Genomic DNA, 132,780 nt, shown 5'->3' with positions numbered 1-132,780 from the left:
TATTTAAAGGTAGCGGTAAAAATAAACTAACAAAGCTTTTCCTCAGCCCCTTCTGTTCTCCTGCATCCCAGATAACATGTTTTGTCTTTCAAATTCCCCGTTGGACACAATACTGAACACCGCCTCCTCTGAAAAAAGAAAAGGAGTACTTGTGGCACCTTAGAGACTAACAAATGTATTTGAGCATAAGCTTTCGTGAGCTACAGCTCACTTCATCTGCTGAATTGGAATTAATTTGCAAACTGGATACAATTAACTTCGGCTTGAATAGAGACTGGGAGTGGATGGGTTATTACACAAAGTAAAATTATTTCCCCATGTTTATTCCCCTTCTTCCACCCCTCTCCCCCCCCCCCCCCCGCCCGCTGTTCCTCAGACGTTCTTGTCAACTGCTGGAAATGGCCCACCTTGATTATCACTACAAAAGGTTTTTCCCCCCCCCCCCCGCTCTCCTGCTAGTGATAGCTCATCTTACCTGATCACTCTCATTACAGTCTGTATGGTAACACCCATTGTTTTATGTTCTCTGTGTATATAAATCTCCCCACTGTATTTTCCACTGAATGCATCCGATGAAGTGAGCTGTACCTCATGAAAGCTTATGCTCAAATAAATTTGTTAGTCTCTCAGGTGCCACAAGTCCTTTTCTTTTTGCGGATACAGACTAACACGGCTGCTACTCTGAAACCGCCTCCTCTGAGGGGTTACTGATTCTGCAGGCAGGCAACCCGGGTGGTCTTTTCTACCTTTAAAGTCACCGGCAGCAGCTTCTGTGATGCTCTTGTCTTGAATCAAATATCAGAGCGAAACAGATGCATGCAACGCGGCCAAGCTTGAAACTGCTTTCATATATTCTGAAGTATCTATCCTATTAGAAAGCTTAAAAGAGGGCCATCTTTGGGGCAGAAGGTATGATAATGTGATGAATTTCAAATCAGACCTCCCCAGGGCTCTATTATTTTCCAAACTGATTTTCATTTGAAGAAGTACAGTGGGGGAAAAAGTATAAAGTTTATATAGAAGATTTGACAGCAACAAGTACTCCAACTTGTTACTACCTGTAGAGCAGACCCCCAGGGGCAATGTGGCTAAATATCCAGAGGAGACAGGTTTAGCTCACTTAGAATTGCAGCTGTCCTGCAGAACATAAGTGGTTTGATACTTCAAGGTGTGTATTTAAGGATCAGTGGAATAACATATGGCCTAGTGCATCCTCACAGCTGGGTTTCATGCAGGGTTAAAACAGAGCAGCCTGTACATTTTTAACTAGTCATGGGAAACCCTGCAGAAGCATCCAAAGGTTCAAAAGCATCCAAATCTCTTGGGTCCAAAAATTTCATGAGAACAGGCTCTCTCCTAAGATTTCCATCAATCTCTCATGAGATTTCAATGGGAACCAGCAGAAAAGTGTCTCTCTTGGTATTTCAGTATTTCCTCCACGAAACACCAAGATACGGGCACGGGATTGGTGGGAGATAACCAGAAAAGAAAGAGTTCATGAAGTGCTCTTGATTCTCAAGGAAAGTTTGGTTTGGTCTGGGATGAAAGTTTGAGGGTTTCTTGTTTATCTGGGCGGGTGCAGCCATCCCTTTTATTAACCATCTTCCCCCCAAATATGGACTAGACTTGAACTGCTGGAGCTTTCTGACCCAGCCTGGCAAACACTCACCGCAGCCAGGGTTCTTCCCTCCCCTCTCCCAAAATGTGGCTGTGAGTCGCATGTAACACCCCCATTGTTGTCACTCTGCTGCTGGTTGCAGTGGACGTCGCGGAAGTCATGCTCAGTGAGGAGTGGGGTGTGTGCCAGGGACCATGTCTTCCCATATGCACCTATTGCAGTGACAGAATTCTGCTGTTCTGAGCCTAGGGTGACCAGATAGCAAGTGTGGAAAATCAGGATGGAGGTGGGGTGTAATAAGTGCCTATATAAGAAAAAGCCCTGAATATCGGGACTGTCCCTATAAAATTGGGACATCTGGTCACCCTATCTGAGCCCCATCTTCCCACGCCTGACTGGAGTTTTGAAGATTCCTGTGTTATAAATGTGAAACAGCACCAGTCACAGACACCTGCCCCATCCAGGGCTATACCCTTTATTATTGGGTGTATTCAGCGCCCTATTGACCGAGGCTCTGCACAAACCCAGAGTCAGAGAAAGCCTCTGCCATGAAGAGCTTACAGGCCAACTAGATACGAAAGAAAGGCCCAGAGAGGGAAATGACTTGCCCAGGGTGACTCAACAAGCCAGTGGCACAGCTGGGAATAGAACCCAGGTGTCCTGGTCCAATGCCCCAACCAGTGGATTGTGCTCCTGGGAAAGGAATGTGGCAAAAGCCCCTGCTAGAAGGGTGGGTGCGAGAGGGGCTGAGTGCAGAGTAGAACCAGTGATAAATCCCCTCACTCCCCCATTGTGTTCTAAGGTTATTAGCCACGTCTGTACCACCCAGGTCTGTTCTTCTCATTTGGATTTATAAATTCTGCTTCCTAATAGCACAGAGATGCTCTCCAGGCAGAGCACTTCAAGGTGATTATTGCTTGGCACTCAGGCGGCTAGAATCACTTGGTGTTTGATCTCTCTTCTTACCTGAGGCATGCTATAATCTCCTGAATCACGCCTGCTGCATCTGATTGCTTCGGCACCTCCGATGTGACTGGGCAGAGCCCTCATCAAATTCTGCCGCTCCCTTCAGCTGTGTTTTGCTCCTTGCTCCCTCTGCTGCCTTTGGCGACGTGTTCCCTAATTGCAGCCACCCTTTATGCAAAGTACATGGGGCGAGAGGGCGATTTGCTCTGTACATTTCTTTTAAAGCTCAGCCTTTCCTCTGCGCGGGGCGAGCTAAGGAAACGTTTGTGTGGGGTGAATAAACCAATACGCTCTACTGTGCATCCCAGTTAAACCACCTTCCCAGGCCGGCTCCTGGCAGCGCGTCGCCCGTCTTCCCTTGCCCTGCTTGATTAGGGCGAGCCAGAGCCGTATGGCCCCCATTGTTTGAGAAGTTCTAAATGGCCACTAGTTGAAGGAGCAGAAGCCAACAGTCTCACACGTTAAATTGCCAGTAAGAATAAACCCCACTGCACCAGACAGCTTATCACTTTCCTACCTGGAGCCAACCAAATCACGAGGGGCCAGGAGGATGGATGGCAATGCAAATTCCCCTCTGATTTGGGTGCTATTATCCCCTCTTTACAGATGGGGAACCGAGGCACAGAGAGAGTGAGTGATTTGCCCAAAGACACACAGGAGTGGCAGAGCAGGGAGTTGAACCCAGGTCTCCAGTTAGTCCCTTGACCACTTGACCATCCTTCCTTTCCGGCTTGCTCCTCAGGCAGCACAGCTATGCTCTGGAAGGTGCCAAGCCAGCCATTAACAATGAGAGATGGGGCAACCCAGGAGCCTCCTCTCCAACAGCACCTGTCCCCTGGATTTTGTTAGATTGGATGTGACGGAATCCCGATCTAAAATGCCCTTGGTTTAGATTTTATAAACCCCAAATCCAATTGCCTGAGGTTTGGCAGGAGCCAGGACCAGAGTCCTATATCCCATATCAAGTGGAATTAGTGGCAGAAAGTTGGAAGTTTAAAACCATGTTCCTCAAGTAAAGCTAACTCTAAAAAAGTGTTCAGTTGTACTCTGATTATACACAGAGAGGTGTTCGATCTAAAACACCCCTTTGGACATCTTTCTGTTGTAATCCCCAGAAAAAAAGATTGGTTTATGTAACAGACTAGACACGAATTAAAAAAATACGAATAGATTTTATTTCTGTAGCATGCCAACAGATCTGAGCCATCCCATGATTGCCATGGAGTGTGATAGGCTGTCACTCCGAGGACACACGAGTAAACAGGGAACTTTTTCCATTAAGCAAGGATAGTTTACAATAGCTCTCTTAATGGAGCAATGTTATTTTGCTGTGTATACCTGGGCATCATTACAAACAGCAAGATTTACTAGTGGCTGAAAGCCAGGAGGTTCATGGGCAATTTGTTTCCATAGTGCTATTGCATATGTTTGTTCTTGGGAAATGAAAAACATTCAGGATGCTTTTTTTGCAGTCTGACCTGATACCATTATGTCTCTGTTGCTGCTCCCACTTCTAACACAGTCCTGCTGGTTAACATCAAAGGAGATGGGAAGCATCATTAACACTGAATCTCAAGAAGTAATTAAGTATCCATAGTTGCACCACAAATTACGCCACCATTTATTTTTGGTACATCTGATGTGCAATGGCATTGTCCTTTGAACATTTATATGTTTTTGTTTTCCCTTTTAGTGAATCAAGGTAAATATGGACTAAGAGAAAAATTCTACTCTCAGGACTGTGCACTGGCTGTTTCCAGCACCAATATCTTCCTTTTCCAACAGAAGCAAGAGCTGCTTGACTTCAATGGGAGTTCTGAGTATGTAGGGGAGAGCAATTCACACCATCAAAATCTGTGTGTCGCTCTGAGAAAGGAATTTTGCCCTTCAACAATAGATTTCATGGTAAACACTTGCATTATTAAATACCACTCTCTCTCACCACAGGTATCAAGTAGAAAGAATTGATCGAGTGGCTTGAATGTACCTTGTTTTGTTAAGAATGTACAGAGAAGGATACAAAGAAGGAGACACTGGTAAATACAGGTTGCCTGTTTCTGACACAGTGATGTTGCTTTTCTAGAGATAACTCTGGTTCTAATGTTAATGGACTAAAGGAGGAAACTGACAATCTCAACAAGCTGTCCTCACTTAGAGATTCACCCATCACTAGCACCCTGTTCCATTGAGACATGTAATATTATTGTGGCATTGTTTGTTAAATACTGTCAAGCCATGGCTTCTCATAGCACAGTGGATCTAAAATAGGCAAGGGATGGACTGTTCATTTATAATTTAGACAGTGAGTGACCTTTTGGCAAATCAGAAAGGGGAATGCTGTGGACAAGAAAGCAAAGACTTCAAATCTGAAGAATCCTTCCACTGTACTTCATTGAACTGAAGGATCACCCACTGGACCCACTCTTTGAATTGTGGTTGTGACTGCTGCAGTAGGACATCAGGGTGAGGTCTGTTTGTTAGTCATCCTTGATGAATGGGATGCGTTTCATCATGGTAAGTTTTACTGACCTCACAAAGTAGAATCCCAGAAGTGTTTGAGCCCTGTCTTTGGAGAAGTTGCCAGTCAAGATGTCATATGTTGAAAGAAAGAACTGATCCCTAATTTTTCTGGCAGACTGTGCTAAGATACCATCAGCAAAGGAATAGGGAGCCTTTCTCTTTGGAGTCATCAGTTTGAATCCAGACAAGTCCACAGTGAGTGGCTCTCCTGTGTGGAATGTGGTGGAAGGTCTCAGTCTAGTTCCCACATCACTGGTGTCCTCCCCACAGACACCACCCATTTCTATTTTTTTAATGTCTTTTCTTTTTCCTTGACCCTGGTCATCAGTCTCTGCAGCGACCTAGGGTTGGCTGGGCAAGGGGAATGAATGGTCCTCATAGAATCATAGAATATCAGGGTTGGAAGGGACCTCAGGAGGTCATCTAGTCCAACCCCCTGCTCAAAAGCAGGACCCATACCCAATTAAATCATCCCAGCCAGGGCTTTGTCAAGCCTGACCTTAAAAACTTCTAAGGAAGGAGATTCCACCACCTCCCTAGGCAACACATTCCAGTGTTTCACCACCCTCCTAGTGAAAAAGTTTTTCCTAATATCCAACCTAAATCTCCCCCACTGCAGCTTGAGACCATTACTCCTTGTCCTGTCCTCTTCCACCACTGAGAATAGTCTAGAACCATCCTCTCTGGAACTACCTCTCAGGTAGTTGAAAGCAGCTATCAAATCCCCCCTCATTCTTCTCTTCTGCAGACTAAACAATCCCAGTTCCCTCAGCCTCTCCTCATAACTTATGTGTTCCAGACCCCTAATCATTCTTGTTGCCCTTCGCTGGACTCTCTCCAATTTATCCACATCCTTCTTGTAGTGTGGGGCCCAAAACTGGACACAGTACTCCAGATGAGACCTCACCAATGTTGAATAGAGGGGGACGATCACGTCCCTCAATCTGCTCGCTATGCCCCTACTTATACATCCCAAAATGCCATTGGCCTTCTTGGCAACAAGGACACACTGCTGACTCATATCCAGCTTCTCGTCCACTGTCACCCCTAGGTCCTTTTCCGCAGAACTGCTGCCTAGCCATTCGGTCCCTAGTCTGTAGCTGTGCATTGGGTTCTTCCGTCCTAAGTGCAGGACTCTGCACTTATCCTTATTGAACCTCATCAGATTTCTTTTGGGCCAATCCTCCAATTTGTCTAGGTCCCTCTGTATCCTATCCCTGCCCTCCAGCGTATCTACCACTCCTCCCAGTTTAGTATCATCCGCAAATTTGCTGAGAGTGCAATCCACACCATCCTCCAGATCATTTATGAAGATATTGAACAAAACCGGCCCCAGGACCGACCCTTGGGGCACTCCACTTGACACCGGCTGCCAACTAGACATGGAGCCATTGATCACTACCTGTTGAGCCCGACAATCTAGCCAACTTTCTACCCACCTTATAGTGCATTCATCCAGCCCATACTTCCTTAACTTGCTGACAAGGATACTGTGGGAGACCGTGTCAAAAGCTTTGCTAAAGTCAAGATACAATACATCCACTGCTTTCCCTTCATCCACAGAACCAGTAATCTCATCATAGAAGGCAATTAGATTAGTCAGGCATGACCTTCCCTTGGTGAATCCATGCTGACTGTTCCTGATCACTTTCATCTCATGTAAGTGCTTCAGGATTGATTCTTTGAGGACCTGCTCCATGATTTTTCCGGGGACTGAAGTGAGGCTGACTGGCCTGTAGTTCCCAGGATTCTCCTTCTTCCCTTTTTTAAAGATTGGCACGACATTAGCCTTTTTCCAGGCATCCGGGACTTCCCCCGTTCGCCACGAGTTTTCAAAGATAATGGCCAATGGCTCTGCAATCACAGCCGCCAGTTCCTTTAGCACTCTTGGATGCAACTCATCCGGCCCCATGGACTTGTGCACGTCCAGTTTTTCTAAATAGTCCCTAACCACCTCTTTCTCCACAGAGGGCTGGCCATCTATTCCCTATGTTGTGATGCCCAGCACAGCAGTCTGGGAGCTGACCTTGTTCGTGAAGACAGAGGCAAAAAAAGCATTGAGTACATTAGCTTTTTCCACATCCTCCGTCACTAGGTTGCCTCCCTCATTCATTAAGGGGCCCACACTTTCCTTGGCTTTCTTCTTGTTGCCAACATACCTGAAGAAACCCTTCTTGTTACTCTTAACATCTCTCGCTAGCTGCAGCTCCAGGTGCGATTTGGCCCTCCTAATTTCTTTCCTACATGCCCGAGCAATATTTTTATACTCTTCCCTGGTCATATGTCCAACCTTCCACTTCTTGTAAGCTTCTTTTTTATGCTTAAGATCTGCTAGGATTTCACCGTTAAGCCAAGCTGGTTGCCTGCCATACTTACTATTCTTTCGACACATCGGGATGGTCTGTCCCTGTAACCTCAACAGGGATTCCTTGAAATACAGCCAGCTCTCCTGGACTCCTTTCCCCTTCAAGTTAGTCCCCCAGGGGATCCTACCCATCCATTCCCTGAGGGAGTCGAAGTCTGCTTTCCTGAAGTCCAGGGTCCGTATCCTGCTGCTTACCTTTCTTCCCTGTGTCAGGATCCTGAACTCAACCAACTCATGGTCACTGCCTCCCAGATTCCCATCCACTTTTGCTTCCCCTACTAATTCTTCCCGGTTTGTGAGCAGCAGGTCAAGAAAAGCTCCCCCCCTTGGCTCCTCTAGCACTTGCACCAGGAAATTGTCCCCTATGCTTTCCAAAAACTTCCTGGATTGTCTATGCACCGCTGTACTGCTCTCCCAGCAGATATCAGGAAAATTAAAGTCACCCATGAGAACCAGGGCATGCGATCTAGTAGCTTCCGCGAGCTGCTGGAAGAAAGCCTCATCCACCTCATCCCCCTGGTCCAGTGGTCTATAGCAGACTCCCACCACTACATCACTCTTGTTGCTCACACTTCTAAACTTAATCCAGAGACACTCAGGTTTTTCTGCAGTATCGTACCGGAGCTCTGAGCAGTCATACTGCTCCCTTACATACAGTGCTACTCCCCCACCTTTTCTGCCCTGTCCTGTCCTCTTACTCAGTGGTGTTCCTCTAGGCCATGGATGAAGCCTACAATGTCACCACTGGATCTGTAAAGAAGATTTAAGTCTTCAAGGCTTTCAATCCAATATCTTTCACAAAGAGCACAAAGAGTGAGGTGGAGGCCAGGTGACCAGCTTGCCTGGGAGTGAGACAAAGGATGGAGGAAGGGCAACTGGGCATGACTGAGAGTGGGCTGCTGGAAGCTGGTCAGTCTCCTGGTTTGGGACTCCAGGGGAGAGCTCTGGGCTCTGGGTCTCCCCAAGATGGAGTTTTCTATAACTTCCTACTTTCCGTGCTAACAAGAACTATTCTATGCTGTGTTCCAGATTATGCTGGCTGGGAATCACTGCTGAGTGAGGAAACTGGGGGTGCATGGCCCCTTTGGGATGTGTGTGTGAGGCTTCTCTAGGTGTCCCATCCAGGTGGACTCACAGTGGGGAGCTCATGGTGCGAACAGGGTATTGAACACTCCGAGATCAGACCCGGGAGGTGCTGAAGCCAAGGAGGGTTGTCCCTGTGAGAATGTGCCCTGAGGGGTGTCACACTGCCAGAGGGTCCTGTCTGAACTTCATTCAGAGCAGTTCCAGAGCCTCAAGCCTGTTATGTGACATGGGGGACATTACATAGGTGATGTCATCAAACCATGCTCTTCAGTTCACTAGTGGGCCGTAGTCTGCTGATGGACACACATTACTAAAATGATTGTCAGCATCACAATGTAGCACAGCACAGTGCCGATAGTTACTTTGGCTGCTGTCTTTCTAGGCACGGCACGTCATAAGAACATAAGAACAGCCATACTGGATCAGACCAAAGGTCCATCTAGACCAGTATCCTGTCTTCCGATGGTGGCCAATGCCAGGTACCCACAGAACAGGTAATCATCTAGTGATTCATTCCGTCGCCCATTCCCAGCTTCTGACAAACAGAAGCTAGAGACACAATCCCTGACCATTCTGGCTAATATCCATTGATGGACCTATCCTCCATGAACTTATCTAGTTATTTTTTGAACCCTGTTATAGTCTTGGCCTTCATAACATCATCTGGCAAGGAGTTCCACAGGTTGACTGTGCATTGTGTGAAAAAATACTTCCTTTTGTTTGTTTTAAATCTGCTGTCTATTAATTTCATTTGGTGACCCCTAGTTCTTGTGTTATGAGAAGGAGTAAATAACACTTCCTTATTTACTTTCTCCACACCGGTCATGATTTTATAAACCTCTATCATATCCCCCCTTAGTCGTCTCTTTTCCAAGTTGAAAAGTCCCAGTCTTATTAATCAATCTTCATTTGTTGTCCTCTTGACTGACAGAAAAACAAACACTTATTAAAGTACTCTAATAGCAGGTCTACAGTTATGTGATATCCCCAAGCTAAGGAAGACCAAATTATACATAAATGGTTTTCAAACCAATTTCTTCTGCTCAGAAGAATCCACCAAATGTTAGAGGGTTGTTTTATTTTTTAAAGTAAATGAGTATGTTCTACCTCTGTTTAATTAACCTCTGGGCTCCTTTTTGTTGCTTACACAAGGTAGGCTTGCAGCTGGCACATGAAGTGATGTTGATGCTGTATAAAGCAAAGGGATTGAGGAGGGACGATTGTGGTGGAGAAGAGATGATTGTGCTGTGGAAATATTTACTTTAATATGTCATTATGGTCAGTTCTCCTGCCCAGCTGCTGATTGTGAGATGCTGATGGAGGATATATGTAGTGTGCATGCAGCAGAGAGAATCTTGAAAAAACACACCTCTTCTCTTCCGCTTTTCTTTGCCATCCTTTATACCCTGAGCCCTGTTTTAGAAGCAGTGAGTGATGTAGCAAGCAGGCAGAGATCTTTATTGAGCATGTGCAGAGGCCAGTGTTACATCCTGAGAGGGCTGGGTGCATCTGGCAGCAACTTCCCCAGCCTGCACTCCTCAGTCGCAACAGACTAGATCACTTCTGGCACCCAAGCCTCTTTCTCCAGCCCGACCTACCCTCTAGCTAGTTGGTTTTATTTTACTTGCTCTGTTGTCTCCTTGTCTATTAGCTGGTGGGGGCACTTTAAGAGGAGTAAGGGCAGAACATTGGGGTTTGCAACAAACTGCATCTTTTAGTGATGCTCTTTATTAGTCACTCTATAGCAGGAAATTGGAATTGCAATCCGACTGTATAGCAAGATACGGTTTTTCTGTTTGTTCATCTCATGTTAATTCAATGCAGTGGGGCTTTGGGGGCATCCTTGAAGCTGAATGAAAAGACTGAGCAAATTCAGTATGCAAATTGCTGAAAGATTGCATTGGGCTGCCTTTCTACCCATTGATAGCACTGTGCCTAAGCCAAGCTGTGGGAACTTCTCTAATTACCAGTAAAGTTTTGATTTGCTTCTCCTTCCCAGACAGGTTCTAAACCTGTCATTATGTCACTGGTTCTGCATTATCACGTGGCTGAGAAACATTTTCCTCAGTGGAAATGTGGAAAGAAAACACATTTATTGGCAAGAGTTAAGATCACAGATAACTGAAGCTCATCTTCCCAGCTACACCAGAACTTACTTAAAAAAGGCACCTGATCCATGCAGACAGCTGCCTGCTTCTCATCTTGGGTGCTTTGAATGCTGAATTTCTATTTCTTTAGTACCAATAGTTCTAGCCACTCCGAAGGCCGAGGTTGATCAATCTTAAAAAGTCAAATGGCAAAAGTGGAACACCACAAATTAGGTCATGAGGTTCTGTATCTTCCACTGAAGCACTTGGCTTTGTCCACTCTTGGAGACAGGACACCAGATGGGACTGGACCATTGGTCTGTTCAGGTATCATAAATTTCCATGTTCCTGAGTGAGAAGGTAGAAAATGGATATTTCTTGACCTGTCAGCATGCCAGAATCCTCGGGGGTGTAACAAGGCAGAAGAAGTCGTAGAGCATCTATTGGCAAGAAATACTCTCTTTTAAAAGCAAAGAGTATTTTCCATATAGCAGAGTAATTGTGAAATTAAATTGTCTGAATGTTGTTGTACATACTAAATATGCTGAATACACTGAGAGGAAAATCTGCATATGGCATATATAGTTGGAAGATAAGGAGAACATTTCAAATTTATATTCAGAAACTTGAGTGCACAAAGATGCAAATATTTTAGGTATGTGTTTTTTGAATTTGAATGCACATATAAAGAAAACAAATATGTTGCCAGTTTCCAACTGCTTACAGTGTCAGCCAGTTCAGGCATGTACTAACTTGTAAGTCAGTTTTACTAGTGCTTGTTGCTTTGCATACAAGTTTTGTGCTAAATGAGATTCTGTTTCACTGGCACCATAATGAAGAGCTATTTGCCGTACCTGTCATATCCCCTATTTCATACTTACAGTTGATTGTGGTTATCTTTATTTTTTTGTTGTTGTGAAAAGCAAATGTTTCAGATAAATGTCTGAAAATGCTGTTTTAATTGAGCCATTCGTTTGCAACAAGTGAAGAATAAAGAATACATATTGCATAAGACACTTTAAAAGCTGACATCTGTCTGTCTGAAAGGAATTGTATAAAAAAGAAAAGGTATGAATGGCAGGAAAATCATTCCTAGCAGTGAACTGCTCATATGAGAAGAATATGAAGCCTAGATATTTTGTTTACTGAAAAGTAAATGTTGGAAGAAAACCCACAATTTTGCTTGTTCTAACTGTGATCTTCATGTTTTTCAACACTACTTACTGCTGTTCTCTGAAAGTGACAGATCCATGCAATCTGCCTTGTCCCATTGTGCATAGCTTCCAAACACCTCTGGAATTGAGCAACACCTCCATAACTTATCACTGATGTCTGTGGGGCTGCTCATGTGTTGAGCTGCTCGAATCACTGATTCTTTAGATTGGGAGCAATCAAAAAAAAAATCTGTTCTTCTTTCCAAAGCTAAGCTGACTTTTCCCCCATTTTTTTTCTCCCAAGACAAAACAAAACAAAACAAAATAATTTTGGATCAAAAAACAACTGAAATTAAATGAAAAAAACAAACCCAAACAATTTTTTGCCTGGATTTCATTGTGGTGTAGGTTTTGATCCCAAATGATTGATGAGGTATTTATTTATTTATTGGTTTTAATTTTTCAGGGGTTTCCCCTTTTAAAAAATAAAAATAAATGAAACATTTTAAAACAAAAAGATTCCTTTCAAAATGGTTGAAATGCTCTCTTTTAACTTTTTTTGAGAGAAAAATCCATTTTTTTTTTTGGCTGAAACTATTTGGCAAATTTGACCTGAATTTGCAAACAGTTTTCATGCCCCCCAAAATGCAAATTTACTATTTGCCATGAAAATTGTGTGCAGCTTTATGTATATGCTCAAAGTTAAGCATGTGCTTTGTAAGCGTTCGCAGAATTGGGGATAGTTAGTTTCCCTCACAGTGGTTTCTGCCTTGCTGATCAAAGAGCATTGTACTCAGACTATGTCCAATATCACAGTAAAATTAACCGGTTCAGAAAATCCCTCCAAGCTTTTTGTCCATGCTGGTATCAGTCTTTTGATTAATGTTGCGTAAAAAATCTGCCACCCATTGGTGAACGTTCTCTTTTCTTTTCGCTAAATGTGTTGACAACTTAGTTGGGATTTATTCTGAGCTGCTGAAGGGAGTAGACTATGTACCTACTTGTACAATGTAACAAATTACTTAGATTGTAAATTCTTAATGTCCAGAGCCATCTTTGTGTATTGTGTTTGTACAGCGCCTAGCGCAATGAGATCCTGGTCCAAGACTGGGACTCCTACATGTTATTATTCGCAAAGCACATAATAAATTAATAATAATAATAATTAATAATATCTGGGGGTAATGGCGAAGTGTAACAATCATCCAAGAATGCAAAAGTCATAGGTTGGGATTTTCCGTGGCGTTTGGCCACCTCACTCCCTTAGGGATTCCCAGGCAGAGCTCTTATGATGATTGTGAATGGATTTGGCTTGGCTTCAGCTCCCTCCTCAATGGAGCTTACAGATCCTGATATGGGGCTTGATCCTGAAACAATGACACTGGGGGGATTTCAGTGGCACTGCATGTGTGTTTGAAGTGCAGCAGGTGTTTAAGTGCTTCACTGAATCAGGTCCTGGGGTTTGGCTTTGCTGGTGACTCAAAAATAGAGCTGGTCAAAAACAGGGTGGAAATGTTTGCAAAAAAAATTGTTCCCTTTTTTTGTCTCTCCTCAAGCAACTTCACTCAACGCCAACCTCGGCCTGAGCTTCTTCCCAAGCATGGTGGTTCATAGGATTTCCCCCAGGACTTCAAATGTCCAAATTCTCTCTGGACCCACCTGCCAAGTTGCCTCAGCTGTAATCACCCCGAAAAATGGATATACAATTTTAGCACCTGAAGCGAGAGTGCTGCAGCAGATGAATCCAATAGGGTTCTTCGCATCTGAATACCTGTGACAATGAGGTTTAAAGAGAAAAATACTCTTGAGAAGCAGACAGTCTGTTATTACTACTAATAAAAGACCTACAATTTCGGGTGAAGAAGGTGCAGTGTATAGATGCATAGCCCCCGGTGCAGGGCAGGGAGCAGATTATGACCCTAGGGGTATGTCTGCTCATGAGCAGGAAAGTAAAATTTTCAGCTGTTAGACATACTCGCGCTAGCTCTGATCAACTAGCATGTGGTGCAAGTACGTCTTCTCAGGCTGGAATTTACACCTTCTTCCAGCTCTAGTATAGACCTACCCTGAAAATCACAGTCTGGTTCCTGCTTCCCATTCTGTGCCGGCTTTGTCTGCCAAGGCCTCCACCTATTTCCAATTCCTGCCTGCCAAGTCCTATCCCAGAGGCGGAGTAGAAGCCCAGTAACAGCTGCCTCCTTCTATGCAGACTTCAGTGCTGCAGGTTGTCTAGTGCTGGGGCATAAGGGATGTACTGCCCTGTACATGTGTAACCCACACACCTCCTTGGGTGTGGTGTTCTGTCCCATCTAGTGGCAACAAGACCACTTAAAGAGAGAGAGTTAAATGAGTCTGCTTTACAGCCTTAGCTAAGAGCCCGTTACAGAGCGTGAAGATGAGTTTGGAGAATCATTTGAAATCTGCAAGGTCATTTATCAGCCTTCTTCTGCCTCCCACCCTGTTCATTAGCTATGCCCACCCAGAAACCACTGGCTTGTATGCTCTCAGATGTCAAGGGCGCCCCTCAGCATGGAGTGTGGATGAAACCAAACTCCAGTGTTGTCTTTTAAGGGACAAATTGGGGGACATTTGCTCATGGTGTTGAGCAAGCACTCGCCCAGCTGACTTCAGTGGGCCTACTCAGTAACTAGGGCTTCACATTCTGTCTCTATTTAAACAAACTAATTTGAAATGAGTCTTGTCTAGTCCAAGCCTCTTGTCCCCAGCTGTGATCAATAACTGATGCTTCAGAAGAAGAAGGGACAGGAGATTCCTCTGTGAAGGTAATCAGCTTGGGCCTGGAATCGTGAGGTCTAAGTCTCCTTATAACACTGCATCAAAAATCATCCCTGGAGTAACTCTCTTGACTTCAGGGGTGCTATCACACGAAAGAAACTTGGACCATCATAGCTTCTGAGGGCCATCAAATGAGTCATTCCTTTTTAAAAATCATCCATTCTATGGGCCAAATGAATCTCTGGTGCAGCCTACTGCAGCTGCATAAGCAATGTAAAGAAAGAGGGGTTTGGAAGTCATTGGCTTAGAATCCAGCAGCCGGCATCCACTTGAAAGGAGGCTGGCTGCTTTTACTGATATACAGCTGTGATTTCATCTTTGCTATATTGAAACTTTCCATATAAATATGAAAGTATGTGATTACAGTATTTGTATAACACAAGCATACAAAAAATGGCTGTGGGGATAGTATTGTAGTGCCATAGGCAGGTTTAATATATTTTAGATTTGTTACAAATTGGTACGTTACATATAATATCAGAAGGAAGAGCCTAAGGCAATTAGAATACATCTGAGGCAGGGACCCCGCTGCCAACCCATATAAAGCACCACCGGCTCTGACAGACGTTATCAAGGTTTAATCCTGAGGGTGCTGCTGGAAGGGCTGGTGGAGGAGGACATGCTTGCAGTTAAAGCACAGAGCTAGGAGACAGGAGAAACCCTAGCCCCATTGAAGTCCATTGCAAAACTCCCATAGTCTTCAATGGAGTCACTATTTCCCTCCTTGGGAAAAATACCACATTCTGTGCTGTTGGACCCATTGCGTCCCCCTCCCTCTTTGTGCCTCAGTTTCCTCAGGGACAAAATGAGGGAAACGACACCTATCCCATTAACGTTCATGAGCTCCTCACATGGGGGAAAGTGGTGTAGAAATGCAGCGTATCTAGCTGCTCAATTGCACAGAGGAAGTGCTTATACTGCCCCCATCACCACAGGGATGTATTATTACCCGCACTTTACAGGGGAACTGAGATACAGAGAGACCTCAGCTCTGTTTTTCCAGGGTGGGTGCTGAGCACCTGCAGCTCCCCTGGACTTCAGCTGGAGCTCTGGGTACTCAGCACCTCTGAAAATCAGGCCTTTCAGGTATGTCCACACTGTGATAAAAGACCAGCACATCCGTTCACTGGGACTTGAGCTGTAGGACTATAAAAACGCAGTGCAGAGCTCAGGGTCAGGTTGGTACCCGGGCTCTGAGACCCCCGCAAAGGGGGAGGGTCCCTGAGCCCAAATGTCTGCACTTCAGTGTTACCGTCTGAGCCGAGTCAGCTGACGTGGGTCAGCCACAGGTATGTTATTGCAGTGTAGACATTCCCTGCGTGACTTGTCCAGGGTTACACAGGAAACCTGGGGCAGAGCCCAGGATCATCCTCCTTCTACAGCATCCAAGTGCTACAGGCTGGATTTTGCAAGCCTGATGTATGTTAGCAAGCACTTATGCTGCGAGTAGGCTTCCTGATGTCTATGGGACTGCTCATATCCTCAAGGTAAGGAGGACAGAATCTGACAGTGTGTTACCATCGCTGGAAGCGCTAGCGTGGTGTGTCATTACTGTACACTTCTCCAGTGTTGTCTTTTTGCATTTTGTCCCTTCAAAGGATCATTTGGATCTGCCCAGAGTCATGTCAACTGCCAAGTGAAGTGACTCCTAATAAGAAGAGATTCTGAAGCTACTTAGCAGGAAATTACTGTACATGAGGTTGCTAAGCAATGTCAATGTCCGTGAACACTCGAGATAATGCTTCTGCAATTTGGAAACAGGGGAGGGGCTGAAAGGGGGTTCTTTGGTGGCTTTTTAATTTTGCATGGAGTTGTGACTTCTGGATCCAAGCAAACAATATGCTTTCTATAATCATGTCTATTGCTAAAATTATTGGCTTTGAGAAGCATAGCTATCCCCAGAGATCAACAGAAAGGAAGAGCTGAGACAGGAGAAGGGCAGCAGGAGGCAAGAAGGAAGGAAAGGATATGGAGTAAAAGGAAGGAGGAGGAGGAAAGAATGATTCAAAGAGAATAACACAAGGAAGAGACATATGGTACCAGATAAAAATGAAAAGGCGCCGAAAGAGAGACAGTGGGGAAAGGAGAACCATAATGTAGTAAAAAAGATTTAGGCAAGTTTCCAAAATAATAATTAGAGGAATGTGAAATGGAGACATTAGAATACAGAACAGGCTAGAACCTAATGCACCATAGATTTGTCTTTATTTAGAAATCTATTGAAGCTAATGGCATAAAGACTGAGGGTTGGGACTTTGTTTTAGCAAGGAAAGCCCTTGAAACTCCTAGACTCCTGGCAACCATGGGTCTGAATCCTAACAGGGTCAACTGAGCCCTGCACCCTTCTGAGGTAGATATAGTGGGCTAGATCCTCAGCTGGTGTAAATCAGCATAGCTCCATTGACTTCGATGAGCAGGCCCAGTGAGTTCGGTGTAGTTCACTAGTGGGGAGGGATGCTAGCACTCCAGAGATTCAGTATATTGACATGGAAATTAAATACCCCATGGCATTTTTTTTTACCCTCTTGATCAAGATTCCCTCTCTCCATCTCCACAGCACTGCGCTGGTCCCAGCTGCTAGCTGCTGCCCTTCTCCCCCAGAAGTGGCTGCATTTCAGTGATCCCTCTATGCATCAAAGGTATCATATTGATATACACCATTGTTTTGTCCCTGCAGCATTCCATCCTGAACCGGCAGAATCTGGAGATCTCAGGGTGAACAGTACCATCTATCCCTTTAAGAGTAAGGCAGGCTCCCAGGGAAAATGCATTGCAGAAGCTGTAAAATCCTGCCACTGTTTACTGGGACAATCCATTTGTCACAATGAAACCAAAGCCAATCTGAGATGGACTGCACACACAGACTCTGCTACTCTCTGGGGGTGATGCAGAGTTGAGAGGTTGGACCGAGGTGCGGTGCATGTTGAAACAACAGCAAAGTGCAGCGCTCCAGTTCAGACTTAGTAAACTGTAGACTCTCTGTGTTCAGACCTAGTAACTTGTCTCTGGGTCAGAAATTAAAAACTGACTTCATTGGTTTAGAGGCTTTGAAAGACTGGGAGCTTTGCTAGCATGATCCAGTCGGTGTATGTGATAAAGCATCTTTCATGGTATTTGATTATTATTATTATTGATGTATTCTAAATATTCCCATGGGAATCTGCTTTCTGCTAAGTTAGAGAGCTGGAGTTTGTGGGCCTGACGTCCATGAAAAAGCTTCCAGTGACTTCAATAGGAAGAGGAGCAGACACTTTGTTGGCCTATTATTTAGTGCCCTTTTTTCGTCATGTCAGGTGAAATTTCACCCCCCTGGGCAGACAGTCTGCCGAACGCTTATGCAGACTTTAAGTAGGAGAGCAGGGGTATAGACCTTGGCCCACAGTTGGGTTGAACAAACTGCAGTAAAGAGAACCACATGGGCCTAGAAGGTAGAGAATATGGGGGCTGTGACACCCGCAAGCTCATCCACTAACCAAGAACTGAAATCTCACCAGTGTCCCCTTCAGCCAGAAATGGGGCCTGCAGCCCTGTAGAAATGCTGAGCTATTTAACAGGGAGAGGAACCAAAGCATAAGGAGATGCTACCTACTTAACAGTGCTTGGGCCATAACCCTGGTGCTGCCTCCATGGTCTATGTCCTTGGATGAGAAATGAAAATGGATGGAAAAGTACAGGGAGGCCGCTCCAGCGAGCAGGAAACTTTCCATTTACATCGGCGGGCTTTGGCTCAGGCTGTATATTTTGGATGCCTGATGGTTTTGTAACTGTTCCTCTCGCTAAAGAAGGGAAGTCCTGAACAGGGAGGGATGTGTGCAGCCGTTCGCAGCACTGCAGCAGTTCAGAGCATTGTCTGTGGGTTGTCAGCGCTCAGGGCCCTGATACTGAAGAGTGGAAAAGAAAGCAGATCCGAGGCCGAGAGTGATGCTGAAAAGACTCTTTAAGAGTTTAGCCTGGAGCAAGTATCTCCTGCCCTGCAAGAATTTAAATTATTAAAATTAATTTGTACATGTGCATCAGAAATATGGATGGTTCATTTTGTCTAGAGAGAGAAAACAGAAGCTGTTAAATCTAAGTGAGAGGCCATCCCATGTTCTGATTTAAGTTACTCTCCCTCTGGGAGAGTCAAATCCTGTTCTTCTTTCCTCACCTCTGCACCCCAGACAGGCATACCCGCTGTAAACAGCTGGCTTTGGAAATGAACCACTGGGATGTTTGAAAGGTACTGAACGGATCTTCCTTTTCTAGCAGGCTCTTTCCTTTGTATATTAATCTTTTCAGCTGTAGATCCCAAAGGAAGGTCAGTACCATTCTCCTCCTTTTTACAGATGGGAAACTGAGGCACAGCAGGAAAGTGACTTGCCCAAGGTAACCCACCAGGCCAGTAGCAGAGCCAGGGCTGGAATGTGGGTGGCCTGACTGTCAGCATGATACCCTCACTGCTGGACTATGCCATCTCCCAAGAAATTATATGATCGCTTTTATCTGATAGGTAACAAGGCAACTCATTATTTACTAATAAGTACAAACTCCATGATCAGGGCTGTAGATGACATAAAAATGAGACCTTGCATATCCAGCATTGAACATTTTTCTATCTTGGTCTCTCACTGTCTCTGGGCAGAAACAGGGATAAATACAGGTTTTATATGGTGCTTCTCTAATCCACCCCCTTTCCTCCATGGAATCTTTTCTCTGCACAATACCCAGTGGGACAAATGCCCCAAACAGATTTAATAATTTTATTAAGATGATGTTGAAGTAAAAAGAAAATGGTACAGAGTTTAAGCATAGAAGTTTCTGGTTATCAGGGAATAAGGTACAGATTATCAAGGGGTGCGAACTTCGGTTTAGGAATGGGTGGCGCAAGGAATACATCATCTGCAATCTCCCCGTTTGGGGGTAAAAGTTTAACGGGTCAAAGTACAGACATTGAGATATGGGGATATGTTGTCCATATAATGGCTATGTTCAGGTGTGGAGTATAATGAGTGGGTATGATGATGAGGATGGATTTACCCTCATTTCGTGGGATTTAATGTTCGGTGAGTTTATGGTTCCAGTTCATATGGTCCAATGGAAAAAGTCTCTCAGTCCCTTTCCCATAGTGGATGCACGAGGTCGTACCGGCTCACACCTCCTGGTACTGTCAGTGGCCGGTGATGTGTTCGATGTAGATGTCCCTGGACCATCGGATGGCGTCCGAGACCATGAGGCGCCGCATGAGCCATGCGTAGCGTTGACCCATCCCACAGGTCCGCAGCACATGCTCGTTGCAGGGGTCCCAAGCGCCCAGGGCTCCGACGATCAGGGCATCCATCTGCACCTCGTAGCCCTTCGCTCTCAGGATGTCGGTCAGAGGGGTGTATTTTCCCAGCTTACGAGCTCAGGCTTTGCGGAAGGCCGGGGTCCTGTTCTCAAAGGAGACCGTGATGTCGACAAGGATGATCTTTTTCTGGGCCTCATCGGTGACTACCACGTCAGGTTGCAACTGGCTGTCAGTACCAGGAATGGCGCAGTTCACAGTGACCTCCCCAGGCGCAATGCGATGGCTTTCACCAGGCGGTTCTGGACGGCGTTGTGGCGCAGCTGCCAGGCTCTGGAGTGGGGCTTGCAGCTGCACAGGACGTGGGACAGGGTCTCGTTGGAGTAGCCGCACTTCTTGCAACGCTTGTCTCGGTTCCCGCGGCAGACGGCTCCGTTGAGCGGCACACAGTTGAGCTGGGCACGGTGGATGACCCGCCAGTTGGCAAAACGGGTGAAGCCGCCCCCGGCGAGGAAGTGGTTGCTGGTGTCCCACTTGCTGGTCAGTTCGAAGGCTTTACCCTGGTCCGGTTTACGCTTCAGGGTTTCCATGTACAGTGAGTGGATGGCTGCCTTCAGGGTCCTCTCCAGCAGGCCCCTGGCACTCGGGGTGACGATGGTGTTGTCGTTGGTCCTGATCTGCGGCACTAGGACTCCCAGCTCCTGGCACTCCTCGCTCCGCTCCCAGCGGCAGCCAATGCGCTTCCCCAGGCTTATCATTATTACTACTGTAAGCAGAGTCAGAATGAGCTCTACCCTGACATCTAGTGGTCAGCTGTGGGAAAGGACTTCAGGGGCTGATCTCGTTTACATGGGCACACCCACCCTGCCTAGCATGATGGACGGCTTACCCAGATGGTCACTTTGGCTGCTGTGGGATCTCCAGTTTCTTTGTTATTGGGGCAAGAGTAATAAAGGCTTGTTATCCTTGTTATGTGAATCAAGGACAGTAGAACTGTACTTGGCATTTTATGATGGAGGGACTCGCCCTCAACTAAGTAGCCTTTGCTAGGCAAGGGACATGGGTTCCAAAACCCAGTAAATTGAGAGAAGTTAGCAATGGGTATGTGTACTTTGCAGTGTTGGTCCCTTCTGAAGGCCTGAAATGTTACCTTGATCTCTTCACTCTGTAATAACGGAGCTAATTTTGGTTCTATTAGGAGTCTTGTTGCATGCGGCAGAGCTGAAATCACTGATACCTGGGTTTAAGCAGCAGGTCTGCTTTGGGCTAATGGTGCACCAGCACCGAGGCTCCCCTACTAGCAGCTTGCGATCACTGAAGAGCTGAGATCACTGAGAGCTGAGATCACTGAGAGCTGTGTTAAGTTGGGGGGGGCTGAAGACAAGTTGGTGAGTAGACAGCAGGGTGGCTAGCACAGAGAGTGACTCCGAGTGGATAGGCAGGTGGCTGGTGGAGGGGACAGCTAGCGGAGAGGCGCAGAGCGGATAGCAGGGCAGCTGGGGGGGAAGACTGCAGCAGAAGCCCCTTGAGAGCTGTGGCACTCAGCCGTCGACCCGAGCAGCAGAGCATGTAAGATGCCCCCGCCACCTCCCTCCACTTCCACCCAGGCTGGGAGGTAAACTCTGCAGATGAACTTCTGAACTCTGGGCTGCTGCACTGACCAAGGACAGAGGGGGAGGGGGACTATTGGGTTGCTGAACTTAAGACCCTGAGGGGAAAAGGACACTGCCAAACTTACTGGGGGGGTGGGTCTTTTGCTCATGGTTGGTGCTATGAATCCTGTTTGTGGTGTTTCCCCAGCATAATGCTGCATTGTTTCCCTCCTTTATTAAAAGGCTTTTGCTACTCTCAGACTCTGTGCTTGCAAGAGGGGAAGTATTGCCTCCTAGAGGCGCCTGGGGGGGGAGGGGGGGTATGTAATTGTCACTGGGTGGGGGCTTGAGCCGGTTTTGCATTGTGTTATTGAAAGGGAACCCCTAGATACTGAACCTGGCCCTTGTTGCCGCCACCTCTGAGGGGCAGAAGGGTTACACTACACCAGAACATCGTGGGGCCCCACTTGCGCTAGGTGCTGCCCAAACCCCCAGGAAGACTCAGCTCCTGCTCCAAAGATCTCTCCCTCTGTAGAGACAAGACAGGCCAAGGAAGGGGTGTTAGTCTCGGTCCACAAAGGGTGCATGGAGGCATGCGGAGATGAAAACCCCGGGGGCCCAGTCCCCTGAAGCCAAGGGCAAGACCACTGCAGCGGGCCCTGGATCCCACGACGGGCCCAAGGTCACGCAGGAAGCGGGTGGGCACCAGGACCTGAGCTGGGATCTCCTCAGCCCCTAACCCCCAGCCAAGCGCAGCTTGATCCCCCCCCCCCCCCCCCCGGAGTGCAGGGAAGTTGCTGGGGGAGTTTCTCTTCGGAGCCCGGCTGCCGGCTCAAGGGCCTGCGGGTAGCACCTTCGGGGGCAGGCGGGTTGCCTTGGTCGCCGGCAGAATCCGCCGCCTCCTTGCTCAGGTGCGCTGCAGTTATCTGGTGGGCGCAGCGTGTGCCAGTCGGCGAGACTTGGGGGTACGGAGGACAGACGTGACCCCGCCAAGGGGCTACTTCCAAGGGTAGCAGAGTGGGTCCCCCCACCCCCCTCCGCTCCGTCGGACTTTGCTCCCCGGGCCGGGGTTGCCCTCCGCGGTTTGTGTCCTCACCCCGGCCCGGCCCGGGGGGCCCTCGAGTGCCGCTGCGGGCCTGTCCCGCGCCGCCCCGCGGGCGGAGCCCCCCGCCCCCCCCGCCCCTCCCGCAATGCCCCGGCGCCCCGCCCCTTCCCCGGGAGCGGCTCCGCCCCCCGCTCCCTGCGAGGCTGGCGGGCTGGGGCCGCGGCCAGAGGCGGCCGGGCTGCGGGGCGGAGCGGCGGCGGCGGCGGGCGTGTGGCCGCGGCGCTGCCCCGGGGAGGGAGGCGCGGAGCCGAGCCGAGCCGAGCCGAGCCGGCGTTGAACCGCGGGTCCGGCTGCAGCGCGGGGGAAGCGCCCGCCCGCCCGGGCTGGAGGGCGGCGGCGGGAGCCCGGAAAGTTGGAGCCCGGGGAGGAGGAGGCGGCGGCGGCGGCGGCTGCGCGCTCGGATGCCGCCCGCCGCCTCGCTGCCCCCGCCGATCGCCGGAGCCCGGCGTCGCCTCCTGCCCGGGGAGCGGCGGGCGGCGCGGGACCAGGAGGGATGCGGCTGTGGCCCGCGGCCGCCAGGCAGAGCGCGGCTCCCCGGGAAATGCTGCTGACCATCGCCGTCTGGCTGGCTTGGCAGGAAGCCTCCGCGGCGCCCACCCCGACGGCCGATGACCTGAACCTGGGCGTTGTGAGTGGCGTCCACACGGGGTCCCCCTTCCCGTTGCCCCCGTCGCGCAGCGTGGGCATCCCTCCCTCCTCTCCCAAAGCCCGGCTCCTTCTCAAAGGCTGCAAGGGGGAAGAGGAGGGATTGTCCTGCCGGGGGGCTGGGGTGGTCCAGTGCGGGGTTAAAAAGCCTCTTGGGGAATAGGCTGCTTGTTTCTTGGAGCACCCATTGTACCGTGGAGCGTAGACTCGCCTCTGTTTCCCGGGAGGAAGGAGCCTGGTGCTGGGGAGGGACCCTGGTTAGCTTGGGGCCGGAGGAGCAGCGTTTCTTTGTGTCCGTCCCCCGTCCCCCCCCGAAGGGCTCACCATGGCTGTTGGAGGTTGGGGATCATGGTGCAGCTTGCCAACCGAGCTCCTTTGCTGCCTCTCCCCTCAGAAGCTGCAAAGGAAGCTGGATTCCTTCCCCCACCCCCTGCAAGTTTTAGGTCTGGAAGCTGAAATCAATCACTTGTTTCCAGTTTCTGCGCCCCACCGATATATTGGTCCATTAATATTAGTAGCCTGCACGGAATTTTGAAAGCAAGGTATGACTAAGATTGACATTGGACTCTCCGGCTCTGCAAGGAGAGACTGTTCTGGTTTGGGATTAAAATACGTAAATAAACTCCAGCCACCAAATAATAATCCTGAAAATATGTATTCCGACTAGGAAAATCCCCGAGTAAGCTGAATCTCTGTAGAGACTGGTCATGCTTCTCAGTGGGTCCTACTACACGTCAGATCCAAATAGTTGAAATGCTCTATCAAAATACATGCTGGTTTTTGCAGCCATGCTTCCTGTGCTATGATCTATCCCAGGGACTTGCTCTGTTTCAGCGATAAAGCTATGAACCGAAAGCTCTTTCGTGGCGGGCTGGGAACTGTCCCTGCTAGATCACTGTGCTGGCACTTCTGTGGCAACTTAACATGTTACCCTCTGAGAGCGAAATTTTTCTCTTGCAGAAATAAAAGTTTATTGTGCAAGATGCTAGCTTTGGCTCTGTAAAAGAAAGCACATCTCAAAGAACGAAAAAAGCCACGTGGCTGGATTCGTTCCAGGTTGGTGTTAGCAAAGTTAGGACTTAGGTCAGGATTCAGTGATAGATCCTGGAATTGGATCGTACCCTCCAGCTTTAGGAAATTCAGTGACTGTCTTGTCGAGATGCTGCCTCACCCTTGCAGCCAGGAGGGAGCCAGGGGAACCTTTCAGCAAAACATTATTTCACAAGGGTGGTTTAAACAAAATTGTATACCAGGAACTTCATGATCATTGTTATTTGCTGTAAAGCCAGGTGTTGTGATGGAATCACAATCCAGGCATTACTGGTGACTGCTTCTGAGCACCTGAGCTCGGACAAGAGCCACCCGGAAAGCATGTGTGAATAATAAGTGCTCCTGCACAATCATTGTGTATTAACTCTCACCTCTACCCAAGTGCTAAAGCTGAACTGAATATTTCATGTAAATGGCAGATGGGTGGGTGCACTGCGTCCAAAGAAAGCGTCCCATGTTCTGTAGACTAGTCAACCTGATTCCCCCCCCCCCCGCTACCGTATGTGCCACATGGAGCTCTTATGAGTTAAACATTGTGAGAGAGAGCTGCTACACTTAATATGGCTTAATATTTATTATGGCTGCATTTAAACCTCTGAGATGTACTTGTTTGCAGCTGATCTTGGATTGAAAGCCAGCTGCAAAGTGCGTTGTGTGTAACTAGAAATTCACTCTCCTTGAATCAGAGCATCTCTGACCCATTAGGATTCATGTAGTGATGCTGCAGTCCAGTGCCTGTGACATTCAGACTGCTTCGTGGCAGTGAATTGTGGGATCCCCACAGACTCAGGGTGTATAGATGTGATGGATGACAGCCCCCTCATAGGGGACAAATTATTGGGGGAAAACAATCCTCCGTTAAGCAGGGGAACATCCACTAGATGATCTAAAATGGGTCTCTTTTTGACTTCTCCCCTCCAATGTGTGTGCAGCTCCCATGGCCAGTTGTGCATGTGTGGCGGATCAGTCTCCTTGGTTTTGCATCACTGGTGGAATTAAGCACAAGTCTGAGTATAAAGACTGCTTTTGTTTATTCCCAGTAATCAGCAACGAGGCGAAGGCAGTTCTGCAGGGGGTTGTCAGGAAAATCCCCCTGTTTGAAGTGGACACTTTAAGAAGATTTATTTGACATCTACTCTATGCAGCAAATTAAGGGTCTGTGAGGCATTTCGACCAAATATTTGAAAATGAGGAAGCATGAAATAATGGCAATAGAAAGCACCACTAACCTTTGACAAATCCTATCCCCCCCAGCAACTCTCTGCAGTAAATACAGCACTGTGTCAACAGAGGTGTTCTGTTTGAATTGATTTCTCCCTCCTCTGCAAATTGTAGCTAAAAAGGCTTTTCCAGGCAGAGAAAGACACAGAGCCAAATTGTGAAGCTGAGTGGGATGCTCCAATTTAGCACTGCTATACAAAACAGGGGCCAGATTAAACTTCGGCAAAACCAGAGAGGGCTATAATTCAAAGGCAGAGCTTGCTAGAGTACTGCCCACAGCAGTATGATATCGAATGATGTTTACCACTGGAATATCCTGCCCTACGCATGAATCTAGCTTGGTTGCTACGTATTTTTATTATTATTATTCTCTGTTAGCTAACCTCACAAAGAGAGGGAGGAATGAATGAGGAATTGAAATTGTACTTCAATATGAAGAGATTGTTTCTGAAGTTTGACACTGATCATTTTGACCTGCCCCACCTTTTTAAATATATAAAAAAGAAGACCGTATCGGATGCAGTGTCTAAAGCACAGTGTTTATATATATATATATATATATATATATATATATATATATTACTCGCAGCTCTGTGGTCATTTGACTTGAGATCCTCTGGCATCACACATGCAAAAACATTACATATGTCAGATGTAAAGCGGGGTACCAAGATTTTCTTTTACTTCAGGGGGCTTTGAATCAGGCACTAAGAGAGATCTCTGCAGCCTTGATTCCCATAAAGGCCAGTTTGGTAAACCTGTATGCTAAGGGGGTAGACCTGGAGACATATTGGAGATCCTGTTGTTTTAACAATTTGGCGCTTGCTGTTAAAAGCCAACTCCTGGCAGCTGGGCCATGTTATCTTGTGCTGTGGATGCTGGAAAATCCTCACAGAAGCTGTCTGCTGGGACAATCTGTGTATCAAGTTAGGGCAAAAGATGAGTGCCTTTGAATTGGATTTATGTCCAAACAGAGCACGGTTTTCAATATCCAAACTGGCAGTGAGGGCTGCTGCAGCGACCGTGATGTCCCTAGGGCGTGTATCAGGGACCAGCTACAGGGCGACACGTTAAATGGGAGTTCCGGCAATGCTGTTAAGTTTGCACATGTTCCCTTCTCCCAGAATCTACAGTCGTGTCCCAAGGGGGCCATCTGTTACGTCAGATGCTTCACTTTGCAACTGTCTCATGTGCTGGCTGCTCTACCTTGACAATGGAAAGAGTTTTCTCTCTTTGCTTTACATTCAATGCCATCCTCTGTTGTTTCCAGAGGAAAAGTAGGCATTTGCATTCATTAACTGAGGCCATGGACTAACAGTCGTCCTCCTCCTCTCCTCTCCCCACCCCAAGTGTTCCTTTGTTCCCATGGAGTCAGGACTCCTGTTGCCTTTGTTCCTGCTTTCCAGCTGAATGACGCTTATGGGCATAGAGCTCTTCCAGCCAGCAGGGCTCTTATGGAAACACAGGTTTCTGTGTGGAGGAGCTGAAGAATGGGTATGGGGAAGGAGAGGGAGTTCCTATGGGGACGGGGTGAACTAGCATTCTGTGCAGTGCATTCCTCCGGCACTGCTTTCAAAGCAAAATCTGCATCAGCGTGCCTGGGAAGAAAGGGGCTAGCTCCTTGTCTCGGAAAGGACCCGTCTGACTTCAGGGCTGCTCAGGCAGATCACACAGCAGCAGCAAGTCTGTGGCTGTCGCCGTCAGACATCAGTCCTTCCCACCTTTTGCCAAGCGTCTCTCTCCCTGCGGCCTCCCACGGTAGATGCAGGCTTTGCCAGGCTACCGCAGGGTTAGCCGTGGCAGTGTCTCCACGGCAGGTTTATTTTATGGCCCAAACCTCGAGGTGGTTAGTTATTAACCAAAAAATAAAACCCACCCCCCGGACCGAAAGAAGCTATAGTTCATATTAGAAGACAGCAACATCCTCCTGATCTGCTGACGCTGCTAATGGGAAAGTACGTGCCAGTTAGGGCTCCATCCTGAACTGGCAAATCTTCCGGGACAAAACCTCTGGGAGAGCCAAAACAATAATGCGATCAGTCTAACAGCGTGTTGGGAAGGAGCTTTGCTTGGCCTCCCCTACCATTGTAATCCCCGCTTCTCTTTGACCAGTCTTCAGGTGAGACTCTGACAGTTTGACTAGCTGTGATGATTTAGTATAATAGCAGAGGAATTCCTGAGATCAGGATAAACCCTGTATGCAGCGAAGCATTCTTTTGGGAAATCTGGAGACGATCTGCTGATCAGGACAAGACCTGTCCAAATAACATTGAGGGGGTGGCAATGTCATAGAATCAGAGACTATCAGGGTGGGAAGGGACCTCAGGAGGCCATCTAGTCCAACCCCCTGCTCAAAGCAGGACCAGTCCCCAATTAAATCATCCCAGCCAGGGCTTTGTCAAGCCTGACCTTAAAAACTTCTAAGGAAGGAGATTCCACCACCTCCCTAGGTGTATTTATTTATTTTATATTATTATTTTGAGAGACTGCGTTGCTGCTTGTTGACTGCCAGTGACAGGGTTGAGTTCTTCGTATCAGCTGCCATGTTATTTCATTCCAGGTTCCAAGTATTTCTTCCAAGAATGTTAGGTTTCCATGTAAGAATACAGACACTGGCTACATTTTAAGGTTCCTCTTGAAGCCAAGGTACAATGCAGGCTACATTAGCTTGACAAAGGGTTGGCTGGGGAGCTTTCCAGCAGGCCGGCTCCTGTGAAAGGATTTAATCTGGTATTAACACTCTGGCTGGTTATAACGGCTACTTCCTTTTTAAATTTGAGACCATCCACCCTCAGATTCTGTAATGCAGTTTAGCCCCGTGCTCAGTCGCTGTTGTGGGCCCGGCAGTTTGAATTACTGGCGGTAGTTAAGCTACATTACTCAATATAATTAGATTCTGCTTTTAGTGATGGTTCCAAGCCAGTGCGTGGAGCCTTGGCGATGGCAGCTTTCCAGCAGCTCTGGTGAAGGGATCTTGATGGGTGTTAATTAGACTCATCCCCCCACTCGCCCCGACTGTGTCTCTCTCTCTCTCTCTCTCCTTTATTTTTGGTCTCGAGCATTGAATGTGAAACACCAAGGGCCAAATCTGGAGGCCGTGTGTGAAGTGGTGTAACTTCTGCCAGGGCCAGCCGCACCTAAGGGAGTCTGGGTAGTGTAACTGGCGCATGGAAGGGTCCAGACAGTTTTTCCCCAGTGGAGATAAATGGAATTGCATTCTGGGGGGGGGTGCGCAAGCAGTGTGTGCAGAGAAGGCTTTTGGATAAGCCCTGACCAGCCAATGTCCTGCTTGCGTTGTGTGGTGTGGATAATCCCCTGTCCCTTTTAATAAGAGGTGGGCTTTGCACTGGCTTCCCTGGCTAACATTTCCTTTTCTTTCACTGCCCTGCATTACCTGGTGGCTGCACGTTGGCAGGGTTGTCCATACAGGTGTGTTCACTTTTCCTAACGTCTTTGGGAAACGGCTAGATTCATGTCAGTTGTTATTTTAATTAGAAAGCTCTCTGACTCCTACAGCTCTTTGTCATTCTCCCTCATTAAATTGTAATTTAATGTGGAAAGTGAGTGTGTAAGATACAGCACCTTCTGACTCAGCGGATCTCCATCCCCTATAGTCAGAGGCAGAGCCAACGCAGCTCATAGAGAATGCGATAACACCTTGCACATCATCTACGGTACTGATAACTCAGCTCCAGTTAATTACACCTCTGCCAGCTCATTGAAGGCACAAGTGTGACTAAGGATGAAACTGTAAAAATGGGATTGCATGGCTGTAACTGAAGTCCTGGTTTGGCCTGCAGGTGCATTATTACATCAACAAGATGCCTTCTTTATTTCCAGTGTCATACATTTACAGCAGGGCCTGGGGTTGTACAGCTTTCGTGGAAAGCGTAATTTGGCCTGCAAAGCCTTTATTTCTGGTGATGCTGCAGGAAATGAAAAGTACCCAGATTGACTCTCAGATTGCTGATTGACTTCACAGGGCTGGCATTAGGGGGAAAAAAAAATGTGTAAAGTAAGCACATCTGGTGCTCAAATCACTGAGAGATGGGAAACATGGGGCACCACACTGCCCTCTGGTTTAAAAAGTCACCTTTTAGAGCAGAGCTGCACTTAAAAGTGAAGGATTTGGAAGATCAGAAAACAACCCGAGGTCTGGCAGTAACAGTTTTCCTGCAAATGCTTTCTTTAATCAAAATCACTTTAAATGGGTAGATTTGGGAGTTTCAGAAGCTCTTCCTGTGCATCTGTATGTGTGTTGTTTGTCCCAGTTTTTCATGAGGATTGTCTCTGATTTCTGGGTCAGAGAATGAAGAGATTTGATGTTTATATATATATATATAAATGCGTATGTATGTATGTAAAAGAAAAACACACAAAGTTAACCCCAGTGAGAAAGAAATGGTTTAGCACAGAAGTGTTGCGGGTCAGGAGAAGAAACCAATGAAGTCAAGCATGATTGGAGAGTTTTAAATGAACGTAGCGTGAAATTGAATTTGGTGACATTTCTGTTCAGGAAAGAGACCTGGGATGGAAAATAAGGAGTAAATACTGAAGTTCACCAAGGAACGCAGTCTTCAGGTGAGACTCTGACAGTTTGACTAGCTGTGATGATTTAGTATAATAGAAGAGGAATTTCTGAGACCAGGATAAACCCTGTATGCAGGGAATCATTCTTTTGGGGAAGTCTGGAGATGATCTACTGATCAGGACAAGACCCGTTCAAATAACATGATTGAGGGGTGGCAGTGTATTTATTTATTTTATATTTTGAGAGAGCGTTGCTGCTTGTTGACTGCCAGTGACAAGGTTGAGTTCTTCGTATCAGCTGACATGTTATTTCATCCTGACAACATTGATCTTTTGGGTACATGAAAGCAATCTTGTCAGTGTCATAAGCCTTTGCTCGAAGGTGATGGACATGTCTGAGTTGTATCAGCTTGTCATGTAACGAGCCCAGAATGACATCTCCTTTCAATGTAACTCACAGCCATGAAGAAGATCTGACAACCCAGGCTTTCCATGACGCCACATGCTCAATTTATTCTGCGCTCAGGCATGTTTTACAAGACCACCTACAACTGGGACCTGAACAGAGCGGTTGCCACAGGAGATGAATTGTTAGTTTGATTAAATGCGGCTGGCTGGCGCTAGTAGATTTCCCCACATGAGGCAATTCTGCAGCTTCTGTTGAAGAAGCAAAGGGGTAGCTGCAGGAGCTTGGGCGTTATAGTCAGCAAATGCACTTGGTATCAAACGCCCCTGGTGCATAGGGCCCAATGCAGATCATTCTAACTTCTCTAACACGGAAGCATGACAGGCCATTTGGTGCAGAAAAGGATTCGGCCTGCTTGCGTGGGGTTTAAACACCCTTTCTTGGTCTTTATTGTAAAACAGAAAGGTAAATGTCCCGCTTCTTCAAGGCCCAAATACCAAGGGCTGCCCTCAGCCAAAGTGCAATGCAAAGACAGGAGGCCTGGCTTGCTTCAGCTGAAGGCATGAGAAAGCACTTGAACTCCACCTGGAGTTCGGGGAGCTGCAAGTCCTTGGGCCCTCTCAGGATTTTCCCTCCGGTGTGTTGGAGGGAGGATTTAATTTCCCTACAGCTGTCAAAGACAGCCCTACATGCAGATCAGACCAGACAACTGTGGCTTAATCTCTAGACAGAAGAAGAGGGGTGTCAAGGTTCCTTCCCCACTCTGAACTCTAAGGTACAGATGTGGGAACCTGCATGAAAGACCCCCTAAGATTATTCTTACCAGCTTAGGTTAAAAACTTCCCCAAGGTACAAACTTTGCCTTGTCCTTGAACTCTATGCTGCCACCACCAAGTGTGTTAAACAAAGAAGAGGGAAAGTGCCCACTTGGAGATGTCTGCCCCCCAAATATCCCCCCAAGCCATACACCCCCTTTCCTGGGGAAGGCTTGATAAAAATCCTCACCAGTTTGCACAGGTGAACACAGACCCAAACCCTTGGATCTTAAGAACAATGAAAAAGCTATCAGGTTCTTAAAAGAAGAATTTTAATTAAGGAAAAAGTAAAAGAATCACCTCTGTAAAATCAGGATGGTAAATACCTTACAGGGTAATCCGATTCAAAACGTACAGAATCCCTCTAGGCAAAACCTTAAGTTACAAAAAGACACAAAAACAGGAATATACATTCCATTCAGCACAGCTTATTTTATCAGCCATGAAACAAAAGGAAATCTAACGCATTTCTAGCTAGATAACTTACTAAGTAACAGAAGTTCTGAGACTGTGTTCCTGATCTGTTCCTGGCAAAAGCATTGCACAGACAGATGGACCCTTTGTTCCCCAACCCCCTCCAGCTTTGAAAGTATCTTGTCTCCTCATTGGTCATTTTGGGTCAGGTACCAGCGAGGTTATCTTAGCTTCTTAGCCCTTTACAGGTGAAAGGGTTTTGCCTCTAGCCAGGAGGGATTTTATAGCACTGTGGACAGAAAGGTGGTTACCTTTCCCTTTATTTTTATGACAAGGGGTTAACCCCCTTGTGTGGCCAGTTGCTTTCAGGGTTCTGTATATCCCCTCATTGGAGGATTCATTGTTTCTTACAGGGGATACTTCACCCGTTGGCAGTAGATCAGAAGTGAAGTTCAGAAGCTACTGCCACCTCTGGTTTGCTTAATGCACTACGCTTCCCAGACATTCCCAGTGGAGAGCTGAGATAACACTTGGTCCAGAGCGATCAAGTGAACTCACTACTTGCAATGCACTAGGCTGGGGTCTGAATGGGGTAAAGGAAGGGTGGAATAAGATGGGGAGGGGAGAGGAGAGACGCATGCAAATCTCTTTGAAAGGAAGGTGCTGGGCAGCCTGGTCTGAAAAGTTATGCTCCTTAACAGGCAGCTCCAACTCGCTCCAAAATACATGCACTATAATGAATCTAGCTCTCCAGCTTTCATTGTGTAGCTACCAGTGGATCCCTCTGAAACGTCTCGCGCTCAGTCAGCTGCAGTGATTCAAGTGAGATGTAAAATGGAGGGCCTAACTACATACATTCAGGAGTTCAGTCCCTACCATGGCAGTTGTTGAACAGCGCCCATCGGGACCACACAACCGTGTAGGACAAGGACAGCACGGCTACCTTGGACTGGAGGGGGAATGCAGAATGGAATTTAGCCAGGACACTGACGCTAATATTTCCACTCATGCATTAAAGTGACGTGATCGGTGAAGAGTGCTGTGGCAGGTACTACATTCCTGAATGCGTATGGTTACTAAAATACTTTGGGATCTCTCAGGGTGAAAGTTGCTATAGAAGTGTATGTTCTGATCAGGATTATGGATCCCAGTCAAGCCCCCAGACCCAAATACCTTTGAAACATGGGGACTTGGGAGTGGGATTTGGAGTCTAACTTCCTGGCTTGGTTCCTTCTCTTGGCTATTTCTGAACATGAGTAAAACAAACTGTATCCCTGCCTGCGTAATACAATCAGGCTAGCCCCCTTCCCACCAAATTTTCTGTGTGGACCAAATCAGCTTGTTGAACATTTTCCAGAGCTCATGGCAGCTGAATACATTCTGCTCTTTAGCCCATGAGTGGCTCGGAACTGGCCATTGTTCTGGGAGAATTCCCATTATTCCTGAAGATAACTACGATATGCTCTCCAAAAGTTGTGCATTTTGCAGCGAGGCTGGGACAGGGAATGGCTAACCACTGCTGTAGAGTGCTAGAATGGTTACCACATTGTTACATTTGCTTTGGAGAGGGCGGGGGGCAGGATTTTAGTTTCCCTTCAGCGCATTTGGTTACAGAATGACAGTGGGTGAGGCAACTCGAGAAGCGTGTTTGCTTCTTTGATAAATTCTCTGCATTAAACTGGCTTTTATTTTTTGTTTGTTGTGTTTTGCTGCTGATTTGTAAATTCCCCACGCCATACGGTCTGTACCATTCCACCCTTCATGTCACCGATGGACTTTTTTGTTCCAAAGCCAAACAAAGTAAATTGGGTTTGCATCTGGGAGTCTACAGCATATTTTGTGTAAAAACACAGCTAGAGAGGCTGGTGGGGTTTGTATTTTAGATAGCGTTTTATTAACGCTGCAGCAATTTACACTTCAGACTTCCCCCAGGAGATTTCTGAGATAGACGACAGCCGGGTATTGCCATAATCGGCAATGAAATGCAAATCATTCGACTTCTTCCCCTTGGTGTGGATACATGTCACACTTCAACCGAAAACTGATTAACGTGGCTGGTAATTACTCTGTTTAGGCATTTCTGGTGCACCCATCGCTATAGTATCAAGGATCCATCAGTGTCCCACATAGTCTAGATAATTGAAAAGAGGGGGAAAAATGCTCTACCTGTTGAGAGTCCCCCACAACATCCAAGAGGGACGGGCTCTTGCATTAAAGGCCTCCAAACTTTAGGGGTAGCCGTGTCAGTCTGAATCCACAAAAAGAGCCGTGTTAGTCTGTTAGTCTTCGAGGTGCCACCGGACTCCTCGTTGTTTTGGTGCAGGAAGTTTCAGGATTGCGAGGGGTAGGAGCCTTTACACCTCTACCCACCCATAGTCTCTTCACCCCTGTGCCCAGGCCTCTGGGGTCAAAGGTCGATGGATCCATGTAGCAGCAGATCTGCTTTTCCTACCCTGCCCCAAACCCAGGTATATACATAGGGACCCCGATGCAACAGAGCTGGGCTTCCTGGCACACAGGTGATATGGGCTCCCTACCCCCACCCCACCGCTTGTGCAGTAGGGGCAGAGATGTGCGGGGAGGGGAATAGTCTTACAGTAAGTTTACAGACATGTTTGTTTAACCGTGTGGTAAAGTGATGTCCTTATTGGAGCACGGTTGTGGGAACCTATGTGCTGATGTCTGGATGGCATTAAGTATATAGCAAGATTAAACCAGCTGCGTTTACCTTTTGCACACGTAAGGGTCAGTGGATTAAACACACACAAGTCTTGTGTAAATCTATGCCAACCACTGCCGTCTAGATGCTGTGTAAACTCCATCTATTATGCTGAGCCATCCCTTTTATGCTGCACTCCTCTGGTTGTCTGTTATGTGTGGGTGTTGTCTGATCAGGCCCATAGCTCTTCCCAGTTTAAATGTCTCCATGAGTCAATGTTATGTTAGTCTTCTCTCTCTGTGCTCTCTCAGTGGCTGAGGATGCAGTAAATAAACAAAGGTTGCAGGACCGCTTGACTTCCACAGCTCCATCTGTCTGCCTCATCATAATTCTCTGCCAGGGGGCACAGGGATTCTCCCTGGGGCCATCAATCCCCATGTCCGCAGATAATCGGCTCCCTCTGCCTCTCTTTACCTCACACTGATGCTTTCAAATGACAGCCTCAGGAACCTGAACAAGTTTGTGTTTCGTAGGTTGACCGTATGCTGGAACAGGCTGTATCTTGGTGGCAGCTATTTGAAGAGGCAATCCCGTTGTAGTCGTCTGCCTCTAACATAGTAGTACCCAGAGACCCAATAAAGCATTGGGGCTCCATTGTGCTAGGCACTCTAAAAACAGATCACAAAATGACTGTTCCTCCCCGAAGAGCTTACACCCCTTAGGTCTTGTCTACACAGTTGATCAGCATAACTGTTCTAATTAGCTATTCTGGAATAGTGTCCACACAGGGAGCTATTCTGGAATAGCTATGTCGGTCAGTTTCCCTGTGTAGACTAGGCCTTAGGTTTAGGTCCCTCTCCTAACCATTCTTATGCAGCCACCTCTCAAACATATCTACCTTCTAATCTGACTGTTATACTCCTGACTCCAGAGCATTCCCTTCACCCACAGGAGGACCCACCATACCAGCGTAACTCTGTTCCCTGACCATGCTGTGGTCTGTGTTTTACTTTCATATTCATGTTGTCTCAGTGCAGCTGTGGATGTCAGAATTTTCTTGGGAAATGTAATTGTGTTAAATAAGCAAAGGGTCCCTTTACCAGAGGATCAGTTGAAACGCTCGGGTGCATTTTTACTTCTGTGTTTAGTGCACCTTTAAATTCCTGTGCACTCTCCTGGCATGAAAAGTCTAGTGGTGGGGGACCAGTTCAATTCCTTGGTCTGCCACAGACTTCCTGTGTGACCTTAGTCAAGTCACATGTCCTCTCTGTGCCTCAGTTCCCCATCTGTATAATGGGGATAATAGCACTGTTCTACCTCACAGAGGTGTAGTGAGAATAACTACATTTAAAAGATTGTGAGGTGCTCAGATTTAATGGTCATGGGGCCATTATCTAGGGTAGGTAGAGTTCAGCAGTCCTGTTGTTCTGAGAGCTCAGTGCCAGGAGACTTATTCTGTGCTTTCTCTCGGAGATTTAGTTCTTGTTTTGTTCCTCTATGAATGTAAGTCAGACTGGGAGGTATCTCTTTGTGCCTGGTGAAACATAACACAATGTGCATGTTAGTGGGAGATAATCACATTGCAATACAATGATTTGCTTTAAAAATAAGCAATGCACTAACCCTTGAAATAGAAATATACATTTGAATATCAAGGTAACTTTGACTCATTTAGCAGCCAGTGTGGAGCAGAGAAGTGCAAAATGTACAACAGGCTGCAGAGCAGGACACCTTAAATTAACATGGCAACACGTGTGCCCTTTCTGACAGCTACAAATAGGATCACAGGCTGGTAGAGACCTGCCGGCTGAACTGGACTTGCTGTGCCATTTGTCCAGGCTTTACTGCCAATGAAGTCCATTGCCCTGGCTCTGTTTTGTGACATTCATCCCAGCTGTGCAGCCATAATGTGCATCAAGGGGTCGATCACGTGGATTGGACTGGGTTGCCCTGGAAATGCAACGCTGTCAGTAGCGCTCAGACAGTTATTCCCATTGTAGGCTCTTTATTCAGAATGAATGAAGGTGTGAATTGAAGCTTCCCACAGTAGGTAGGGCTTGGCGGAGGGAGAGAACAGCTACTACCGCAATGAAGGGTCTTCAAACCAATGCCCGATTGATCTTTGTCTCTTGCAACTTTTCTCCTCGCAAAATGTAGTGTAACTCCTGTGCCATCCCCCTCTGTATACCATAGAGAGGCAGCTTAGTTATTTTCAATGGGCTGTGTTCTGTGGCTCCTCACCTTTGTCCCCCAACTGGTTAACTAAAGACTAAACATTTTCAGGACATAATCTGCTTTTTGCACACCTTTACTTGAATCCACATAGTTAAATCCTTGGTTTGCTCGCTGCCCTGTCCCAGCCATATTCTGAATTGGCACTTTGGGGTTCTGCCAGGCCAAAGGGCTTTGAATCCATCTCAAGGAAATCTTTGCTGGCTTTGCATCTGTGTCAAAGGGGGCAAAGCAACTTTCTCCACATCTTTCAAGTTTCAGAGGAACAGCCGTGCTAGTCTGTATTCGCAAAAAGAAAAGGAGGACTTGTGGCACCTTAGAGACTAACCAATTTATTTGAGCATCTTTCAAGTGACCTATGGAACAAATCTCTATTGGTGTTATGACAGGTTTCAGAGTAGCAGCCGTGTTAGTCTGTATTCGCAAAAAGAAAAGGAGTACTTGTGGCACCTTAGAGACTAACCAATTTATTTGAGCATAAGCTTTCGTGAGCTACAGCTCACTTCATCGGAACAGATCCGATGAAGTGAGCTGTAGCTCACGAAAGCTTATGCTCAAATAAATGTGTTCATCTGTTGGTGTTATGTTGGTGCCCTCTTGTGGAAACTACAAGGACATCAGGCTAATTCCTCTTGTGCAGCTTCATTCATGGTCTAAAATCACTGCCTCCCTGCCAGGAAGTTTGGGATTGTGATGCATAAAAGAACCTGTCACTCAAACTCAGATCGGTAAGCGAGATCTGCTCTTGGTGGAATGAGAATGCAGTCTTTGTTTATCGAGTCTCAAACTGTTTCCCCCTCCTGTCATTGTGCAGCCGTGTCAGCCGGGGAAAGTGCATCCCTTCCACCCCGTCCTGGTATGAATCCAGATCGCCTATCATGCAACAGCTCCAAACCTAGCAGCACAATGTGGGAGGGCCTTTGGGAAGAACTGTCGGCGATGGTAATGAGGCCTCCGCGGAGTACAGGAATGTTGTACTGTCTCTGTCAAGGCTAATTTTATCTTCTGCCTTGGAGATTTTTTACCCCATTTGGTTTATGTAGGGTGAGAGAAATGGTCTGAGTGCAGATCTGCAGCCAGGGATCCCTGGGTTCAGATCCCACCTCTGACATAGGCTCCCTCTGTGATCCCGGACAAGTCGCTAAGTCTCTCTTAAGTGGGGGTAGTAATACTTGCCTCCTGGGAGTTGTGAGGGTTAATCCGTTCATGTTTGTAAAGTGCTGTATAGGGGCTCAGGATTGTTGTTTATCCTAATCACAGTAATCACAGAGCCAGCCAAACTCCCTCACTCTACTCCTTAGCAAATTGCTTCAGTAGCAGGGCAGCCCCTTGGAGGTGTGTGCTGTGCCTGATGCACACAGGTGTTTTCCCATTGCTAGTACTACACAGTCAGGGCTATCTTTTCCACACATACCCACCCAGCCTTCTCTCCTCTGCAGTAAGGAATCTCTCTGCCTGACACAGTGTGAAGTGTCAAGCCAAACGTCTGGCCTGCTCTTGAAAATGCCAATTAATTCAACGCACTCCCCTCGGAGACACCGAGTTGGAGCCGACGGTAATGGGGCTCGAGTTCACTCATTCCTGCATCCTCGGACCATAATAAATAGCATGCGCTTCTGTCCTTCCAGTTAGTCAGCAGCTGGCCTTTTTGTCACGCTCTGTGCAAGCTGCCAGGGGAGTATTTCAAGTGTAAAGAACTATAATTAATAGCTGGCACAGTAATCAGCCTTCTGGTGACTGGATATCTTCTGACCCTGCAAACCAACTGGCTTTCAGCCTCAGTCATGTCTGGCTGGCAGACAAAGCTCTATACCTCAGGGGAAGTGATTCCCTGATTGCCAACTGCCATCACGAACCTCCTCTGTCAACCTCCTTATTCCTGTTTTCGTGCTCTCGGATGTCTGGGAGAAACTTTCAGCCCTCACCTTTTATCTGATCGCTTGTCTCCTGCCTCTCCCTCAGTAACAGCGGGCTCTCAGCTCCAGAAGTGTGTCTAGCTTTGCTCTCGGCATCAACTCCTGTCCCCACAACGCTCCAGAATTAAAGGGCTAATGTTTTCTTTCTAGTTTCCCCTTCACAGCTCCCATTTAATGCATTAATCTCCTCTTCCTGGGGGGGAAGGGGTAGGAGCTACACCTTTTGGTCTGTTACAGAGTTTTCGTTTCTGACTGAGCCCCCAGCTCTTCCTACATAGCATAGGGGTTCTCCAGGTTGTCTTCATTCTGTCTGGTCTCTTCTGGAGAGATGGGTTCTCAAACCCATGTAAATAGAGGCCAGAGGACCCTGCACCACTGGTGCCAACCCAGGGCGCAGCAAGCACTGCCATCTCCCAGAGAGTAGAAGGGTAATTCACTGGGACTCAGGAGATCTGGTGTCAAATCCTGGCTTTGTGTGATGTTTGCTGAGACACTTAATCTCTCCGTGCCTCTGTAAAATTAGGGCTAATCCTACAGTATTTCCTTTGTCTATTTAGACAGCAAGCTCTTCAGGGCAGGGATTGCCTCTTATTATGGGTGTATGCAGTGCCTAGCCTGTCGGTTTTATGGCCCTCGCTATAGTACTTGAGCACCTCATGCGAGATAGGGCAGTTCACAGATAGGGAACTGAAGCACAGAAATATTAAATGACTTGCCCAAAGTCACTCAAGAAGCCTATGCCAGAGTAGAGAAAGGAACCCTATTTTCTTCAGTCCTACACTATTTCCCTATTCACTGGGCCACCCATCCTCATGTGCAAAGGGGTCCTGACTTGGGCTGGGACCTGCCATAATGAAAATAACAGAGTGCAGGGAGTTACCAGGTGAACATGCATTCTGATCACCCTGACACCTGTTTGTTCCCTCAGAAAACACCCATTCGTTCCCCCAGAGAAAGCTAATTGGAGTAATTAAAGGTAATTAGCTAATCAGGCCAGTGGGCTGATGAGCCAGTTAGCCCATCAGGGCAAGAGTGATAGAGGCACAGGAATGAAGTGCTGGGAAGAGGAGAAGAGAGAGCAAAAGCAGGCAAGCAAATAAGACGTATTAGCTGAGCCCGGTCTCTCAGAGGACTCAGGGAAGGAAAACCTCTGCTCCTCAGGTCCCGAGGAGAGGGCCAAAAGCCCAGGAGCTATTGTAAATAGTACTGTTGCATGGGACTGTGAAGGTATTGGTGGAAGGAACTCAAATAAATGGCCCAGTGGATACACAGCCAGTGGAGTTTAAGCTGGTTTCTGTGGGGCTAGAAGGCAGGATGGACTGTGCCCTGCTGCACTGTCATAAGACCTTGTACGAGGATTTGTGGTGAAATTGCTCTTTTAGCAGGGAGCATGTCTGGGTGCATGGCACTCCGCTGGGAGAGCGACAGGAAATGGCTCTCTACCCAGCCTGCTGCTAGGACGGAAGAAGGAAAGATACATCGTACTCTCTCCACTCTCTCTCCACTCTCTCTCAATGGAAACTTAAAACCTAATAGGAAGCTAATTTGCAGCCAGCTCCTAGCAAATCACCTGGGGAAGTTACAAGGCACTCGAAGCTATTCAGGCAGCAACGGGGGGAAGGAATCCTATACTGTGGCCTGCTGCAAGTGCGAAGCATAACCTCCAGGCCAGGGGAAAGAAGCCCTTCATCATCTGTGGGTGACAGAGCAGTCCCTGGGGAGGTACCTGAGCCAAAGTGCAGGGAGAGAGCAGCGCAGAGGGGATCTGCTACATTTGCAAAAATCAGACAGCGGCCATTTATTATAAAGCAGAGTGACTATCCGCCGGAGTGACCATAAGACTGAAATCATCATCATAATTCATAAACAGAAAGGAAGAGGGAGAAAAATAGTCTAGCAGCAGCATCTGGTCCTCCGCAGGGCAGACAGGCGAAATGAAAGGGGGAGGATGGTAGCCTTTTATTGGGCGAATGTCACAGTTACAGTACCTGAGCATTTCAGGTGCCCGCAGGTCACCTCCCTGTGTCATCATGAAGTAGGGACTTAGTTCTCTGTAGGGCAGATGCGCTTCAAGAGCAAAATTGCTTTCTCCGTGACGTGCTGGAAGGACGTGCTCAAGCCATCCAGGGATGATGATAAAAAATGACCCCTTTTTTGGAGTGGAGCAAAACCAAGATCTGAGATTTATTGCATGCTGCCATCACTAAAATGCCTCCTTAGTTTCCTGTAGACCAAAATACTAGGGCAGGAATTTCCATCTCGCTATTGGCCCCATATTTCACTAGCTGTTTTTCTAAGTCCAGTCTTAACGGGACTGCCGTGGGGCTGCCTCTTGCTCCTTGGCTTCGGGGGTTGTTTCCCTTTTAAACTGGGTTCAGAGGAGGGATGTGGGGAACCACATTCCAATCTCAGCTTCCTGAAGCGTTGGCCAAAGGAAGACCATAACAATCGCCAGGGAGAGTCTTTCAGCCCCCTTCAAATGGGGCCTCAACAAGACAGTTCTTATTGTAGTTCTGGGGCCTGGTTCTGTGCTGCATCTCTCAGCCTCAAGGCATTTGCTGTAAAGGTGGCTATTATTTGTATAATAGGAACTACTAGAGCTCCCAGTGAGATGTCTCCTGTGCTAGCTGCTGTACAAACACATCGTGAAAAACAGCCCCAGAGAGCTAACACTTCAAACAAACAAGGCAAGGAGAGGGTAAAAGGAGAAACAGAGCCAGGGACAGGAGACCTTTCAGCCTCCTGGATTCTGCCAGGTGTGGAGGTGAAGAGCAGCCCAGGTACCACTCTTCAGGCAACCTCTGCACTGCAGCCTCCTGCTCCGAAGAGTCAAGGCGGCTCAAAGAAAGTGAGCTGGATTCTGTGCAATATTGGGCATCATCAACAGGACTGTGTACTCAGTTGCAACAAGATCCACCTCGGCTAGCCCATTGGAGGAATGGATTTCACTGTAAGACAAAAGGGGTTGCAGAAGTCTAATTTAGTGAGGGCCTAACTTGGCCTGCAGAACCTTTACTAATGTTGCATGAGCTGCGGATACATGGTGCAGGAGATGTAGTGTGTCATCCACAGGTTTGTTCATTCTGTTCCTCCTGTGCAGGATTGTTCCACTTGTGCAGAGCCATTAAAATTGGACAGAGGCGAGAGCAGAATCTGACCTGCAGAATCTTTATTCCAGGGGATAATGATGCACGAGAAGGAGAGAACCCAACTTGATTCTCAGAGGCCAGGACAAGTGTGCCCAGCTAACAGTCAGGAAAATAATATACAGTTTTTCTTGTAAACTGAGCACCATCAATTCAGAATCTCCCGGAGAGACAATAAATGTGGGATGCTAACAAGCAATGTCCGAGTTGGCCTGAATGATGGGCTTGCTCCAAAGCCCACTGGAATCAATAGGAAGAGTCTTGTTGACTTCAGTGGGCTTAGGTAGAAGTGTACTCATCAGTCCTCAAACAAAGCTGCAGTGGAATTGCAGGCTAGATGCAGCTTTGCTGAGCTCTGAGGTGCGAGAATAAGAATATCCTCAACAAGGATAAGGGAATTTCTACTCTCAGTGAGTCTACAATGTCTAAAAGGCAAAACCAAGCACCATCCGCTTGAATCTTCTTGGGCCTGAGAACTGCTAGAGTGACATGGGGGGACATGGCAGGAGCAAGAACTAATCTTTGAAAGAACAGAGACTGAAGCAGCTGCAGTCTAAAGCTCTAAGAGCTCTCCTGACATAAATAAATACAGCAACTAAACGACATGCTAGGTACTCTGCCCTCATCTGATGGGACACTAGATACACTGACATAATGGTTTAATACTCTAAAAGAGCTTCAAAGCCCCATAAAGCTAATGCATGCAGGGGGGAGAGGAAGCAGTTGGCTGTTACACTACAAAACAAGATTATAGAAGACTTACAGGGAAGTAAACAATGGAGTGGGAAAGTGCTCGAGAATCGAATTACAGTTCATAATATTTTCAATCTGGAAGCTCCAGAGGGAAGGGGAGGTCATTGTCTATTGTACAATGGAGGTTGGATGTACAGGAAGGCAGTGTTGTTTAGTGGCTACAGCAAGGGACTTGGAGTCATGACCCCAGGCTCTGTTCCTGGCTCTGCCACTCACTCACTCTGTGACCTTGGGCAAGTCACTTAACCTCTCCATTCGTTAGTTTACTCATACACTAGTAGTACAGAAAAAATAATACTTATCTCCACTAGGGTTCTTTGAGGGTTAGGGTTAGGACAGGCAAAGTACTAAATGACACACATTTCACACTCCAACAATTCCAGGTGCAAAAGTAAGAGGACAGTGTGGGGGGAAAGCTATTTTCTCGTCTGTATTGTACTCAAGTTCTCCAGTAAGCCCTAGTGCCTGCTGGATGCAGGTGGGTGAAATGAAAATAAGATTTCATGATAAGCTGGTTACTTGTTCTAGGAAAATGGGTGAGAAATGCGTGTGGATGTGGCAGACCTCTGTCCAAATGTGTATCTTAGGAAGAAGCTCTGTTTGTACCAAAGAACTCTTTCCCCACGCAAGAAAGATGAATCAAGGCCAAATTATATTATCAGCTTGCGTTTTACCTGCACCAGTCGTGTTCTCCGCCACACGTGTGCAATGATCTTCACTCGTGTACAAATGTTGTGGCCTTTGCTGTGTTCGTGAAATTAGAAAGCTTTTATTTTTCAAAGCTATATTTTTTTTTGTCAAATCTTAGGAGCTAATTCATAAGTGCATGGAGCTTGTGTATATTTTAGAAACTTCCTTGAGAGGCTGTAGGTTATGCCTCCCATCCATCCTACCCTAGAGCCATTACAGCCCAGAAACCACTTTTCATGCTGGCAGAAATGGAATCTGGCATTTGCTGAGACGAAACAGCATTTCTGCCTGGAAAAAAAAGGTGGGGGGAGGGGGGGGTTAAAAAATCCCAATAGCTCACTGTGCTGGCGAGTACAAAGGGGAAAAGCTTCAGGTTAACATGCTGCATTCTCCACTTTCAGTGGGGCTCAGTGAATCCTGGCAGCCAGGAGACTTCCCTTCTGTTGTTGGTTTTGCCACTGACAGTCTGCGTGACCTTTGGCAAATCAGTCAGTGTCACTGCCTCCATTTTCCCATCTGTACAAAGGGATAACATTACTTCCTTTCTGCTGTAAAGTCCTCGGAGATGTACTGACATGTTGTTTATATTACAAGCTTCTAAAAAGCCCCAGTCAGGACTGGGTGTTCATTATGCTAGCTGCTGTCTGGAACATGGGAAGACATGGTCCTTGCCCAGCAGCCTGGTCAGCAGACATGTCAATCTGTCTTTCTGACTGGTGCCCGCTGAGAAGTCTTTTCACAGCTCACGCTCTACAGGAGCCTCTTTCATAGATCTCCTGATCTCCTTGCATATTAAAGGTATTCTTGGGTACTTTGTTCATGCCTCCTATGGAATCTTCTGGCTGCCTTAAGTTGGTTGGTTTGTTCTCCTCCCTCAATCCCTCACTGCAGACACACACTCAACCTTCTGGCTGAGGAGATCTGGAGGGGGGCTTATTTTGGAGGCATAGTTCCACAGTTGGAGAGAGAACTGGTTGGGTGACTCCCTTCTGCAGCAATCCCTGCCTGGGGCTTGGAGCTGGGTCCAGCAATCAGAATCAGCTCTGGCATGTGGTAGCAGAGAGTGCCGTGTCTTGCCAGCTCAGCCCACTCTTTGGCTATGTCTGTGCTACAGACTTCTGCTGTCATAGCTACGTTGGCCAGGGGAGAGGGAGATGGAGTGATGCCTGATCAACATAGCTGTGTCGGCAGAAGCCCTTAGTGTAGACTGCAAAACTGCACTTTTACCAGCATCGCTTGCTTTGCCCATGGAGGGTGGTTTTACTCATAGACTTTAAGGTCAGAAGGGACCATCATGATCCTCTAGTCTGACCTCTGGCACATTTCAGGCCACAGAACCTTGCCCCCACACTCCTGTATTAGGCCACTAATTTCAGTGACTGAGTCACTGCAGTCTTTAAATTATGATTTGAGGACGTCAAGTTACAGAGAATCCATCATTTACTCTTGTTTAAACCTTCAAGAGACCTGCAACCCGCGCTGCATCAGGACAAAGCGCAGTTTAGCCATTCTAGCTGCGTCCCGACTTGGAACACTTTGCTGATGATGTATTGGTATTCCTAGAGTGCAGTGGCTCTCAAACTTTTGTACTGGTGAACCCTTTCACATAGCAAGCCTCTGAGTGTGACCCCCCCCTTATAAATTAAAAACACTTTTTATATATTTAACACCATTATAAATGCTGGCAGCAAAGCAGGGCTTGGGGTGGAGGTTGACAGCTCGTGACCCCCCATGTAATAACCTTGTGACCTTCTGAGGGGTCCTGACACCCAGTTTGAGAACCCCTGCTATAGTGGTACTGCACCCCTAATGCAGACATAGCAGTAATCTTTCCTCCTCTCCCCCCACCCCTGCCCACCAGCGCACCTAAACAGGCTGTTTGTATTCCCTCATATAAAAGGTTTGTAACACACACACCATATGCATCACTGTACCAATTCAGTGTATCCTCTGTTCCCTGCCACAAATGGAACAAAGCCGAGGTCGGTGATAAGATGATGTTTCCAGGTCCCTGCGAGTACATTGTTTTTAACACACCGAAATAGCCGTGTTGAAAGAATCGAAGGCACAGAAAGAACAACTGATGAGATGAAGGGTTGGGGAATGCACAACATGTTCGTCTTTCATTAAGTTATACTGAGTCTGTTGTATAAAATAACTAAACATATCCCTTCCCCACCGTGCTGTCTGTCCTCTGTATCGTGTGATCTGCTGCAGAGTATCTGAGGAGGGAATATCCCCAGCAGCATATCTCCCCATTTATTATGGTATGGTACCGCTATGTCTTCCTTGTACTTTCAACTTAGAGCTTGTTATGCATCTAGACTTTCATATCCGGGAGATGCAGGGAAATTGCTGTATGCTCATCAACATAATGCCCTGTGCTTTGTGGCAGCTACTATCCCAAAGGAGCCCAGTGCAATTTACAAGCATTAAGGAACGATTTTCACCCACCACTGAAATGCAACTCCCTCTAGGGTGGCGTTTGGCAGCTGTTACACGGTAGGCGTTTAGGACAGGGAGTGAACAAATGCTGGAAGAGTTTAAGGTGGACAGGTGGAATAGCATTTCCCACATGGGAATTTAGCCCTGCTTTCCTGGCCATTACCCACCCTCTTGCCAGGAGTGCCATGGGGCCTTTATAAATGAAGAATTAAGGACTCAACTCTAGGACTTGCCTGACAAACAGCCCCGCCAATAGCGCAGTGACCCCGCGGGGCACCAGGCTGAGATATGGATTTAACACTGCCTTAGAAACAAGAGTGTCACTTCTGAGTTTCCAGCACCACTACCAGAAATAGTTTCATGATCAATCAAACTAACTGTTGTTAAACAGCGACTTTTAATGTTCAGCTGCATTTGATGGAGAAAATGGCTTTGCTCTCTGGAAGAAGAGCTTTCCATTAAATCAACTCAATCAAGCTAGATGATGGAACTTGCTGTTTCAAGGATTGCAGTGACCTTTGCTCAGTTATGCATCCCCATGGCCCTTTTCGTGTCTCCACCGAAGCTCCTCTTGTAGGAGATTCATGTGCAGAGGCAAAGATGCAGATGCTTCTACAGCGCCTCCATTGATCTGTACCTAGTTTCGATGTCTTGACTGGAGGTGGAGGCTCAGAATAGACCAAAAGAAATCTCATGTGAGTCATAGAACTAGAAGGGACCTCGAGAGGTCATCTAGTCCAGTCCCCTGCACTCAACGCAGGACTAAGTATTCTCTAGACCATCCCTGACAGGTGTCATCATGTAATGTAACATACATTAACTCCTGTCAGGGAAGTGCACTTCTCTACTCTTCTGCTGCGGGTAACATTATGAAAGGAGAAGAGGCCTCTTTAATGAGGAGGCAGGTGTGTGTCTGTAGCGTCAAAGATCTGCTCACCCTTCCTTACTGGAGGAAAGTGGTGCCATTGACAGAGTAGGGACTGTGGGGTTGTCTCCCAGTTCTTTGTGCTGTTGCCGTGGATTCTGAACAGAGAGATGCTCGGTGTTTGTTTCTAGGAGGGCACCCATGAGCCTATGTATGACAGCTCTGTGTCACCTGAACCCCTCCGGAGGATAGGTGGGCCAGTTGTTGAAGGGTCGGGGGGGGATGGTGCCTGGAATGGGTGAAGAATTCATGAGCTCCCCACCAACCAGGTGTCCCTCTGCGGGTCCTTTCCCCACTGAGCAGCCCTGGGGGTTCTGAGTGGGAGGCACTGGGAGACTACAGTGATAAGGAGCCATTTAAGAGTCTGGCTCTAGGACCGGGATGGGTGTCTGGCTTAAGCCCAGCTCCAGCAGGAGACGGCTGTGCCAGTTATTTATTTCAGTTTGAAGAGCAGAATGGTATCTTCCTTCTCCTGTTGGAGCATCTGGATCCTCTGAGCTGCTACCTTTCCCTCCCACAATGCTTCGGGTCCCTTCTGGGGAGCTGCGGGTGAAATCACATTTTACTGCAGGATTATGGGTGTGCTTAATTTTAATTTCTTGCCCCTGCTGTTCTGAGCCTGCTGCGGGGCAAAGGTGTCTCTCTCATTATGGCTCCGGGCCACAGTGTGGCCTAGACTCTGGCATGCAGCTGTGCTGCTCTCCCTGCAGATCTGACTGCTTTTTCAGGAGCCTGCCAGAGCTCTGAGGACTGCCTCCCCATGGCAGTTCTCAGAAATAATTGTCAGGCTATTTACTGCTGAAACTACTAATGATCTGTCCTTCCTAATGCAAGCGTATTCAGTCGATGCTCTGTAATCTGCACTGGTTGCCTATGGGCCCCAGGGGAACTTTTAGGGGTTGTTTCTGGCTTATAAAGCCCTAAATGGCTCCAACCCATCTACCTGAGAGACCAGCACTCTCCTCAGGCTGTCTGAGAGCAGCTGAAATCAGCAGAGACGCTTGAGCTGGAGTCCCAGTGGTATAAATGAGAGGGGGACTTCTGGCAGGGCCTTTTCTATGCGGGATTTGGAATTCGTTCCCCATCTTGGTCTGAAGCAGCCTGAATCTGATGTCCCCCAGGGCATGCTGCAAAGCTAATTTGAAAAAAGTGGGAGGGGGGAACTGATATATATGGGGAGATTTGGATTTTTGACTTGCCTGGCTCACTGCTGGTGGGTTATATTGCATTGTCATTCTGCCCTTGAGCTGTGCTGTTTGCTATGTAGTCTGTGTTGAGAGCACCTAGAATGCATGGCTGGGTGCCCTTTTTGAAATGTTTGTATACATCTCTACTAGCACCTGAGCTGTTGTCTCTTAAGGATCTGTCATGCTGCTCCATTCCCGTGAGCACACTTCCTGCGTTTCCAGGTTTTGGGTGCATTACGCCAAAGACAACCCACGGATCAAACCAGCGCTGGGATAAGCTGGCCTGTACATGTCTGAGATGTGAGGCAGCAAGGTCTGGTTTCCAGAGCGGGAGATTTTTCTGCTGTGGGATAAAAAAAACACGAATGACAATTTACCAGCCCACATACAAAATCTGTTTGTCATCCCTTCGCTGTGATGGTTGGTAATTGAGATTTTACTCACCCAGCACAAAATATGATTCATTGTGGGTGGGAGAGGTGAGGAGAATTTTCACAAGGCTATTTACATTCCATTCCTGACTTAGCCACTGACTCACTGCTGATCTAATGCTCCTTGAAATCATGTGGAGTGGTTCCCTGTGTGGCCTTCAGGACAGTCTCCTTATTGTTCTGCTTTTGTTTCCCCCTCATTACAGTGGGGATGAGTTGTTCCCAAATGTGTATTGAAGCACTTTCAGCTCCTCAGATGAAAGAGTCCATGTAAGGGGGAAGAATTCCTGGTTTTCCAGTGCCTTCGAGTGGATGCTGGGTCTGTCAGCGTGCAGTGATCTAGCACTTCAGTGAATGTGGGAGTAAATAGGATGTCAGAGCTGCTGACTCTGTACTGCTGACTCTGTACAGCACCTAACGGAGCATTCTCCTTTGGCTGAAGCAGGAGCAGTCTGTGTTTTTGGAGCAGAAGTCTGTGACTTCCCCTCCCCGTGTGGTTAGCTGGTGGCGGTGGTGGCTGACTTAGTGTTGTTTTGCACTGCATGAGAGCTTCTCCAGCGAAAAGCGATATTTCTCCTTTGCTAACACATAACCTTGGCACTGACATATTATGGATATGGGCATCCTAGATGTATTTAAGATAGGGTCAGATTCGCTGTAGATGTAAATGGGTGAAACTCCATTGAGTGCCACCAGCAAAGAGCATGGCTGTTAATTTTAGTCAGTCTTGCTTACTCTGAGTCTCCAGTGCTGTGCACTAGCATTTCTAGGTAGTATTTCATTCTTAAGGCACAACGATTGGCTATGTGAGCTGAGACGGCAAACAATGATCTGTGGCTTTGATGTGGAAAACTGGAGAGGATTCAGAATAGTGCAGGGAATGAACTGCAAGATGGGAGGACAATTGGAAAGGGGAAGCCAGAGCGTTTCCTAGGTGTTCACGTTTTTTGTTTTGTTCGAGCGGCTCTGTAAGTCATGACGGGGGATAAAGCAGCAACTACTGAGATTCCTCTTAGCTCCTTGGTGCTGGCAGGAATGGCACTTCCCTGGGCTGGCAATCTGGCATGTGCTGAGAAAAATCCAACTGCTGCCATCAAAGGTTCAGGGAGTGCTGCTATGAATAAGTATTTTCAAAGCTCTGTCACTTATCGGCAGCGCCTTCTAGTCAGGCACTAGAAGATTCTTTTTGAGCTGTGGATTCCTAGAGGGGAGCCTAGGCAGAGAGAGAAAAGCGAATTGATGTGAATTGTGTGTCTTGGGCGAAGCCCTAGGGAAGTGAGCACTGTCCAAGAGATGATGCACAGAAGGTATTCTCTCACTGGCACGCTATTCATTCCTCCTAAAGTGCAGTCTGGAATTCCTCTTTTTCTGTCTTCTCTTTTCTGTGCCCAGTTTGTGCCTCATATGGGGTACGTCTACATGAAAGCTGGAAGCTCCGCTTAACCTAGTGCACAAAAATAGCGGCACGGATAGTGTCACCTGAGTGTGTACCGGGGGGTTGGAAGGGCTTGTATTCAGGCAGCTAGCCCGTGCTGCCCCCGTATTGCAAAGTCCATGCTGCCGTTTGTAGGGCCCTAGCTCAAGCAGAGCTAACACGTCTGTCTGCCCAGGCTGGGAGGTACACTCCCAGCTGCAGTGTTTGCATGCTCTTGGAAACTACTTGCACTGCAGAGAACTCTCTCCTGGCACTTTACGTACCCAGTTGAATTTCAGCTCTGTAATGACAGGAGTTGCAGCAGTGACGTATTGTTCCTTTCAAGCTTCAAGACCTGATTTCATCCACAGAGACACCTTGCCTATGTTAGCAATGGCAGGATCAGATATAGGTTACGTCGGCATCACTTAGAATGGTATGTTCTTGATCAGGAGTTTTGCAGCTCACCTTTAATTATTGCCATTTGTTGCGGCTTGACACATAAAGCCGCCTCAGGGTCATGTTATTTTTCTCTCTCTCACGCTCACACACACACACCGCACAACTTCTTTTATCTTGCTTTTTGTGTTTACATTCAAAATAAATTGTCTTGGCCTCTCTGGTTTTGCTGGAAGACTTGAAAGATGGTGGGATTGTGACATTGCACTAGACTGAAGCTTCTCCCAGATTCCAGCTGTAAAGGGAATATTGAGTCAGACTCTCTGAAAGCTCTCGCTTCCTCTTGTTTAAAAACTTGTTTTAAGGGGCCACTGTGATCAGCTAGTCTGACCTCCTGTATAACCTAGTCCACAGAACTTTCCTGAATTAATTCCTCTCTGAAGTACAGTAGATCTTTCAGAAAAACATCCAATCTTGATTTATAAATTGCTCCAATACTTAATTACCCTCACTGCTAAAAATGTGCATGTTATTTCCAGTCTGAATTTGTCTAGCTTCAACTTCCATTGGATCATGTTAAACCTTTCTCTGCTAGTTTGAAGAGCCCATGATCAAATATTTGTTCCCCATGTAGGTATTTATAAACTGTGATCAAGTTGCCGCTTAATCTGCTCTTTATTAAACTATTCAGATTGAGCTCCTTGAGCCTGTCACTATAAGGTATATAGAGAAGGCACTATATGTAAGCACTGGGAATTATTCCACAATCCACACCTCTACAGCTGATGACTGGGAAAATACAACTCAAGTTTCAGCCTGTTGTGGGTCTTTACCCCTTATAGTCCTTGGGGGCCCTCAAAAAACAAACATGTACACACAGGGGCCTGAAATTCCTGTTATTTGTAGGATACAAAAACAGGCAAGGGAGGGAAAAAAAATTATGGGAATATCCTTGAGATTATCATCATAAAGGAGTAAATCCTTTCCCCCTTTGAAATTTACATTGATACGTGGGCACCAGAATAGCACTAAACCGACTGTGGGCTCTTACCAACAGGCCAGTCCTGATTCACTCTTCTCTCGGTGCATAGTTCATACCCACCCAGTCCGCCCTCTGCAAGCACGCCTCACTTCTGCTTAGACCTTTAGTGGCTTTGCACCAGCCGCAGGAAATGTTTTGTGCCAGCAAACGCGACATTTCCAGTTCTGTGGCTCAAACAGACTTCAGCTGTCAGTCTAGTACCTTCCCCAGGCACTTACATGATTATTGTTTAAACTCCTTGCTCTGCCTTGTTGTAATTTGTGTGTTCTGATTGCCACCTTCGCTTTCCTTGCTTGCATCAATCATTGCGGGGCTGAATAATCTACAAAATAGCCGCCTGTTGTCTTGTAGTTCCTGACATACACACAGCTGTGCGTACATGCTTGGACAGGAAGGAGGGTGCATGGGCTCAGATTAATTTACATGCTGGGCCTACAGGAAATTGAACAGCCAGGAAGATTGGTTACAGCACCCCATTGCACAGAGTTGGCAAGTTATTTGGCTCCTCCTGCTGCCTGGGGCAGGAGATATGTGGAGGATGGGGCTGGAAGGACAGAATGGCAGAAGTCACTGTTGGCGTGAAAGAAAGAGGAGATCCAGAATCTGCCGTGGAGCTCAAACGCAGCCTGTACCTCAGGCTCTGATGCCATATTGCTGGTGTTAGAGACGAGGGGCCAGATCTTCAGCTGGTTTAAGTTGGTGCTGCGCCATTAAAGTCAATGTTCATTTACGCCAGCCGAGGATCGGGTCCGAGATCAGTACCTGTCATGGCCATCCTTGATAGGGTAGCGAAACGTCAGTAATAACATCTGTGCTATCCTTGGTATTCTGGGAGTTGTTCAATGGCTTAGCCCACCCCACAGCACTCAGCTACACCCAGTTTAGTACAGCGGCCATCCAAAGGACTGGCCAAGATCAATTCCCCAAACATGGCTTGAACTGAAGGTGAAACAAAATTGACCTGGGTACGATCACTGCAGGTGGGTGGGAGGAGTAGCCTAGAGGTGTAGTTCTCTGTACAGGTTTCGGTGCATTTCTTCATCTGTTTGATTCTTTTTTCCTGGACTGTGTTTGTTTGAGCTCCTTCTATAATTCAGCTGCATGTGCCCCTGCACCGTGGCCTGTCTGCTATAGAGCTGTCTGCCCAGAAGAGCAGGGAAGACTGAGAATGAACGGGGGAGTAGCCTGTGTTCCCAAAACAAAGAGATTTCATGCTGTTCTCTTTCACCTGCACTGTGTGTGTCTGTCCCAGACTGATGTGGAACGAAGTATGTTCCTGTGACTTGATTAAAGCAGCTTGCCCCGTTGCATGCTGACGTTTAAACAGAAAATTAGCTTTCCAAGCACTCCTGTTGAGAATAGTCTGTCACGACGTATTTGCTGATAGCTTGAACATGATTAACTGTGACAGAGGAGCAGTCTGCATAAACTGTAAATCCAGATCCAGAGAACATCCTTTTCCAAAGGCAACACAACCGAATTTTGTTTACGCAGCTGATCGCTCCCTCCCCAAGATGGCGTTCCCACCAGAGCCAGCGTTGGTGGAAGAGCACGACATACAGCAAACTCCCTGGAAAAGGCATTTGCTCTGCAGATGTGTGTGTAGGTCTCAGGAAATAGCACTGCACGTAGTATTGGAACGACATTTGGCAATAGATCGAAACCACTGCGAACTCCAGCCAGGTTTTCTGAGATTCAGGCTTGACACAATATAAACTTTAAGTAAAGCTAAATCTTCAACATTAAAAAAACAGCTAAAATGAAATAGCCCGGCATTTTAATGCAGAATGAAACACTTCAACCTTCTCTGACCTTATCCCTGAACACCTCTTTCTCAACTTGATTTCCCAGTAGGGAAGACCAACTATTTCCAGTGTCCGCTTGACTCGTTGGGCAAATGCTTGTGTTTTCCACCTCAAAGAGGATGTCCAGTTTTCATTTGGGAAGTTAGTGGGGAGAGAGGGAAGGGAGCCAACTGGAGGGACTCAAAGAAGCAGAGGAGGAATTCAGGAAGGCATGTGAGATGTTGGGGGAAGGTATCAGGGAAACAGCAGAGGGAAGTCGCTAGGGAAGGTAGGAAATAGCTGCAGGGTCTGGAATGGAGTCAGGGAAATGGCAAAGGGGAGGTGGGATGGCATTTGGAAATGTAATAGGAGGCCACAGTGGTATCTGGAAGGGCCTGGGAAACAGCAGAGGGGTGTCTAACGTAGTAGTAATTTAAATCTAATGTCACTGCACTTAGCACAAGAGACAGCACGGATTGTAAGCCGTGGTCTTGACCTCTAGGGGTTTGTCAAATGTTCGGTGTGCAGATTCCTAAATATCTCAGAATTATTTTTCTGGGCCGCACTGCCTAGAATACAGGGAATGATGGTGCCAGGAGCCCTACGGGAAAGGGAGGGTGAAAAATGAGTTTCTGTAAACATCCAGCCAAGCCAATGTTCAGGAGACGGCATAAGACTTTCAGAAAGCTGGCTTAGGTTTGGAAACTCTTCTTTTCCTGTGTTGTCCGGTTCTCTTCCAGACAGCTCCAAGTGGTGCTGGCAGTCTGCATTACACATTTTGTAAGCTGCATTACAGATGGATCAACAGTGCCCTTGATAATTCAGCTGAATTTTATAACCTCATGAAACTGGCCAATCAGCCTGATAGTTACTCTGATAATCAGCCTGATAGTTACTCTGATAGTAATGGCTGTTACTCTGAAACCTATAGTTAAAGTTGATTGTAGCTGGCTCCTACCATGGATTTTGAAAATATCCACTTGGCAGCTTCTTTAAATGTTAAAGATCGGGGATACTGTATAGTGCCAAAAAGAAGGCACACGCAAGAGATGATTTGTCCTGTGTGTGAACTCGAATGCAGAAATAGGTGGTGTGGAGGGACAGGGACAAGAATGGTGAAACAAGCATATTTCTTTTTCATTCATGTGTGTGGCGAGAAGAGAGTTCCATTTTTTTCTCTTGCAAGTTTTCATGATGGAAGATCATAAGTGTTGATTAATTGCTGCAGAAGATACACGGAGTCACAGTTTAAATCTGAACAGTGGGCATCTTTCATACAGAGGGAAGCTTAAATGTCTTGGCTTTGACATCTCAGCAACCTCTCATTGGGATGATTAGAAATGTGGAGATTGGCGCACTGAGAAGCTGGCATTAAAGAAGCCTGGAACAGCTCTTTATTCATCCTTATAAAGGCTCGTCTGGGCACCCAAGTGTCTCATTCATCCATTCTCCTTTTGTTCAGGTGCAACTGATAATTGGCTTTTCCACATCAGAGTGGGGAGCGCTTTAGAACCAGATTTCTTTCTTTTGATTAATTTTTAATTGTTTTATGGGCTTTAAGAAAAGGCCCGGCAGAGAACAAGCTGAGGACGAGCGGGAGAGGGAGGGCAGAAGAAAGGAACCGGGAGAGAGAATGGTCCTGTAGCGATAGAGTAACATGTTGATAATACCGTCTCTGTGTAATATGCTGTATGTTTGTCACTGACCTGCAATAGTGTACAATCGGCGGCTGTTGCTACGTGGATTTGCACAGGCTGGGATGTGGTGAAGGTACAGGGAATGGGGACAACTGTCACGGGCAGATAGACTTGCAGGCAGCATACCTTGTACCCTTTCAAATGACAGCAGAGCCCCTCTTCAGCACGCACAGCCCCAGTGGCATTCCCGTTCGTCTCCCACGGCCACGTGGCCCTGCCTCATCCTCCCACACAGTAGGCCATGTAAAAAGTAACCTCTGTATCCATTCTCCTGGACGATGCTCTTCCTAGAGTTCTCGTTTCACTGGTCTAATCGAGAACAGGGGGGAAATTCCCACTTAATTACAGCTGCTTTGGTGTCGCCAGCCTGCCTTTCCCTTGTTGCTCTCTGATCTTTTAAATTCCTGCAGCCAAAGAGAAGTTCCCTCCTATAACTGCTGTTCGTCCCAGGAGAACAAAACCACTCCCACTCCTCCCAGCCGAGGGTCTCCTCATTCATCCTGCAGGAGAGGAAGGCAGTCAAGGGGCTAATACCCATCACTTCAATAATACCTTTCATCTGAAGGTCACAAAGGGCTTTGCAAACATTAATTAATTTAGCCTGCCAACACCACTGAGAATAGTAATAATATTGCTTCTTAATGCTGGGTAAACTGCGTCACCAAAAATGAGTGACTGCCAAAGTCCCCACAGCGAGACTTTCTCAGAACCTGGAATGTGCAGACTCTCTGATACCATGGTGTGGGCATGGTATAGAAACCTAGATGCATAGGCACCCAGGAGTCTTGCTTCCTGTCCAGCCACTAGGCAATGCTTCCTCAAACTGCCCCCGATGCCTCTCAGAAAAACTTACTCCAAACACAATCCTCGCTGTTACTTCTCGATTCTGTCCTTTTAGGGCTGCTCTTACCTGTAGGCTCCCATGTCACTCACGTATCTTATACTTACTTTCCAAAGAGAGGGTGCCCTTGCTCCAAGACAATGCGTCTAAGACAATGACTGCACCCAGTGCATTATTGGGCACTTGTTTAAGAAATGACTTTGTGCTGATTTTTTTTTTATATCTACGTCCAAACGCTTTTAAAAATTCAAGCCCAACCAGAGCCTTTGATTCAGACGGCGCTGCTTTGTAAAATCTCTCCGAGCAGCGCCGCCTCAGTCATTACTCGCATCATCACAGCTATGCCACAGCAGGTCTGCTTTGCCTTTGTTTTCTGACCACCTCTTTCCCCCCGGTTAGACACAGGGCTGCTGTCATGAAGGAAAAACACTTTTGCTCTTTAAATCTTTTATAGAGTCGAGGTTTGTAAAAAATGGAACACAAGCCTTTAGGGAGCAATCAGTCTGCAAACTGTCCAGCAACCCAGAAGCTTGGGCGCGTTTGGTTCAGGCAGAGACAGATGTCGTTGGACGGATGGCGCTGGCTTTTTCAGCCAGTCTCCTCCCACCGCTTGGACAGCTTTGCACCTCTCTGGTTCTAGAGAGACGTGGCTCCTTGCGGCTCACTTCTGGCTGGTGTTCATCCTGGAGTAGCCTTGGACAGGTGATCTGCAGGCCTAATTGTCCCTAGCAGATTTTTAATTCATTTCAGAGCCGTTTTTTAAGAGTAAAGTTTTTATTTTACAGAGTCTGTAAGTTGGGGTCTTGAAGTCAGTGGGAGCTGAGGGCTCTCAGTACCCTTCAGGAGCAAAAACTGGTACCCTCTGTCTTTTAAAAAGCCCCATCTGCTCTGTGTTCAGCCTCCAGGGGCTGACAATGGATCTACATTCAGATCCAGGGAATCATTGCACTGCTGGGCTCAATTCTTTATTTAGGAAATCTCATAACCCTGAAGATGGAAGCCCTCTATTTAAGAGGTTTGTCAGCAGCACAAGCTTTCTCATGCTGCCTCATTCGCACCTATCCTCCTTCCACCGGGAAAGGATAGAGGCCTCAGTCCTGCATCAGCTCCATGTGTATAGATCTCTGTGCCCAGACAGAGCTCCATTGATATCCAGGGCTCCTTGTAGGCACATTTGGGGGAGTGCGGCCCGAGAGGTTACGTCTCTATGCTTCTGTACGGAAGCTGCCAACCAAGATGAAAGCTGTCCTGGGGATTTCTGGGTCCCTGGATCCATCTCCAGGACCTTGCTCTACACTGGAATGTGCCTCTCCATGCTCTTAAACCCATGGTTTTGTGACTATTCTTTGGCTTGGGAAGGAAAAGTTGTTTTTTAAGACATGAGAAGTCAAACTGATGAGCCAGAAGACTTGCTAGCCACCCCCTCTGTGTCTAGCTGAGGTGTCAGAACAAGAGGCTTATTTCAGCGTGTAGGGAAAGCTGGCTTTTGCTGAGGTGGTGCAAGCTTGTCTTGCTTATTGCTTTGGCGCTCCTGTTAGAAGAGAGCAGGGACTCCGTTTAGAGAAGATTTCCTTCCCCCTGTTAGAAATTTCATTTTGGAGTGGTAGAAAAAAGGTCCCTTGAAGGGGAAACAGAGATTGGTGTGGACATTTCTTCTTCCCAGAGCACCAACCTATTAGAAATATAAACTGCCTGGAAAAAAAAATAATTGGGATGACACACTGGATTTTAATTTATCACCGAGTAAGCCACCTCAGGCAGAGCTAGGCGATCCAGGGTCTGCTGTATTTGCAGCCAGCAAGCAAAATGCACTCATTTGGGGAGAGAGCTCGTCATTTGGCTGATTATATAAATTACTTGACCGGTATTAAGTCCCACCTGAACTTGGTCTTGAAGCGGTCAAATGCAAATAGATGCTTAGCCAGTGTGTCATTGATCACCTTCAGCGCTTGAAACTACTGCATGTTTAATGCCAGCTGTGGATTTTAATATATCGGTGTAACAGTTTTGCTGCTTACAAAAACAGAATTTGCCTCAGTGCCTGTCATTATTTCAGACCCTACACTAGGCACGATACAGATTGTACAGGAATTGCCATGGCCTGTAGTACAGTATTATCTGTTACACAGACGAAGATGGGGATTGACACCACTGTGACGCTGGCTGACCAGGTCATATCAGAGAGTATTCAGGTCAATTCACTTGTGTATTAGTATAGATCAAAGTGATTAGTGTTTCGGGTGTTTAAACTTCATAAAACTAATGGGATGTTGCATGCATTGTTTTCGCTTCTCTGTTTCTGTTGCAATGTAATAGCAAACATTTACATTGTGTGTACCCCTGTAACGAAAGAACTCTCCAGACATCAAAAAAGCCATGGGGAATGCTAACAAAGGACTTTGGAATTACTGGTTTCAGAGTAACAGCCGCGTTAGTCTGTATTTGCAAAAAGAAAAGGAGTACTTGTGGCACCTTAGAGACTAACCAATTTATTTGAGCATGATGCATCCGATGAAGTGAGCTGTAGCTCACGAAAGCTTATGCTCAAATAAATTGGTTAGTCTCTAAGGTGCCACAAGTACTCCTTTTCTTTTTGGAATTACTGTAGCACCTTTTCTGATAAAGTAAATGGCTGTTGTGTTGATGACCTGAGGTGAGGTGCATTCCTCACGCAGTGTCATCAAAGGAAAAGCCCCCATGGGTAGAGACACTGTCAGCTTGTTTTCTGTGCAAAGATACTATAAACATGAATTCAAAGAAAGATCCTCTTTCTCTAGGCTGTTTGGATTCTAACAAGGCAGAATAACTGAACGAGAAGACAGAGATCCCCAGAATTACTTTGGGTAGCCCTGAGAGTCTTTTGTGAAACAGATTACTACATCTCTGCTACCATTTGGAATTACAGACTGACTCGCCTGTACATATATTTTACCTGCTTTATCCTCTCAGTAACTTTCATTCTTTTTTCTTGGCTGCTAGCATTGTCTGTGGCATAAGATCTGGAGTGCCAGTTGAGCTGGGGTAAGTGACCGGTCTCTTGGGACTGAGGGAAGCCTGATGTGGTGTGATTTTTGGTTTTAATAACCTTTTTATCACAAAGTTCAGTTTGTCTGGGAGGTCAGATAGAGTCAGGAGAGGCTAAGGGGACTGTCTGTGACTCTATGGTAAGACTGGTATAGTGATCCAGGAATTCACATTTGTTACTGACTTGGTGAAATCTAATTATAGACCACATCACCAGTTTGGGGGGTGTCTGCCCTCGTTTTCTGATGGTCTGTCCTGAGATAGGCACTCACAGTTATGAGCCACTCGAGACAGTATGACAGTCGCTAAAGCGTTGTTTCATAGGGTGAGGATGCTGTTTCCAACTCTGGATTACTGAACATATCCCTTACCCTAAGCCCCCTCTTCTCCGTGTGTATTTGTACATTTTGCATGTACAGTTCTCTTGACCTTCCAAAGGTTTCAATAACGGCCAGTGTCCTGTGGAGAAGCATACTGGTAACTGCATGTTGCTTTGCCTTCAGGGACCCTAGTACACTGGACTAAATTTGTATATAATAAAAAGTCTTCCAGGTTGGTATTTGTGTGTGTTCTGCTCTTGAATTGCCCGGGTCTTGCTGCTTTCAAGACCCCATGCAAGATTCATTTGTTTAAGCAGGGCTTTCGTGAATAACTCAGAAGCACAAGGGTGAGGATCCAAAGATATTTTTCTTAGAAGATAGCCACCATGTTTGATCGCATTCAACAGCTCGCCTTAGAGGCCCCAATTCAGCAAAGCACTGAAGTGTGTGCTTAACTTTAAGTCTGCAAACGGAGCCTTCCCTGTTCAGCAAGCACCTGTTCACAAGTTCACATTCCATTGACCTCAGTGGGTATGTCTATGATGCAAAAAAAAACCACGGCACCAAGTCTCCGAGTCCAGGTCAATTGAGTCAAGCTTACAGGGCTAAAAATTGCAGTATAGCTGTTCAAGCTCGTGCTGGAGGCTAGGCTCTGAGGCCCAAACCCTTCCTGGGATTTCAGAGCCCAGGCTCCAGCCTGAATATCTACAGTGCATTTTTTAGCCCCACAGCATGAGTCCAGCGAGCCTGAGTCAGCTGAGCCAGGCCAGCCACAGTGCTGCCCTGAATCTTTTATTGCAGTGGGTCTCAAGCGCACATTTAAGTGCTTTGCTGTGTCAGGAACAAAATGAGATCTCTTCCACTGGACATATATCATTCTGGTCTATAATTTTGTTAATATGGCCCCTAAATGCCATGGGAATAGACACAATAGAAAAACATATAGGGTAGACTCCTAGCTGCATTGAAATCAGTGGCAGAACTCCCATTAACTTCATTAGAGCCAGGATTTCATTCGCAGGTTTGTGTTTAAACTCTTACAATCAATACAATTTTCTTGGAGAGAAGAGGTGTGCGGGTGCATGACAATTGCAGACGCAGTGCTGCATGCATTCAGTGTAATTAGGAAAGCTGACAAACATAGTTAGAAACACTGCTAATTAATTAAGCCTAAACTGCTCACAGACTCGGAGAACTAACAAAATCCACTTCTCATATGGGAGTAATGGGGACCTCACTTCAGAATATTTCGCAATGGGTTCGTCTACCTGCAGTGGGCAGTTGTGCTCAGCAGATGATGTCAGCAGTCAAGGCCCTCCCTAAATGCCTCTTTTCTCCTACTTGATCCAGATTGACACACTGAAATGACTGGGGGGCGTGGGAGGGGCTTTGGGGACTGAATTTAATGTCCCAAGTGGCAAGAGAAGTTGATCTGGGATGGTTCTTGGTCAGACCAAATCTGTATATGTGGCACAGAAATCCAGATGGTAGAGGGGAACCATAATGCTGAATGTATATTTCCTCTCACACTTCCACCCTTCGTGCACTGGCCAGACGATAGCCTTATTAAACAACCAGAAAGTACAGCAGTCTTTTGCAACAATGGTCTGAAATACGACACCCTACAAGGATACTCCTGTAGTGTTTGGGGCTGTTTCTGGGGAGCGCTGTAAAATAAGGGTAGAATGCTTATTCTGTCAGCCGCAAGTGGGGTGATAATGGCTGATGGATGTAGAAGGAGCAGGCAAGAGGGGGTGACTAAGGGCTAGTCTACTCTACGAATGCTTTGCTGGTATAACTATACTGGCAGAGTTCCTTAGTGCAAATGCAGCATATGCTGGCAGAAAATCCTTCCATTAGCATAATAATACACCTCCCCAAAGAACATTAGCTACACCAACAGAAGCACTCTTCTACTGGCCTATTTTTATCTACACTGGGAGGGGGGTTTGCCGACATCGGCTAGAGGGTGTGGTTTTTCACACCTCTGACCGACAGCATTTTTTAGTGTAAACCTAGCCTCAGTTGGTCAGCTGGTGCTCTTCCAGAGAAGTTGATCATCTGATGCTGTTCCCAGTGAGAGCAAACTGGCCATGTTAACTACTGCTGCCCACGTCATTGTTAATTAACAAGGAAAAAGCTGGAACTCTCATGCAAGCAAGCTTTCTTGGCCGTCTCCTGGACACTCCAGAACAGAAGAACTCAGCTTGGCTAATGCGATTCTTATTCCTAACTTAATTATTGACTGCCCAGAAGTGTTTCCCCTTTCTGCGTCTGGTCCCAGCTGGAATCCAGAAGCGTAGAGGTGAGTGGGGAAAATGAAAAGAAGTTTAATGTGCAAACTTTTGTTTTTCCTTTAATCCGAGAGCCCCTAGTGAAGCTGTAGTTTGCAAAAAGAGCCTCCAGTTTCATCTTCCATCACCTCTCAGGACTGGGAGAATAAATTAAGCTTCTTTAACCTTCTCTCCTAAGGACCAGTAACAAGAGGAATCTTGCTGGAAAGTCCATTTATCACATAACTTTAAAATATGCCTGTGCACGCAGCGGTCTAGGCAGTTGCTAATCAAAAGCCTCCAGGGACCCTTGCATCAGATTCCCTCTGCTGCTGCCCCGCTGCCTCCCTAGCCAGCCATCAATCACTTTTTATTATCCCATTGTGTAGCTCCCTCCTTTTGCCCTTCCATGCAGTGCTCCACAGTGACCTTGGGTCATTAGAGTAGGATGTGACCAATCACATGGCAGCTCGGGGAACAGTGGAAACAACATGGTAGGAGAGTTTTTTCTGCTGTTCAACTCAATTGGGTCTCATCTCTAGCACATTGAAAAGGCTTTGCACGCTCTGTTTGCCTACAGCTCCACTAAAACTCCCCTCCCCAAGTCTCTTTTTTATTTTTATTTTTTCCTTACAAGAAGAGTGACCGGGTTCTGCAAGAGGGATACAGGGGTCAGTGGAAGAAGTCAGATTGTTGGAAGCACTTCGGTGTCAAATTGATCCAGGTGACAAAAACATTTCATCCACTCCTATTGGCTGCATCCAGGGAGAGCATGCCTGCCCCAAGGCATGTTTGGGGTCAGGGTGGAGCCATTGAGGGTGAAACACTCCAGGGCCAGATTAGATGTTACTCTAAGCATTTTACTCTCCAAGAAACAGTAGGTTTATTTTCTTGGGTGACATCAGTATCTTCCCATACGTCATGTTCCACAGCTGCTCAATTCTCATTCCCATCAGCAATGTAACCATCACAGCTGCCCCCCACCCCCTGTTTTGGGTGCCTACCTCATTTTCCAGTCCAGGTGAGTGCAGGAAATGGCCTTCAGAGGGAGCTTAGAACTTGTTCATCAAAAGCTTTGGGAGCTTTCTGAGCAAGCCAGGAGCGAGGACTTGAGTGATCCTCCTACTTTCCCACGAGATCTGGTGGAGGCGTTGGTCATTCTTCGGCCGAAGCTGCATCCAACTCTGCGCTTCTGTCTTTGCTTCTCCTACAGCCGTAATAATAATGCTTGGCATTTGCACAGTGTTCTTCATCCAGAGCTCACAGAAGGTGATAAGGCTGGATTCACTGTGGTCTTGCATCTTGTGTCACCAGCTGCCCTGGGACAAAGCGCTTGGGAAATGCTACCATTCTGACTTGTTACAGGTAACGTGGTGCAAAGGAATGGAGTATCTGGCCTATAGTGTCTGTGCTGCATCCAAGGGCCTATTGTCCCACATGGGGCCAAACTCTCAGCTGGTGTAATTCCTTTGGTGTCAGTGCAGCTTTGTCAACACTGAATTTGGTCTCATGTGGGTCAAGAGATTCTTTCCTTCTTGGCCTGCTAGCTTGGACCAGTTTTAGGCCGATTCTCATGGAATATGGGGCAGGTTCTGAAAAATTCAGCACCAACAATTGGCAATAGCCTTTCCAAAGAGCTCAGAACTGAACTTACCAAGCCATTCTGAGTACAGAGCCGGAGAGGTCACAGGGGGAGCTGCTGGGCACTGAATTCTTCTGAAAAAATGGCCCTTACCGTCTTTCCTTGAAGGTCAGTTCATTCATGGTTTCCCTTTTAACCTGCACTTGCTTTAGAGATCCCTGTAACCCAACTCTCCATTTTCAATTTCCTGTTTACATGTATCTTCCTTAGTCTCTCTTCCACCTACTGCTTCTGTTCTCTGCTGACACTTGGCCTTTCTTATCAAGCTGCCTGTGATGTTCCTTTTCAGTGTATGTGATGCTTTCTTTCCCCCCTCGCTCTTCCTGTTAATCATCTTTTTGGTGTGCAGCTTCTTGGCATAAATTGTCTCTTTAAAAGGTTACCTTATGGAACCTGCCCTCAGGAGTTCACCCAGTTGGACCAGTCCTGTGGGGAGCTTCGCTGTCACACCAAACTCTCAAAGCTTCAAAACAACTTAAACGCTTCTCTATACTCAACTGCAACTGCCTGCAATAAAGTAATTTATGACATGAAGTGCACAAAAGTCCATTAAAATAAACCCTGCTGAGCTAGGTGGGCTGGTGTTAGTGTGCTTTCAGCTGGTGTCTCTTTATAGTCATTGCTTTTAGTCAGATTGTTCCGGTGCAGTTTAATCTGAATACATTTTGTTCTGTTCCTCCCACTACGCCCATCCATCAGGAGAGGATGAGCTGTTCTGTGGCGTGCTCATGCTCCTGGCGAGTGCAGGAGGTGGCGGTGATTCACTCTTGGCTTTGCTGTGGGTGCTGATGTGGAATTGTAGAAACTGCTCACCAGCAGAAGCCAAACACATGCCTCCTTGGTCCCCTTTCGGTGGGTGCAAGTCCCCGATTGGAAATAGTAGCCCTGAACATTCAGTTTCGGGGGGAGATCCTAGCCCCACTGAGGTCCATGGGATGTTTGCTGTTGACTTCAGTGGGGACTTCACTCCTGGGGTCTGTTCTGTATGCAGCTATTTTCACTCCCATTTCCCGTGGATTCTGAAATACCAAGTATTGCAAACCACCTAGATTTCAGCATGACAGCATATAATTCCTGTGTGGCCTAGTGCCTATCAATTTAATTACCCTGCTACCATCAGTTCATTCAGTATCAGTTGCTGCATGGCTGATCCCAGTACATTTGCTGTTCATGCCACTGTCACATGTACTTCCTTCATGTTCCATTAGTGCAGCAGTAGCTAATGGACTCAGTGATACCTGTAAAATCACAAAAGTCCCTGAGAGTTCATAGTTCCATCTCAAAGCTTACCATCTGCTTGTTAACCTTGAGACAAGAATGCCAGCCTTTCAGACATCAGTCATGTGTTTCCAACAAAGCAGTTTGGCTTCCCCTCTTCCCCCCCCCCCTTGCTGGTCAATAAAAAGCACAAAGTAGTAAGGAAAAAGGCTCCCCAGCAAAGATAAAAGCTTTGAGTAGGCCCACAGCCTTGCCTCAGGCTGCAACCATATGTCACATCTCATAAGACTGGCACGGGAGAGCCAAGATAGATCCAGGTGCTATAGAAAGTGGTTTTGGTAGTTCACTAGTTGGCACTCTTCCCTTAAGGTCTGTATCAAATCAGTAGCCTGCCTGTCACTGTGCTGCTTGGGGATGCTGTCTTTCAACAGAGAGCGTGCCCTTTTCTGCCATTAAAAATCCCATGGCATACTGTACAAGTGTATGGGTGCTAAGTTTGATGCTCTAGCTAAATTTTACTTTAGGTAATTACCTGGGCTTGTTAGAAAATGGGAGAAGAAGGGGCTGATGGGAGGGGAATTGTGGGGGAAAAAATCATTTCTAGTTTTCACAGCCAGTTGGGCTTTGTCAACATTTTCTGACCAGTTCTAGTAATTACATTCCAAGGTCAAAATTCCCTTCTGGTTTCAACTGGATGATTCGTTCCCTTTCCAGTCCTGTCCTAGACAGTTTGTAAGCATTGTTGTGTGCCACTGAATGGATGTCATATGCCATCCATTAGTTCTCCCTAAAAACTGCTGTCATGATTATGAATGAGAGGCAATGGAAGGGAGTACGCAAATAAGAACTTGCTTTAGAATGCCTCATTGGAAGGGTCAGTATAGTGAGAAGATAAAGAAATAACAGGGATTCTAACAAGTGGTAATGGGGGATCTGGGTGTAAGCTGGATCCCACTACACAATAGGAAAAAAACAAGTCCTTGGTCTGTAGCTCTGGCTGCACTGCTTCTTTAACGCCAAGTTACAAGCGTCATTACATCAGTTTGAGCAGAGTGGGATTATTATCTAGCATGAGTGGAACATGATTGTCATGGAGAATTGCCCTCCATTACTTAAAGCACCCCAGTGAAATGGAAACTAGCAAGTTAAGAATTCCTGATTGAGTCTGGTGTAACTTGGTCTGTGCAAAGGTGGAGTGGGAAATGGAGAGATGGAGAACTGGGAGGAATCGAAGCAACGGTGGCCAGGATCTTGTTGTCTGGAAGAAGAGACGTAGGCTCCCTCACAATACACAGATTTGTCTATTGCAGAGTCCTCTGGTCCTTTTCAGAGGAGGAGGATACTAAAGAATTGCTGCTCACTCTCTCTTGCAAGATTGGAACTTTCCATTCCTCATCAGTTTGGTAAATCGGCTGTAGAGTTAAGAGGTTTATATGTGAAATTGTCATGTATCCAGAAAGCAGCCAAGCTCCTGACTCAGTGAATGACTTCACCAGAACTCACAGCTTACCCTCCAGCTACGCTCTCTGACTGTGTTATTGTTGGGAAAGACTTATTGACAATCCCTTTATCTCAACACACTCAATGCAGGCAAACAGGAGACCGTGTGAAGCTGGCCTCCATTCAACTCCATCACTTCCCATTTACCTAAGATTGATTATCTGGAGCTGAATTTGTGTACTCTCCTTTTTCAGTATCCCATTCATCAGAGCTGGCAGGCAGGCCTTGCTTCAGGTGCAGATTTCACTTGGCTCCAGCTATACCAATTCCCTACAAGGTATTCATACCCAGAAGGGCTTCACTATGCCACTTGGTTATCTTGGGTAGGGGGCGGGGAAAATCCTGGTTCCATTGACTTAAATAAAGGCAGGAGTTTACCCCTGGAGTTTCATATTAACAGAAGAATGAACCATTTACCAGAAGCTCCTGATTTGCTCTTCCCTACCCAGTGTTGTAAAATAGAGCAACACCACGAGATTATCTAGTAACAGGAAATATTTTATTGTCTAGCTCTCAGAGCCATGGTAAGCAAGTGCCATTATCCCCATTCTACAGATGGGAAAACAGAAGCATGGAGATGTCAGTTGACTTCCCCAGCATCACACAACAGGCCAATGAAAAGCAGGACTCTTACTCGCCAGTTTGGTGTATTTCCCAATACTTAAGAGGCAAAGGCACCTCCGAGGGGATACACCATAGAAATAAAATAATCTCGGTGTCTGAGCAAGAGCTGGGGAGAGACTGTAAAACTGTTTCACAGAAGGGTCTGAATTTGGAAAGCTGGGTTGGTTCTCATTTGGAATGAAAACCAATCACTTCAAAATTTTCTGCAAAACAAAAATAATTTAAAAAGTGGTTTCGGAAATGGTTTGACCTTTTGGAAACATTTCTGAGGTTCCCCGTGCAGCCTGGAGCCCTGCCTAGTGGGGGAACCCAGGTGCAAGGCAGCTCTGGGAGTTCAGTATAAGAGTTTATACTGTCCCCGAGGCAGCTGCTTGTCAAATAGGCTGGATGGCAGGGGGTGAAGATCGGGGGATGTCAAACATCCCTTTGTTCAGAGTCAGCTTTTTCCTGTGTATCACTCTCAGCTCCCCACTGGTGCTGTACCAAACACTGCTCTTTCAGATGGAAGCAGGGCTGCCAGCTTGCAGAGAAGTGGTGTGTAGATAGGTGGTTCTCCTGGGCCTATTTGCTTCTTCCTTCCTATCACTAATCTCTTTTCAGACTCCCCCTGTTTGCTTGGCATTTTCTCTGTGCCCTTTCCCCACAACTCTGCCTATGGACCAGAACCTTGGTGCTGAATGGCCTAAAACCCTTAAGCCCCTTTCAGGTGCACTGATGTTATTTTCCCTTGCTTTCCTAAGGCGTGGCTGTCCTGAGTCCAGCAGTGGGAGTTGTTTTGAGGGACAAACCATGAAGGGTTATTCTTCAGTTTGGCTCCTAATTAGTAGGGAAAAATTGGTTTGGACTAAATATTTGAAACATTTTGTTTTGAATATGTCAAAAGGAAACGTTTTGATTTTTTTAGAATTGGTTGGTTGGTTTTTTGGATGAAACTGATACAAATTTGCAAAATGTTTCATTGTTGCCAAATCTGCATTTTTGGCTGAAAAGAAAATTTTCATCTGAAAACTTTCTCCCAGCTCTAAGTACGAGTCTTGGATGAGGTGGAGTCAGGAGTTCCGTTAGTCCTTCCCAGTAACAATCTCAGTTATAATCTCACCTAATAAAACTGCTCATTCATATTCCTGGAGTATCAGGGTTTTTCTGAGTTAGCAGGAAGTATCCTGAAGTGAGAAACTCTGGTTACGAGAGCATTGGAAGTAGATTTGATGGCAAATCATTTGTTATTCCAGTCCAGCTGGCTGTGCCTTTAGTTGTCGTTTTAGAGTAACTCTGAATCCAATTCTCCAAATGATTCTCTTGGTATTTAGAGCAAGAGACAGCAGGATTGGACAGTTGGCTTCTGGATTGTTAACAAATGGAACACGATAGAGAGAGCCAAAGAGGACAGCAATCCGTTCAGGTTGTTTTGGTGCATGTCTGATCCTGATAAAGAACCTTCCTAATTCTTCAAAGAAAGTGACAGTGCATCTTGATGCAACACAGATAGTTATTTTGATATTTGCAGTCAAGTCTGTTGAATAGAGCCTGTATCTTGAAGCTGGAGGAGTAAAAATACATGGACATTTCTTTCAAAAAACAAACATGGTATGAATTAAATGTATCCAATTTACCAGATGGATTTGCTGCTCCTTGGTGCTTTTCCATGCATTCCTCTGCATTTCAAATTCTTTTTATGTAGGAATGCAAAGTGCTGCTCTGTTTACTGCGTTTGATTTGTATCATCTGATCAAAAGTTAGCCTGCATCTTTGCTGAGCATAATGAACAGCAGGAAAGGGACTGCGGGGTATATTCCTGTATACACCTGAAACAGCAAAACAGCCTTCTTCAGTGGGCACACAGCACCAGCTATCAGGAATGGGAGTCATTGGCCTTATTCTCCCACTGCCATTAAAATTCTTAATTCTGGTGGAAAGGAAGGATATGGTTTTAGCAAACCATCAGCCCAAATGAAGATGTGCCTAGCTTTTATGCTCACACCGTAAGGGTTGCAGATATAAAAAACCAGTGTGAAAGGAATTTGAGGCTGAGGATTAAAGGAATGTTTGCTAGCTTGAAAGTGTAGATTAGTTCTTTTGCAGTACACTGTACTTGTCTGGGAAACTGAAACCCCTTAATCCCGATATCTGCCAGTCTCTAGATATATATTTACATGTAATAGGTATAATAAAGTCTGTGTGGAAAGGTGAAGGATGTCCCTAGCTGTGTCTGACTGTGTCAGCACCATCTAGATATCAGGGAGGATTCAGGGCTCTTTTCTTCAGCAGAGCATTTCAAATATATAGGTTTTGTAGTCTCTTTATGTCATCATTTGGTACCCACTGGGAGAGTGGTGATTGTTTTGCATGGCTGCTCCTCTTCTCAGTCATATGTGTATAGAAACAGGAGGTGGATGTGAGGGTAGGGGAATGTGCTCATTTCTTCACCAGTGTTAGCTGGAGCATCCTTCACTGTGTAAAATCACACTCAAAGGACCTAATTCCAAGGGCATTTAACATCATTGACAATCTGGATTGCCTGGTGTAAAGAAGATCAGAGTTGGGTCCATGCGCTTCTGTGTACCTTGCAACTATATGGATTGCAGGCCTGTTGGGGCAGAGCCTTTCTTTCTGTTACAAACGTGTGCTGTGCCTACCGTAATAGGAGCCCGATTTCTGATTGGGGCATCCAGGTGCTACAGGAATACACATAACAATGAAGATTTAGGTGTCTTCTAAGCAGGAGGGTTCCTGTAGATGTGGAATTTGATGCCTGTTTCTATTCAGGCACTGAGGGCACAGTGGGGAGAGGAGGCCCCTTAAAGAACTCTTGACCCAAGAAGTGTGAATCTGATCCATGCCATTCATGGCTTGTGAAAGAGGGTCATGGACAGCTGGTGTCGCTTCTAACCAAAATAGCCAACGCTTCGTTCCGAGACGGAATCTTCCCTTCCTCCTTCAAACACGCAGTTGTCCGGCCAACACTGAAGAAACAGATATTTCAGTACTGGCCAATTGTCGCCAAGTGTCAAACCTCCCATTCCTGAGCAAGCTCAGAGAAAAGTAGCAAAAGGCCACCTGCAAGCTCATGTAACTCAAGCTCATGTTCTAGAACAATCTGGATTTAGGGCAGGGCACTGAAGCTGCTTTAGTGGCACAGATGGATGATCTCCTCCAGTCAATGGATAGAGGACAGACAACCATACTCATCCTGCTGGACTCTCAGCAGCATTTGATGCTGTTGGCCATGAGATACTGCTGTCTCACCTGAGAGAGGCAGCAGGAGTCCCGGGTAATGGGCTAAAATGGGTTGAGTCCTTCCCAGAAGGATGGTGCCATAATGAGTGATGATGAGAAACTGCAACTCCACTACTAGACCCCTCACTTCTGCTCCTTTTTAACATTTACTAGATGAACTGGTCAACATGGACTCAGGTGCCAGCAATATACAAATGACACACGGTTCTACCTATCCTTCACCACATGCGACCACACCACTATCACCCAGATGGCCAGTACTTGGATGAGAGCAGCTCATGGATAAAAAACAGCTGGCTGAAGCTAAGCAAAACAGAGGATGCTGATGAGCAGAGGAAAGTATTTTGAGATGTTTGCAGACAAGGTGCAGCCTCCTTTGGCAGGAGGATCACATCCACAGTTAGTCAATTCAGTCTGTAGTCGAGGAGTATTTTCGGTTTCCTCGCTGATGTTGAGCTATCACATAGCAACAGCCACAAATCATGTTTTCTCTCATCTAGGAGACTCCATCCCATCCCAGCAGTCTGCAGATGAAGATCTGGACTCAGTTTTTCATGGCTTCATTACCTCTCTGCTGGATTACAGCCATGTGATACATCTGGACATGAAACCTTCCACAATTAGGAAACTCCAGCTAGTACAAAATACTGCAGCACATCTCATCAGGAACACAGGCTACTGCGAGCACATCACACCTGGTCTCTACACTGGCTTCCCAAACAATTTTGAATCAAGTCCAAAATCTCAGTCCATATCTTCAAAGCCCTCCATGGCCTGGGCTCAAATACCTAAAAGACCATCTAAAGCACTGGGATGAAGGCCATGGTTGACAACTTCTCTCCTCTGGTACAGTGGAACTCTCAACAATACGAGTAAAGCTTGTCTGTGCAAGACAAAACTTTCTCCAGAGGTTGTATGAGACTGTGGAATGAACTCCCCTACAAACTAAGGAAGCATCGCAAACCTCACCACTTTCTGCTCCAAGTGCAAGGTATATTTCTTTGACCTTGCCTTTTCTAATATGAACATATAGCAACAAAACCCTACTCCCACTGCACACTCATCTTCCTCTGGAGAGAGGATGAGAAAACAAACAATGTGTGATAGATGTGTAGTCACAGAGCTTATCGCACCACAAGAAGGCGCTCAGATACTGCAGGATGAGTGCTGCATAAAAACCAACATAAGAGTAGAATAGGTTTCAGAGTAGCAGCCGTGTTCGTTTGTATTCGCAAAAACAAAAGGAGTACGTTCTCTATGTATATAAATCTCCCCACTGTATTTTCCACTGAATGCATCCGATGAAGTGAGCTGTAGCTCACGAAAGCTTATGCTCAAATAAATTGGTTAGTCTCTAGGTGCCACAAGTCCTCCTTTTCTTTTTAAGGCTAGAATAGAGGCTCAGCAGGTTTGACACCACTATTTGCAGACGTACGTGACGCTGGATGATAGGGTACCTGGAAAGTATGTTATGGCACTGGTAACCATAACCAGTAATGGATTGTTAGTCATGAGCATGTGGATCAGCTGATCCATCCCTCACTAGGCACCAAACGTGCCTTCCCTTTCCTTTGAAGGGACCCCAAAAACTCAACACTGTGTGTGGGGCAATACAGAAAGGAAAGGGAATCCCACCAGGAAATACACATACTACCTCAGCTATGGGAATGCTGAACCAAATCCCACTCACCCCCCACCAGACTCCCTAGAAAACCATGACTGAGCTCACGACTTTATTTTTACAGCCCAATCAAGGCCTGTTTAGCCTGATCCTGGCCTTAACTGTAACTTCCTTGGTGCTCTAAAATCCACCACCTTCTGAGACAAAAGAAGCCCAGAGGTGCCTGGCAATACCGTTTGTGGGTATGTAAGGCTGGCTAGCAATTCAGCTGGAGACGGACTCTGTTTTTGACAATGAAAGTTTAGCTTCTGGAGAATAAGGCACCACAAGAGAGGTGCTGGCATGTCATACTAGTGCATACCAGCTGAATCTAATCCCTGAATGTGGGTAGCTTTAGAACTGAAATGGGAAAAGGCCCTTGAAATGAGGGTCAGTTCAAAAGTGTTGTGGGATTGGGGACTAAGCCTTTAAGGGCTGAGCTTCCCAGACAGAGTCTGGGCAGGGTGCTGGGAAGCAGCACCTTAAGCACTGAGTGATCACTGACCACCACAGGTAGGTTGTTTTGTTTTTTGTTTAAACTGTCTTCAGTCTAGGGGATTTGGGGACTGATTTTCCTCTTGCTTACCTGGTGTAAATCAGGAGTAACTCCTCTGAAGTCAATGGGATCACATTAGCGAAGTCTGGGGTGAGTTGTGGAGAAGGGAGGGAAACGGGTAGTGGAGAGTAAAATGAGAAGGGGCAATAGGCTCTTTGGGACAGGGACCATCTTTTTGTTGTGTGTTTGTACAGCACCTAGCACTGTGGGGCTCTGGACCCAGGACTGCGGCTGCTAGCCACTACCACAGCACAAATCATAATAATGAATAACAAATGGGGGGGGGGGGGGGAAATCTGGGACAAGGAAGGAGTTGAAAGTGTTGTTAAAAAAAACAATTTCCAACTGTTTATCAGCCCATCTTGTCTCTCTCTCTCTCTCCCCACCTGCATTTTAAATGTGAATGTTTAATTTAGAACATCAGGGTAACAACACTAATGCTCTGAGGGTGCGCTTTGTTAACTGGGTAAGGAACACATCCCGGGCTGAATAAACTGAAGTCAGCGGTGGCGGTGCCTACAGGAAATGAAGGCTTCCTGGACCGGTGTTAAAGGAAACGAAGGCGTATCTCTTTCAAACATGAGTTATTCCTCTGCTGCGTCCCACTCACTGCAGCTGTCTGTGGCTAGAGAGCGAGGGGCAGGTCAGCCTTTGGGAGCTGACTGACAGCTTATTAAATTGATACTGAGCATTTCCCTGCTGGAGATGCACGCTTAGCAAAGAGGGAAATAAAGGTTATTCTCGCCTCTAGGAAAGAGAGAAGAAAGGGCTGAGTTACATGCAGCAGCCTGTTTCCCACCGATAGCAGGGAAAAAAACAGTCCTTCCAATATCCTTTCTGCTGCTTGGTGGCAGGCAAGGAGCGTGTTAATTGAACTGTACAGGGACTAATAAAGGCCGAAAGAGGGAGGCATCCCTTTGTTCAGCAGTGCAATAAAGTCAGACCTGCCTCTGCGAGCACTTGGGATTCCTGGGATGCTTTCTGCTAATAACACAAATAGAGCTGACTGGGCAGGCGTGAAATACCCACAAGCCTTGTCTGTAGTTGGGGTGGAGGTGACACCCACTGGTGCCCAGCCTAGCACCATTACCAACCCCTAGTGTAGACAGACAAAGCCACTAAAAGCCAGGGTTTGCACTGGAGCAAAAACCAAGTAAGTCGTACCGGTGCAAATCATAGCTGATAGACCCTGTTTGCACTGGCAGGACTAGTGGCTGAAATTGTGACAAACCCCCATAGCAGACAAGGCCCTGTGCATTCCAAATCCACAACTTTGAATCCTAATTCAGGGACCTTTCATTCTTCTGAGGCTGAGATACACATGGGTTGTTTGAATGAGACGTTAAAAGGCTGTGCACCTGGTTCTGTGTGGACAGTAAAGTTTCACGGACATGTCTGATAAAAGGAAAGGGTTTGTCTCACTGCCCTTGGCTAACACTCTCTCTTTTCTCCTCCCCTCTCCCCCTCCCCACCCCCCGCCGCCTTTGCCCTTGTACTGTTGCTTTGTGCTGGCTGGGTGCTGCGCTGCAGTGTACCACAATGAACTTGTACATATTTCAGTGATGTTGTGTAACTTTATCTAGTTTGTAAAGCCCTTAGAAGTGACAGTGTCTATAAAAATGTACATTTATTATTATTTAAATTTGCAATTGGGGAAAAACAAATTAAGTGCTGGTAAAAGCAAATTTTGCATTGTACTGTTCTGATGGTTTGCAGAAATCAGATACTGTGTCATTTTAATCACTCGGGGAAAATGCAGTCTAGATTTTTTTTTTTCTGTGTTCTGGCTGCTTTCTAAAACATTGTTTTGGGCCACAGGTCACTCTCAGTACCTGATCTCATCAAGTAGTAGAGTCTTCCTTAAAACATCAGAGAGATGTCATAGTACTAGGTGAAAAGAAAAGGAGTACTTGTGGCACCTTAGAGACTAACCAATTTATTTGAGCATGAGCTTTCGTGAGCTTCCGATGAAGTGCATCCGATGAAGTGAGCTGTAGCTCACGAAAGCTTATGCTCACATAAATTTCTTAGTCTCTAAGGTGCCTTTTCTTTTTGCGAATACAGACTAACACGGCTGTTCCTCTGAAACCTGTCATAGTACTAGGTGCTGATTAGTCATTGCAAATCATTTATTTGGCTAATATCGCCTCCCTTTTTCCCCCTGTTGGCAAATTATCCACCAACAGGTCATGATTCAAATGAATGTATTTGCAGTTGTTCTATGGATAGTTTGTGTGAACTAACAGCCTATGGATTATTCACAAACTGATTTAAAAAGTGCTTGTTGCTTATTACTTGCACTGTATGATTGCTCAGCTGAGTCATTCGGTGGTGGTGGTTTCCCAGTTGAATGACCTAAGACTTACAAACAGAATTCTCCCTTTCCCTTCACCAGTTACCTACAGCATCAATAATCATTCCAAACTCCTGTGCCAAATATAGACAGAGCTTTTCCAAAGCACCACGCGAGTCCCATGTCCAGGGTGGCTATTTCTTTGCCCTAACATTTGTGATGCTGTGGCTTTCAGCAGATGGTCTTGTGAACAAAAACTCGCTCATTGTGGTGTTTGTTGTTAAAAGAGGTTGTGAATGCCAGTGAGGCCAATGAGCGGGGTTTTATTAACAGGAGTGTTTGCAAATGTTTTTGCTATAGTCATGTAGGTCTGGGGCCAACAAACTGGGCCTGATCCTTCACCTAAGGGCCTGATCCTACATTTCATGCCCAGGAAAACTTCTGGTTCATTTACTTGTGTTTTGGATCCTCAGGGTTACCACTTCAATACTTAAAGCGAAATGGGATGGTGCAGCTCAGAAGCACTACGGCCTGATCCAAAAGCTGTTGAAGTTAATGGAAAGACTTCCATTGCCTTTGATGGGCTTTGGATCAGGTCCTAGTAGAGAACACAATACTAAGAGCTTTGAATTCATGGGTTGTACAGGATTGCCGTGTTCTGCTGTAGGCATAAAGGGACTCCTGAAAGAGAAACTCTGAGCCGTCTGTGCCATATCATGCATATGCTTAAATAGCTAGGCCACATACGGGATCGTCATCAAAGCCTCTTCTGCTTAGCTAGAATGCTACTGAGTGGGGAGGCTGCTGGCATGAGGAGAAGGAAAGAACCCTGGTTTAGTTGCTGAATAGGGTAGGAGAGTGGTTCCCAGCCTTTCTGAGAATTGAACCAGCCTACTACAGTGGCACTGTGAATGGGAGCACAGTGAACTCAGTGCCAGAGGTAAAAACATAAGCCGCATAGACCAGGGGTTGAGAACCACTGACAAAGGATACGGAGGGGCCTGAGAGAGCTTTCCCAGCCCAGATTCTGCATCAAAGAGGCACCTAGTATAAAAGCCTGACTTCCTCCTGGAGGAAGAGGCATCCACCCAGTAAAAGTTCAAGTAAATAAAAGTTAATGAGTGATTTGCTGTGGTACATCATAGACAGTTCAGCTAATTCCTAAAACTGGTTTAGTAACTGATGGACCTGGAACTTGGCTCAGTGAGGGTGGGATGGAATAAAGATCAATATGTTTGTTCTCCTTTTGCATCTCCTTCCTTCCCCATTTACTGCAGACAGATCAGCTTTTCAGGTCCAAATTACGGATGGGCAAACTTGTTCAGAGAAAACAAACTCCCCAAACCTCACCCAAAGCGTGAACTGTTGTTTATTCCCAACTTGGCAAGGGCTAATTAGCACTTATTTATTTTAAGATATTGATCATCTGCATGTACTGGAACTGTTCTTGTTCTCGTGCCCAATTTTGAATACTTCAGAGGTTTGGTATATTTCAGTTTGGCCTAGACGAACCAACCTATGTTTGCCTAGACAAACCATGCCTTGGGAGAGTCACTCCTGTTGGGCGTTGCTGAGTAGTCCAGTACTTGAATTCTTGAACTCTCCACATCTGGGGTCATGAGCTCTGCCTTCCTGGGCTCCTGGCTGCAATAAAGGCCTGGAAAGCATCTGTAATTCCCTAGCCAGAGATTTTCCTGATGGGGGAAATCCTCTGTGGGGGTAGAGTTAACACAACTGGCTTCTCTTTCTCTCTCAAACACCTCCCTCCCCATCCATCCATAGTGGAGATGGGGAGGCAAGGGGCGTGGCTGGAGTATGCTGTGTTCCCACTATGCTTATTTGGGAAAGGTTTCTTGGAGAGTTGTTTCCTTCTGGCACAGTTTACAGCAGCCCTTGGGCTGCTTTAAACTATACCAGGGCTGGTGCCAAATTGGCCAGAGGATCAGGAAGCCACAACCAGTCCCTCCCCCACCCCCTCCGGGCTGTGCCCAGCAGAACTTGGGCAGAGCAATGACCCTTGGCCTTGGTTTCCAATATGGCCAATGGAAAGTGGTGTTTGAAAACCTAGCCAGCACTCCTATGTGGATTCAGTGGGCAAAGCCCTGCCCCCGCTTACAGGCACACAGCTCCTGTTGGCATAGCTGAATTCAGTGGGTGCATGGTTTCTCTTCTGAAGCATGTAGTTCTGGCCACTGTCAACAACAGCATAGTGGCCTAGGTGGGCTGTGGGTCTGATTCTATGTTCTTACATGTAGCTGTTACAGGAGAGGGAGCTCTTGGTGCACCAGACAAGGGGTGCAGGGGACAAGTCCTCTCCTTTTTACAGAGGCTCTTTCTCCTTGACTGTAATGCTTGCACACACAGATCTAGAATTTACTGGTGAGTTCAGGGCCTGACCCAATAAATCTACCATTGTGCTCGAGGGGTGTGTGTGGGAAGGAAAGTTAAACTACAAGATAAGTACAAACTTGTTGACTGACTTTCAAAATGGCAGATAGGATGTTGGGCCAGCCCTGAACTCCCTATTCTCAGGAAAGGAGCCTAGGCAGCAGAGAAGGCATGTGAGCCAAGGACACATCAGCAGTTCTGAGATCACCCGAAAAAAGAGACAAGTGTTGATGATGTCTCGTCATTTTCAGTCATTTTATGGGTAGGAGAGGAGTCGCTCTCTCCCACTCTTTCATTGCTGCTGCTGGAGCACCCCCTTGTCCCTGACTGCCCTAGGCACCTCCTCCCACATGGAGCACGTGGAAGAAGATTGCGCAATGGCTTGTTGATATAAATGAGGTTTGAATGAGCCAGTCAATTAACCTGAAAATTACAATGTTCAGTTACACCCCAGCCTGGCTCAGCCCTGGTGCCAGGTACAGGTGCTGAGAGGTATTCCTGAGCCTGGAGCCAAACTCTTCTGCCAGCAGTTACGTACCATATGTTGCTATAGTAATTGCTTATTTTTTTATTGAATGTAACAATAAAGTGTTGTCTAAACCCCAGCCAATGGCATGAGTGCAATCTGGGCTGCCAGAAGGCTACACTGATGTATGTGCAGCTTCATTCTTGATGAGAGCATTAAACCCTCTATTTCGTAACAAACAGCTGCCTTTGCATGCATGAACCAGGAAAGACAAAACTCGCTCCATGTTTTTCACAGCGATAACTTCTAGGGTATACACGGTGACCTTTTAAAGTCATGGGCCCAGATTCTCTGTAGCATCCAGGGCAACTGTCGGGGAGCAGATCGCAACTCCCAAATTCCACCTTGGAACCTAGAGCAGCCCCTAGGCTGCTGTAACTCACAGCAGCTGTCAATGGTCCCCAAAAGACTGTTCACCATCCTAGGGACAGCTGGAGCACAGATTGCTGTGGCCACTTCTCCTTCCCATCCTTGACATTGCCCCTTCCCTGAAGGCTGCAGGAAAGGTGGCATAGGAACTGGCTCTGTGTCTGCTGGGGGCTCTTCCACACAGGGAACGGATATCTCCAACTGGAGAATTATGAGCAGTGTCTACTCCCTTTCCACGGACAAAGCTAGAGAAGCTGGCCCATAGAGCCTGTCACCCAGACAAGCCTGCGCGTGAGAAAGGCTGCTGGATGAATTGTTGCAAACACGGCTGCAGGTAAGTGCAGTGCAGTGGGAGCAGGGTTTTCTAAAACAGTTAGCTCTGTATGATTGCATGGTTTTATACACTTGTGATGGAAGATCAAGCATGTTTATCTGACTGTTTACATAACATCCCATGACCATTTCAGTAGAATGTGTGCTGGGACTTTTTTTTTTTTTTTAATAAACTAAAATGCTGGTCTAAGAAATTACTACTATGACAGCCAGCATTAGGCGCACCGAGGGCTGATCAGACATTATCCATTGAAACTGCTTTTTGATGGGAAATTGGGTTTTTAACTCTTTCATCGGAAGTGTCTGCTTTCTGTGGAAAATATACTTTTCGGGGGGGAGGGTCAAAATACCCAATGGCCTGAAAATCAAAATACTTAGGTTTTTGGCTGAAATTTTTCAGTATTTTGAATTTCTGCCAAAATTTAGACATTTTCTGGCTTTTGCCAAAATTTTCCACAGGGAGGAAAGAAACATTCAATCAGTTCTAGGTAATCCCCTTCACCCCTCTAAGTAGTACCCCCCCCTCGTAATAATAATGCCACCACCCTGAGTTAGCACTTCTTATCAGTAGATCTCAAAGTGCTTTACATTATCCCCACTTTACAGATGGAGAAAGTAAGGCTCAGAGAAGCCCAGGGTCAGTAACTCAGTAGCAGAGCCAGGAATGGAAACCAGATCTTCCCAGTCCAGTGCACTGTCCCCTAGGCCACACTGCCTGCCCTTTTTGTGGCTGGACATTGCCTATAATTTTTAGTTCAAAGGCACTAAAACTCTTCCTTTCTTTGACTCATTCAGAGAAAAAACTTCCTTCCCCCTTGTAGACCAATCCTCAGCTGACTGGGTGTGTTATGCAGGGTTTTTACCATCTGCCTGAACATCAGGGACTGATTCTCTGTTCCCTGCCCCTTGTGTAATCATTGACTGCAGTGCAAAGTGGATATAGAATGTTCCCAATTTGCAACAGTCCTGCTCTGTGCCCATTTTGCACTGCTGTAAATCCCTCTTCAAGGTGCAGGGCAATGTAGAGTCAGGCTGCAGGTATTGGTCCTGCCCTCAGCAGGATGCAAGAGCTGATGGATGCAGCCCAATCCGATCCTGTATGGCAAATGTGTTCCAGTCCCGGCTGCCCACAGCTGCCAGCTAAGAAATGAGCAATGCTTCCGTCACTGTATTCTCCCTGCCAGTTCTTCACTGATGGGGATGTACCATGTGCAACAGCATCAAAGGATGCTATGTTATGCCACGAATGCTGGCACAGGAGCTGCTGTCTCTCAGAATTGTAGGTTGTGCCCTTCTGCATCACCGCTGTTGTTAACCTAATTGAATGTTTAAAAGGGAAAAAAGAAATCATTAGCAGTTGCATTAATGTCTACACAGAATTCTGTGTGCTGTGTTAGCTTGGATTAAACGGCTGTTTGGATTCAAGTGAACTCCTCCAGTATAAACTAATGGAATTGCTACTTCAGTTCAGCAGCAGATGCAACCAAATTCCTGGTCCTAACTCAAACTGCAGTTTTTCCTCCTAATGAATTAATAAACTGATTATGTGCATATGATATCACATTAGAGAGGTGTGTATCAACCTTTGGATGAAAATTATTGGTGCTTGTGTGGCCTGAAAAAACATTGGAGAACATGTCCCTTGGAGAAACATAGCATCATATCCATCGCTGTAATTAATCGGCATTGTTCCTAGGGTCATTTGGTCTCACAAAAACCATTGCAAAAACTTAAGAAAAATCCAAATAACTGAAAGCAATTTCCCTATAATTAAGGGCTTGAGGTTTGTTTGGTTTTTAGCTTCCACTGTCTTTAACTGTAGCATTGGGGATAAAGTAAATCCTGATTTGGGCATTTGTACTGGACGTTTAGGTGGTTGTAGGGTTTTTTTACTCCTGTTGGCCATTAATCTTTTGAAAGCAAGTATCGGCATTTTCTTCTTCTGTGTTTGAAATGATAAGGCACTGGAAGCTTTCAGTGCCTTTTAAGGCACTTGTTTTTCATTGTCTTGTTTGCAAGCAGTATCTTACTGAAATGTTGCTTGGGGGGAGAGAGAGCTGTATGAATAAATTATTTTTTAGTTCTCTGGCTGCTCTGAAAAGTAAATATATATATATATATATATTCATTTCAGCTCATCCCAAAACAGATTTTTTTTCAAAATTTTCAGTGAACCAAAAAGTGAAAATAGAATTAATTTAGGCTTGTTTTCTTCTCAAACTGTTTTTTTTTTAAGTAAAATTGAAGTAAAATTTGAAACAAAATGTCTTTTTGGATCAATAAATCAAAGCATTTGGTTTTGGAAATGTTGAAATGAAACTTGCATTTTTTCAGATTTTTTTTTCTAAGTTTTTTCCAGCTGGGACAATTTGAATTTGAGACAAATCAGTGTTTTGGCTGACTTGAATCTGCATTTTTGTCTGAAAAATTTCATCCAGCTCTAGAATGAGGGGGCAGAATTAAGGAGATTGGAGAGTCCTAACGGGCTACCTGTTGTTTGTTTCTTTTCCTATTGCCCTTCCCATCTGGAATCATTTGGAGGAAGGCAGAAAGGGAAGGTTATGTTTCAAAGCTTTGTTGAATGACACACATGTTATCTACACATACAAAGAGCACCATAACTGCAGTGCATCAAAGGAGAGTTTTATTAACTGCTTAACTGTTGCAGAGAAGAGCAAATACATAAGCAGACACAAACTGCTGTGCTGCCAGATGTTCTTCACATCCTGATGTTCTTTTGATTTTAGTAGTATCCATTTAATGCTTTGGTGTTTACAGATGCTCGAATAAGCTACCTGTTCAAGGTATCAGCACTGGCAGGTTTTAAGAAGCTTTGGATATCTGGCTTTCGGAAGCATTGTCAAGGCAAATAAATAAATGAATAAATAACTCTGCTAGTCAGGACTGAGTCTTGTTTGTGTTGCACTGGGGCAGGCTGCTGGGTTGTACTTTAAGGATACTGGTGTGGATTGTATGATTATTTCCTGTTTTGAAAGTGAATTCTGTTTCTCATTCTATCCCAGTAAGCACAAATTCCTTATGTATAAAATGGAGGTATGGGAGCACCTGGGTGTTCCAGTCACGAAGTTATTTTTAACAAGTTCTGTACTCCTTGGTGACCTTACAAAAGCAAAGCCTCTTTGATCACGTGCATGTGGTATGAGTGAAAGGCAGTGGAATACTTATATATTTCATGTTCCTTCCTACATACGCATACAAGGAACTGAGTCAGCACGCCCAGCAGCAGTCTGTACACACCAGTGAGCCAAAGCTCAATTTGGGGATTTGTTCTAACAGCCTTGATGGTATCCCTTTTAAATGAGTCAAAACAACAGGTAGCTTGGTTAATGTTTCAGTGAGTCATGCAATAATTTATTAGAGGTGCTGTTTGGTAGAGCTTTTCATAAAATATTAACAAAATGAAGCATTGAGCCGTAAAACATGTCTCGTCTCAAAGCAGGATGAGTGAAAATGTATGTTTCCCCAAAGAGTAATTTATCACGCAAGATTGTAAAGGTAAGTATAAATACAGAGGCATATTATCTATGGGTACCTCTACAGACACTGCATGCCCAGCTAGCCTGGGTATAAATAGCAGTGTAGACATGGCTTAGGTGAATAGTGTCTCCGACAGGCCTGAACCCCCAGGGTGTAAACCTGACCCAGCTTTCTAGCTGCCCAAGAAAGGGTCTGCAAGGCTAGAACCTGGTATCATGGGTTGCTGGTGCTTTCACATCACCATTGGAAGACTCTGTAAAGCTAGGTTCAGCAGGAAGTACTGCCCGCCAGGGCCTGAGTGGCGACTCACAGCCCACTGATTGGCTGATACTAGTATTTGAACTGGGAGCCAGCATGGGGTGGTGTCTGAGTAGCAACATGGACTGCCTGCCCGCTCCTGCTCTAGACCCTGCTTGCTGCAGACCTTCGACGCTGGCTTCCGCCCCTGGTTTGTCTTTGACTTTGCTATTCAATTGCTGTCTATCACCTGGTGCCCATCCCTGACTTCCTGGCACTCTGACCTTTGACGCCCCCACCTCTACTTGGCTATTTCTAGCAGGGTAGAGTCCTGCCGCTTCCCCGCTGCTGTGAAAGGCTGGCTGTTTCAGAGCCTTTCTCCACTGCCTTCCCACCTGGCTGGGCTTTTCACTGCAGCGTGTAGCCACAGGGGTCGTGTCTGTACTCTGTACTGCTGCGAGTGTGTAATGAGTATTGTTCAGAGGGTTTCCCCGAGTGCTTTGCAGGCAGCATATGTACAAGCATCGTTTCACACGCGCCTTCTTCATCTTGAAAAGAACCCACGTCTGGGGCGGAAGTTGGCAACTGTTTAGCAACTGCACGGTAGTCACATGTGAAAGCTTAGGACAGGAAGTGAAAAAACAATCCCGTGTCCAACTCAAGCTGCAGATAATCTCTGCCAAGAGCTTTTAATCACAATGTGACCAGGGATAGGAGCATTATTTGGTCCTTAATGTGGAAGGGCTTAAGTTCAAAGGAGTGTCCTCTTCTTCCCTTCCCACCTCCAAGCTGTGCTCAGGGGAAGAGCTATACATGGTAGAGGGCAAGGATCTAGTGCTTAAGACACTGGAGTAGTACTCGGGCAATCTGGATTCAGTCCTTTCTTCTGTTGCAAATCTCCTGTCTGATGTCGGCTAATTTCTTAACTTACTTTCTCCCTGATTTAATTCCCTACCTATCAAATGAGGATAATAATACTTCTCTTGTCAGTTTACGTGAACTGTAAGCTCTTCAGGTCAGAGGTTGGCTTTTACTGTGTGTATCTAGAGCACCAAGCACAATGGGACCCTGACTTTGGTCGAGTCCTCTTGGTGTTATTGCAATCATAATACAAGAGGCTGCTTAGAGACAGAATGGAGAGAAGATCAGATTCATGATGCAGAGGAACCTTGGAGTGGGGGAAGGAGATTTTTCTGTTTACTTTTCTGGTTACGCTGGATTGGTTTATTCTCATGTAAGTGCCACCCTCTGACCCTCAAGGATCAATCACAAAACTGAGCAAAACTTTTTGGGGGGCTGTCAGATGATCCCATCAGGGAAACCACAGCGTTGAGAAATCATCCATAAAACAATAATCATTACATCTGTTTTAAAATGAACCATCTAATTGTGCTGCAGAGCAAAAGAGCGTAGGTAAAAATAAAACTAAAGTATATAAGAAATGGAAGTGCAGTTCTAATCTGAAAATTGACTCTACCAAGGGCATTGGGAAGTTTCATCTTTATTGGGATTGTCTTTTTTGTTCTCTGGTTGCACGTGCCCTGGCACAATGGGGCCTGCTCCAAGACTGGGGCTCCTATGCAATACATGAAATAATATTGTCTGTCACTTTCTTCCAGATCAAATCAGTTTACAATTAAAGGATCTGAGAGTCAAGCAGGGTCTTTTCCTGACTTGTAAATTGAAGAAACAAAAAATGTTGTGCAATTGGAGCTTTGTTGATCAGCATAAACCAGGCTCTGCTCCGTCTGACTCTCCCATGTCTGTGCTAACAGAAATAAAAAGTAATGAAAGCTTATTTTTAGTTAGTAAATGAGCGGTTCAGACTCTGGGAGCATCCTGGATGCACCCAGCAATCTGTGGAGTAACCAGATGCCACAGTCACGTGGTTAGTATAGTCAGTCACCTTTCAAAAAGAAACTGCCTTTTAAACTGCAGTTGCTTTAAAACATCTTTCGGTAATGTATTGGTCACCAACCACAGCAGGGTATGTAGGGGAAGAATACATTAAATCAAGCCACTTAAAAATTATAGCATTTTTCTCCACACTCCCACCGTCAAAAAACATACTGAACCTATTGCCGTAGAAGTGCTGTATTAAACTGTATCCCAGCAGGAACTGGTATAAAAGATGACACTTCTAAACCAAAAACGAAATCCTGATTTTAATGAAGTTCTGTGCTCTGTGGAGGATGGGAAAACATTCACCTATAAATAAGCAAAGGCTGAAAAACAAGGAGGAGGAATTAAAATAAGGGTTCTGCCTTAATCCCATCTTAACTAAAGGTCTGCTGTCAAATAAATTTTTAAATATAACGTAGCCTCTCTCACCCCTGCTCCTCATTGTTTATAATGCACCCTTTCAGCTCTTTCCCAGTTCATTCCAGATTACCCAATTTAATGTAAGCCTATTTTGTCCTTGCTCCTGGAGACAGTAATAACCGAGCAGAGGGAGGGTGATGGCATTGTGGCAGTGACAACTGCTTGGGGAGCTGGGATCAATCGCAAACCAGGTTGGGACTGTTTAGATTTTGCAACTCTCTCTGTGTCTGTACAGCACCTTGTACAACAGGCCTTCAGTCTTAGGGTATGCCTATGCTGCGATGATTGCAGCTCAGGGAAGCATCCCTGTGCTAGCTTTAATGAGTGGGCTTGGGTACTAGCAGCAGGGAAGGCGTGATGGTAGCACTTTCTTCAGCACAGACAGCAGCAAGGCCGCCTCGAGCAGTGGGTGGTCACTCAGGCAGCTAGCCAGGGCTGAAAGCTAGCTTGATGATGTCTGTACTAGCTACAAACACACACCCCTCCGAACACACAAGGCAGTACAGACATACCCTCAGTCGGGAGCCCTGAGCTCTACTCTAAAAAAACCAAATAATTCCCATTGATCTCCACCATTTCTTTTTCTATTGGTTAATATAAGAACCTTCCTCTCTCCTGCCAGGAATCTGAATCCCCTGTCTCAAGGACTTTAAATGTATCCTGCCTCCCTGCCTTAGACCCAGCCTCGCTCCAGCTGGGTGGAATGTGATTCCCAGCTCCGTCCTGGGGATGGCTAGGGAGCCAGTACAGTGTTTCATCAATAAACATGATGCCTCCATTTTGAAGGGAAGTCTCCATGCCAGTCGTCTGCTCAGCGCTGCACAACCAGGAGGATCCTGCCCACAGCTGTGTTTATCAACCACAATAGAAGGCAGGGTTCAGCTGAATGAAAATGTCTTTCGACATTACACAGGGCCACACAGGCACTTTTTACTTTTCTTTTCTTTTCTTTTCTTTTCTTTTTCTTTTCCAAGCATGAAAACAATGGCAGGGTCTTTAAATCTTTTATCAGCAATGAAGCTGGATCATCTGGATTCTTCTCCATTTGTTCCCGCACATGTCTTTTTGTCTGTCTTTTTAAACTCGTGGAACCAGGGGAAAAGATTCTCCCTGGGTAGTGACAGCTTTGAAAGTTAATGGTGTGCACTGTTAATTATTGGCATTATAGTGCCTGGGGCTCTTATGCTACGTTCTGTACTGACACACAGTAAGAGACCGTCTCTTCTCAGAAGAGTTAGGGTATGTCTACACTACGAAATTAGGTCGAATTTATAGAAGTCGGTTTTTTTGAAATCGGTTTTATATATTCGAGTGTGTGTGTCCCCACAGAAAATGCTCTAAGTGCATTAAGTGCATTAACTCGGCGGAGCGCTTCCACAGTACCGAGGCAAGCGTCGACTTCTGGAGCGTTGCACTGTGGGTAGCTATCCCACAGTTCCCGCAGTCTCCGCTGCCCATTGGAATTCTGGGTTGATATCCCAATGCCTGATGGGGCTAAAACATTGTCGCGGGTGGTTCTGGGTACATATCGTCAGGACCCCGTTCCCACCCTCCCACCCCCCGTGAAAGCAAGGGCAGACAATCATTTCGCGCCTTTTTTGTCTGCTGCCAGCCAAAGATGTAAAGGATCGATGGAGTGGGTCAGAACAAGACATAGACCAGATTTGTTTTGGACTCATTTTCCTCCTCCCCTGTCTAGATCACACTGCAGTCAGTCACAGAGAAGGCGCAGCGAGGTTAATCTAGCCATGTATCAATCAGAGGCCAGGCTAACCTCCTTGTTCCAATAACAACGATAACTTTGGTGCACCATTTCTTATTGGAACCCTCCGTGCAGTCCTGCCTGAAATACTCCTTGATGTACAGGCACACCCTTTGTTGATTTTAGCTCCCTGAAGCCAACCCTGTAAGCCGTGTCGTCAGTCGCCCCTCCCTCCGTCAGAGCAACGGCAGACAATCGTTCCGCGCCTTCTTTCTGTGCGGACGCCATACCAAGGCAAGCATGGAGGCCGCTGAGCTCATTTTGGCAATTAGGAGCACATCAACCACCACACGCATTATCCAGCAGTATATGCAGCACCAGAACATGGCAACGCGATACTGGGCGAGGAGGCGACGTCAGCGCGGTCCCGTGAGTGATCAGGACATGGACACAGATTTCTCTGAAAGCATGGGCCCTGCCAATGCATGCATCATGGTGCTAATGGGGCAGGTTCATGCTGTGGAACGCCGATTCTGGGCTCGGGAAACAAGCACAGACTGGTGGGACCGCATAGTGTTGCAGGTCTGGGACGATTCCCAGTGGCTGCGAAACTTTCGCATGCGTAGGGGCACTTTCATGGAACTTTGTGACTTGCTTTCCCCTGCCCTGAAGCGCATGAATACCAGGATGAGAGCAGCCCTCACAGTTGAGAAGCGAGTGGCGATAGCCCTGTGGAAGCTTGCAACGCCAGACAGCTACCGGTCAGTTGGGAATCAATTTGGAGTGGGCAAATCTACTGTGGGGGCTGCTGTGATGCAAGTAGCTCATGCAATCAAAGATCTGCTGATATCAAGGGTAGTGACCCTGGGAAATGTGCAGGTCATAGTGGATGGCTTTGCTGCAATGGGATTCCCTAACTGTGGTGGGGCTATAGACGGAACCCATATCCCTATCTTGGCACCAGAGCACCAAGCCGGCGAGTACATAAACCACAAGGGGTACTTTTCGATAGTGCTGCAAGCTCTGGTGGATCACAAGGGACGTTTCACCAACATCAACGTGGGATGGCCGGGAAAGGTGCATGACGCTCGCATCTTCAGGAACTCTGGTCTGTTTCAAAAGCTGCAGGAAGGGACTTTCTTCCCAGACCAGAAAATAACTGTTGGGGATGTTGAAATGCCTATATGTATCCTTGGGGACCCAGCCTACCCCTTAATGCCATGGCTCATGAAGCCGTACACAGGCAGCCTGGACAGTAGTCAGGAGCTGTTCAACTACAGGCTGAGCAAGTGCAGAATGGTGGTAGAATGTGCATTTGGATGTTTAAAGGCGCGCTGGCGCAGTTTACTGACTCACTTAGACCTCAGCGAAACCAATATTCCCACTGTTATTACTGCTTGCTGTGTGCTCCACAATATCTGTGAGAGTAAGGGGGAGACGTTTATGGCGGGGTGGGAGATTGAGGCAAATCGCCTGGCTGCTGGTTACGCGCAGCCAGACACCAGGGCAGTTAGAAGAGCTCAGGAGGGCGCGGTACGCATCAGAGACGCTTTGAAAACCAGTTTCATGACTGGCCAGGCTACAGTGTGAAAGTTCTGTTTGTTTCTCCTTGATGAAACCCCCCGCCCCTTGGTTCACTCTACTTCCCTGTAAGCTAACCACTCTCCCCTCCTCCCTTTAATCACCGCTTGCAGAGGCAATAAAGTCATTGCTGCTTCACAGTCATGCATTCGTTATTCATTCATCACACAAATAGGGGGATGACTACCAAGGTATCCCAGGAGGGGTGGTGGAGGAGGGAAGGAAAATGCCACACAGCACTTTAAGCACAGCACTTTAAAAGTTTACAACTTTAAAATTTATTGAATGACAGCCTTCTTTTTTTTGGGCAATCCTCTGTTGTGGAGTCGCTGGTTGGCCGGAGGCTCCCCCACCGCGTTCTTGGGCGTCTGGGTGTGGAGGCTATGGAACTTGGGGAGGAGGGCGGTTGGTTACAGAGGGGCAGCAGTGGCAGTCTGTGCTCCAGCTGCCTTTGCTGCAGCTCAACCATACACTGGAGCATTCTGGTTTGGTCCTGCAGCAGCCTCAGCATTGAATCCTGCCTCCTCTCATCACGCTGCCGCCACATTTGAGCTTCAGCCCTGTCTTCTGCCCGCCACTTACTCTCTTCAGCCCTCCACCTCTCCTCCCGGTCATTTTGTGCTTTCCTGCACTCTGACATTATTTGCCTCCACGCATTCGTCTGTGCTCTGTCAGTGTGGGAGGACAGCATTAGCTCGGAGAACATTTCATCTCGAGTGCGTTTTTTTTTCTTTCTAAGCTTCACTAGCCTCTGGGAAGGAGAAGATCCTGTGATCATTGAAACACATCCAGCTGGTGGAGAAAAAAAAAGGGACAGCGGTATTTAAAAAGACACATTTTATAAAACAGTCTCTACACTCTTTCAGGGTAAACCTTGCTGTTAACATTACATACATAGCACATGTGCTTTCGTTACAAGGTCGCATTTTGCCTCCTCCCACCGCGTGACTACCCCCTCAACCCTCCCCCCTCCCCGTGGCTAACAGCGGGGAACATTTCTGTTCAGCCACAGGCAAACAGCACAGCAGGAATGTGTCCCTGAAGAAAAGCACCCTGTTTCAACCAGGTGACCATGAATTATATCTCACTCTCCTGAGGATAACACAGAGAGAGAGAGAGAACGGATTTTGGTTGAATGCCAGCAAACATACACTGCAATGCTTTGTTCTACAGTGATTCCCGAGTATGTGTTACTGGCCTGGAGTGATAAAAGTGTCCTACCATGAAGGACAAAATAAGGCTGCCCTCCCCAGAAACCTTTTGCAAAGGCTTTAGGACTACATCTAGGAGAACCGCAAATGCCAGGGCAAAGTAATCCTTTCACATGCTTGCTTTTAAACCATGTATAGCATTTTAAAAGGTACACTCACCAGAGGTCCCTTCTCCGCCTGCTGGGTCCAGGAGGCAGCCTTGGGTGGGTTCGGGGGGTACTGGCTCCAGGTCTAGGGTGAGAAACAGTTCCTGGCTGTCGGGAAAACCGGTTTCTCCGCTTGCTTGCTGTGAGCTATCTACAACCTCCTCCTCATCATCATCATCTTCGTCCCCAAAACCTGCTTCCGTATTGCCTCCATCTCCATTGAAGGAGTCAAACAACACGGCTGGGGTAGTGGTGGCTGAACCCCCTAAAATGGCATGCAGCTCATCATAGAAGCGGCATGTTTGGGGCTCTGACCCAGAGCGGCTGTTCGCCTCTCTGGTTTTCTGGTAGGCTTGCCTCAGCTCCTTCAGTTTCACGCGGCACTGCTTCGGGTCCCTGTTATGGCCTCTGTCCTTCATGCCCTGGGAGATTTTCACAAAGGTTTTGGCATTTCGAAAACTGGAACGGAGTTCTGATAGCACGGATTCCTCTCCCCAAACAGCGATCAGATCCCGTACCTCCCGTTCGGTCCATGCTGGAGCTCTTTTGCGATTCTGGGACTCCATCATGGTCACCTGTGCTGATGAGCTCTGCATGGTCACCTGCAGCTTGCCACGCTGGCCAAACAGGAAATGAGATTCAAAAGTTCGCAGTTCTTTTCCTGTCTACCTGGCCAGTGCATCTGAGTTGAGAGTGCTGTCCAGAGCGGTCAGAATGGAGCACTCTGGGATAGCTCCCGGAGGCCAATAACATCGAATTGTGTCCACAGTACCCCAAATTCGAGCTGGGAACGTCGATTTAAGCGCTAATCCACTTGTCAGGGGTGGAGTAAGGAAATCGATTTTAAGAGCCCTTTAAGTCGAAATAAAGGGCTTCACTGTGTGGACGGGTGCAGGTTTAAATCGATTTAACGCTGCTAAATTCGACCTAAAGTCCTAGTGTAGACCAGGGCTCAGAGTCTAACTAGACAGGACAGACAAAAGGCGGAAGAAAAGGAATTGCTATTATGCCCTTTTTACTTATAAGGAAATGAGACAGACGAACAGACAGCATAAAGGATTTGCTCACACTCGCACAGAAAAGTTTTGCTAGAGTTTGGAACTGAACCCAAATCTGAGTCCTAGTCTAAGATCTTTATATAACAAAGCCACTTCCTCTCTGAGCAGGTGAAGTGTTAGCTATGCTCTTCCAGGTCATCTTGGAGCAGATGGTGGGGTCAGTTGCAGAGCTGGTTGGGAATTTTTCAAGAAAATATCTTTTCATCAAAAAATGTCAATGAGTTGAAACTGAAACTTTTAGTGGGAAAGAGTTGGTTTCAGTGAAGTTCTCAACTTGAAAATGTTTTTGAATAAAAACTTCGGGTTTTCAGAACATGCTGTTTTGGCATTTTCAACATGAAAAATTCCAATTTTCCACTGAGACAACTTTTTGTTTTTAAATTAAAGCTAAGGAAATTAAAATAAAACATTGCAAAAATACTGAAATGAAGTGTTTTGACCCAATCTTATTCTTTTGGGGTTTTGTTTTCTTTTTTGGTTAGAAAACATTTTTGAGCTTTTGAATTTTTGTCCCACTTCAGGACAAATTTTCAATAAATTTTTCAGGAGGGGAAAACAGTTTCCAATCCACTACTATTCAATTGTCGTTTTCCCCAAATCCAGTTTCTCTTCCCCTAGTGTAGACAAATTAAGAACAGCGAGGGAGGGAGAAGTTGCATCTTCTGTTTGACACTGAAGAGATGGTTTCAGAGTAGCAGCCGTGTTAGTCTGTATTCGCAAAAAGAAAAGCTGAATTAGTTAGGCCTGCAGTGTACAAAAGGTTCTGCTACAACTAGAGGATAAATAACACTGTCTCCGTGGCTGTGGAGGAAACCAAATTGAACCCCACGGTCCCTGGCAGTCGATGAGCTGACGTAGGGCTCTATGTCACAGGCGATTTCTCAGGAGCAATTTGTGTAGCTAATGGCTGTCACCAATGTTTTTCCTATGCAAAGGGACAAATAAAGCAGCAGGAGCAAACATTGATGACAACATTCACCCCGGCTTTCAGACCACGCTTACAAGCAGATGGGATAGGAATTAAAAGTCTGTCTCACTGTGGTCTTTGGTAGCTAATGTGTTCCTAGCAGTGGGTTACTGAATCTTGGAGCTACATTTAAACAATGTGCAAAAGTGCACTTATCCCAGTGCATCAACAGGGGCTTGAGAACTCTCTGTCCTTGAAGGGTGTTGGGAAACTGGGCAGTCAAGCATCAGTGGTAAGCAGATATTGACTCACAGCATTAAACTTACCAAAATAAGCTAATGGTGTATTGACCAAGGAAAAGCCTAAATCAATATCAGTCCTTAGTGGCTTGGTAGATCAATATGTCTTTTGATACTGATAAAGAACACAGGAGTCACGTATTTGCAGTAATATAAAGTTTTTCTCTGCTGCTCCTTCTGCATTGACCAGAGACAAGAATGGGAGTAAATGGAAGGTTTCCTTGGAGATGATCAGGCACTGGGCAGAGAGGTGGTGGTTAGGTTTATTATGGGCCATACTGCTCTAGATTATAAAAAAAATATATATGTGCTTGACTCTAAATACACACACTGAGGTCACTGGCAGACAGAAGGCTAAACATGGGCGGCGGGAAGTGGGCATAAACCCATCCACCCTTCCTCTTAAATAAATGAAAATCATGGGCAACTCTGAATGGTTTCGTTCACCTCCACTGAACAAAGATTCACTTTTTCTTGTTCAGCAAGAGCCAGCGTAGCTGCCACTCATTTATACAATGCTCAGTCTGTGCCCAGTTATTACCAGCCATTTTCATAGCAAGAATGCAGCACAGCTTAGAGAATCGAGTTTTTACGTACAAGCTTGGGGTAGAGGGCTCATTCATTGCTTCTTGGCCTGTGGCACTAAACGGGTGGCTCTTGGTTTGGTTTTAGTTATTTCTTGGCAATGAGATGGAAGATATTTGTTTTTTTTTAAAAAGCATTTCGGAACAGTCCATGCAGCCACCCTGCCAATGCGCTAAAGGTAGTGGCTGAGAGGGGACAGGCAATTTTCATGGACCATTCAGTTCTTGGTCTCTCTACTGATCTTGCCAATAACAGGGGAATTATAGCTGTAATGGAAAGCTCTTCATTAAGAGCCTGATGCAAAGCCCATTGGAGTCAATGGGGGACTTTCCATTGACTTTGGCTCAGGCTCTTGGGAATGTACGAAGACTCCCAAATTCATTTTGCATAGGTGACCAAAGAACCAACCACTTCTGATCAGGGGAAGAGCTGAACAAGTAGCCTAGACTTGAAAGGCTTCCTGTGCCATTATCAATGAGATATTATATTTTTAAAAGTCTTTTTTTTAGGTTTGTGTGTGTGTGTGTGTGTGTGTGTGTGTATGGATACACACACACACACACACACACGCCATTAATCTCCTGGAAATGGCCATTTTTATGTCAAATTATTTTTGGCCTAAATCTGTTGAGCAGTTTCCCATTCTGTGGCTCTTGATGCCTCAGAAGAAAACTAAACCCTCCGTTTCTGTTTATAAACTGTGCTGCTCATATCTCACTTTGGGGGCATTCTTGTTCATGTTGCCTGTCAGCTGATTAGGAAAGTTAAACTGAAGTTCTTTCAGTGTATGTGACAGGATGGTTTCCCTGGAAGCTCGTTGTAATTTCGTATCTCCCTGAGTTTCCTCTATTTAAATTTAGGGCTCATCGTCTGGGGTGATTGCAGCTACTCTGAGAGCTGCCTGGAAATTTAGCTAATTGGTAATTATTTCATAAATTGCAGCCTGGTTCCTATTAAGGAACCTGATCCAACTCCTACTGAAGCCAGAAAGACTCCTATTGACTTTAATGAGAATTGGGTTGGGCCCTAACTCAGATGATGAGAGAGAAAACCACGTGAGCCTCTAATCTCCTCTTTTCAGTGGAACCCACCAGCTTTGGTTTGCTTGAGTCTCAGTGAACCTCAGTGGCTGGTTTGCTTCTCATGGTTTTAATAATTTGAGGTTCCAAAACTCATCACGAAACTCGGAACAAAACAATACAAACCCAAGTGAAGTGCATCGAATCCAAAAACACTGGGCTGTCTCCACCTGACCTGTGGCTCCCTAGCACCTCCCCACCTCCAGACGCTTTGAGGGAGCCGATGAAGGCCCCTCTGCCCATCTTCAATCACTGGAGCCACGCCTTCTCCCCATCTGCAGTGTTTGGGGCACTAGCCTGCCACTCCCCAAACCCCAAAGATATCTTCCTTGGATGAACTGTCTGTTCCAGGTCCCAATGTTGCCTCTCCACTCTCCTAGGCTTGAGATGTTCCCGGAGTTTCCTGGCTATCAGGCTGTGTTTTCTGGGATGTCTCAGGCCCAAGAATAGAATAAGTCAGTAACAAGAAGGCAGTAGCAAGTCTCAGTGGAGTAACTGAGGCCCTGTTGCTGAAGGCAGGGTGGGTAGGCAGGCAGAAGTTTTACCCTGAGCATATGTAGAAGAATGGGTCTACCTTGCCAATTCCAACACCACCCAAACACTGTAGAGGGGAGGGTGGGACCCCAGGGAACCTAACTCCTGCCCCAAAGTCAAGACTATGTAGGGATGAAAAGCGGGTGAGTTCTATTCAGCTCCCTTAATTCTCAGCCAGTCTCCCCACAAACCGGTCTCTGCTAACAACCAACAGTCCAAAGGGAGACTAAAAGATAGCTACATAGGCCCATGTCTTTTAGCTGCTGTTGCCATGATAATCAAAGATCGCTTGCAGCCGGATGGGAAAATTAAATGTCAGCATTGGAATGCATGAAGGTCACTGGATTCCATTACTTAAGTAACGTATACAGATCCATTCTGACACATTCATTTGTTAACACGGACCACAAAGCTCAATGAGGAGCTCAGGTGTAGACATGTAAATGGGAAAGATGTCTCCATGCGGAACCGATGGGACCTTCAGACCCTGTCATTCTATCTTCTTTTATTTCCCCCTTCTCCTTGCTTTACAGGACTGGCTGACTAAATTTGGCTACCTGCCTCCTCCAGGCCCTGTCACAGGACAACTGCAGACCCAGGAAGAGCTTGCAAAAGCCATCACAGCCATGCAACAGTTCGGAGGCCTGGAAGCAACAGGGATACTAGGTCAGTGGGAAACGAGCACTTTCTTCTTCTCTTTCATTTTGATGATCAGCTGCAGAGATGTCTCTTAATAGGATTGGGGAGGGGGTGCGTTCTCCTATACCACTGAGCTGCAGAAGGATGACTGTGCTGGTCCCAGGAAGATCTAATGTGTGCGCAACAGCGTACGGCCCAGTTTGCAGTTATAAGGAGTAATTACATGGCTCAGGTGCTGTGTTGCCTTGCATTTTCAACAACCTGAGGCGGGCAGTTATTTCACTAGGCCAACATGCCCATGGGGTTCTTACTGTGCTCAGAATAGCTCTTGATGCGTTTAAGAAAGGAGAGAGAGCATCAGAACTGCTGGGTTGGTTGGGTTTTTTTAATCATCGATTACATCATCCAACTGAGGGAAAAATAGCTAATTAATTGCCGAGATCCGTATGTTGAACTATTCTATTGTTATCCTTCTTTTTGACAAAGAGGGGTGGTGGAGAGATTGTTTATAAAAGATCGACTCACGGCTGTTCTTTTTGTCTTTTTCTCCGGCTCATTATACTTGTTTGCATTGAATTATTTTTGAAGACAGCTAGGTTTTTTGGCTTTTTGTCTCTGCTAAGCAAGCCAGAGCTATTGTCAGGCTGTCAGCCACAGCAGTTTTCAGCTGCAGAAGGATGGGGTTATGGCTGAACCACAGGGTTTAAGGGTTTGGGATTCTATTCCTGGCAACTCTCTGCATGACTGGAGGCAAGTCCTTAACCTCTTTGCGCCTTGGTTTCCCTTTCTGTGACATTGGATTCATTAATGTTTGTGAGGTGAGAGCCTCAGAAGGAAGGAATTACAGAATTATGAAAGATTTACTGTTGCTTAGAAACTATGACACTGAGCACTCCTGTGTTATCCTAGCGTTCTTCCACCTCTTCAAAAAAGGTAGTTGCTCTAGTTAAAAACATAACAAGTCAATTATTTTCTTACCTAATTTATTCCCACCCAAAGCAGTTCAGAGTCTTACCGTAAGGTTCACCACACCTGAGCCCTCAGACAGACTTCTCCCTGAGCTCCAGGGATGGGATCTAAGAAGCTGATCCAGCTGCTGTTGAAGTCCATGAAATGAGTCCCTTTGAGTTCAGTGGGAGTTGGGTCAGACCCCCGAAGTGCAGGTCTCTTCTTGGCCGGTTGTCCTCATGCACTGCTGTGGAGTTGTCCAACCCTTTGCAAGTCCAAGTTGGCTGAACCCCACTCTTGCAATGCTGGGACTGGGTCAAGTGCATTCCCATCCAGATGATTCAATGAGCCCCACAAGGAATTAGCAGTAGGTGAGCATCAAATGATTCCATGGTGAAGTTTGGTTGACATAAGAACACAAGACCAGGGCTGGGATTTTTAAACTCGGTTCTGCTTTTCCGCTGAATCCATTTGCTTGGCCCTAACAAATTGTCTAAGTTGTTTTCATTTTAAAAAGGAGGGGGAGAAAGTATCATCGTAACCCTCCTAAAGTTTCTTTGTCTCTCCCGGCCTGCCCACAGTTCTTACGCCCAGAAGCTACCTACTGTGGTGAGGTCAGTTTGCTTTCACTGCCATTTATTTAGGAGAGAGTTAGTGAGAACCTGCTAATTAGCAGGCTCTCCTTTGCCAAGTCCAGGCTGTGCCTTGGCAGCTCTTGGCAAGTCCCTTCTCTGAGCAGCTGCTTCCCATGTCACTTAAACAGCTCTCTGTCCACTTTCTTATCAGCTCATCACTGAGATGCTTGCTTTCCATTTTTAATTAAATACATGTAATTATCTTTCTTTCACATCTTATCAGAAACACCAAGAGGCCCAGGAGCAAGGTGGGTTTCTTGGTTTGGGGTTTTTTTGTATGTGAAATTATAAGCATAGTTTAAAATGGACTTCACAGTCTTTTCCTTGTGAATTGGGGGTCTGTGTTTTGGGATTTTTGTTTTAAATAAAAATATATAATTTCCCCTTTTTTAGAATAAAAGTGTAAGGCCAGATCTGTAAATTGGTGCATCCAGAGTCCTGCTGGTTGTGGAGCCGGCCCTTTACAATTTTATTCCATTCCTAATAAAGAAACGTACTAGTGAAGAAAAGAATATTAGCATCTTGCAAATCAGTTTCCAGTCTAATGCAACTATGGTATATTTGCATGCAAAGACTACCCTGCTTTGCCAGGGGAATGGTGGGAAATCCAGATTAAAGAAGAGACCAAGGGCATGTCTACACAAAGCCGCAGCGTGCTCCACGGTGGTGTGATTTCTAAAATGCACTGAAGTGTCGCACACTAACTGGTCCACATAGACCGTGCAGGTGTCAACTAAAAGTTCTCTGGTGTACTTTAATGTAGAATACTGGGAAGAAATGTGCCGTCCTCATTCTACCCTGGTGCCATTTGCCAAAGGGCATGCATTGTGAACAGGGCACTAGGGACAACTAGGCTCTTGTCAGTTTCCTATTTCCCATCTTTTAAAATAGTACAAAGCCAGTGTCAGGGCCAGGCCTAACCCATGCATTCCAAGAGGCCTCCGATTCCCGATACTTCCTTGTACCTTGCTTGCTAACTGCCTTGCTAACAACCTGGCTCCCCCTGTAGGTGATTCTTGGGAGAGAGAAACCGGCCCTGCAACAGCATTTTTGTTGCAGTTGTGTCATTTTGGAAAATGAGACTTTGTCCTTATTTTGGAACTTAATGATTACTGCTATCCTAATGATTAAGGTGGGGTGGTTGGTTTTTTGGGGGGAGGAGGTTAATATCCATAGCATTACAGCAATGTAATCTGCTCCATGACCGGGAACATTCAATGTCAGCACACACAACTATTCCAGCGCGCGCGTGTGTGTGTAGGTGGAACGTGGCCTCAGCTGCATAGCTGACCCTAATCAACTATGAAGAACCTTGTTAATATCAGCAATCCTCCTGCGAGACACATCCCCTCGTCTCTGCTGCCAGGCCGCGTACAGCACTGGATCGGTTGGTTGTGGGGTAGAAAATGGCACCCAGGGTTCCATAGAAGATGATTCATCAGTGCTATTTTCCACATATCGTTTCTTTAGGCAAGGGAGATATTTCCCAATCCCTAACCCAGCCCTGGTTGCTGGACATTCCCAAGCGTGTTAAAAGTTACAGTCCGGATCAATACAGTTTTAAAAGCCTACAGCTCTGTCAACAGCCCTGTGGTGAGCAGAGAGTGAATGCAAGTACCCGTGAGATGGAAGAACATTCCCTTCTAGGTCAGGGAGAGATTGAAATGGCTACAGGTGTGTTTTAAGGGGAGTGTTATCTCTGCTGCATTGCCACCATTTGCCTAATAAGCCCACTGCATTGCACGAAACCAAGGCGTCCATAATACTCATTCCCTCAGTGTCAGAAGGAAAGGAAATTAATATTTTTAACACCCAGTTTCACCTTCTGAAAGCGGAAACATTAGACCAATTTTCATCACAGTATTTCAAGGCCTTTTTTGTTTTGTTTTGTTCTTGGAAATCTAGATGAAGCTACGCTGCAATTAATGAAGACACCTCGTTGCTCTCTCCCTGATCTTGCTGAGTCAGAGACCAGGAAGAAGCGGCACGCTCAGGCCGTGACAAAGTGGAATAAGAGGAACTTATCTTGGAGGTAGGAATTCATCTTTCTCTATTTCTGTGTCACAATGAGGAATCGATCGTAGATCAAATAAGACTTGCAATGAGGTGGAACATGGCTGTGTTAAAATGTCTCCTTTCACGATCCCAGACCCCATCAAGCCAGGGTTTTAAATTATTCTTCGCACCTGCCCTAGTTGCAGTCTCGATTCCCAGCCCTACAGCAAACTGCAATAGCAAACCCACATCTGATAGCTCTGACCCACTGAAGTAGCTGGGTTTCTTTAGCCAAGTTGCAGCAGTTGAAGCTTATTTGTTTTGCATGCTATGGGTTCCCAGCTTCCCTTTGTCAGACTCCAGCAGGTTCAGACCCATGTGGATTCTCCTCCTGGTTGAGAGAGGAGGATGTATGAGCCTTTTTTGGACCCACAGATGATCTTTTCCCCCACCCCTTTCTCTCCCTTCCTTAAAAACTGTGTGTAACCCACACCTACTCAGTGTGACATTGTGTCTCCCTCAAGAGGTTGAGGAGCCTGCTATGGCCTTTGTTAATGGAGCCTTTTAGCTGAGGCAGTGTTTAGATCCAGAAGTCCCATGTTCGAGCTTTGCTGTTGATCACTCACCAAGGGGGCTTGATATTACACGTATGGGATGCTCCTTACCTGTCTCCCCCGGTAGAGATTGGAAGCCTTGTGAGCTTTTTGGGACCCATGGATGATTTCTTTCTCTTTCCTCCCCCACCCACCTCCTCTTCTCTCCCTCCCTCAAAGACTATGGATCATGCTGACTGTTCTTCAAACCATGACTAAAGAAAGCTGGATGCTATTTTCCCTGCTCACTGACTTGGCTATAAGGGGTTGCTGCAAAGTCAAACTGGCTGATCCTGCTATCCCAGAAACTCAAGCTCGCGGCTTGTAGGGAACTCCCTATTAATGAGCTCCAAGCTGAAAGGCCCCAAACCGGACGTAAACTTGGAGTTCACATGTATCAGTGAAACCACTAGCTCTCTGGAGGAAACCCATTCAGTAATAATGCACCTTGACCCAGCTACTGCAGTTGGCAGGTGTTGAAATGGTGACCTTAGGTGGAAAACTGCTTTATTTTTTTCAGCATTATCCAATGGGGATCTTATTTTGAGGGGTGATCTAAATAACTAGCATTCAGCTGTTAATTGCAGTATGAAAAACTCCTGGAGAGGCAGTGGACCTAAGTCAACCATTCCGTTGACTTGACCTGTCTGGCACGTGTCCATTTCAAATTCATTATGAGGTTTTGTGATGCGTCCGCAAAGGAGGCCATGAAAAAGGGGTCATTGGGTTTGTATCTTGAAATGGTCTAACGGTGGTGGTATAAAACTCCCATCTCCTGACAACTGGGTTAGACTTTTTCTCCTTCTTCCGCTCCTTTCCAGTGTTCTGGCTTATGTTCAATGGGGTTGTGTTTTATATTTGGAGGTTACCTAAGCATGTGAGAAGCTATGGCCATGCAGAAATGATTATACAGTATTTATGTCCAACACTCAAGCCTTACAAATTTACAAACTGGCATTCAAATTTACCAGCCCAAGGACAAAATTCACTTACTTGCCTTTACCATGATGACTGAGTATAATGAAGAAATGCTCACGAAAGAAGAAATGGTGAGGCAGGATAAACAGGCCTGTAGAGTTGTGCGAGGCTGCCCCACGGCGGGGCCTTTGGACCCCCCAGAAGGGGGCATCTGATATAGTTTGTGATGATGGAAAAGCAAAGACATCAATTATAAAATGTGGAAACAAGATTTGAAGGTGATGCAGGTAAATCATGTCTCAATGTAATTTATTCTCTGGTTCTCTGTGCAGCCAAACCCAAGCAGTTAGAGGTCTCAGAATAATGGGATTGGTGCTGCATACAATTGTAGGTCCACACATATGTATCCTTCCAAGATATAGCCCACACGGTAAATTTCCAGCAGAATAAGACACACAACTCACCTTATACTCAACAAGCTTTCAGCTGGAAATGTAACCTCGCATAGTTACCAAGACACTCAAAAAGTGTAATGGGATCAAGCTGGGAATGAAATAAGTTTGGGATTTATTTCTGATTCTGTCTGTTGAAATGACTTAAAAAACAATATTACCTGGAGCCCTGCTTCCCACGGGATAGTTTGTGCTAATCGGGCAGGGGAACTGCAATGGCAGGGGAACTGCAATGCACAATCTTTCTTAAGACTTCTGGGGGTTGGTCTGTGGGATAACAGTGCCCTCTGTTGGTGCTAGCCAAAGTTAATTTAAATGTCAATATGGCACAAGAGAGGATAATAAGGGTTCATCATAACTGATAGAAATTAGAGAAAGAAACAGTGTGTGTTGTCTGCTGCCAGTTTCCTGAAGGATCTTCCCCCCCTGATTTTTGGCCTAAATGTTCCTGTGTTTAATATCATTTTATTACTTCCGGTATTACCTTATTGAATGACAACTCATATAGGGAGTTTCCATAAGGAACTGCTATTGTTGCACTCTTCCCATAATGCGTTACATTTCTATTGCACTTTGCGAGTTAGTTGTCAGTGATGAAAGGACTTGTACTAACTTAGAGGGACTATTTGGGCCCAAAGAGTTAAAGGTGTTAACACGACTCTGTTACTGTCTAGCATTAAGAAGGGTGAAACAAGGTTTGAGGCCTGGTATACACAGACCTTAGCCTGCTTAGTACCATGGCAAACACAGTGCTAAAGTTTGGAGATGTGTGGATTTGGATACATGAAAGAAAAGGAGTTAAAGCAAGTTTTAAAGCCCTTTAAAACTGAACTGGAATGATTATAGAAAACAAACTTAACCAGAACCTATCAACGTTCTTTTTAAAAAAGTTAGTCTTTTATTGGACAACCTTTCTTGGGGGGTGGGAGAAAGGGGCTAGTTTTGATACTTAGCTCTGAGATGTGAAGGATGATGTCATGACCCATGGGTCTCAAACCCAGGCCCATAAGGCTGCTGAGAGCAGCCCCACTCCAACATGCCACCAAGCTGGCTGCTGAGACTAGCATACCTCAGATACATGAAACCTAGCCCCAGTGGAAGGCTCTGCCCCGAGGTTTGATTGGCAGAGTCCCAGAGTGGCTGATTAGCCCACCGGTCCTACTTAATCCAGCAGCAGGCACGGGAAACCGAACTGGGCTCCACCATCCTGTGAACTGTGTGTGTCCTTGACCTGATGTCCTGGCCTCGACCCGTGGTTCCCAGCCTCCAGTTTGTCACCTGCCTCTGGTTCCCCTGTGGTGGTTCTGATCTCCAGTTTGTCTGCTGCTTCTGACCTTCTGGTATCCTGACCCAGATGTCTCTTGACTCCTGTCTTGCAGCCTCTGGGTCTGGCTACCCACCATCCAGCCATGACAGATGGTCACTTTCTCTGCTTTTGACCAACAGAAAAGTGTGAGGGGAGAAGAGACAGGATAGTAAAGATGGGGAAATATGGTTTTTGTTGATATTCTTGAGGTTTTGGGTTGGCAGCTCAGCTGTGACAGCAGTTGCTCTGGGTTCTGGCTCATCTCCCGGTCTGGGACATCATCTGGCTGGGCTGGTCTCTCTGAGGCTGCGCAGAGCTGCATGGGCTGTCTCGTCTCATTGCACTGGTGCTGTGTGGTAAGCCAAAACAAAGAGAGAGAGAGAGAGAGAGACACACACAGGACAGAAGGAAAAATAGTGGGGCAGAAAGGAACACACAAGGGAAGGGGAGACACAGAGCAGGATCTCTTGTGTCTGTGGCTGGAGTCTTTGCTGGTCCAGTGGTCATGGCCAAATGTCCCTGCTGAGGTCTGAGCTTCATGATAATGCAATGATTTCCGGGGTCCAAGGGCAAAATGCAAAGTCCCTGAAGTGGTGGGGAGGGGAGTTAGTCTGTGTGCCCCCTACTGAAAGAGAGGTGATGGGTGGAATAGTCCATCCTTTCCTTATTTGGCCTACCTAGGAGGTCTAATTTTCAATGCACCAGTTTTGGTTCATTGATTTCCAACCCCACGCTTCTCTTCATAGATTCCAAGGCTAGAGGAGATCATTGTGATCATCCGCTCTAAGCAGAATGTTCTTTCTATTGTTTCCTAGGCATGATTTTCACACAGTCCTTCTGTTATATCTGCAGGCCTTTTTGTTTGGACTCATTCTGTTTTTCTGTCTCCCTTTTGCACCTTCTTCCTTCAACATTTATCGTGATGTGTTACTGGGAACATTTTGTAAACTTTTATTCACTTTTCCACAGTTGAGCTCACAATTAGGGTAAATTTGTATGCCTAGTTCTTTCAAGAGGACTCTGAAATCCCCAACACGGGTATAATGCTGTGCACTTTGACAGCATCTTGTATTTGAGGAACTCATGACACTTCAGAAGTATCCATTAATTAATCCTCAAACACTCCTGTGAGGTAGGCATTATTATCCCTATTAAACAGATGGGGAGACTGAGTCCTGAACAGGGAATTGACTTGACCAAAGTGGCACAGCTGGGAATGAAATCCAGGCGTGCTGCCTCCTGGTCTCCCTGCTCAGCGCTGACCTTGCCTCCCTCTGGCTGTCAGTGATGACAAAACCATGGTGTTAAAACTTACTAAATGATGTGTGGCCCTGATTTTTATCCTCCTCTAAATACATAATCTCCACCTCCTATTAGCAGACAGCTATCCCAGGCGGTGCAGTTCTGAGGGAATGTTGCACTTTTGGACTAATTAAAAGTTATTTTTTAAATCAAATTTTAAATATATTAAAATAGTTCTCCATGTCCACTGAAGGTAGGACTTGCTTCATCTGCAGCAAGGGAGATTTAGGTTACATATTAGGAAAAACTTTCTAACTACAAGGGTAGTTAAGATCTGGAATAGGGTTGTGGAATCCACATCACTGGAGGTTTTTAAGAACAGGTCGGACAAACACCAGTCAGGGATGGTCAAGTTTGCTTGGTCCTGCCTCAGCGCAGGGGGCTGGACTTGATGGCCTCTTGAGGTCCCTTCCAGCGCTGCATTTCTATGATTCTGCTCAGCTTTGGCTTCCTGTTCCAGGAGGACACCCAAGGAGAGCAGTAATCACCCAGAAACACACTATCTGTTGCTTCTTCCTCTTTAAATATAGGGCACCTGACAGCAAAGAAAAGCTGCCAAAGCCCAGATCTATAAATTTACCAGGCTTTATCCCACAGTAGCTGAAATGTCACCCCTGTGCTGAACTTATCCGATCTTTATGTAAGGAGAAGTCCCAGGCTCTGCATCATCAAAGCCTTGCAATCAAGATGCCTCTGAGCCAGAGCTATGACATCAATAGGAAAGCAGGGGACACGTCACAGTGAGAAAAACGCAAAGAGCCCCCCTGGGTAACCAGAGTTTGTGCCGAATCATAGAATATTAGGGTAGGAAGAGACCTCCGGAGGTCATCTAGTCCAATCCTCTGCTCAAAGCAGGACCAACACCAACTAAATAAACATCTTAGGAAGGGCTGGGTTAGGCTTTGATCACTTTCTGATCAAGCAGGAGTGGAAAGAAGTGGCGCTTGTGGGCTTCTTTTTCTGAGAGATGATTAAACTGGTGGAAATGATCAAAGCCCCAAGTCTTCACGCTGCTCCGTGGTGCTCTGCACAGGGGCAAGGGCTAAGCCATGGGGAGCAGCCAGTCTAATCCGTGCTAAATGTATGAAAAGAGACAGTTTTGCCAGGATTTGGGAGCATGTTATTTAGGGGGGAGAGCTGGGGGAATGGGATGTTCACTCTTAAAATTCAAAATGAAATAGGATTCTCGTCTTCAGAATATCGCCCTGACCTTTCACCTCTAACGGTATCTGCCCCAGTTGCTGCTAGCAAATGGTAGTCTGGGACTTTTGGAGCCCCATAGTTCAGAATTCTTTGCATGCAATTGAGTGCACACACCAGGGTGCATAGCCTGCATAGGCTCACCCGGTTGCATGTGCAGATGGCCATTTAGGCATGTAACTGGTGACTTGCATGCACCGAGCAGAGACGAGGGGTGGAAAGCCAGCTGCGAGAAATGACTTTCTGGGAGAGGTGTGAAAGGAGGAGAGGGAGGCAGCTCACTGCATGAAGAGGCTGTGCCAGGAACAGGGGGCAACCTAAAACATCATAGACTTGCCCAGGAAGCAGGACATAATGGGGCAGGAGATGGGGAGGAGGGAAGCGATGCCATCCAATGGGAAATAGAACAAGTGTGAGAGAGACTGGAACCTGGAGCAGGGCTGGTCCGGCAGGGTCTGTATCAGTTTGGTGCAGCAGTAAAAGAAAGAAAAGCAGGCACTGGAAGTAAACAAGGCTTGGCTTGTGATGTTCTGCCCAAAGGAGGAGTCTGCCAGGTAAAAGCCCCACCCCCACTGTCTCTCTCACACACCTGCCCCTCCTGCCCCCAGCTCATGTCTCCATCAATAGCAGCTGTTGCTTCTCTTCTTTTCTCTCTAACTGTGCTGGTTTCCTTTAATGCACTTAATTCAAAATCTCCTCTCTCTGCTGGGCCAGAGGCACAATCGAAGGAAACCGCTACAAGCCCAGCAGCACAGTCCATTAACGTGCTACTTGCTCTCCTGAGTCTTCCTTGTTTTCTCATCCTGGCGTCGCTGGCTGAGGTTTGAGCAAGCGCTGAACAGCTGCTGATTTTGCTGCAGCCGCAGTGAGGCACTTTCCAAGGGACGTGCAGATGCATAAGCCAGCTGCTCTGAAGTACCAAAGAGAAAGGTGAGGCAGATGCCCGCAAGCTGGAGTGAGTGCTCAGAGGCTGCAGTGCATTCTAGACATCGCACACCACGGGCAGCCCCTACGCAGCCTATCACTGCACGGTCTGAACCCCGCAGAGCAGAGAGTAAGCGCCTCCCATGGATGGGACTTCTGCTGCAGGTGCTGTAACTTACAAGGAGAAAGATCAGCTCCTGTGGCATGCTTGTTTGGTCTGTGGGATGGCAGTGAGCGAATGCTGGGACAGGGTTTTCAAAGAGCTGTAGTTCAAGTACAAACCCAAATCTCTCTTGGTTTCATCCAGCACAGCTCCTCCTTTCTCAGGATGAATACAGGATGGCTTGCCTGGGAAAGAGGCTGTGATGTTTTATTTTACCAGCATCTTTTCCCTAGAATCAGTTCTCTCCCATGCTGCTGCTCGTCCTGGAGCCGGAGGGTGCTTTCTGGTCATCTGTTTGTATTAAAAAGAAAATAACAAAAGTGACCCAGGGATGATGCAAGGCTGAAATCACTAACCTTTGTGAAGGGCTGTGAGATCCTGGGTTGAAAAGCGCTATGGAAGCGCAAAATATTGATAGCAGTAGTTTGCTGCACCGTTGTGAAATACATTGTGTTTACCTCTCTGAACGCCGATCGCCCAGCCAACGACCAGGTAGACCACAGTGGAACGAATGTGGCTTGTCGTGCTGCTCTTGCTAAGATCCAGAACTCCTGGGGCATTGTACGCTCTACTGAGCATGACCTCTGGGCAGCTGGGAAAGAGTCATTTTCTAGTCTCAGGCTATGAGCATATACATTCTCAATTTACAAAAAAAAAACCAACCCACCCAGAATCAATGCTTGTTTATCAGGCAATCCATAGTCTGTTATGTTTGGTGGTTATGAACATTTAATTTATTTCTCTCTAGCTTCGGAGTTGCCCAACATGAAGGAGTGTTTCATTAAACAGGAATTGATTTTTCATACCACACTAATACTTTTTCCCTTTTGCCTTCATATGAAAAAAAGAACCCAGACACAAAATAATTATTAGAATTGACACCTTCTGAGCTCAGGCAGAAATGTCAGTCACATTTGGATCTGTTTATTGACTGACTTAGAAATGGAATGACTAAGGGATGGGCTAGCTGTGGCGATTTGTAATGGGCTGTGGCGCTCTTCAGCTGTAGGTCGCTGGTTCGATTCTGGCCCATGCTAGTAGCTCTTAGCAGTCTTTAGACTGAGAGGACTGTCTGCTGATCCTTGTGAAATGAGTTTGTTGTGTCAGGCTGGCTCTGAGTGGACGTGTCTGCAGCACACTGGCTGTCACCACAGCAACTTGGTGTGAGCTGGCAGTATCATCAGAGAGGTGAGAAACACAGCATAGCCAAGGCCTATAAAAGTGACTAGTGATTTGGGGTATCCAACTTGAAACACCCTAAAGAAGCCTGATTGTGCCACAGTGCTGAGTACCCAACCTCTGAAAATCAGGCCCTTTCGTTTGTCTCAAGTGAGGCATCCCTGAACGCCTGGTCGCTTCCGAAAATCTTGGTGAGTGGGCATTGAACCTGTGCCCGTCGGTGGACATAACCTTGTCATCCTGGAGGCATGTGGGCTGCAGATGGAAGCGGCTACAGCCCCTCTGCGTGACTTCCCCAATCTAGCCTCCTCATCTTATATTGTCCTTGGATCATTGTCTCTAATCTCTCCCCACCCCGAGTACCCATTTCTAAGGAGGGTTGGAGATAGGTCAGAGCCCCTTCAGGGTTATTCAGTTGAATCGACAACGTACTAGTGAATAAATGCAGATGACCGTGCCTACAAGAGCTTGTCTACACTGCGTAGCCTTGGCTGGTATAGCTGTGCCAGCAGGGCTCCCTAGTGGAGATCCTGCATACGCTGGCAGAGAGAACTCCTCTGCCAGCATGGCTGTACCGTCTCCCCGAATGACTTTCCCTATGCCAACGGAAGCACTCTTCTATTAGCATAGTGTCTACAGGGGTTTGGGGTTTTTTTTGCTGATACAGATATGTCAGCTAGGGGTTGTAATTCTTCAGTGGAGGTCCTGGCAGTTTCCATGATGTATCCCCCATATGAATAGGTATGACAGGAGTTGCCTGACATGCACATTAGGATGCTACATAGTTGTAAGGCAGGAGGCGAACTCCGATCTTGTGCTGATTGTGACAGTGGAAGAAAGCCTGGCAAATGGATAATGAGAGGGAAAGCAAGCCATCAGCTGAATGAAGGGATGAATATTTACCACAGAGCCCATTCAAAATTAAGTCATGGCAAATGAATTTTTAAATTGGATTCTTAGAGTTGAGTACAAATGGATAATCTCCTAGTTCCAGAGCCTGTGGATCCAGAAGCTAAGGGATTGACCTGCATTGCCCAAAGTGAAATAGTGTAAGAGTTTGCAATGACCTAGCCCTGGCTATACTGTATAAGCTCTAGGCTCATAGTGTTGGAATGATATTTGTCCCAGCTGTTGTTCCATTTGGTTACAATTTTAGTTTGCTTCTCTTGTCCCCAGGTGTAGTATCCCATTTGTATTTAGCATCGCTTGTCTCCTGTCCTGTACGCTTACTTTACTGTCACACATCACAAGGCATTTCTGTGTGGTAGCTTTCGGCTTGAAGGACTGTCAAGAGGCTGTTACTGGCAAGAATCTTAATAAAATACAGCATGTTTAGAGGAGGCAAACCTATTCCCTGACTGGTTTGTTTTAAATTGGTGTGTAATGGCACATGTCTGTAAGGTCCCTTTTCATTCCTCTGACCCCCATGAGAATATACAATATTTTTTCTGTATGACAGCAGTAGCAAAGGAAACCAGAAGATTGCCCTGCTGTAAAAGTAGCAGTGGATAATAAAACGGTCATTCCGCAAGGAATCCCCACCAGTTCATGAAGAAAATCACATTGTTAATGAATCACTAACCCTAATAATTAGAGGGGCCATGTGGTTAGTGAAGAGGGGCACTGGACTGGGAATCAGGAGACCGGGGTTCTAGTTCTGCTGCTAGCCTGCTGTGGGACCATGAGCAAGTCACTTCACTGCGCTCTGCTTCAGTTTCTCCTCCTACTGTTTGTCAGGCAAATTTTTCAAAAGAGCCTAAGTGACTTAGGTGCTTTTGAAAATGATACGTAGGCTCCTAAGGCATATAGGCATTTATGAAAATGTTACCCATCTCATCTTTTAGATGTTAAGTTCTTCAGGAACTGTCATTGACGTTCCCACTGACTTACATGGAGCAGCTTGCAGAACTGGGATATGTGTAAGGTTCTTGGGTCAGTATGTGTACGTGTAACAGGGCGGTCTGCCCCTTTAAGGGCCAAGGGGTCTGGGACCCACTGGCTCTGTTTGATTATTAAAACCCAACTGGGACGGGTCAGGTGATGCCTATAAATTGAGGAGCGAGCTCAGCCAGAGGGGGAATGGCAGGAGGGAAGTTATCCGCTGAATCATGCTTGGGAAGTGTTTTCTTTTCACTGGCGCTTGATCAGATAGTACTGTGGAACATCACATTGATATTTGACAAAAGTCTCCGTCTAATCACATTCAGACAATTAGCACAACTTCTGCAATCAGATTGTGCACTGAATTGAAAACCTGACACACAACCCCATGGGAAATAAAGGTGGCTATGAATAAAGGATCTAGGATGGTTCACATATGCCTGCTGCATGCTAAAAAGATACGGGTCAGATCAAAGGGTGCTTGTTTGGGTGCTGTTAACTTAGGGGGTGGAATAACTAAGAGTAAACCTAGCTCTTAGACTGGGCTTTTCATCCATAGTTCTCAAAGTGCTTTACAAAGGAGTCCGTATTGTTATCTGTATTTTACAGATGGGGAAACTGAGGTACAGGGAGGGGAAATGACTTGCCCAAGGAGGCTAGTGGCAGAGCCAGGAAGGGAGTCCAGTACTCCTGAGTCCCAATCTAATGCCCTATCCACTAGATTACACTACCTCCATCACTATGGCATTTTAATCTCTAATAACATGTGTGTCTGTGCATAGTTATTTATTCAACTCCCATTGAAAGTGAGAGGGGACTAACTAGGCCAATGGTCTGCTGCAGAAAAGAAAACCCCCGTGTCCTTTCCTAACTGGATGAAGGAATAGTTGGAATTCACACAATCTCGCCAGTTTTACATGGTTCCACCAACGTACTGTAAATTGGTGAGTGATCAATTGTTCACTGCCCCAGCCCCTAGGGTTTGGAACCTGCTCTCCCTAGGTAGCTGTCCCTGTCAGCCTCTTCCCACTATTAGCAACAGTCTGAAAACACATCATCTCTTCTATTCATAAGTTATACCATGCCCATCACGGCAGGATCTTTGTTAGAGGTGAATTTTAATCTTACCTGTGTTTTAATAGTGGATGCAAATCTTTGAGCTGTCTTTATACAAGAGCTCAGGCTAGAGGATCATGATGATCCCTTCTGGCTTGAAAAATCTATGATTCTATGAATATTAAATGTTTGGGCAGCTCCCTGGGTGCCTTGGTTGGTGTGCTGGTACCCTAGAGATAAAATCACCATTATTATTGAAGGGCAGAACTTGTCAAAACATTTCAAGCAGAATGATTTTCCCTTGGACGATGCTGGTTCAATGAAACTTTTGCGCAAAGTATCAATGTAAATTAAATTTGACCCCAGAAAATAGAGACATCTTGTTTCAATAAGATCAAAGCGTTTCGTTTCAACTTCATCATTTCAGCTTTTATATTTTGTTAAATTCATTGTATTCTAATTATTTTTTATTTTGGTTTTGCAGGAAATTTCAGAATTTCCACTTTTGTTCTGATTTGGGATGAAAGGAAATTTTGAAATGTTCTGCACAACCGAAATGTTGAGTTTGACCAGCTCTACCGAGACCGCTCTGTGAAACACTGCCCCTTGCAGAGTAGTATTCATTCTTGTATTTTCCATAGGATGTATCTACTGGGGGGGTGGGGAGTGGTGGGGGGACACAAATTCACACAAAGTTTCCCGGGTCTGACGTTCCACCTAGTGGAGGGCAGAGGTGGGAGAACCAATAATAGAGTACTGTGTATGTCAGTGGTTGCCAAGCTATGCCCCATGGACCACCAGTCATCTACCGGGCCCTTTCTGGTGCTTTGCAGAATAGACCAAGGATTTGGGAACTGAGAGGAGGATGAGTCCTGGAGAGGCTCATGAAGTGATCGGCAGAATGAAAGAGCTGGACCGCCACTGATACTGATTATTTTCATGTCCTTGGTTTCTCTTTTCTATCCCAGAGTCCGCACCTTCCCCAAAGAATCCCACCTGGGCCATGACACGGTCCGCGCCCTCATGTACTATGCCCTGAAGGTCTGGAGTGACATCACCCCGTTGAATTTCCACGAAGTGGCGGGTAACAACGCTGACATACAGATAGACTTCTCCAAAGCAGACCACAATGATGGGTATCCCTTTGATGGGCCTGGCGGCACGGTAGCACATGCTTTCTTCCCTGGAGACCATCATACCGCAGGAGACACTCATTTCGATGACGACGAATATTGGACTTTCCGATCATCAGGTACGTCAGAGTCCGAGAGTTGGAGCAGAACTCATGAACTCCCAGCCTCTCCCTTTGTAAATGTCTAAGTCTCTGTTATGGCCACCCTTTGGGTTTTGGGGTCCTGTGCACATCTCTTGGGGCCCCAGAGACCTCTGTTTGCTCCTTTATGTCCCCAAAGGCCAGTAACATTTTTGTCCAAGTCAGGGAGGAAACTGTGGTAACGTTTTCCCGTTTCTCCCCATAATCCCTCACTTGCCACACCTACATAACCCAGAGCTCCCATCTGCCACTCCCACAATCCCTGTGTGGCCCCACCCTGCTGCTCCCTGCCCTGGAGTCTCTGAACTAGTAAGTGATGAAGTTGGTTGAGCTGCCTTTGAGTTCACAGGGCTCCTCAACCCTGCTCTGTGGAGGCTTCGGTGGCAGAACTGAGAGTCCTATGGCACCAGTGCTGGCATGCAGAGACCAGCTAAGGGGAAAGCCAGAGCACACGTGTTCTTCCTCCACAGCTGCAACTCAAGCCCTGCTTCCAGCCAGTGAGATCTGTAGCGATCTGCTTGCAAAGCCCATCAGCAACACTCCTACACTGCGGAAGGATGAAGAATATATAGGAGCCCACTGAAAAATAGCTGTTGCCCACTCACTTCGCCGCTCTACCTTCCAGTCCTGCTCTCCCAGACAGACTTTGCCTTCAGGTTCACTCCTGCTCTTCCCCTCCTAGCTCCACTAGGCACCTGAATCTCCTCTACCTACTGTCATCAATGTGCACTTGTGCAAAATGGGCATAAAATGCTACCAGGTCAGAAGGTTGCTTTCCTGCCTACTTTTCACAGGTGTCAATGAAGGCACGAGATGCATGGCAGTGGGAAATGGTCCTTTACTGACTCTGCTGCTTTGCCACACCTCAGATAGAAGAGTTCAGGTCCCAAGGATTCTGCCCCAATCACCCTGACTATAGGGCAATCAGCTCCCCACAGCCCCCCCACTAGTTGGTGCAGAGCCAGGTTAGGCTGAAGTCTGCTGTTCTCAATGTCCAATAACCAGCTGTCCTGCTCCCAATAAGAGAAGACAGGGCAACGCCAGCTGTGGCTTAGAAACAAATAATACTCTCTGCCCTTAGGAAGCCAGGGAAAAGGACCACCAGCACCACCACATTAAGGCATTTACCTTAAGGCAATAAGAAGTTCCACTTAACATGCAGTTTCAGCCTTTCAAGCCAGCAGCCCAGTTTCAGGAGCTAGAGAACTTTGAAAAGCAAAGCTGTGCAGGCCGGCGTGGCAGGCCGGAGATCTCACAAGCTCCATCTTGGTTGGATTTTGACAGAATGTGACTGCTCCAGTCATCAGCTGCTAATTTTCTCGTCACAACACCTCTCCTGCCGACGTCCAAGTGGTGTCTGCTGCCTGGGTTTAATAATTTCATTTAGACCTAATCTTCCTTCTTGAAATTGACTAATATTTTCTCTCTCTCTCTCTCTCTGTCTCTTTTTTTGTTTTTGGGGGGTTTTTTTTGTTTGGTTAATCTGATTTCTCTCTCATCCTGTACCTCTCTGTCCCCACCTTCAAAAATCAGGACCCCCAGGAGAAAGGACCTGGCTACAAAGAATGTCAAAGCTGACCATATTCCCCTTTCAATGCTGCATCTCCCGTGGCGAATGTTACCATGGCAACCTGATTTTCAAACCTCCCCACCAAAGCTGCCTTACAGCAGGCTCCCCTCTCCTCTTCCCCTTGCACACTTTTTTGCACCCAGCCCTTTACTCCAAACAATTGGTTGTTCACCGGCCTCTTTCTCTTGCCCAGCCCATACTCAGACTGGGTCATGAAGGCAGCCCTGTGGACACACGCACTGACAGCCTCCCGATCCACTGGGCCAAGCCACTTGAGACCCCAGACAGCTGTGCTGCAAGCTGTGGTGGTGTGGGCAGCTCCTGCGGGACCCTTTATGCTTTTCCGTAAGGGGAACTGGGCAAACAGCTGAGATTTCAAGACTGCTAGTCAGGCAGGACCACCTGCTGCCCCCGTCAGCCACAGGGTGCAGAAGCTGCTCCAGAACAGCCATGTCCTGTCTGACTCTGCTGCGATACAGCTGCTAATAAAGGCAACCCGTGTGGAGCCTGCGACTCTGTGTCTCGGGACAATGAACCTGAGGCCCTCCGGTGTCCCTGTCCCAGTATTGAACAACGTCCTTACATTGGCCTTGTCTATCCAGGGGCCCCAGAGCTTCAGGGCAGTGCCGCGCTAGGTACAGCGGGGGGGAGGGGATATCCAGCTGGCAGTGACGCTGGCTCTGCCAGATAGGGCAGTGCTGGCAGTGTGGTATCCGTCAGCTGGTGGATATCCCCAGCCGCTCACTGTTGGAATTAAACGAAGGTACTTTGGCCCAACGCTGTAGCAAAAGCACTTCCTGTCTGTAAATGTGTGGACCACTGCGGGCCGTCTGATCAGAGACTGCCTCTCCCAGGGAGCTGCCCGCTGATCGTCTCCTGTAGCTCCCAGGGAGCTGCCCGTCTCCTGTAGACGCTTAGTCTCCTGCTCCAACCATTCGACCTCACTCCCTCACACTGACACACATGGGCATGTTGAAGTAGACGCCTGAATGCCCACCACCGCCGAGGGCGTGATGAGCATGCAGTGTTATGTTGATGTTGATGATGACTTTATTTTCAGATGCCCATGGGATGGACCTGTTTGCCGTGGCAGTCCATGAGTTTGGCCACGCCATCGGCTTGACCCACATCTCTGCCTTAGAGTCTATCATGAGACCCTATTACCAGGGACCGGTGGGGGATCCCCTGAAGTATGACCTGCCTTACGAAGACAAAGTCAGAATCTGGCAGCTATATGGTTAGTTCATGAGTGGGTTTACGCTTCACTTCATCAGCAGTGGCTCGCAGAGACAGCTCTTCTAGAGGATGCACTGTCTGGCTGGTGGGGGTGGTATGCCCTCTAATGCTTTCTTGTCTTTATTCCTAGGAGTCAGGGATTCTGTGTCCCCAACAGACAAGCCTGAAGTAACCAAAACTGACGACCACCCCCTTCTGCCAGAGCTGCCAGAGAATCGCTCCACTGTGCAGTAAGCAGAACTGCCACCAATGTCCTTGTGAAGAGTCACCTGAAGCATGGGTGTCTTCTCAGACCAAGGGGTGGATACTTCCCCTCAGCTGTGGTTTCAGCAGGGAATTAAAGCCAGAAGAAGTGGGCAGAGGGGTGACTCCAATACATGTCCCCTCCCCTCCCAAATCATGGCTAGTTACCAACCATGGGGATGGGGATTTTCAGATTGCGAAGGGGGGGAACCAAAGGAGTGATCCCTACATACAGGGCTCACTCTCATGGGGACCCACTAGGTTTTTGAGTGTAGATTCTGAGTCCAGCTCCAGAACAGGCTTGTTTGCTTGCTCAGGGTAGATGTGTGAAGTGCAGAGGCTCCTAGCAAGAACCTTTGAAGACTCATGTGCGGTGCTTTCCCCAAGAGGTGCTAATTCTTCCAGCCTGGGAACCGCTGAGAAATTCTGAGCTACTTATTAAGGAAAAAGGACAAGATGAATGTCATTCTTCTGTGTTAGACATAGTATCCAAACCCTCCCTATGCTTGCATGTGTGTGGTATTTTTATTAAAGAGCTGTCTAACTGGCAAAGGCCCAGATCCACAAAGCTATTTTGACCCCTAACATCCATGTACGTTTGATGTAACGTAAGTTACCCTTTTGGATTTGGGCCAAAGCTTATATTTCATTTTGGATTTTCAGAAAGTGCTGAGCACCCACCATCTGAGAACTGGAGCCCTTTACGTTTTCTCAAGTTGGGTACCCAAAATTGCTAGTCACTCGTGAAAATCTAGGCTTTATTGTATGTATTTCAAACAAGAGGCACTACAAGAGAAATAAGGGAATTTTCTTTCTTTCTTTTTCTTTCTTTCTTTTTCACAAATCCCAATGAACCACATTCTGTCTTGGTGTAACTGCCTAGACTTCAGATGACTTACTTCTACCAGGAATGAATTTGGCCTACTATGTGTCGAAATCTCTTCATGATGTTTTTAATTAAATGAAACCGTTTATTTTATGTATGAAGCATTTCTCTTCAATGTTGGCAGCAACACTGGGAGAATCAGATCATGAAACTCACTGGAAAGAGTATGAAATTGACAAGTCTAGTTTCACACTCTTAAGTTGGGGGAAGAGCAGAGCCGTAATCGAAATAGCATCAGGGTGAAAAGTCAATTACACTTTTAAAATTCTTTAATTTTAACGATTGAAGATGTTGCTAGTAACTCAGGTAGAGGTTGTTTTTAAAATATATGGGGCCAGATGCTCAACTGGCATAAATTAGCATAAATCCATTGACTTCCATGGGTATACGCTGATTTTATACCAGCGGAGGATCTAACACAGGATTTTAATTTTGACAAGTGTCTCTTGAATAATGAATAGGCAGAGGAGTAGATAAATCTATGAGCAAGACAGCTCTGGGCAGCATATCAGGGGCACGGAAGCCTTCTCTCTGCTGGTAAAATCCACTCAGAGTTCATGAATTACGATTATGCAGCTGATGCAACCCAGCATGGCCTCAGGGGCTTCGTTATATTTGGAGGGTCCCTTGGATAATTGAAGTGCTGTCTTTAGGATTCTGCTTTGTTCCTTAGAAGCAGGGAGATCATTGGAAGCACGCAAGGATATTACTTTTTTTTTTTCTCTGTGAGGATGAGCAAGAGGCTGTCCTGGGTAGGGCCTTTCTGTGGAGAGTTTCTTGAATGCTGGTAGGGCTGTCAGATTAGGGGAATGTGGGCAAAATGTGTTACTTAGGATGTGCCCTGCAATGGGATAATTCCATCAATTTCCGGGTCAGAATCGTGCAGTGGGCTCTTCCTGATAAAGCCCCCAGAAGGTAGGGTTAAAAGTCTGAAAGCACAAGGAGGTTCATACTGGGAGATTTCATCCTCCTCACAGTGTGGGTGGGCCGTATGCTGTATTGTTCGTGTTTAGTTAGATACCCTCTGCAAAGCTGTCGTCATAATGGGCTCGTAGATTCCTTCCCTCTCGGCATTTAAAGCAAATCCCTTGCAATGTTTTGTGTGTGTGCGAGCCATCCTCTAGTGACTGAACCACAGAGAGGATAAGGGATCTACTACTATTAGCAAAGGGAATTTTCGTTCAGGTCAAGTGGTAGAGGTCTATGTTTTTGGAGCTGAAGGACAAGGGTTCTAATCCCAATTCCTCTGGGGCAGGTGTGTTGTCAGAAACACAAAGATTTGTTAAGTTTCTCATGGCACAATTGTATCAGTTGTGTTTGTTGCCGTGATGCTTTGAAAGAAGGGAGCTGGCTCTTCCCCTTGGCCACACAGCACTGTATTGCTAACGTGAAATCTGTTTTATGGAGTCGAAGGGTGCTCAGATACCATGGTGAAGTCTTGATTGGGCTTAGACATGTGGCTGGCATATTACGTAGGGAGAAGTTGAGAAGGATGGTGCCGGCAGTCTGATATGGAGTTCTTCTAAAGGCAAATTAGATTCATGCTTCCCTGTCACGGAGAGCAGCTGATCTGTATATGGTTCACAAATCCTTTCCTTGCTCTCTAGCAATCATTGTACAAGGGCTTCGTTATTCTTTCAATTCTTCATACTCCCTGTGGTCCCACCATACACCTTGTTAAAACAGGATCTCAGCCAGGCTAGTCACTATCTGGGCATTCACCATCTGGCCCCTCATCCCCTTTGTTTGGTTTCTGTTACTGCCTCAGGGTGCAGCTGTGACCCCCAGCCACTCAGAGTCTACGTCCAGAGTTCCTGTGTGCTGAAGTCACTCATGTCAGCCTGAGTGCGTTTTGTTCAGCAAGTATCTTGCTGTTCCCATGCAGGGGGCCCAGATGGGCTCTCAGACACACCACGGTGACACTGGAGTAATAGCTTCGTCTGCCCTGGAGTTCCTCTGGCTTTCCAGAGTGCTACGGAGAGCAGAATCTAGCTCCCCATCTCCTTGGCTCTTGGTAACAGTCTCACATAGAAAATGGGAGAGGGGGCAGGTGTCTGCCGTGGATTCGTTTTGTAGAGAACACTGTCTTAAAGCGGCCGTTTGTCCAGAAAAGCTTTGCAAAGCCTGTGCCTTGGAAAACCCCTGTGCACAAGGCTGGGTTCACAACAGGACTGATTTGGGGGTGGGAGCAGGGACCCGCCAAACTTTAGGCCTCTGTGACCTTCTGCATCATTCCTAGCTACATCCATGTCCCATTGAACCCCTCCATCTCAATGGCCCGGGGCTGCAGATCCCAGTTCTGCGTGCACTGGGGAATTGGTTTCAGCCAGACGAGCCAGTGCAGTGAGTGGTAGGAGAATTGCTGCTTGCCTGGGGGAGCAGTGCTCGGTCCAGGGGAGCTGGAGAGCCCTGCTCCTGGCTGCGAGGGTAGGACTGCCGCTCACATGGGTGTTGTCTTTCTGCAGGCTCAGAAGAGATATCCCCAACAGGTGCAACACTCACTTTGATGCCGTGGCTCAGATCAGAGGCGAGGCTTTCTTCTTCAAAGGTAAGCAACTGCTCTCCGCGTAACGGCTGGGTGACCTTTGCCAAGCCAAAGCTGCACCTAGCTCTGCATTACGCGGCTGGGCTCCGTTCATGCAAACATTTCAGTCTACTCTTCTCTTTAAACCTGGTCTCCAGAAGAGGGATGGCTTTGCCAAGACGTCCGGGGCATGGAGTCAGGGTATTGGTTGCAGCACTAGGTTCACATCCAGTAATATTGGGTTTGCTCCAGAGCTGCCTGCCAGGGCTTGATTCTCATTCACGCTGAGGCCACTTTACACCATTGGGGCAGCGTAAAGGGCCCTTAGAACTTTAAGGCACTCTGTCTACACCCACCTTCAGACCCTACTGGAGCAGTGTCAGGAGGCCTCTGTGTAAATGAGAATCAGGCCACTGGCGCAGAGTGGACCTGTTAGGATCGCACCTGGCTCGAAACTAGTAGGATAGACATGATTTTCGAAAGGATGAAGAAGAGACCTCGAGACGGGCATCAGTGATGATGCAAACATGTAGAGACTTCCAGATGAGTGACTAAGGCTTTGTCTACGCTGCCAATTAAATGACAAAACTTTTGTCATTCACAGGTGCTTAAAAAAAGCCCCCCTCACCCCCGAAAGACAACAGTTTTGCCATGGCAAGTGGCCGTGTAAATGGCTTGTTGTTGGCAGGAGCGCTCTCCTGTCGACAATGCAAATCCTGCTCGTAGGGGGCAGGAGTATTTTGTCGGCAAAAGCACCAACAAACAGCGTTTACACTGCCTGACTTTTAGCGACTCGGCCATATCGCTAAAAGCTGTGTAGTGTAGACAAAGTCTAAATGAGGCCTGCTTGTTTCAGAAAGAAGGTGAATGAGGGTCGTGGTAGAGGTATACACAATACTGAATGGTAAATCAGGCACTTCTGCTTACCCAAGAATGCAGGGGAAATCCAGTGAAATTAAGAGACAATAAATTTAAACTGACACATAATTAAACTATGGAATTCACTGCTGCTAGAAGCTAAAGAGGCAAAAAATTGAATAGGATTCTAATGAATGATTAGGATTATATGTAAACTGTAAGAACATCTGCAATTACACTAATTGGATGGTAAGGCCCTCAGGACACCAGCCAATCACTGACTGCGTGGAGCTCGGAAAAAACTTCCATTTTCTCCTCACTTCATCCTGCCCCCAGTCATGGTTTTGCATAACTGCCCATTATGGGGTTTTTACACTTTGCTCTGAACCAGCTCTCAGTGGCCACGGTTAGAGACAGGATATCATCAATGTCTGCTATGCCACTATTTGAGCTCTTCAACCAGACTCTCCAGGATTTCAAAGTGACGAACTGAAATTGATATTTGCAGTATCAGAGTACAAATCTGGGTCCATCTAAGGACTGAGAGAACAGCCGCAGATCACTTTGACTTTTGTCCTGAATGCCTTCAACTTCCCTTTCCTCCCATGCTTCACGTTCCTGGTTCCACGTGCTGTGCATGCACCATCATCCAAAGACAACAGCATACGCACAGAGTTACAGCACCATCTGGCTCCATGCTTACTGAACAGTGTATCTCCAGGGGTGACAGGCTGTCTAAGAGAATCCTGCCAGTGCCTCCTCAGCTGTACAGAGTCCTTCTCTGCCTGGCCTGCTTGAGGTTTCTTTGCATTCGAGGTGGAAAGGTCCCCGACTGAGGCCACGGTGATGCATGGCTTCCTCGGCAATCGTTTGTCCAGAACTGACCCAACTGATTTCCTAGGGGAGAAAAAAGGCATCTCCTCTCTGAGGTGATAAACAGAAACCAGGAGAGTTTATGGCATCTCCATTGAAACGTCACTACCAGATAGAAGGAGGGAGAGCGTCCAAAGAGGGAACGAACAAAAGCATTTGAAGATGTCTGTGCCGCTGAGGCAGCACAAGGCAGAAGATGATGTTCGCCTCGCGAGGCCCTCTCTGCAGCCGTCTTTTTCTTTCTCACTCCTGCATACAGCTGCTGGCTCCAAAGAGCCTGCAAGGAAGAAAGGGGGTTAGGAGAGGAGAACTAGAACGAAAAACCAAGAGAGAAATCCTCCTCATGGTTTGTTTCTGGCATATATTTGCACATGTGTGTGTTTCTTCTGGAGAAGCAAGGGCAGAGTTAAAGGGCCAGATCCTTGGCTTGTAGAAATCTGTATTGACCTGGCAAACTGATGCCAATGGAGCCTCAGCTGGTGTAAATCTCCATAGCTTCAGTGATGTCAACAGGCAGATCTGGGGTAAACTGGCATAACTCCATTGACTTCAATTTACCTTAGCTAAGGATTTGGCTCAAAAGCTCTAGATTGGACTGAGGTAATTAATTATCACCTCTTGTGTGGCAGTTCCCAGCATGCTGAGGCAATAACTTGTCAGAACCGCATACAGAATGCCACCAAATGGTAATGTGAAACCTGAAGGAACACGACACAGAGGGCAGCTTTCTATGCAGACCCTCCAACTGGTGCAGTTCACATACAGACTGTACCGTCAGTTACCCAGAGCTCCTGTGGACTTTGGTGGAATTGCAGAGTTTCAGAACTTCTGAAAATCGGGCCACTTTGATTTAGGAACCTCACTTTAGGCAACCCAAGTTTTAAACTTTCTTCCATTTATATAGCGTGTACAGAAATGTTGCCAGAGGTATCCCGCATGCTGAGAGCATTTCCCAGCTGGAATCAAAACCACCAAACATCAGAAAAAACAAAATGCCTCTGCCCACGTGAACGGGGACTTCCCATGATCTCTGTGAATTAGGGGAGGCCAGGAAGGCCCATCTTAACCTTGGTTTTCATCCTTACATTTCAACCTGCCAGGCTTGGGCTGGTCTTCTATCAGGCTCACTCACCATAAATGAAATCATTTCACTCTGTACACTAATTACAGTTCTTGTCCAGGATGGCCTGGAGATAGTCAGGGTAAATATGGCGCTTTGGCAGGCAGACCTGGCCACGGTGAGGCGATAGCATGAGCTTCGTGGGCAAATGGGAGCTATTGCATTCAGAATTCACTGCTACCAAAATTGCTATGTTTCTGCTGCTCCCGACAGCCTCTTGGAAATCAGCTTATTCCCGACTTTGAATTCGGACTGAAAACTGGCTTCTTGTAACTGCACACCTGCTGGGTGCATCAACAGTGAAAGAGTGCTGCTAAGTGCTGGTGGGGTTTCTCCAGTTATGTCAAATTAGCACCGAGCGCTTTTAACTTTAGATACGTTCCTATTAGCAAAGCAATTATGCCAAGCAGTATTTCTTCTGAAAACGGTGAAAATCTGGCATTTTCCAGTGCAAGCCTAATTAGAGATGCAAAGAACATCTTCATTTAATTACGTGTTTCCATAAATCTACAATAGCCACACAGTTTGAATACTAGATTTGTAATGATCTTAAAAGAATTTGTAATTACTGCCATTCCTAACAGTAGAATATATTATTCAGACATAGATTTTAGTCATATAAAGCAAATAGGCAAAATGCAGCAGAAGAATAAGTATGTGATATAAATCCTTATAATTGTAATAAAAAAATCCCCTCTCTGCAGATGTTTAAGTGTTGGAGTTTTGCCTCCTGCATTATTAGGCTAAGATCCAATTTCCATAAAATTTTGAAAGTTGGTGTGTCAGTCTGCCAACTCTGTAGAAGTGTAGCTGAATGTCTTGAATACAAATCAGAAGAAACATCTTGGGCCTGTTGCTCATTTCCCAGGGGGATCCCTGCTATGCTGAAAGGGATATGCATAACCTCACAACAATAGCTTCTTGGGAATGGGGGTACTAGAGAGGAGACTGAGGGGAGATAGGGAAGGTACTCAGCCTGCTTCCTCCAGCTCAGAACTCATGCTATAGAGATCCCAGGGGAATATGTATTCATGGAATGTGCTGCAAAACCACAGAAATTCAGGTGGAAAGTTCCAAAGTGCCTAAGGGAATTAGGTACCCAACTCCCATTGAATGGGATTTGGTAACCTAACTGCCTGGTACACCTTTGAATATCCCAGCCTTAAACTTGTACCCCACAGCAAACATTGATCTTCCCCTCCCATCACAACCAATGTGATTTCTTGCTGAGCCCCAATTCCTACGGCTGACATAGATGGCTGCAGCTGAGGTTGCTGGCGCTGTGCTCCTTTACATCAGCAGAGAATTTGTCTCGTTGTAACATTTCGGGTGAAAAGGAGGCCACTTTCTCAAAACACCTTGGAATGGTGCACAATATACGTCAGCTCTTCCTTTCTTCCTCTATTTTTTCTTTTTTCCTTTCACTCCTCCATTCCTACCCCTTTATAAAAGCTGCTGGATTTCAGATCACCTTTTCCTAGTACACAACAGGGAGGGGATTGTTGCAGAGGGATGTGCAAAATATTCAAACACTTGGAGGTCAGAGCCATAGCAGAGCAGTATACAGTGGTAGTCACTGTTTGCTAAAGCAACTGGGGGAGTGGGGAGAGGGAAAAGCTCCAGATACTTCTGTCTCTTCAGAGGCTATCACTTGTTGGGCTAGTCTGTGGTCTGATCTAGCCTGGTTTTAGCTGCCTTAGTACTCTTTGGTCTCAGGTGCTCAGTTGCTGGGTGATAGTGATGCTGGTATTACTGCTGAGGCAGCATATTCAGCCCTGGAGGGAAGGTGGGGAAATATCTCCTGTCTCCCTGCAGAATGTTCTCTGGAGCAGCACGGATGCTCTTACCCGTAAAAGATTCATTTATCAGACAGAAGGATGGTGACTGCAATGCAGAGTCTGGAAGGGAAACGGGAGTGGATTTCTCCTTATGGCTCAGGGTCAGCAATATGGGAGCCATGCAAGGGATGGGGAAAAAAAGAAAGCAAGTAGTTTCATAGTTCCCACCTTATGTACTTTGTTTTCTACTATCCCCTGACTCCACCCACAGCTTTTTCCTCCTAGCAAAGGGGTGTTATGGCCTGGTTCATTAATGTCCAATCTGTATTCATCTAGGCAAGTACTTCTGGAGACTGACTCGCAATAAACACTTGGTCTCCCTCCAGCCAGCTCAGATCCACCGTTTCTGGAGGGGTCTACCTCTCAATATGGACAGTGTGGACGCAGTGTATGAGAGAACCAATGACCACAAGATCGTGTTCTTCAAAGGTAAGAGCAAAAACATCATTAAAGGGATCTCTTGCTGGTATCTGTATCAGTAGCTTTAAACTTCCACTAGTCTTGCAGGCAAGGAGGAACTCGGTGTCATTCAGTGGAATTTGCCATGCTGGACAAGTAAGCCTCAGTGTGGCAGGTGACATTTCAGAGCCCCAGGTGCATATGCTGAGGTGGTCCACTGAGCTCCTGGGTTGGGTCATAAGCTGCCATGAACCCATCGTTGCAAGGCTAATACATATTAAGCTGCTAATCCACCCACTCCAAAAGCAACAATTATGTTTGGTAAAAAAAAATTCACTTTCTCAAACAGGGCCAGCTGGAGTAGCAAACTACTTTTTCTCTTAAACGTGCTACAATTCCTAAGAATTCGCATCTTCTTTTTCTTTCCCTTTATACTTCATTGAGTGAAGATGGATTTTTAATTCTTCTGTACTCACAGGGCCTACCCTGCGCATCTTGCATCTGAAACAATGTACACTAAGAGCATTCAGTGTTGCTGGAGGCACTTGGAGGAATTTGCTGGCTGTGTGCATCAGTGCCTGAGTGAGGTTGTAGTAGCCAAGCTGTAGAAGGGCCCTACTAGTAGTATTAGCTAAGGGGAGAGTTCCTTTAGCTCAAATAGTTTGGGCGCTGAAGAGCCAGGGTTCTAGCCCTGGTCCCCAGTTGCGTGTGATTTAGCTGAGAACTGTTTTTGTCTGCAGTGCACTGATTCATCACAAAAAGAAAAGGAGGACTTGTGGCACCTTAGAGACTAACAGATTTATTTGAGCGTAAGCATTCGTGAGCTACAGCTCACTTCATTACAGTATTACAGAAATTCAGTAAACTATGTTCCACCTTAGTGACTAGACATTAGGTTCGGTTCATACCTCTGAAGTGTCCCACCCGGCAGAACTAAATGTACCTCAGGCCTGTTCATTCCTGGTATTATGCCTGCTGCCAGTAGTTGCTCTGTTCGTTTGAATTTAACTAATTAGCAGTTTCCCACACTCCAAACTGTGGCTGTGTCTCCACTGTGTAATTACTGCAGCCAGCACTCAAACTGCGTCTGTGGTGCTTTGTAGGGAGCTGGTCTACTGGATAACTCCAAAAGGAGCAGCTGTGCTAAGCTTCTCTCAGTTGGAAATTGCTTTTTGCCTCTCTAATGTCCCACTTTGAGTGTGGTAAATTATTGATTTTGGAAGTGCTGAATCGTAGAGGTGAGGCTGCAGAAATGGATTATCCTCAGTAATGGATCCCACACGTGTGTCTGCACCCATTAAAGCTTTTAAGGCCTCCCACATGCTGCCGAAGCATTATTTCCTCAAATGGAGGAAATCCAAAATGGCTGCCATGATGTGTTGGATTCCACAAGGACCCTGCCAAACCACACAGCTACTGAAAGAACAATATCAGAGAGGCACACAATCCATAGGTCCAATTATGGATCCTGGGCCGGATTCACAGCTTTCAGCACAGGGCTTGCAGTTTGTACCCTCTGTGCACAGAGGAGCAGCTGCGCTAGAGCATGGACTGTATGGATTCCCCTCCAGGAGAGCAGCCAAATGCTATGGTAATGGAGGCCATATAAGTACCCAAGACAGACAGATCGCTCGAGACCCCATGTGCCCTTCCTACCACATGTGCAGGTCTTTCAAATCCAGCTGAATGAATGCACAGAAACGTGGGGGAGTCTCCTACAAAGGTGGTGCGTACATGCGTGTGTAAAAGTTGAATTACAGACAGAACTTCTCCATTGGCCCTCGAAAGCTGTGTGTGATTTTTTTATTTCTATTAAACAGTTATTGTGTGGAAATCAAAGGGGAAGAGGGTGGGAATTAAATGGCATAACCAGAGATGACTAGCCTCAGACTACGCAGCATAATCAACATGTCTATGTCCTGGGACCTAATGCCTCCAGCAGCAAAATAGCAAAGGCTGGCTGTATCCAAGTGGGAGTTTGACACACACAGCATTTTCCACAAGAAGCAGATTCTTTGGCAGGTGGTTGTTTTGTAGTTCTCTTTCTGGAGTGCTGTGAATTTGAATCTAGGGATTGTCACAGCAGCAGATCATGGAGTGTAACCTGAAGCAGAATTGATATTTCTACATGTCTATTTCCTCTCCGCAGGAGACAGATACTGGGTGTTCAAAGACAACAACGTGGAGGAAGGATACCCTCGGCCAATTTTGGATTTTGGCTTGCCACCGGGAGGCATCGACGCTGCCTTCTCCTGGGCCCACAATGACAAGACTTATTTCTTTAAGGACCGTCTCTACTGGCGCTATGACAACCATGAGCGGAGGATGGATCCCGGCTATCCTTCAGAGACCACTTTGTGGAAGGGCATTCCAAGCACGTTAGATGACGCAATGAGATGGTCAGATGGTGAGTCGGTGCTCGCTTAGCAGAGTTTTTTGGTTTTGTTTTTTTGTTTTTTTTTAAAACCTAAGGCCTTGTCTGCACTTAAAAATGTTGTGGCTTTAACTAGGCCAGCACAGTTAAATTGGAGGCGAAACAAAGCCTTAGTGCAGGCCCAGTTAGTTATACCAGTATAAAAGCGCTTATAGCCATGTAGCGTATTCTGTCTCAGTAAAGCAAAATAAGCGATACCAATATTAAGTGTCTTATCCCAGTATAGCTCCATCTACAATAGGGCATTCACCAGTATAACTATTCTGGCAAACAAAAATCAGATCCCTTACCAACATAATTATGTCAGTAAAACTTTTTAAGTGTAGACTGGACCTAACGTGCTATTCCAGCAGTGAGGAACCATTATCACTGGAGTTCTCATGAGACTTTGCGAGTACAGCTATGAAATCTCACCATGATTCCTTAGAAGTTTTTAAGGTCAGGCTTGACAAAGCCCTGGCTGGGATGATTTAGTTGGGATTGGTCCTGCTCTGGGCAGGGGGTTGGACTAGATGGCCTCCAGAGGTCCCTTCCAACTCTGTTATTCTATGATTCTATGATGCAGTTTTACTCAAGGGAGACAGAGATGTCATCACAAGAATCTTGTGATCAGTCTTGCAAGATGTTGCTCAGTAACTGGACATGTGTCACTGCTTGATATGTAAAGCATGTCTAATAAGTAGCAAATGCCAGGATGTAGGCAAGTCCGGGTTCTGTATTGCACCGGCCAGGGGCTGCAATATGTCTGACGGCAAACATGCCACCTTGGGTTGTGACTGGATGAAATAAGCAGAGTTGGGCAAGCTCGTTTCTTGGGTGGGAGACGTCAGAGGTAAACCCCAGGAAGATATGTTGAGGACACTCTTCTCTCTGTCAAAACCGTGCTATACACATACATTAATATCAATACCAACCAATGCTCCACATCATATTAAGGGACATGCAGCTTTGGACATAACAATAAATTCCTGATCACTCTGGGCATCTCGGGGCATTTTTGCAAAAGTGGAGCATGTGTTCCAGCATCCTAGACAAATTCCAGTGAAGGTAACTCTGTTCTGCTACCCCATTCCCCTGGTGCTTTGATAGGATAGGAGATTCTTTGCATTTTTTGTCTTTAAAGTGTTGCAGCACTGCCAATCTGGGGTACGTCTACACTCCACAATGAGGGTGTGACGCTCAGCTCCAGGAGACGTACCCACGCTAGCTCTCATCCAGCTAATGTGTTAAAAATAGAATGTAGGATGGCAGTGTGAGCTGTAGGGCAGGCTAGCTGCACCAAGTACATGCCCGTCTGAGGCCCTAAGGGAGAGGAATTGTTTAGCATAGGACAACAAATTATAACTAGGAGTACCAGGATGAATTTAATTCTACGAATAATGAGATTAAATTCCCAAGGCAAGCAGTATACACATCCTCCACTGCACTCTATTTTTTTCAGTATGGCAGCCATCCACCTCTGAAGACAATGAACACCAAGGCAGATCAGTTACTGTGTGTCAGGCTGCATATATATGATAGAAGTGGCATTGATACTTGTCTAATACCAAATAGGTTTTATTGATCTATTATTTGCTGTGAACATTATTCTTTTCCTTGAAGTCTTCAAAATTATTTCCCATCCTACATGTGCTCTGCAAAGATACCATGTTCTGGATTTCTGCCTTTGTTATTCATTATCGTTTTACATTCCTATTGCAGCCGTTTGTACTAGGCACTGTACAAGCATGTAGTGAGAGACAGTTCCTGCCCTAAGAAACAGACAACCAAAGGCCCTAGTCCTGCCAGTTGCCCTACAGAAATCAGTGGGGTTCCTACAGACAAAAGGGTCATTTAGAGTAGCTTGTAGGACTGGGGCCTCCTACGGTGGTTGATTAGGGCATTGGCAATAGTCTGTCCTGTTTTGGCAGTAGTCTGGCTTGAGCCGTATCATGTGGTGGGTTGGATATGGATATGGATTTTGTCTTGTGCCATATTTGTTGAAATTTGAGTTGGAAAAAAATAAGTCAATAAGATATAAAGAGTTTTGGTTTTTTAAGTAAATGTTTGGCAGGGGATCAGGAAGCTCCTTCTAGGGAATGAGATTTATTGGTGTGGGGCCTGATCTCCCTGGGGAAGGGGCGGGAAGTTCCGTTAGTGGAGACATGTAAAACCATCCATTCCCTCCAGCACAAACACTACTTACAAGAAAGTGGCACTTCCCGGTTTGATTTAGATGTCAAACTAACAACGTAATAGCGACCTGGGAAGAGGGACATCTCCAGGGGCTTATCGGGCTGAACTTTGGAAGCTTTTGAGCGTACCCCATCACTCCCGTTGGCAGGTATCCTTAACAAGGATGGAGCAAGTTCAGGGAATTTAAAATGTACCTGTTCGTGGGTGAAATTTACCCTGGACAAGAGGTCTGTGTGCAATCCACACACCTCCTGGGTGTGGTGTTCTGTCCCATCTAGAGGCACCAAGACCACCTAGAGAGAGATTAATGAGTCTGCTCTACAGCCTTAGCTAGGGGCCATATGGCTTTTAGCTCATGCAGTAGAGGCTCATGCATTTAGCTCCAGAGATCCCAGGTTCGATCCTGCCCACTGACGACCGGGGTCTGTCCATGTTACATGTACAAGGCCCTATGAACCACTTAACCCTTTAACATGGGACTTAAATGATGCATAAGACATTGTGGGAGGCCTCAATGCTGAGGTGTTTTGGAAACGTCTGGCTAGCAGAAGCACAGTATATTGTAGGAGTTTCTCTTCCCAGGCCCCTTGTGGGTTAAAGACCTTGAGGTTATCTCTTTAAGAATACGCCAGAGGCATCCCAAAACCCCCAGTATATTTTCTCTGGGCACATCAACATATAGGCCCTTCTGTCAAGTTAGACATATGAGGCCTTGCCCATCTTCCTCCTCCACCATCACTGGGCCTTTGGCACCATGGCTGGTGCGTCGTGTGTATGGCAGACCCCCCCTGACTTGTCCACTGTAGTAGCATAGGCCTAAAGCTACCCCCGGGAACAAACAGGTGGCACCATGTGCCTGCCTACTGTGCTGGCATGAACAGGTGCAAGTGGACAAAAACTCCATTACTCCTGGTGGACTTGCACCTGCTCCCATCAGCTCAGGGTGTTTCCATTACTGGGATGTCCAGCTGGGTGGGAGCACCCCTTTGCTGCCATGGCGACACCTGCACGCAAGAGACTAGTGATAGAGAGCCCGCCCAGCGCTCATGCAGGCTAACCCTGCATGTCTTTTTTTTTTTTTCCAGGTGCGACCTATTTCTTCAGGGGCAAGGAGTACTGGAAAGTGTCGGACAATGACCTGGAAGCAGAACCCGGTTACCCTCAGTCCATCGCCAGAGACTGGCTGGTGTGCGGTGACATGCAGTCTGATTCTCCAGACTCGGCAGGGCGCAGCAGGACTGGGGCGCGCTCCAAGCAAGGGCAGCACGACGAGAGCCGTTCGGAAAACGGCTACGAGGTCTGCTCATGCACCTCCTCCTCAGATTCCCTCTCGGCCCGCCCGGCACTCAGACTCTCCGCAAGCCTTGTCCTAGCGAGCCTGTGGATGGCCGCAGTGGCTTGCGCAGCACTATGACATCCAGTAACATGGACAAGAAGATGTTACGGCGCTTCAGCGACTGGTGGTGGGAAAAAATCACACCATGCTACGCTGTTACCGCCGAAACAAACATTCCTAGGAACATGGCAACGAAGGTTTCAAGTTCTCCATGGGAAGTGAACTGGGTTTATTTTTATTTTTTAGTTAAAGGTCTAATAATGGACTGTGGGTTCTGCACCTTCTTCTTCCCCCAACCAGCTAAAGAATAAAGACATTGCTGAATATTAGTTACAAAGGTTTTGTAGAGATGTAACACTCGGGGTGTGTAAGAACTGCCAAGTAGAGAAGGCATGGATACATTGAAAGGCCACTCTGGTTTCTTGAAAACAGACCAGATAGTGGTGAAACCCAGTTGTTATTCCAGGAACAAAAGCAGCCTCGGTGTAAGGCAATGGGAAAGATGCAACAGCTGTGCTGACATTCAGTAATGTAATATATGCATCCAAGTGGATGTATGAGATAGAATGGCATCTTGATGGCACTGGGCTTGATTGCAAAGTGGTACATTTCACAAACAAATCTATGCTGCCAACTGATGTCAAGCTAACCCACGCCAGTTTCTATAGATCAGAAACATATTTGCCTTTATGAAGGACGTGAAGGTCACCTTTGATTCCAGATGTTTAAATTTAAGGGCTTCTCTGTTAAACCTTGGCCACACAAACATAGATACCATGGTCAACAGCAGGTATCGATTCCCCCTGTCTTCAGCAAACGCCTTGACTGCTTGAGCTAGAGTAGCTCTTTGATCTCGGAGCAAGTAGCGGGCTGTTACAAGCACTGAGTGCAGTCGTTCAGCTGAGATGCAGTGACGCACATGAAGCCAGTGTAATCCACATGCATCTAACTTTTCTGCGCCCCCTAAATTCTATTCTAGATGTATTTTGTGATTGATCGCTGCATACAAAAATCACATTCGTTTAAGGCTTCCTTTCAAGGATTTGTGAGGGACTAAACTTTGAATTGTGGATGCACGCGCCAGTTTTAGACGTATTTTCAAATAACAGGTTCTGCTTTTTGGCTGGCTTCTTATATCAGCCAGATGCCATTATGATACCATCAGTTGTGAATCAGTTATTCTGTATGCCACTGTCACTGTTTAATTTGGCACCAATACACTAAAGGAGAACGAAGGGGATTAATTGTTTTAAAGTGGGGATCTTGCTCCATAAAAATGACGTCACAAAATTCCATGTTTGTCTCTCCTTCGCTTACAGATCCAGTTTGCTCAGTTCACAAGTAAAAGGATGGTTTTCTAACTGTCCCCATATTCTACATGGGTCCAGAGAGTCAAGCTGGGTTCTGTCTGGCTCCTGGACCAACACCTGCCCCTCCTGACTCAGCGGAGGTGAACTACAGCTGTACATATGTGTAGCTTCTGTGGTTGGTTGAAATGTTTTAAATTTCACACTTTCCGTCAAAAATGTTTGAATTTTGAGCAAAAAAAGAGAGGGAAAGATGTTCAGTGAAATTTTCACAAAACTTCTCTCCCCGCTTCCCCCCACTCCCATATTGTAAACAATTACTGTACAGGTAAATAACCCCTTCTTCCTGGTGGTGATAGGTGAGCAAGAAGGAGCCAGCTTAACTCTCAGATCCAAGGAGAACTTGAAGGGCAACTGGATTTTTAAAAAATCCTTTAAACTGTAAACTGAGCAAGTTTGGTGTGGAATTGCACTGCTTGGAAACCCCGCAAAATTGTGATCAACTATTTCACTGGGGGGACGTGGGGGTTGGGATCAAAATTTAATTTTCAAGCAAAAACAATGTGTTAAAAATTAGAAATTTTCCACTGGCCCTAAGTCTGGAGCCAGTGAAAGACAGTCAACATGGAACCCTGCAATGTTGATTTTCAGAGTAGAACACTTTTAAGGGAGCCATTTTCAAAAGTGCTGAGCCCTGGCCTAACTCTGTTCCCACTGATGTCCACATTGAAAATTGCTCTTGAAAATCCACCTAGGAGTCTTTTTAAAGATATTTCTTGGAAGAGACTCGTTTAAAAAAAAAAAAAAAAAGAGCAGCTCTAGTTTCTTCTAACTTCCAGATGGATTTAAATGATGAGAGAAACATCTCTTCCAACGTCTTTTAATCATTGGCCTTTCTCTCTCCCACTTCCCATGTGGATCACGCTGACAAGTAACTTCTCTTCATACTGGGCACTATGGTGGTGAACAGGCTGGTGTCTTTCGGTGGCCTAACGGGAAGCTGGATAAGGAATCTAAATGGTGACTCGCACACACTTGGTGCCATTTTGGGGTGAGTGGGTGGGTGTGGTGTTAAATGGGTTATATTAACTCTTTCAGTGCTTCAGGGAATGGTGTGGCTTGCAGGGAGCAGTGTCCACATGGCTGCACCAGATCGTTTAGTTTTTGGTGGTTTTACTGGGGTAAGTCCCTCACCAAAGGCTCTTCAGCAGAGTAGGCAGTCACAGGATAAGAGGAAAGATCCTCTCACGGATCAGTAACTGGTTAAAAGATAGGAAACAGAAGGTAGGAATAAATGGTCGGTTTTCACAGAGGAGAGAGGTAAATAATGGGGTCTCCCCAAGGATCTGTACTGGGACCTGTTGCTGTTCAACATATTCATAAATGATCTGGAAAAAGGGGGTAAACAATGAGGCGGCAAAGTCTGCAGATGATACAAAGGTTTCAGAGTAACAGCCGTGTTAGTCTGTATTCGCAAAAAGAAAAGGAGGACTTGTGGCACCTTAGAGACTAACCAGTTTATTTGAACATAAGCTTTCATGAGCTACAGCTCACTTCATCGGCTCACGAAAGCTTATGTTCAAATAAATTGGTTAGTCTCTAAGGTGCCACAAGTACTCCTTTTCTTTTAGACGATACAAAGTTATTCAAGGTAGTTCAGTCCAAACCCAACTGTGAAGAGCTGCAACGGGATCTCACAAAACCGAGTGAGTGGGCAACCAACTTGCAGATGAAATTCAATATTGATAAGTGCAAAGTAATGCACAATGGAAAACACATTCCCAACTGTCCATACAAAATGATAGGGAGCTAAATGAACTGTTACCATTCAAGACAGATCTTGGAGTCATTGTGGATAGTTCTCTGAAAACATCCACTTGATCTTCAGGAGTAGTCAAAAAAGCTTGGAAAAGGGATAGATAATAAAATAGAAACGATTATAATGCTGCTGTATAAATCCATGGTACACCCACACCTTGAATACTGTGTGCAGTTCTGGTCACCCCATCGCAAAAGAGAGATATTCAAATCGGAAAAGGTGTTGAGATGGGCAACAGAAATTATTAGAGGGGTGGAACAACTTCCATGCAAGATTGGGACTCTTCAGCTTAGAAAAGAGGTGACTCTGGGGAATGATAGAGGCCTATAAAGTCATCACTGATATGCAGAAAGCGAATAAGGAGGTGCTATTTGCCCCTTCAGGTAACACAAGAACTAAGGATGACACGATTAAATTAACAGGCTGCAGGTTTAAAACAACAACTTCTTCACACAACGCACAGTCAACCTGTGGAACTCATTGCCAGGGTATGTTGTGAAGGCCAGAAGTATAACGGAGTTCAAAAAAGAATTAGAAAACTTCATGGAGGATAGGTCCATCAATGGCTATTAGCCAAGTTGGTCAGGGATGCAAACCCCTGTTCTGGGTGTCTCTAAGCCTCCGACTGTCAGAAGCATCTGCAACTGGCCATCAGAGACAGGATCCTGGGCTACATGGGCCATGGGTCTGACCCAGTATGACCATTCTTATGTTATTAAGTCCATTTCCCTGGGTGTTCACTAAGCACCTGAGAGCATCTAAAGGGACTGAATTAGATCCAGAGCCGGTAAACCATTCCACACTCAAGGAGCTGTCAAAAGGGCGGCGCTACTGTTCATGGACCCTAAAGGTCTGGGTTTGCCAGTAGCTGCTGGTACATTTGTTCTGTTTCTCTGCCACAAAAATCACCCTCTCCATTCTCCCCAAATGCCAGGCCTCCGTTAATAGCATGACACAGGGACTCGGAAGCAGGCTGCAGCATCCGTTTGGACTCCTATTGTAACACTTTATCTTTGCAACGTTGCTGCTGCTCTGGTCCTATTCCAGTCTGGGGCTGCTGCAGAAGGAGAACAAAAAAAAAAAAAATCCTTGATCAGAACAGACGAGCAGGTAATATGGGCTGGAAATCGTAATCAACAAGCTTGGGAGGCTCTGGGAGGGCTGCTTCTGCTGGAGACCCACAATAAAAGAGGAAGCCGTACTTGACAAGGCCCATTTCCTTCGCAGCAGGAGGCTCCTTTGGTTCACTTGAGCCACAGCCCCGAAGCCACTTGTTTTTTTATCTTGCTGGGCACTGACGGGCCATTGATTTCTAAATTACCAACCACATTTGTTTGGAAAGTGCCGGCCCCATTAGTCTGCACCTCCTGTGATTAGCTGGTGGCTAGTGCTACAGCAAGGCTCATGTAGAGCCTAACTGTATAGAACTGCTGGTGGGTCACCATCACAAAGATCTTATCTTTGCTGGGAGGAGACCTGCTGGTTTGCAGACTTCCTTCAGCTAGCATTGCTATTCCCCCTCAACCCTCCACCCCCCCGCCCTTGGGGCTGGATGCAAGTACCACTGGAAGATCGATGGGAGTCTTGGATCAGACTCCCATGGAGCGATGTTGAGTGCCTTTTTCTAAAGTGGGAATAGGAATTGCATCCTGACAAAGAAAAGCAAAGCCAATGGTCACCTTGTGTTTGCCCGTCTACCCTTTGCATTTTTAAGTATTCACAGTGATTTGCAAACTGGACTGTTTTTTGGACATTATAATGCAGTGTGATTTTACGGGACATTGAATGTGAACACGTTTCATGGAAACCTGTTAAACCATTAAATGTCCTTTTTAAAAATGTGTGTGTGGGGTCCCTCTGTCAGGTAAGGTCATCTCTGAAATGTCATTCCTTAGGAAGGAACTCTCCCCTCAGATGGATTCTGCACCATCTCTCTCTGTGGGACTGTGCTAAAGCCCACAGGTTCTCATAGATTCTTCTTCAAGTGACGGGTTGCCCCCCACTCTAGGGTGCCACCTGGTGATTTGGGGTACCACTGAGCCCGCCTGTTCCACCAGCCTGGGCTTCCTTACCCTGTCCTGCTGAGCCAGGCCCTCAAGCCTCCCCCAGCACACATGCAGGTAGCAACCTGGAGGGGGGGGGAACCCATCACAGTGGCGTAGTTGGCAGGACAGTGTAAGGGAGCCCAGGCTGGTGGAACAGGCAGGAGGACTGGCTGAGCATTCATCCTCAGAGAGGCTGCCGTAGGATTTCAAATGAAGTGGTGGTCATATTCCGGGGTGACTGTAGGTACATCTACACAGCAAATTAAGGTGTCATGATAGCCAGGTGGGCATACCAATGCTAGCTTTAACCTAGCTAGCAGAGATAACAATGGTAGCATAGATATGGTAGTACAGATTTCAGTGCAAGCCAGCAACCACAATACTAGGGTCTCCAGTGGGCTTACGTTGGGATGGCTAGCCTGTGCTGAAGCCTATATTACCATGTCTTTGCTGTATTGTTACCCAGATGAAAGGTAGTCTACCCACACTACAGTTGCATCTTAATTTGCATTGGTATCTTTTAAGATCCTGTCCCACCCATTTGGCATCACGTGCTTAATGAATGTCAGCCAGTAACATGTAACATGTCACCAGATCCAGGAAGTTGGAATCCTTGCCCAACCCTAATGGAAGATGTGAATAATGTGGCATCATGGGGGACTCTTTAGTACGGTCCCAGTGAAGAGAGGTTTAGTCCTGTAGCACCATGCCCTTGTAAAGAGTATGCAGGGGAAGCTGAATTTTGTACATCCTGCTTTTCCAGTGTCTGGGGGTTTATTTCACTTAGGAGCAAGGGGGAAGCTGTAAATTTAACTCCACTTTTAATTGTGTTATTTAGGTACGTTTTTTTTAAAACCCTCAAGTGCTCCAGACAAAACAGATTTAAACAGTTTTATCTAGTGCAGGGTACAGGGCGGGAAAGCAGGGGTTATGTTTTGAAATAATGAGACACCATATGGATCAATTGTCCAAAGAAGAATATTGGGGGGAGGATGGGACATGGAGGGAAGTGGGAATCTTGGCCAGCAATGCCAAATTATGAAAGTAATAAAGTAGGCTGAGATTTGTAAAGCTGCCTAGAGGACTTAGATACCCAATTAAAAGTATTAAAATGAATGAGAATGGGGCACCCAATGCTCTTAGGCAAATTTGACAATCACACCCATAGGGCTTAGAAAAGTTGGCTAGCTGCCCTTTAAAGCCAAGGCTAATACAACGCTACCACTTGAAATTTTCTGTGATTTTGCTGCCATCTTGGCTGCAAATCTGTTCCACGTAGAGGGGCTAGAATTGCCCCTTATGACCCTGTCTCTCCCAGTGTTGCTGTATTTTACGGC

General features: G+C 46.4%; 1 protein-coding gene across 1 annotated transcript; it reads left to right on the top strand.

The window, feature by feature from the left end:
- Positions 1-22,795: 22,795 nt before the first annotated feature.
- Positions 22,796-126,601, top strand: MMP17 (matrix metallopeptidase 17). Its single transcript, XM_073312878.1, has 10 exons — positions 22,796-23,180; positions 92,850-92,982; positions 96,444-96,570; positions 108,476-108,759; positions 111,411-111,587; positions 111,717-111,816; positions 115,181-115,263; positions 120,205-120,357; positions 122,477-122,734; positions 126,022-126,601. The coding sequence occupies exons 1-10, from the start codon at positions 23,046-23,048 to the stop codon at positions 126,348-126,350; spliced, it is 1,779 nt and encodes a 592-aa protein (XP_073168979.1). The 5' UTR covers positions 22,796-23,045; the 3' UTR covers positions 126,351-126,601.
- The last annotated feature ends 6,179 nt before the right edge of the window (positions 126,602-132,780 follow it).

The sequence above is a fragment of the Lepidochelys kempii genome, chromosome 15 (genome assembly GCF_965140265.1).
Source record: "Lepidochelys kempii isolate rLepKem1 chromosome 15, rLepKem1.hap2, whole genome shotgun sequence".
Lineage (NCBI taxonomy): Eukaryota > Metazoa > Chordata > Testudines > Cheloniidae > Lepidochelys > Lepidochelys kempii.
Note: the sequence above shows the minus strand (reverse complement) of the source record. Positions and strands in the feature narration are given on the sequence as shown.

What these genes read in the sequence shown, in the direction of transcription:
- MMP17 (XM_073312878.1), top strand. Translation starts at nt 23,046, where the DNA reads ATGCGGCTGTGGCCCGCGGCCGCCAGGCAGAGCGCGGCTCCCCGGGAA. An exon ending in ATGACCTGAACCTGGGCGTT is followed by an intron (nt 23,181 to 92,849) that starts GTGAGTGGCGTC and finishes CTTGCTTTACAG; the next exon opens with GACTGGCTGACTAAATTTGG. An exon ending in TTGGACTTTCCGATCATCAG is followed by an intron (nt 108,760 to 111,410) that starts GTACGTCAGAGT and finishes CTTTATTTTCAG; the next exon opens with ATGCCCATGGGATGGACCTG.